The following is a 143,514-nucleotide window of genomic DNA, read 5'->3' on the forward strand; positions in this document are numbered from 1 at the left end:
CTGGAGTGTGAGGATCGGGAAGCGTTCGAGCAGTACAAGTTTTGCTTCACCTCGCTCATTTCACCGACGCAGAAGGTGTCGCCCACGCTTTCGCCTCCGATAGCGGTGGGTCGGCGCGCGAAGGACACCACCGATTTGACGGACGGACAGTCCCCGCGACGATCGATGGCTACGCGCAGACGAACGCTCTGTGGCGCACTGACAGCAGCAGCTCCAACCGCACCTTCGCCTTCCGTCGTGGTGGATCATTCCAGCGGCCGGGTGTACGATCTGCGTACTGCTTGCCGTGCCGGGCGCAAGGACAGTAGCCCACGTGCGTCACCGACAATCGATAGAAAGCTTCCGGTTGCGACTGTTACGCCGGTCCCGAAAAGTCCCAAACCAGCGGCACTGATACGAGCGCCAACGTTTGAGAAGGAAAACGCTGCCATCAAAACGCCCAACCTGCAGAAGTTCCGTACGCCGGTGAAGATTTCGGAACGGAAGCTAAGCATCGAAGACTTTCGCCAGCGGTGGAAGCAGGTGCACAACGAGCGCCGGGCCCAGTCACGCAGCCGGGATCGTAGTGCACGGCGGAGCTGCTATCAGTAGCGAGTGGCATTAAGTAAATGTAGCTTAGAACATTATAGCGATAGTCAGAGCCAGCACCGAATACGAATAAACCACCCAATGAAGCCTGTTCGTTCCTTTCAACCACTGACTACTGTCTTGCTGCGCTGTCGTGTGTCGACGCTTTGACAGATCGACGCCATGATCGATGATCAGCGTGATGCTGCATCACGTAATACATTTTAATCGCCACAACTTAATTTCTATGAATTACCCGTTTAGAGCTGATTCCCTCTGGTCGGCAATTATGTTGTCATCGTTCGAGGGTGGGCCAACTGCTCTTCCGCGGGAGGCGGGCGCTGCAACTTTCTTTTTTTGTTTGGTCGCTTCCTTTTGCTACGCTCGCTTTAACGCAGCCGCCGATCGTGGGCTGCGTCAGCGTTAGTGAAGAAAGTGGGAACGATAATGAGAGGATGGGTCACTGGTATCACTCGGCAGGGCGTTGCATTAAAACCGGCCCTGCCAGGCAGGCTGCTGGCACCGCTGCTGCTACTCTTCGGCTTCTACCGGATGCGCTTTCTATATTAGATCAACACCTCGCGCTAGGTGCGTTGTTTAATGGGAAACTAATGCATTGTAAAACGAGCGACGACATCGTGTCCGAGGGACATTAGCGTGCCGTGCCGGGTACCGATCGGTGCTAATTAAAATGTTCGACACGGGTGTACAAGGGCCGTTCTTACATTGTAGGAGATCAAAGGGATTCGATTCGAAACTGTACAATCTGCGTGATGTAGTCTACACTACAGGTGCAGCAAAGGAGTGCAAGAGACTGGACGAAGTCGTTTACATTTTTGGGCCAAGATACCAATGTATCTTGTAATACTAAACGATTTAAGAAATCTTGTTTGTCGTGATGTTCTTAAGGCGTTTGATCACTTCTTCATCTCCAGGGATCTCATTGGGACATTTATGCATCAATCTAACATGCTCTAAAAATTGTCAACAGGATTGAGCTCCGCTGATTAAGCTCACCAATGTAGATCAATTTCCTTGATGTTTAAAATTTCATTGCAGGTTTAAATCCCATTATACCGCTGGAAACTCTGGTATCCTCTAGAAAGACATGATCTGGTGTCTAATCCATTTCCAGGCTGCATCCGATCTCCCTCACGTCTGACTCCCTCTTTATCCAGCCGACGAGCTTGCTGTAATTCTCTACGCCTCGTGCGTAGATGAGTCTGGGATCCTCATCATGTGGCCTAAACCAGCATATCTTCTTCCGGTTTTGGTAATCGCCAGGATGTCTGCGTCGCCAAACACCTCAGCTAGCTCGTGGTTCATTATCAACTGATCGACAGATTTTAAATTGGTAGTGAGCATAACGTTATAGCGATTGATAATCCACACGTCCTACATAAGAGGACCCGGGTGCGGATGAGATTTGATACCGGTCGCCTTTAGTGCTAACAAACTAGCGCCACCACCACCTACCCTACTTCCAACCCACCCCGGTGTGAAATGATTTATTGTTGCAGTTAAAGCACATGTGCACATGATCACGGTGGCGTCAATTAAGATCACAGTATGGGTTAAGATTTGGTGCCGAAGTTTTCTTTCTCCTGCCGTTCGGCTTTAAGAATTGTATGAAAAATAATCGCCCGCATGGAGCGAATTACTGGAACGAATATTTTTAATTACCTTTCCCGGCAGAGTATTCAAAACACGTCAGTTCCTTGTTAAGCAAAAAATCTCAGCATACGCACAAGAAAGCGTTTGGATGGGAAAAATGTCACCTGACGTGCACACCGTTGGCTGCATCCGTTGGCTGGTTGCCCCGTTAATGCAAGATATATGTCCGCAGTGTGAATTCCTTCCCGTTTCTCGCTTTGTTGTGACATTTGCCCAAAAACTCTGCCAAAAAAAGAAGAGAAAAACACACACGCCCGTAATGACTTTCTGGAAGCTAAAACACCCCATTCGAAACGCAGCGTGAGTTGAGGCGTTTTTGTTAATTTTAATCGAAATGAATCAGTTAAAAAAAAAACAGATTACCATCAACGTAATCGTACCAAACCACTGCAGGAGCTCGGTTTGTCTTTACATGCCGAATCAATCGTACGTGAAACTCTCCACCGGGGCACAGCAGGAGGGCAATGTTGGGAGGTTGAGTAAAGGAGCACAGCGTGCGTTTAATTTAATATTTTACCTTGCCTCCTCTTAAATGATCGTTATTTAGGTAGCTGAATGATCATGAAAATGGTCGCTCCTGGTGGGTATCGCAACAGCTAGAATCCATTTAAATCATGGGTTTATGGTGGAAGGTTACATACTTAAGTGCATTGTTTAAATTTTCTAGCCCTAGTTTCTAGTAAATGGATGAAGATTCAGTGCTTTTTTGTACCTTTTAAAGCGAAGTTTCACCTCAAGAAAGGCTGTGCATTACGATCATACACTCATGATCATGAAGCATACCGAGCATTACTTAGTACCCGCATGCACTTCACGTTAACTGGCAGCGTTATGTGTTTTTCGAAACGTACTCACAATACGCCTCAAAAACTATCCAAAACCAAGGAAGGCATTCGGAGCAGATAAGTATAACAATAAAATTTAATCATCTCTTCGCACGGTTCGCTCCGTGAAATCGTCCGAAACCCATTGTGGCGTTGTTATGCGATTCGTACAAACCCATCAATCGTCATATTCCCGCCGGCTAGAGAATACCGACCGACCGATCGCCAAATGTCCCGTTCGCCATGTTTTGACACTTACAGGATGGGAAATTAAAACTGGCACCGGGTGGAATTGTATGCCCATTTCCATGCCGTTTGCTTTGCACACCCGTTAATCGGTATGATAAAAATTTATTAACAAAAATTACACCGTCAGCTGTTGGCGGGCCGGGCTGCGAACCTGCGCTTTTTCTTAACGGTGCAAGATCGTATCGAATGCTGGCGGTAGATTTAGTGCTCACTGACGGAATGTTTGATCAGTGGTGGCACTGGTGGCCCGGTCCTCGATGGAGCATACCCATCTTTGCCATCAACCTTGTGTCTCGAACCCATTGGCACAAGGGTCGGAGCATCGGAAATGAAATAAGCATCTCGGCGGTGATTCTTTCGGGGAAGCGAAATTGCTTCTGGGCGTTCGGTCTTCCTTTGACGATTAATTTATTTTAATGTACGTACGTTCGATCTGATTGTGGTTGAGAACGCATCCTGCATCGGTACCAGTTTTGTTTTTAAACATACAATATGATACCCGCTTGTTACAGTCACTACTCGTTTTAAAATAAAACAAAAATTATAATTAGTTTTAATATTTAGCTTGCTAGCTTGCTCGGATGCATCGTATGTCTGAAGGTATGCAATTAACATGCAATTTAATGAGATCTGCTATAGTTGTGTACTTTTTTCCGAACATTAATATATTTTTTTATATAAGTTAGAGGCTTAGGAAAACTTGACAGTTTGGGATGATATGATAGTTTTGGGTTTTTAGGATCAGTCCGGTATCACAGAGACTTGATTGACCGTGATTGACTCCAGAGATTGAAACTGAGCGGCTGAGCGGATAGGAATGTTACCAAACTGCGGAAGGAGTGGCTGCTCGGGGCCTCGTCGGATAGGGGGGCCTCGTCGGCGAGAGAAATCCTGATGTTTCCCTATAATAACACATTTGGTGGGGCCTCAACTGCCATTCCGTTCGGGGCCTCCAAATATCTTGACTCACCACTGGTACCAAACTGTACTATAAGCTAGTAATAAGAAACAAGAAACTTCTTCTTCTTCTTATTCCTTGGCACACTACAACCTCGAGAGGTCTCGGCCTGCTATTCTGGCTTTCTGTGACTTAATTTTACCCGTAGAAAAGTAGTCAGCCTTACGTACAGAGAGGCGGTCTGGATGGGATTTGAACCCCGGCCCTGCCGTGTGAAACCCGTCGCCATTGTCACTTCGGCCACCCGACCGTCCCAGAAACATGAAACACAATTCATAAATCCACCCCAAATCTGTTAGTGATATACCGAATTCCAACATGTATAGCATCCGCAATGTGTATCGATGCTTCGATGCGTATGAAGTACACGCTGAAGTCATCCAGTGGCAGATGCATTTAACCAGTTACTACTAACAACTCTGGGAAGAATTACGATGTGAAGTAACATTTTGCCTATTTTCAGGATCATATCAAACAATCTTGAAAATATGTCGCGTACTCATTAGACTTAAAGAACCTTAGATATTCCTTCATAAATTCATCCAGTTTTACATATTTTATCAGCAAGTCCTGGGAAGTCCGTGTCAGCTACGTGGTATCATTAAGGCTTGTAAACCAATATATGACAGGCATGACGTAATATGGGCAGAGTCCGGTGGCAGAAATGTGGGACCGGTGTTCAAATCCCATCCAGCAGTCCGCATCCCCGTACGCAGGACTAACTCTATCCAGCTACATGTACAATCAAGCCACAGAAAGCCAGAATCGGTGGCAGGCCGAGACCTTTCGAGGTTGTAGTGGCAAGAAAGAAGAAGAAGAATGGCTTAAGAGGTTGCTTAATAAAGTCAAGAGAAAGATCATCAAGACAGTCAATTTTTATTCTGTGTTCTAGACCGTTTCTTATACTAACTCTACCTTCACTTTGTTAAGAACTCCACTATTGAAAAGCTGGCTGTGCTATCCCGCACCGAGGACTAACTATTAAGTAACGTTTCTAATCAAGTACACGTAAAGACCTCTGGAGGTTATTCTGTCCTCATCGAAAAGAAACCCAGTTGGCTATAAACGCTAAAAAACTGTGACTTTTCTGAGCGGATGAGCCGCTTATAAAAGACAACAATTAATTTCTCTTTGTTACTAAAATTCCAGTACATCTCAAGCACAGAATTCAGCTTAAATTATCACAAACCAGAATATCTACCATCAAAGACTTCTACAATAACGAATCGTTTGCCTGGTTCGAATCTGGTTCCCTGTTTTCAACAATACGCCCTACCCCGTGTTCACATAATGTCGCCCGGTGTATGGCGGCAAGTGCGCTGCTAAATTTAGTCTCATTACCATGACAACCCTGCCACTGCTCAACTCTCCACATTCCCGCTTCCCAACATGAGTGAGCGGTAGTGTGTCGGGCCGCTGCATCTTCGTTGCATCTTCGCTGCATCACACCGAAACGGGAGGGAAAAAAGCCCGACCACGATCAGCATTTGAAGTTCATTGGCACGGACAAAAAAGTCAGAACTGCGGGCATGCTACCGGCACGCGGAGTTCCGTTTTTTTTCGGCCCTTTTTTTCGCTTCGAAAGCGAGACCACAAAACAAAGACGGCCCGAAACCCATTCCCGTGTATGCTTCGTTGTGTTTCCGATTCCGAGATGGTGCCAATGCGTGTGCCAGAGGGAGCAGGCGTGTGGATGCTGGCAAAAAGAGGCAAAAAAAATGGCAACATAATTTACGATTTATTTTGAGGCCTAAATGGGACGGTCGACCGTCCGGACGGATGTACGGTAATTTCTAATTAATCTGCCACGGTTCCACGGTCGCGCACGTGCTACACAGCAAGATCGCGGACGGGACGCGGGCTTCCTTTGGTTGAGCGTGGCGGAGTGCCTTCTTGGAGCGCCGAGTGCACCGGTTTGCGTATGTTAAGAGTTAATTTAGTCTTTTATTTTTAGTTGCAAAAGCATACCGGTGTGCGTGTGTGTGTGCGGGAGTGGTGTAGTGGGGAGAAGAAAGGCAAAAGTCTGGTCTGACAGTGTTTGACACATTTTTTTCTCGTAAAGTCATGGAAAAGGAGCAGCAGATTTTGTTTTACTTTACTTCTAGACAAGCAAATGGGAAGGTGAGAATGCCTTCCCAGAAAGATTTAATATTTATGCATGTAGCGCATTGATTTGATGAAGGAAGTGGGTAATGGATCTCCGGCCAGCGTCAGGCCATTAAGCGACCGTCTTCCATTCGTAAGCGTTCGTCATCGGTTCGGCGGTGAGAGCGTAAATCACTTTGTGCAAACTGCAACGCACAATCCTCCGATTGGTGCTGCGTCGTTAGTGACGATCAGCGATGGTCTATTTTTGCCGGGTCGGTAAAAGAGTGCAGAACGAAACGGAAGTTTGTAAACGCAGAGTGAAGCTGCTGAGCTAGTGCATGGACGTATTGCATCAAAAACGAAAAAAAAATCAAACACACGCCAATCGGGATAAGCTTTGGCGATAAAACGATGCTATGCGCACGATTCTGGTTCAGGTTCAGCGAGGATCACATGATTAAGTATCGGGCAGAATCGGGGTACTTTTTACCACGCCCTGAGAACACGCTGCTCGTGCCTGTGTGTCTGTTTTCGTGCCTCCCTTGGGGATGAATGCCGGAGAAGCTATTTCTAGGATGGAACAGGAATTGACATGCGATTGAGACCTTGGGATGGCTGTAGAAAGCGGTCACCAGCGGATGGATTGATAAGCTGTTACCAAAAGGGAGAAGTGTTGAAGCGTACGACTTTATCTTTGTTGTATATGTTAGATAAGTTTTGTATATGTTAGATAAGGCGCTAAAAATGCTATTTCCTGTCTTTTGCATACATTCAGGCGTTAAAAATTTCATAGTAAAAACTGTCATGAAGAATTTGGCATTTTTAACAATAGATTGCATACTTTTAGGCGTTGTTTTTCTTCAGAATACAACCACCTCAATGAACTGTAGTCCACTCGCACAATTACATTATATTTTCTTAATTTATCAATTCGGGCACACTTATTAAGACTCAATAATTATATAGAGTGAGCTTTTGTGCAAGAGAGTCAAATGAAAGGAAGACAGTTGCCAATATATGAACTGATAACCTACGATAATAATATGGATAATATATGGTCTTAGACCATAAAAAACATCATATAATTTAATTGGCGAATAATTTAATAATCTTTTCAGAATATTACTTGCATGCATTTTGCATACATCCAGGCGTATATTTTGTTGAGATACCTAATTTGTTGGACAATTACTTTCTGGTGAGGAAAATTGGAGTTAGTAGAGAATAAACAACATTCAAAACAATAGTTAGCAATCATTTTAGTACTTAAAAAAGGCACATTTAATTCAAATTTTTTAATTAAATAATTAAAAATTTTAAAGGGGGCTACACCTTAAACGATACACTCGAAATAATCTATCGTTCACCTGCATTTTTAGCTTTACACTTTAATTGATAAACACAAGATGTTGGACAAATTTGCTCCCTATAATACCTCCCTATAATTAGACACAATAGTGTGTATAGGGATTATATTTCGCTTCAAAGATGACTGTTCTCTAATGCATATACCTAAGGCTTGCTTCCAGCTCGGAAACAACTTCATTTCCTCGGACGTAACCGCTCCCGGACTTCCCCATTGACAAGATGATTTACCGCCCACCGTGTCAGACCGTTCCCGGACACAGGGAACTTCACGTGCATCTTGAAGTTTCCAATTCTCCCAGAAGATTAATGAATGCTAGGATCTTTACGGAGGTAGTGCTCCGAATGAATCATCAGCTCAGGTTTGGTCCAATCGTGCTGGGGTGTCAACAAGTGTCAAAAACGTCTAGTGATATGTGTATGCTCCCAGCCCGCAGGTAAGTCGGGTGACGGACAGGCACCTTCGCGTAGTGGCTAGTGGCCACTTACCCGTCGTACACCGTTCGGCAAGCTTCCTGGCAATTGGAGCGGCTCAGTAGAATGCGAACGGCGCGATAAAGCCTCAGACGGTACGCCAATTAATTTGACTAAATTAATTCGGTAGCATGTACCAGGCATAAATTATGTTTTGCTGCTGCACCACAACTCCCGCTCGTTCTTTCTCTCTCTATCTTGCTCGCATTCTCTCTATCTCTCTCTCTTTTTCTCTGTGTTGACCGTCGTTTCATGGCTTAAGCATCATGTGTCGTGTTGTGTGCTTTCGTGTTATGTTTTTAAAGGTTGTAGCTCGTTTGTTTCGCGATTGGTTAATTTAGTGCTAGTTTGCAAAATGGTAGGCACGAACGTTACCATGCCTTTTAATTGTTAGCGAGCAAAATGCGTATAGTTTAATTACGACGATTAAATTTCATAATTAAATGGGCTTACGCAATTGATCCCTTTTTTTTAGCGGGAGATGTAAAAAATTAAACGGCGTCTCGATTTGTATTATTTTCCATACTGATTTCATAGCTAAAATTACATAGTAAAGCAAAAAGTATTCGGAACTGAAGGAAATAACTTTCCCGCACCTTTTCACGGGCGAGCAATTGTCGAGGGTGCCGCCGGGCCGCTACGGATCGGTAAAGCAATTACAATAATTAAACCATTAAACCACGTTGACTCTCACGTTGACATATGTACGTGCTATCGATTGTCATTTTGTCACCTGAAAAGCGGTATCAATCGTGTAATTTTCTCAATCGGTTTGCCAACCGCCAAGCAGGACACGTGGGACGATTCCACCTCGTAAATTCTGTCCACTGTGACGATTCTGGCACTGTCCCGGGTCAGGTGACATTTGTTTAACAATAATTTCTTAAAAGAAAACAAAAGGGTTTTTCTTTTGGTGCTGTAAACCCATGCCTACGACATACATTGGTGAGCTTTATTTATGCGTTGAATTTATCTGCACTTTAGGCAAGGGATGCCAAGTGATCCGCGCCCAAGTTTTGGGCGAACAACATGTGCGTGTGCATACATTAACCCGAACAAAAGCATCGCGCAATCAAAAGTCACGGCTTGATTATGGGCACCAGTAATTGCACAGTTCACAATCATTGGTAAATTGGTACAAACGGACGGCAATCATTCATTTTACGTTTTGTTGTTGTTGTTTTATAGTGTTTTTATGTTCTTTGTTTTAGTTTTAAGGGGGGACCACCCAGGAGAGACAGAGCTGTTGCAGCCCATATCATTAAAGGTATCGATCAAATGTAAGGCTGGGAGAAGCACGTTTTAACATTGATTTATCATATTTGGGTGTTCTTAACCGTCAGTATAACTCTTATATTTGAACTGTTGTAAAGCAAGAACATTCAATCATTTATATTTTTGGTAAATCGATTTTTTGCCATATTCCAGTTACTTTTAGGTTTTTTATTCATTTGTTTTTACTTTTCTACTTGTTTATTTATTTTGTATGTTTTTCTTGTGTTTTATTTCATTTTTTATTGTTCATGTTGAGTCTTTCGTCTTACATCAGAATGATTTATTGCGTGTTTTTTTTTACTCCTGATGTTTTATGTCTTATTTTAATTACAAACATTAATTTTTATTTTATTTTATACATGTTTTCATATGTTTTATATTTATATTTTATATATGTTTTATATGTTCATAAATATTTCATGAGATTGTCTAAATAAGGTTTTTATACAAGTTTGAGAATTTTTTATTTTTTTTTTTAGTAAAGTGGATTGTTTTTTTTCATTTATTCTTATTTTTCGTTTATCTCATGAGCCATTTCATCCTTTTAAATTGTATTCTTAGTTTTCGTTATTTTTTAATGTGTTATTAATATTCTTCCGCTTGCAATATGCCAAGGCCGTTTCTACCAAATAAAAAAAAAATTCCCGCTTTGCCAAATAGCAGCTACATATGCATTTCAAAAATTGCATTCTTCTTCTTCTTTCTAGGCCTAACGACCTCATAGGACATGCCTGCCACACCTGGCTTTCTGTGGGGAGACAGCTCAGATGAGATTTGAACCTCTATCCTGCAGTCTGAAGACTGAAGACTGATCGGCCTGCGCGGCCCCCAAAAATTATCATCTTTACGAACTAACTGTTCGATATTCTTCTGCTTTTCTTAGTTTTTCTAGTGACGAAATGGGAACAGGATAGATATTTCACACAATAGGGGAATCCACCGAGTATCGGATCTCACCGGGACCTGGTAATCCTGCTGCGTGAAATAAATAGGTCTGGGAAGCTACTGCACACCTGGAAATACCCTAGGGGTCGTTTAATAGAAATGCAAAATTTAGGAATATTTTTATTTCAGTTTTCATGACTAATAAATAATTGAATTTGGTCTTCTTCTTATTCTTCTTCTTTAGCCTAACGACCACTTAGCTCATGCCTGCCATTTCTGGCTTACTAGACTTAATGATACCACGTAGTTGGATAGTCTGTCCTCACTACGGAGGAACGGTCCGGATGGGATTTGAACCCCGGTGATATCGGCACCGTTGTCGCCTCACAACCGATGATGATGATGATGATGAATAAAAACAATAAATAAATAAATTTTACTTTTAAAAAAATATGAACTAATAAACAGGATCAAAAAGATGTTGAGTTGAAAAAGATGTTGAAAATTTAATCGTTTAGATCATCTAAAATATGTGGTAAAGTTACAAGGCCACACCAAGTTCCACTATCTTTGGTGTGGGTTTTTCACTATTCCGTAATGGAAAAAATTAATGCGACAAATGACCAACCGGTCCATGCTCAATAAACGTTTCATAAACAAATATTTAAAGCATTTAAATCATTGCAGGCAGCAACACAACACATACCATTAAAGGGCGCACCACGCATTGGCGCCAGACCGAATTGCTCGTAAAAATGTCACCTCCCGGAGCACACCTTCCTGGTCGCATCTACACACATTGGCACTTGTGTGTTACAAATTAAAATTGCAACGCAAAAGTCACAGCCATCGTGGAGGAATCACCTGCGACCGAACTTCCCCCGAACCCGAACCGAACACGCTGCCACAACGCTGCGTTGCCCCATCAATTAGGCAATTTACAATATTTACGACGTGTTTGATTGTTTTGCTTGCTGCCGACTTTTGCCCTCAGCGCGTAATTATGCTGTGTCGGGGGATGTGTGTGTGTTTTTTTTTGTTCTTGTACTCGATTTGCTTGCTGTTTTCGTACGTCCTTTCACTGAGACTGGACTGGAAAAATCGAAACCCGCGGTCACGCATAAATGTCGAAGGTAAGGCATTTTTTTTTGGGCTGGAGACCGCCGGTTTTTGGGAGACAGAAAATGGCAGATGACGGTTCGGAGCGTACGGTGGAAGAAATATTGTAACCGGGTATTAACATATTCGTGATCTTTCGTTCGGCGGAGGAACAGAGTGTACCCATAATCGATCCATTAATCATAATAAAGCAATAAATTTTAAACAAAAAAAAAAAAAAAGAATGCTAATGTAGCGTTAGTACTGCTGGCGAGCTAGTGAAGAAGTTCTGGATTCGTTTCCGTATACATGTTTAATTGTGGTTAGTGGAATGGGATGGCTGAAATGTAAACATTAAAAAAACAGAACTCAGCTCCGGGGGGCTGAGCGGTCCGGTGGCCGAGGCGACAGCGGCGCCGGTCTTCACACGGCAGGGTCGGGGTTCAAATCCCATTCAGACCGCCTCCCCGTACGAAAGGCTGACTACTTTTCTACGGATAAAAATAAGTCACAGAAAGCCAGAAATGGTAGGCCGAGACCTCTCGAGGTTGTAGTGCCACAGAAGAAGAAGAAGAACTCAGCTCCAACCTGGCAGATGATAATGATCGGCAGCATACATAAAATCACTCACTCATCACATTCTAATAGCGAACGAAAATGCATACAAGCGCGCATTATCGCTAACCAGCATCTTACGCACCGACGACAGTATTTACGGCTTCCTGCAATGACGATGGCGACGCGATGCGCAAAGCCCACAATTACCGCCGCCTATCGAGATGGTCGCAATGGGATAAAAATTGATTTAATTTAATAACCACCAGCTGAGAGGCAGAGGTCCGTACAATGTCCAGGCGACAACAAAAAAAGCGAAACACATCCATCGGTCTTTTATCTTGTGCGTTCCGGGAAGCGCAGTAACGAAAGGAGAAATGTCCCGAAGGAACGCTGGCCAGTTTTTGGCCAGTGCACGGCGTTTGAGAGAAAAGCGTCCGCAGTGATCGCATTGCGCAGTTAATTACAACGTGGGAAAATGAGTGTTTCCCTCGCTGGAAGTAATATAAAGGAGAGAGAGAGAGAGAGAGAGAGCGAGAGAAAACCTAAGATGAAAAATCTATCACAACACCGCGTAACGCGAGATCGTAATCGTAAACGAATGAGTCCAATAAAATGCCGCCAGTCATCGACAGTGCCAGCAGCGCCATCTGGCGCGAAACGCGACAGACATACCATGGCATGGCGGCATGCGCTGAACGTATGCTAATTACTGTTGCGATTAATAATGGGGTTGGCTACTGCAGGAGGGACAGGTATGCTAAAAGCCACGGTCCCGAAGGCGTTGACGGGCGATCCTCGCTAATCCCGCCAGTCCCGGGGTACAAAGTCGCTGCGCATTCCTTTGGCTCGGCCGAAAGAAACATTGATGAAGCGTTAGAAAGTGGACGCAACGCAGTGCTCATCCGTGTCGCTTCGCGCTGGTTTTAATCTTCGCCCGAAGCGAGCAGTGTGTTCGATAGGGCAATAAAACGGGAGGCGGTTTGATAGGGTTTCGAACCGGCACGAAATCGCTTCCAGGGGTTGCATTCAGCTTGACATCCATATTGATTGGGGGGACCAGTGCAGCGGCAGCACGCACTAGTGGAACACGATTTCATGACCGAAGGCCTTTTTTCGGGAGAGTTCCCTGCGGTGAGCTTGTTCTTCAGGAAGATGTTATTTACTTATCGGAAGTCATGCTGGAGACGATTTCTCACGTTGGCTGGTGTAGACTCGGTGGATCTTTAAACATCGTCAATATGTCGTCCATTCGCATGCAATCAGCACGGAAACACTATTCCATAACATGCAGAACTGTCCGAGATCACAACTTCAAGCCATACCACATACTTGACAGATTCTTTAAGAGGAGCTTGATGTAGAGCTGCAATGGATATTCCTTGGACCACCAAGAAGAAGCTCTGAAGATCATCGCCAAGAAGAAGCTTATTTTCCACATCCGAACATTAACCAAAGGATCATACTTTCACTTTCCCCGATACTTCAACACAATGTAGCAGACGCAATTCAGCGGGACGAACATGGTACATATTTATAATCTTAATAAGCATGTCGGTGCTATGCACTAGCACCCTTCTTCTGAACCAGGTAAGAGTACAATACGAACTGCACCCGCTCACGGTGCTTCCCAAAACTCATTCACAGATAATCTCCTGCTCAGGATCGGCACAGGTTGGCAGGTTTATGTTTTTTCACAAATTGGCGCCTCCGATTGTCCGATGTCCGTTACTTCCAGGGTGTGGCATTGGTGAAATATACTCGCTCACAACAAAATAAAGCGCTCAAGCTATATGCCTCTAGTTCGCGTGCACATGAGCCCTCCATATGGTGCGCCATTTAAGCAAATGGTGAAAGAACTCCACCTTAAAATGATCCTGCACTCCCAAGGCTTTTTTTGTTTGCTTGCTTGCTTCCCATCGCTCCCCCTATGTTTGGCTTTCCATGATCAACTGGCACGGCCTGCCAACGGAAAAAAACGGTGCGATCTTCGTACTGTCAAACCCGTCGCAAAGGGTGGCAAAAGTGGGGTTAAGGAAAGAAAAGAAAAAAAGTAAAAGAGTGCAAAGATTTTCGAACACATCGAACGCGCGATTTCGGGCCAGCATAATTTACGGGCCACGTTCCGATTATCTGACATGTCAACATTAATCACCATAAATTAAGTCTTTTTAAAAGATCCGACCCGGTTCGGCCGTACCAGACCGTGGTGCACATCGTTCGACACTCGTCGCCGTTTGGTGATCGATGGGCGATCGTGGATGAATGCTTGGTGTGAAGCCTGTGGCGGTCGTGTGAGTTATTTCATTGAAAGGATTAAAGCGCAGCGAATCATCCTTTGGCGCGTTTATTCGTTGAAGCAAATGGTAACAATAATGAAGATATATTATTGTGCTTCGATCGCAATGAAGCTCTATTCCATTTATAATTAGCATCTTCATTTCCCACAAGATGGCGCTATTGTAACGCTTACTCTGCCAACGTAACTGCAGGCCGCCTTTTGATGTTTGATAATCTGGTAGCCCAGGTTGCTTATCGCATGCATCCTTACGGGAGAATCGGTTCCGTTTTGTGAATACGGCGGCATTCAGGTGACTGGGATGCATGACATGCAACAATAAAATTGCAACCCAAAACCCCAAACCCTCTTCGGGGGTCAGCAGAACACGGGGAAAAACACCATCCCGTCACGAAAACCGAATAACCAGCGTGGTACGGAATTCCGTCGCCATGTGTTAATTGTGGCAATAATTTCGGTTTTGTTTTTGTCCGTCAACTTCTGCTACTGCTACTACTACTACTGCTACTACTGGTGCCGGCACTTCCCGCAGCATCACGGGATTGGAATCGATCGAAGTAAGCGATTAAACGTTTACGCGATCGAGCTGCTGCCGGAAGGCTAACGCACAGCCTTTCGGGTATTATTTTCATTCGTGGATAATTACAGAAATTACCGAAAAATGTTTCCCGCAAACGAGAAGACGAAAACAAAAAAACCCGGAGAGACAGTGTTGATGGCGTCGGTCATTATCGGTACGGGCGGGGTATCGTTTTCCTGTCGGTTGCCGATCGATTTGCCAAACTGTTCGAATACTGGTAAACGGAACATTGGTAGCCCCTTCCTAATGAAGCAATAAAATTACTTGAAAAGAGGTTATGGATCGTTGGGTGTTGGCCAGGCGGCGGATGATATCAAAGATTTTCTTGTGGAGTTGTGCAACCAGCAAGATGATTGTGGGAATTAGAATAATTATATAATCTTGCCTGCATTTGAACTACAGGATTTAATATTACAATTTTCGAGCATGCATTTAAATTTCACGAATTAAACAGTAGACAATTAAGGATTAAGATTAGGACTACTCGACTGTTATACACTTACACGAACTACTCGAATTACATGTAAATCATTATGGACAAACGAATACACAGTTGCAAACCGACCAGCGATACGAGTGCACACAGTCTCACTTCAATCCTCAAAATATATCACAACCACCCCCTTTCGTGAACATTTTCACATCTGTTGGTCCTTCGAACCGGATCGTGATATACGGAGAGGAAGTTTCATTCTGCAACCAAGAGTGGAACTCGGTATACGGAAATTGTGCAAGTCATTACGTGACAAATTCGCCATCGCATTCGGCCCCGCGTCAAGGGCAACGGTCGGTTACACTCCACCATTTCGAATTTCGCGCCAACGAGTTGTTCGTTACCGTCGTGTGATATTTCGTGTGATATTTTCGAGAAGCAATGGATAAGAAAATCAAGGCAGTGCAGTTGAAGAAAAGGATTGCTGTGGAAAGCATTAAATCCATGGAGCGGTTCCAGACGGATTTCCAACCCAACGACGCCCAACAGATTCCGGAGGTGTTAGAGAATTTGGAATCGCATCAGGCAGGGTTCTTCGCCGCTATTTCTAAACTGGAGGAACTCGACGAAAGTGATGCAACAATCGAAGCGTGCATTATGGAGAGAATCCACTTCGAGGAACGTTGCAGGAAGCTGAAATCATTTTTACGTGCAAATCAACCCAAGGAAGAAGGAGCGGTCAGCGATACGACAGGTTTGGCTTCGTCGACACTCGCTTTTGGTCGACCGCACGCACCAAACCTACGCTTACCCAAAATCGAGCTTCCAACGTTCGATGGAGATCATACGAAATGGCTGTCGTTCCGCGATCGCTTCCTTGCTATGATCGACGCTTCGCCTGAGCTTCCGTCCATCGCAAAACTGCAGTACTTACTTTCATCGCTAAAAGGAGAGGCTGCACTACCCTTCGAGCACACACCTCTAACGGAAGACAATTACGCAATCACATGGGCTGCTCTGCTTAAACGGTACGACAACTCGCGTCTACTAATCCGTGAGTATTATCGGAAAATGCACTATCTCCCCGGAGTGCATTCGGTGTGCGTGGATAAGCTTTCCCACTTGGTGGATGAATTCACGCGCTTCGTGAACGGATTAGTGAAGTTAAAGGAACCGGTAGATTCGTGGGATACACCGCTGTCGAATATGCTGCTTATGAAGTTAGATCGGGAAACGCTGTTGGCTTGGGAAAAGCATTCGGTACACTTCACGCGGGACAAATACAAGGATGTGATCGAGTTTGTTCAAGATCGGATCCAAATCTTGAAATCGACCAACACTTTCGTGATGGATCAAAGCGCTGGTGGTACCAAGGTGGCCGGCAACAGTCGGCAGCCAGTGCAACGACGGTTCATCGCGTATGCAGCTACTTCTCGCCCGGCTCCTGTTCCTTCGTCTGCCCTCATCCAACCGCCAAAGTGTCCACTGGAGTGTTCCGAAGGTCACACTTTGCGCAACTGCCCAGTGTTCACAGGTAAAGAAGTTCAGCAACGACGAGACATTGTTGCAACGAATCGACTGTGCTGGAATTGTTTGAGCAGCAATCATCAGGTGAGGGAGTGTAAATCGGAATTTTCGTGTCGCATATGTCGGGAGCGTCATCACAGCTTATTGCATCACACTCCACGCTACACTCCTCCCACAACGGTTACAATGTCTGCTCAAACGGATGACGACAATGTGTTCCTTGCAACGGCAAACATCCAAATCAAGGATGACTACGGCAACATCCACGAAGCAAGGGCTTTATTGGATTCGGGTTCCACATCGAATTTCATCGCGGAAGACCTAGCTCGAAGGCTGTTGACCAGTCGCAAAAGGGTCAACGTCGCTGTTTCGGGCATCGGCAATTCGGTACAGCTGGTCAAGGGTTCGATCGTCGCCACCGTTCACTCCAAGACACAACCCTTCTCAACGGAAATGGCGTTCCTGGTTCTGGACACGCCATGTACAAACATTCCTACTTCACCAACGGACATCTCTTCATGGGAAATGCCGGATGTGGCATTGGCGGACAGCACCTTTAATCATCCGGGGCAAGTCGATATCGTCATCGGAGGCGATACGTTCTGGGAGCTGCACACCGGTCGCAAGCGCTCTATTGGCAGAGGCAAGCCGTGGCTGATTGAAACCCGTTTCGGTTGGGTTGTCAGCGGCATCTCTCATCATATATCAGCCGGTCCGCGGCTGTGTCATCTTTCTGCACACGATGCCACATTGGAGGAGATCCTGCATCGATTCTGGGAGAGCGAAACCATAGCCGAGGATCCTGTGCTATCGGTCGAGGAGAATGCTTGCGAAAAGCATTTCGCTGCAACAACTGTTCGCACTACAAGTGGAAGGTATGTCGTTCGTTTGCCTTTTAACCCCAATCCTAATGTCGTTTTAGGAGAGTCGAAACAAATAGCTGATCGTAGATTGCGTAGTATGGAACGGCGGTTGAACAGTAATCCTACAATGAAAAAGGAGTATGCCAAATTCATGAGAGAATACGAACAGTTGGGGCATATGAAACGACTTACCAGTCCTGCAGATGATTCGATAGATCACTATTACCTTCCACACCATGCCGTTGTTAAAGAGTCGAGCACAACCACGAAGGTTCGCGTCGTGTTCGATGCATCGTGCAAAACGTCGAGTGGTTACTCGTTGAACGACAAACTCATGGTGGGACCAGTCGTTCAAGAAGATCTCCTATCGATCATCCTTCGGTTCCGTTCTCGTGCCATCGCATTGTCTGCCGACGTAGAGAAGATGTATCGGCAAATTTTACACAGTCCCGATGATTGTAGATATCTGCGCATCCGGTACAGAGAAGATCCTGCTGAACCCATCTCAACCTTTGAACTACAGACGGTTACGTACGGCACAGCATCAGCTCCTTTTCTAGCTACAAGGACCTTGAAACAAGCTGCTATTGACAACAAGGAAGAGTACCCGCTGGCAGTGAACGCTGTCCTAAACGACTTCTACGTTGATGATTTGTTAACGGGTACCGATGATATCTATGAAGCGATTGAAATGCAGAAGCAGATATCAGGCATGTTAAATTCAGCTGGTTTCACACTGAAGAAATGGGCTTCAAACCGCACCGAAGCATTGCAAACCGTGCCGTCTGAAGATGTAGCAGTTCAACTAACGCATGAATGGAAGGATTCGAAGCAGGTTTCCACGTTAGGTATCATGTGGGAACCAGCTGCTGACACTCTACGTTTTCGGATCGATATACCACCTACACCATCCCGCATGACAAAAAGGCTAGTTTTGTCATACATAGCTAAAATATTCGATCCCCTCGGGTTGCTGGGTCCAACGATCATCATCGCCAAAATGTTCATGCAGCAACTGTGGGCTCTAAAGCAGAACGGAAGATCGTGGGATTGGGACAGCGAGCTACCATCGCACCTACAGCAAGAATGGTTGAACTTCCACTCTACCTTATCCTCACTGCGCAACCTGAGAATACCACGGTACATAGCTCAACGCACGGCCACAAGTCTGCAAATACACATCTTTGCTGACGCATCACAACTAGCATACGGCGCTTGTTGTTACATCCGCGCTGAAGGCTTGGAAGGAGTCACCGTACAGCTGCTAACAGCCAAGTCGAAAGTCGTCGCATTATCTAACTCACACTCTATAGCTAGGTTGGAATTATGTGCAGCGCGATTGGCCACACTCCTACACGAGAAGGTGATTAATTCACTGAAGGTTTCTGCTACTACAATCTGTTGGACCGACTCAATGACTGTACTTCACTGGTTGAACTCCGTACCAAATCGCTGGAAGCCGTTCGTAGCCAACAGGGTGGCTAAAATCCAGCAAACTTCCGGCATACAGTGCTGGAAGCATGTTCCAGGCACCGACAATCCAGCAGACGACATCTCGCGTGGCTTAACACCAGAGAAACTATTGGCATGTGAACGCTGGTGGCACGGGCCACATTGGTTAGCACGCAACGCTGAAGATTGGCCACAAAACACTTCACCACCAAACGAGGCTGAGAGCGCAGAGGAGGAGAGGTTAACTTCACCACGGGTTGCAACAACATCTACAATCTGCGAATTTCGGAACAGGTTGTTTTCCCGAATTTCGGCTTACCACACACTGCAAAGGGTTGTTGCATACGGCTTGCGCTTTATTCATAACGCGAAGCTTCACAAGGGAAATACGGCACATTCAAAACACATACCACCTCTCACTACGGACGAACTCAAGGCGGCAGAACTCAAACTGTGTTACCTATCACAACGAGACACTTTCTTCGAGGAGACACAAGCCCTACAGAAGGGCAAAGAGATTCCAAAGAACTCCAAACTGAAGTGGATCTCACCCTTCATCGACATCGACGGGATCCTGCGCATCGGTGGCCGGCTCACTAACGCACAACTAACAGAAGCAGAAAAACACCCGGTCATCTTATCTTCAAAGCACCCACTTGCCGCACTACTAGCTGTTTCGATTCACTTGCAAAAGTTGCATGCTGCACCACAATTGCTGCTATCTACTCTGCGCCAAAGATTTTGGATTATTGGTGGTCGCAATTTGTGCAAATCCGTGTACCACACTTGCCACGCGTGTTTTAAGGTAAAACCAACACTCATCAAACAAACTATCGCCGATCTGCCAACATCACGCGTCACACCAACAAGGCCATTCTCGGTATGCGGAGTGGATTACTGCGGGCCAATCTACCTAAAACCAACCATCCGCAACAGAAGTCCGATCAAAGCATACATCGCTATTTTTGTATGTTTTTCAACACGAGCGGTACACATCGAACTGGTTGGCGATTTAACCTCAACAGCATTCATAAATGCACTTCGTCGTTTGGTTGCACGCCGCGGTCAAATCAGGGAACTTCACTCCGACAATGCAACCACATTCAAGGGAGCCGCGCACGAGCTGAATCGCATCTACAAGATGCTTAAATGCGACGAACACGATCGAGCTGCAATATTTGATTGGTGCGCGACGAATCAGATGAAGTGGAAATTCATCCCACCGAGAGCGCCGCATTTTGGAGGTTTATGGGAGGCAGCGGTGAAAGCAGCTAAAAAACACATCATTAGAACCATCGGCACTACAAGCATCACGCAGGAGAACATGCTTACCTTGCTTGCCCAGGTAGAGCAATGTTTAAATTCACGGCCAATAACACCTTTATCCGATGAGCCGTGTGATTTAGAACCACTGACACCGGGCCACTTCCTTGTCGGTGGCAATATGCAAGCGGTACCAGACATCGATTACACCAATACGCCGAGCAATCACCTGAAGGAATACCAATTGGTACAAAAACATCTCCAATCGATTTGGGCCCGATGGTATCCGGAGTATCTGCAACAGTTACAAGCCCGGGCCAAATATTGTTCCGGTAAAGCAGCCGTCCTACAACAAAATCAATTGGTGATTATTAAGGAAGACAATGTTCATCCTACCTCTTGGCCCATGGGGCGCATCGTTGCAGTACATCCAGGAAAGGACGGGGTAGTTCGCGTTGTTACACTGCGCACGGCTTCAGGGAAGCATATCGTCCGCGCAGCTAATCGTCTAGCTGTTCTACCAAATCCAGACCCGCTAAGTCATCTTGAAACCACGGAAACCACATGCACTGATTAATGCGCACTTGTAAACCACGCTACATTGTTTACATTCACAAGTGTCAATCACGGATCAAGATAAACAAACACACGCCCACACGCACCCACATATACACACACACACATGATAACAGGCAGATAGGAGATAAGCATTGCGTCAGGAGTACACGATTAGTTTTGAATTCACATTTGCATGAAATTTAAAGAAGTTCCTTCTTTGGTGGCCGGGAATGTGGGAATTAGAATAATTATATAATCTTGCCTGCATTTGAACTACAGGATTTAATATTACAATTTTCGAGCATGCATTTAAATTTCACGAATTAAACAGTAGACAATTAAGGATTAAGATTAGGACTACTCGACTGTTATACACTTACACGAACTACTCGAATTACATGTAAATCATTATGGACAAACGAATACACAGTTGCAAACCGACCAGCGATACGAGTGCACACAGTCTCACTTCAATCCTCAAAATATATCACAACCACCCCCTTTCGTGAACATTTTCACAATGATCATTGCAATAACTGGGATGGTCAAGTTTGTTTCGCGTCAGAATAGTTTAGTGTTTCAATGTATTGAAGCTTCAACTCAAAAATGTGTTGATTGGGAGGATTTTATGATAATATTTAATATGGATAGAATCAAGTCATTAGTTGTTTCGATATTCCTCTCTCTCTTCTTGGTCTAACGATCTCTTAAGGTCATGCATGCTGTTGCTTACGCAACAAACGCCAGCCGATTATGTAGCTTTATAGTCCACTTTATTTATTCGATACGACGGGAATTAATGTCAATAGGAGAACAAGAAACTCAAAATAGTGGCCTAAGCGCCTTTTCAGTCCCGTACCTCCAACGCTACTGCTTTCTTCCCTGACACTTTCGCTTATCCGTGCTCTGACGTTCCGTGCTAGGCAATCTGTTTATAGTCGCGGGTTTGACTCTTGCGGCCTTTTGAACTATCCGTTACTATCCTAGCAGCGCCAACACATGCCATTTTTGGCATACTAAACTTAATGATACCACGTAGTAGTCACTATGGGGGAACGGTCCGGATGGGATTGGAACCACGGTCCTGCCGAATGAGGAGCGGCATCGGTGTCGCCTTAACGACCAGACCGCCCAAATACCTTGTGTGTGAAGTAAAAGGCATCTCCCGCTTAAGAGCATGATGATCTTCATCTTGCCGTAAGGAGTTCCATCCTCGACTGACTTCACTATTGCTGTTGTTGGTAGAATTGTGTTTAAAATTAGCCTTAAACGCATGCTATATAGTCTGGATATATTGAGTTACGTTGGCATAAACAATCTCTAGTAAGGAAGGCTTACACAAACCTTATTCGTCGTGCTAAAGAAAAGGTTAAGGTCATTTTGGACCCCTTGTCGAAACGAAATTGAATTCCAAAATCCTGAACCCCAAACTTCGCCGGGATATTAGGATAGGCGCGTCCTGGAATTTAGCATTGACTTTGCTTACTCTAACCCTTTACGATTTTGTGCTACATAAGGTGTGTTGAGGCGGCCTGGTGGTAGAGGAGTTCAATTCCCATCCAGACCGTTTTTCCGTAGTGAGTACTGGCTATCTAGCTACGTGGTATCGTTATGTCTAGTAAGCCAGAAATGGCAGGCATTATCTTAAGAGGTCGTTAGGCTACTAAAAGAGAGAGAGAGAGAAGATGTATAACAAATAGACAAAGTAGGTGTTGTAGACCCTTATTAACATGAAGTTGATGCATCCGAAGATCAAGTTAACATGCATGATATCTTCTTGCCAGGGTGTTAAATAAATTCGAGCGATAATTGAACCTTGTTTGCTGTCACAAAATTTATTTTCCGAATGTATCCTAAGCAGCTAAAAACACAAACAACCAACCGTAACTTCATACGAAGGAGCGTTTGAACATCAAGAGTAAAAAAAGAACACACCCAAAACCAGCATCAAACGGGCGCGCGATTGTGGCCCCGCACGTGGCAGTCTATTAGGCCACGCAAATAAAACAATTGATAGCCAGCGCGTTCTTAAGTGCGCGTGAAGCATAAACACCGTTTGACGAACGATGCCAAAATTAAGGTTAACCTCCGTGCTGACCCACAGCCCGGTCAGGATTCGTCCGATCGCTGTTCCGCTCGCATGCGCCGTTGCATGTGGTTAAGCGTACCGAACTGTCTGGCACTGAGGCAACGCTTCGCGAGTCTGCCACGGTGATGATAAGGGCGCGCGCGCGTGTGTGTCTGAGTTCTAGCCGGAGCTCGAGTCATCCTCAGCTCATGGACGCCTAATACCCGAACCTGGACGATAGGTCAGGATCCACCGTAGTACGTCGCGGTACGATGAGGCCTTCCCGTCCAATCACCATCCACGTGCCGAATGTTTTCGAATAAATTCCAGTCCATCGAACCTCGAATCCTGACCCCGGTTTGGGTTATCGCCGAAATTGTGGCGGCGCGTGCGCTAATCCAGCAAGCGCATGTGGGGTTACATGGCTCTCGTGCGCTCGAGAGCAGATTAAATAACCACCCCAAACAAATTGGCTCCGGGTATGGCGTAAAAATGCGAAATCGGCATCCATTGACCGAGCGGAGAATCCGAAACGTTAGGTCAGGATTGAACATGGCGTTCATGCCGTTTCGTTTTTTTTTTTGTTGGATCCCGTGGGAGGTAAAGGTCCATAAAACGCCCGACTTGGGCCGCTGGCTGGCTTTGATGTGATGCGTTACTGTGCAAGATAATAAAAGCAAATCGTCCAAACAAAAATGAGGAAGGCTCTTGGGGAACCACAAACAAACAAAAACGGCCAGCGCAAGGTTATCGTCCCCCGGCGAAGGAAGCGCGTGCGCGCGTGCGCTAATATTTTATTCCCCGAAATGGTCAGTTCTTCCTTCCTTCCAATCATCTCAACATACTTGTGATCGCCGATTAAGCGCACGTGTAGTCGTCCTAGCGTTTGAAGCTTCTTATTGAGCCAGGTCAGTAGAGTCTGGCAGTCACATCCACGGTCCCAAATTCTGAAACCCATCTCCCGGACGCGTGAGGATGTACGGTTTGGTTTTTGTTTTCGTTTTATTTTTTTTTGTATCTCGGGTCGGGATGTAGTCTGATTAGCTCGGAGACGCCTCTGGACATGGAATCAGACAGCCGCGAGCATGACTTGGCTTACTGAGGCAACGGCTAAACCGGTTGCATTGTTCGGTGGACAGGTGCCCTGTATCATCAAACGATCCAGCACTCGGGGGGACGGGGGTTGAGTTGATGAACGGGAACGGCGAGTGAATTTCAATTAACTGTTGAGAGTGTGTGTCATTCGAGAGGAAAACGCAACGCAACAGAACCAATTACCCGATTACAACGCCCTCTGGTGGAACTGAGGATTTTGCGTGCAGAGCGGGACGCGGCCAGCGAATGGTGCTGATTAATGTCAGCCGTTCGGGAATCACCCAGTTCCCCAGGAACATCCGGCAGCATCGGGGCCGGTGTCGTTATCGGCGCGATCGACCAGTGGAGTGGCTTTTCATCCGAGGGTGCAGAATTAATTAAGATGCGAAATATAACTTAAACTACTATCCCGGGTCCAGTTTCTATCAGTGCAATCGAACTGGACTTTTGTGACCGTAAAAAAGAGGACACAAACATAAAAAAACCGGAGAAAACGAATTAACTGGGGATTAAGATTTGTTAGCGCCGTTTACGGTGCGTGTTTAACTAAATGTACGCCCATTTCGTGAAGCTTTTTACGACCCGTGATGTGTTTATGATGTACTATTGCTAAGCCCTCTGTGCGATGCGATGCGGTGCGGCAGTGATCAAGATCCAGATATGTTCACGCTGGGGGAAGTGCGATCTGCGACCCCTCTGATCAGGTTCAAGCGAACAGGGCGATCGAGAGCTGGCGAGAATCTTGATGGGAGTGATTAAAATAGTTTAAAATTAACTACCTGTTGGGTGAGAGGTTCGGGTCGGAATGAGAGATGAGACACATCCTCCCTGGTAGCGTGGATGAGTCTGTCAGCTAGTGGTACCGTTCGAATGGGAAACGGGTGTTTGTTTGATTTGTTAGCCGTTAGGGGTTTTAATTTCATTGAACTCATCCTCGCGCCTGGGAGCCCGGATGATGATTGTAAACTAATTTATCCACACGATTGCCGCTGCCGGGATGATGCTGGGGTAGAAATAATTGATCAGCAACAACCACTGCAAACAAGTGCTCTGCCAGTGGAGTGGATCACCGCACCCCACTGTCCGTTGTATGACTGCCCCAGCCAGTCCCGAGGTACATCCCGAAATTGATGGTGGGAATGATAATGTTAATGGTACGCGCGAAGTATTCGCAGAGGTTAATCACTGTGACGGACCGCGGTACTGCAAAACCGATCGTCCCTTTCACTTTGGGGCCGAACCTTGTCAGGTCATAATTTCTTCTACCCTGCTTCGCCAAACCTCCGGCGCACAGGCGGCAACCGCCACAGCTGGTTCGCAGATTTTGACAGTCACCAGTCGGAGTTCGTGACGGCGCGACCCCCACCCTGCGAGGCCCGCGATGTAAGAAGTTAATCGAGCAGAAGTTCACCGTCCCGGGCTGGGCTGGAGGTCGGCTGGATCCTTGCCCCGTCCTTAATGTCCGCAGCCGCAGCTCCAGTAGACTCAGTATGCGCTCGCGGTAGATCAACCGGGGCCGGTGAGGTGGCTTCGGCGATCTACACAAATCAGGTCATCGCAAGTCATTAATTCTGCTCAAGGATGTGAAACAGTCCTGGCACCGTGTGCTGGAGAACAAAACAAAACACGCAAAGCCCAAAAACAGGGCCAACAAACAAAGCAAAACAAATAACAGGCAACCAACTCCCGAAAAACCCCAAGCTGCGCCTGCTTCGACCAACCTCCGGGTTGTCAGTGTATCCTGAATTATTTTAGGCATTTCTTTAAGTCCCTCAGCCCCCAGACGGGCTGCAGCGACGCTTGCTGCATTCGCATGCGGTTGCATTTTTTCGACAATTTATTTTTATCGACTTTGATGCGTTTGTTTTGTGTTTCGCCGGGGTTCGGTCTTAATGGAAAACAAATAACGTTTGCTGATCATTGCAGCACAGGCTCCAGGCCGGAATGGGCTTTTAATTGTGTGAGCATGCAAGAGGAAAAAAAAGAAGAAAAAGAAGGAAGAAAACAATGGTTTTCGGCTGATGCCGGAGATGCAATTTGTTGTGTTCGGGGTGGGAATTTCCTTTTCTACTTCTCGGGGGAAGATAACAATAAAAATTTACGATTAGGCAGCGCTCTGTGGTTGTTTTGTTCGGGGTGTACAAATTGTAGAAAATGAGGTGAAAATTTTAATGCGACCAGAAAGAAAACGTAAAAAATATAGATTTTCTTCAGATTTCTTAAACATAAACAAAATATAGACAACAGAAAGGTAAGTAAAAGAATACATACATAACTACCAGGAGAACTGAGAGATTACGGTAAGCAAACAGTAAAACATGGTAAATCCAGGCAACTGTAGGTTGTTTCTCGGATTTACCGGGCGTTTTTTTTTTTTTTTTTTTTTTTTATTCATAAAGAACGGCCTGGCCGTATTGCTTACCGGGCGTTCAAATTTATGAATTACTGTTTATTATTTCATTTTTTTATCATAGCTGAATAAATTGACTCCTTTTCGATCCACGAATTATTATTTTTTATTTGTTAATACAATGAGTTTGACAATGAGTTTAAGGGTTTTTTAGGGTTTAAATTTTAGTCGAGAGTCAGCTGAATAATAAGAGAATTGTAAATGTTGGATGGCTGCATCATCATAGGCCATTTTACAGCATATTTCATATTATGGCAATCGTTAGTAGTCAAATTCACGAATAATCGAATTCATCCGCAATCGAACGTTGGATTATCCGTGCTATTCGCATTGTCCGGACTCAAGCAGTGTTATTTATAAATATTAAGTGGAAAAGTATCGCAAGCGACCACTAATACTATCACAACGAAAGCATCTTCCTGACAAGGCTTCTACGATGTGCTCAACCCTGAGTCGGCCGAATAAAAGAAGAAAAAGAAGCAGAAGAATAGGAGGAAATATTTATACTCTTTTAAGCAGACCACTGCCTCCGCCATTAAGAAGCAGGCAACATTGTTGTTCACGTGCAAAATCTAGTTTTAATTCGCTTTTAATGAATGTGCCAGAAACTTAATGAATGGTACGAGCTTAACCTCCACATTCGTGGTTCAGATTGTCAATGCATTACCATCACGTACCGGGATGCCCCTTTCGTGAGATTTCATTAAAAAGGATCGTGTGAAACTTTCAAAAAGGCAGTCCTGCATGTGAAAGTTCTAATTCCAATCGGTCCATCCCTCATTAGGAAGCGGTGCCATTCTGCTTTACCAGGGGATGGCAAGCGCTGTAAGTGGGAAAAATGTCACGCCGTCAGCCGATTGCGTTGCGTTAATTTCTCACATAAATCATGCAAGCGCACGACCGAGAGGCGCACGGGTAAATTAAAACGTTCCACTGCGTCCGGAACACCTTAATCACACCCCTAAACTAAAACAGAGGAAGCGGAAAAAAGCAGCAACCACGGTTCAGGTCGACAGAGTGCCCGAGCTGCCCAGCTTATGTTTTATGAGTTTGTTTATCACTTCTGCGTATCTTCTGCGTCGCTTTCGAACCAACAATTATGCTAACCTGCTACGCGATCGCTTCTGCCGGAGGAAGAACGCGAAAAGGCGAATCAAAAACACAATGGTGGATCGCCCGGCTGTTGGCTGCAAAGGCGTGAGACGGTTGCAGCGGGCAAAGGATGCAGCTTCCCATCGCGAAACTGGCGCCTCAACCGTTTCTTGGCGCGAACCGTGCCAAACACCTTCGCTGATACGATGATGCTGTATCACGAATGTGCCAGGAAGCAGCGCGCTCGTAATAGCCACTACCGAGCCCAAAATGATCCGCTAACATCCTATTTGGCCCGGGTCCGGCGCGCTTGATTGAGACACAAGCTGCGAGTGCGTGCATTTCATTAAGCAATAATTTATTCCCTCCTCCCATAATGCTACTCCCATTAATGAAAACATATCAGATGGACAGAAAACCCAGCAGCACCAGCCTACAAAAAAGCATTACCAAAAATTGGTCCATCCTTCAAGACAGCATCAACGTTCGATGGGTTCGTTGGACGGTCGGTCGATTATGGCGGGCGGGCAATTGATCCACAAAAATGAGGATCATTTTTCTTCCCAGCAGCGTTGTGTCGTGTCCTGACGGTTGTAAAACGTATGCGTCTTTTGGATATTTTTTTTCTCCCTTCCGCGTCATATGTAAAGTGCAAGTGGAGGTCTTATCCTTCCTTACAGTAAAACTTCCCGATGTGGAGCCAGCATTTGATGGCATTTATTTAATAGGATGAAATGACTTCACGCTTTACTATGGAAGATAATTTTGTTGAGCGAATTGCATAAATTTGGGCGATGTGTACAAAATTGTTTTAATGTTTTGCTCCTCCAGAAAGATTGCAATTTTCATGACAAAATTAGAATATTATATTCTGTTTAACAAAAATTAAATATGCAGCCTTCTCCGTCCAATATGGACATTAATATAAATCCCAAACAATCGGTCCATTTACTGAGTGTTGCGCGCCCACCGAAAAAGAAAGCCTAAAAGCCGCACCGAGTGAGCAATTGATTGATGGAAGGTAACAAGAAGGAGCACATTATAAAACGTGCTGCATACATTTTACTGAAAGTAAAAATAAGTACTTAATATGCGCAAAACGAAAACAAAGCCTCATACTAACCTATTACGCAACGTAACCGGGTCATGTGTCATTAAAGTGGTCGCTTGGAATGAAATTTCTTGTTGCGCTTATTTTACCTCCGCTCACGGTGCTCCACCGAGCCACCGAAACTGCAGTGATAGTTTGGCATCCTTTAATGGGTTGTGCATGCCGAACTGTGTTTTGCCTTTTGGGAGGAACACGGTTGCGAGTTCGGTTAAGCTGCTTAACATCAATCAAAAATCGTGTGCATTAGCAATCGCACGTTGCTATAAAATATTATCCATCTGTTGGGAAATATTGCGAAGCATAAATTATAGCAAGTGTATTACTAATACAACATTTACTATAAAAACTAGTTGATAAGTATTTTTATTTGCTTTCTTTTTCCCTTACCCTTATTATTAACCTCCCGGCGCTCGCTAGCTACAGTGTTGCAGGAACTTCCAGGGGCGTTGTCAGGGCGCATTGCATAGGGCTACCACTCACCGTGTACCGGGTGTCAGAAAGTCGCACCCCATATCCTAACGGCAAAAACATGTGCGAGTTCGTGTTCGGCTTGTCTCCTGGCCGCCGGCATGTTTGATTGATTGAAGCACGGATTTTGCGCATCGAGTTACTGGTTACACGACTTTTTACCATCGTTCGCAGCGCTGTACAACGCACCGGGAGAAAATGTTTTGCGACGGTTTTTTGGGGAGATAAAATAAAAAAAAGTAAATTACGTAAAAACTGTAATTTTAAATTCAAACCAACATTTAAACTCCTTTTAAATACTATAAAAATTTACCATTAATGCTTGCTCGCCCAGTAAACCAGAGCACGGAGAACGCACTCCCGATCTGTGTTAACATATTCGCTTCCCACCAATCAACCATCAACAATTAGGATGCAGCTGAGTGTGAAATACGACATGACGACGACGATACGAGATACGACGCGTGTGTGAAGTAGAAGCGATGCTTCAGCCATATGATGTAAATCAAGGCACATGCGTGGGGATTCGGAATGGTGTTATAAAAGGGAGGAAAACAGAAACGTACGATAACGAAACGGATGGCAAGGACAAGGGACAGACACTTTATCGGGTGAATCTAAACGTGTACATCCGTGCTTCGATTGCATCTGCAATGTATGGATAGGATGTAAGAACGGGACGACTGCTTACCGAGACCTGTGCGGGTCGATGCATGCAAAAGATGTTGTAAATGTTTCGTAAATTCATCAATCAAGTGTGATACAGAGACGCAATCGCAGTTTTTTGCTTTGGTAATAAAATTAAAATAAAGCAGAGTAAAAAATTATTACTTAAACATCTTAAGGTTTAAAATGTTTCACACTTACAGAATTAAGCAGTTGGTCAGTAAACTAGGATACTAATCAGACTCTTAAGGTAGAGCTTAAACTCACGGAAATTAAAAACATTTGAGAGATTTAAGTTGCTTCAACACATTTTTTCTATCCTTCCCTTCTTTCTTCAAACGTGGCTCTACAACCTTTCTGGCTTGCCGTAAACTTGATTCTGCCCGTAGCTAGACAATCAGTTTTATGTTAATTTTTTCATGAGGGTTAGATTCCATGGCAGTTAAAAATCGGTGTGCCAAGAGCTCTCTAGCAGTGCCAAAGCAGAGGGATAAAATGACATGTCCAATGAAGTCTTATTTGAGTCTAACGAAATTTGTACATTATCAGCATATGGAATGGAAAAAAAACTTGGACTAGATTACGACGAAATTTAGAACTCTTAATTTAGAAAAATCTTAGTATATCAGTTACGCTGCAACACCTAACGACCAAGTTCTTGAAGTGCTTCATCTTCCTCCGTTTATTTCAACAAAATAAAAGAATAACAGAATAACAGCACTACCTGTTTCGAAGCTATAATTAACAATGATATATCTTCCAGAAAATGAGGCGATCCGGTTGTAGAGACGACAGTTAAAATCCCACTCGAACCATCTTCCCGTACGCAGGGCTGACTATCCTTCTTCTTCCCTGGCACTACAATCTCGAGAGGTCTCGGCCTGCCATTTCTGGCTTTCTGTGACTTGACTTTACTCGTAGCAAGGTAGTCAAGCCTTGCGTACGGGGAGACGGTTTGGATGAGATTTGAACCCCGGCCCTGCCGTGTGAAGACCGGTGCCGCTGTCGCCTTGACCGCCCCAAACAACGACTTAATCAATCCACAGTAAACTAGAACTAGCAAGACTTTACCTTTCGAGGTTATATAGAGCCAAACAAGAATGAGCTAGCTTCCAGAAAATGCAGACCATAAATGAAGTCCTGTAGAATGCCAAGGCCAGTAAATTCGGACTAGTATTAAGTATGAAGCAGGAGAGTTGGTGTCAGTGTCAAATTTGAAACTCAACTTACCATCAGACATCCAGGATTGTATGTTTTCTGATGGAAATCTCGGCCTAACTACACATTGGATTGCATTCTGGGATGTGCTATAATTTTAGTCATCCTTCAGTTATGGAAGCCAGATGTACTAAACGCTTGTGGAGCCATCTACAGGAAGCAGGTAGCAGCTAGTGTTGCGCATAAATTTATAAAGTTGCTATAAAAGCTAAACGAGCATCATAAATACTCAGTAAAATAACGTTTCCAACCTTTGCACTACTTTATGGTGCTGATCATACTAATTACGCATGTAAAGGATACGAATTAAATGACTATAATTAGGTTTGGGGACCCCCTTCTCGACCCCCCCCCCCCCCCCCCTAGGTATGAACCGATAACGTACATTTAGCTTTTTTATTGCTGCCCGCTACTGCCCGATAGTGTCAATATGTTGGAGGTGATCTCACCTTAATGTAACCGCAAGGACTGTCGGGTCTGCGCAGCGGACTTTTTTTGGAAAGTAACGAAAAATGGTCAAGAGGTCGTGGTGATCGTAGTCCTTAGCGGCACGCGGAAGCTGCCGGGACGGTAACCAGCGATGGGTTAATAGCAGGGTGACCACGCCAAAACCGATTTCCTTCCAGCTCATTTGATAAGCCACGACACCCGAACCGTAAGGAGCACCGAGCTGTTCCGTTCCGCCAGCCCAGTGTGCGTGTGTGTGTGTGTGTGTGTCTGTTTCGTAAAGGAGGCCAGAAGTGAAAGGAATAAAGGTCTTTATGAGTTTTCGTTGTTTTCTCCCAAAAGGGAGGACCTCCGTTTGTTTTCTTTCTTTCTTTAACTTCCATTGCTCAACTCACGCTGTTGCAACATGCGCTTGCCCCGTTGGGTCCCCGAGGGTCCGTCCGGTACAATGGTCACATTCCTGGCCACATCAGTCAGTCCCGGACGCTTTGTGCGGACCCGGTGTTAACGGCAATAATACCAATAATAATGACGAAAGATCTTAAGCGAGTGGATGGAGCCGGGCGATCGGGCTCTTTTGCAAACATGCGCACCCCGGCCCCTCGAACTCTCCGGGTGGAAAAATAGTAATTATAATACAGGATCAATGTGGTCCGGTGCGCCGTAACGCGCTTACCGAACGATCGCAATCATGCAAACGGTTTCGACCGATCGATCAATCGGGTCGACCGTGAGAGGGCGCGTTTAATTATCGTATCCCGGTGTGCAGGATATTCTTTTCGTTCGTTTTCGTTGGCGGTGAGGATGGAAAACAATACGGATGGGATTTTTAAAAGAAGAGATAATTTATTCTATTGACATATCGGTTTCGATTGTAAATTAGTTTTGATTCTTCGTCCCATTTTAACAACAGAATTCAGGCTATATAGCGTTGCGGTGTTTGCATCTCTAGGGATGAAATCTAAAGCGGCCAACAGTGGATTCTCTTTGGGTGCTGGATAATGGCATCTACTCTTAATTTTGCTCCAGACGATTCCTATGAATTATTGCTATGATTCTATATGGCCTAACTTTGTCTAAAAGTATCTTTTGAGTCACAATTTTGCACTTCGCATTGCTGTCGTAAGGTGCTATAATTTTTTTAGGCATTGTGATCAGGCTCATTTCTGTAACGAATATCCTTCAAGAATTAAAACAGCATTAAGGTGAGCTATTGGAACGGGTTCTGTTCAAGGTTCCCTGAAATAGGAGACCAACATCTCTGGAAGTCAAGAATAACAATTACTTACGATCGTCCACACGCTTTGTCAGACCTGAGAGAAGTGTTGATTACGGTTCTCTAGCGGACAAAACCAACTTCTCAATTGCGAATTCAAAATATGTGAATTTAACAGCAAATACTCGTTTAATGGCCTTCATCACAGCAGTTCTCACGTTGACTGAGAGTAAAACGATCCATTTTCTATAGGCCCAACTCATGGGGCGGCACTCGTTGGTATAGGCGACAACGTCGCCAATCTTCACACAGCAGAAGGACTGGGGTTCAAATCCCATCCCAACCATTCTCCCGTAGTGAGGGCTTGACTATCCAACTACGAGGTATCATTTAGTCTATTAAGCCAGAAATGGCAGGCATGACCTAATAAGAGGTCGTTAGGCGAAAGAAGAAGAAGAAGTAGAAGGCCCAACTCAGCCTCAAGTAAACCAGGAGGGAGATGATGCAGCAGGCTCGTTAGAGTTTTATTTTTATTTTTTTTTATGGAGGCGTTGGGTCTTTGAGACCTTATGGTTCGTTTGTGTGAGGAAATAATTGTGCACATTCCTTTAAAAATGAACAAATATATCAGTAAATAAATAAAATTGTTTAGGAGTAGTCTGTTCGTCCTTCCTGAAAGAAGTTCTCCAATGCTTAAAACGTTGCCCTACCAAAAGGCGTAGTGCTTTGGGACAAGCTACATTGCATCAAACGATGACTAACTGGAACCCTACAGCTCTAGTTGTTTGTTGCGATAGCCTATAAAACAAAGATGTCCCAGGCCTCCAACTGACACCAGAGACTCTGAAGTCTATGATAAAACGCACGTCGAGGTCGATGTTGAAGGAAGGAAAGACCAAAGTAATAGATAAATATTTTTGGTAGCGAAAAACGATCGTTTAAATATAATTTTTACTTGCTCTTTAATTAAGCTTGTTTAAAAAAAATCCCTTGCTTTTTTTAAAAATCATTTCTCATTTTACAGACTTCAATTTTATAGACTTGTTTTGGAAAGCTTCATTTTCCACCAAACCAAAGGCCAATCCAATTAGCTTAATTATGTTGTAAGTGTAAGTTTAATTAAGATTCTGCGCAGGGTAAAAGGTTTTACGGCCACGATCGCGACCCACATCCTGGTGAGGTTATGCATTTATGATCCCTTACGGTAACGGCGCACGTCAAACATCGCACAGAGATGTCACCGGGTGACACCGTTTATTTTTTTGAAGAAATTTTAACAATTATCTCGATAAGCAAGGGTGAAAACGAACTGTGCGGTGGCGTTGGTGCAATAAAACAGTTTCACTGCATTCAGCCGTTAAATTTAGTTTCCTGGCGTGGAACGCGTCACGATGTGCGGCTCGATCCCGGTGGTGGTGGTGGTGGTGATCGAAGAAAGTGTTGATCATTCGTTTGTGATGAGCTTATGTGTCGAGCTCTTTCCGTTCCCTTGCAATCCTTCCCCATCCGGATCAGGGTCATAAATGGCTAATAAGGAATAAAAATGGACACGAGCACAATGCACAAGAGAAAGGAGAACAAAAAAAGTACATCCCCCGTTAACTCCGTGTGATGTGTTCTTTCATCTTTTGCCGAGTTCATCTTGGGTTGGGAGTTTTGCCAACGAATAAAAAAATCGCACACACGGTGACAGCCATCCTGCACTCACTGAACGGAAAACGAGCCCAGGTCCTGCCGCGCTGCCTATCAAACAAATCGCTTAATTGATTGATACGCGTCTGACCTTTCGTACGGACGCGAAGTTGTTAACTTAATTTACAGAGTGTTTTCGTCCACCCTACAACATTCGGGTGAAACCGTTTGTACCGGTTATCGGATGCGAGCGACAAATTATTAAAACGATCGCTCCGTACCTGTTGGGTCGTCGAAGCTTCGCCGGGGACACTCACAGCAGAGACACGCTTGTGCCGATCGGTGGCCATAAATAAGCCATCGGTATCCTTCCATGGTGCTGTAACCGGTGCCCCTCGCAGGGTTGGAACAAATGACCCGAAACAACGACCCGTTCCCAACGACATCCCCCCCCCCCCCCCCCCAGCACTGCTTTCCTTTTGCGGTACGATCACTTGACTTCAGTATTTGCTTAACGCTTATCATTATTCGCCCATATTTATTTAATAAAAAAGCTGTTACGATCTTCCCCTCGAGCCCTCACAAGCACCCTGGGTCGCCCGGGTGGAAGATCTCGTAAATTTTACGCACTCAACAAGCCAAGAAAGCGGAGTGGCATAAGAGTGTTTGCTGCCGTAACAGTAAGACAACAACAAAAAAAGAGGAACGTAGCTTCCAATAATCTTTTCTCCTTCGTACCCCCCAAAAAAAAAAAAGCCGCACGATCGTTGGCCGTTGTTGCCTGCTCGTTTGCCGGCAGCGCGAACAAAAGCGATCACCTGAAAGGACACCGGATCGAAGCATAAATGACGAGCATAAATTAAGCGAAATTAACCTGAACCGACGGGGACCCCAAGTTTTCCTTTGGAGTGCGGAGTGGGAAACGGTTTTCGTGCCACTGTCGTCGGAGTGCAAAATTCAATCAAAATACCTTTAGGGCGGTTCGGCTGCAGGTTCGAGCTGCACGGCTCAACACAATCGGTTGCATTTGTGTTGCGTTTTTTTTTGATTCTACGTTTTATTTTTATGAAACACTTCATAAATCATTTTGCATCTTGTAGCGTCTGCATGTGTGTGTGTGTTTTCTTCTTCCTTTTATGATCACCAACGTGAGAAGGTATTGAAATTTCATGGAGGAAAAAAATATATCTGGGCGACCGTAGATAACGGTGGATATCGCTGGACGCTTCTGACACCCGTTTAGTTGTAGATCTTATCGGGACGGGAAAACATAGCGTACGTAACGAACGTAACAGCGAATACGCTGCAACGATTTGTAGTGGGGCGAAAATGGAGAAAAAAGGGAGGTTGACAATTGTTTTAAGTTGCTCGGCTGAAAGGAGCTTTGAGTTGGTATGGTTAAGAGGACGCTTACAGCCTCTAGGAACGGTTGAAGAGTCGATGTACATTATTTAAAAATCGCCACGAGGTACTACAACTTTATTTTATACACACTATGTAAAAAAAATATAACTATTTTACAGCAATATTTTTCAGAACTATATTGAAGCCAATAAACGGTATCCAAATTGGCTTCCAATTGTAAATATTTGTTAAAGTAACTTCTAGTAAACTCTAAGTATTTTTACCCTTTTTTGAGACTTGAATTGAGAGATGTATTGACCAACTATTAGCGGCTTGGCTCTCGTGTCTGGTCGCATCGTTAATAATAATTATTATTTTGGGTAAAGTTATGATAAATCTTCAAATTCTTCATCTTATTCCTTGGCACTACAGCGTCGACAGGTCTCGGCCTGTCATTTTACTTGTTTTTACCCGCAGCTGGAGAGCCAGTCTTAAGCGTACGACGAGGCGGTCTGGATGGGATTTGATCCGCCTCACTTCAAGTAACGAATGCATTAAAAATAGAGCAATTTTTAGTGGCAACCAAAATAAAACAAAAATTATCGAAAACTTCATGATTTTTTTTTTTTTCAAAACAAAGAAGCTTTTTATTTGAAACTCAGCTCTTTCTGAGTCATACAGATCTGTTTTAGATTCCACATTGAAGATAGAATGATTGGATCATAAAGGTCCTCCGATAGACACGCTACCAATTATTAAACTCATTGGGGCGGTCCGGTGGCGCCAGTCTTCCCACGGCAGGACCAGGGTTCAAATCCTATCCAGAACCGGCTCCCCGAACGCAGGGCTGACTACTTTGCTATGGGGCAAATCAAGTCACAGAAAGCCAGAAACGGCAGGCCAAGACCATTCGAGGTTGTAGTGCGAACAAAGAAAGAAGAAGAAAACCATTGCTGCTGACGATAGTTCTGAGTCTCTTTGATCGACGACATAGCTATCGTCAAAAAATAAATTTAAAAAAATGCCTTAAGCCTAAGAAAGTTATCTTATTGAATGTCGTGTGGTATGGACAGCAATCTGCCCATGTTGCTCGGGATATTCTACATTATCTGGAGTCTGCCCTCTACTAGAATTTTTTCCACTTGCTCCAGAAGTGAATAGATAATATAAAACTCGAAGCAACTGCAACTAGTGATCAGTATGTTTCTCAATATTCCTTCTTCTTCTTCTTCTTTCTTGGCATAACGGCCTCTTCATTTCATTTCATTTCATACTGATAATCTTATATTTAATCTTAGCAATAAAATAATATCTATTTCTAAACGGAATACGGAAAGACAGAAGGCAGCAAAAGGAAGAATACGAAAATGCAGAAAAGATTAGGACAACCGGGATCGAAAAACAGGCAGGGAAATATTAAAATCAAAATGATGGGACGAGGAGTTGAACGTTTTGATTGCAATAAGGAGGAGATCCTTGAGGCAATATAAATTGGGGGACGGTTACGAAGAGCACGGGAGGGAACATATAGTGGGATATTGACAGGTAAAGTTGGGGCATCGATACAATCAAGGAGAAGTGCGGCAATAAATGAGGATTGGGAGAGGGTACGGCGAACTTCAAGAGAAGCAAGTCCAAGCAGTGCGACATCTGTCCTCGTAACAGAGCAGGACAGGTGGATCCTTGCAATCGGAGACCAGATCACCGCTGAACACTGAACAGAACAAAGTCTTCAGACAGCAGGCATTGGAAAAGTCACGGGACACATGTTTCAAAACACCAAGAGTTCTCCTAGACTTAGTGACTATCGAATCAATGTGGTGAGAGAAGGTAAGACCCGTGTCAAGCCAAACGCCCAAGTCCTTGATCACCGAAACACGTTTAACAAGAACCTGGTCCAGGGAATAAGGATACATAGAAGGAATCAGATGTAGGATAGAAGGTTTTTAAGTAGTCGACAAAACAGAGGAAACAATCGGGAGGAAGGACGGTACAAACATCAGTGATCAGCAAAACGAATATCAGTGGACGCCAAGACGCTTCCTTGAGGTACACCTGCGCCGGAAGGTAAGGGAGAAGAAACGGAACCTATAAGGAAAGGAATATAGTCCGTGTCGTTGTGGCAAGGATTTTCTCTTAACTGCTATTCGCATATTTATAGACTGATAGATAGTAAAGTATCAATAATATTTTCATTTATCTTGGAATCGTTGTTCAAGCCTTGATGGTATAAAAATAGGTGTGGTATAGGCCTAGAATAGCTGTAAAATTTTCGAATATAACCGAATGCGTACAGTTTTTCTACAGAGAAATTCAACCGCCAATAGCTACTCCAGTCATTCGCAATTTTGGTGCTTATGATTTAAATAAAATTATCATCACAAGCTATATTTTCTCCTGGCAACAATTAAACAAAACATAAAAAACATGATTTCAGAACATCAAACAGCGGGCATTGCTAGGGGAAAAAATCGTCACTATCTCACTAAGACGTCGCTTGGAATAGGTCACGGTAGGAGACATTTTTTTTCAGTTGGTTCTTGTTGTTTGCTTCCCCGTTATCGCAGCTTCTTGCTTGGTCAGCAGAATTTCGAGTCCCATAACTATCACCACCGGAAGACTGTTGCAATTGACAGTGTTCTTATGTAATGTGACAATCCATAATTCCCGTGCCTGTTTTCTGACGAAGGTTAACCGACTAATGCCAATAATTCGTACACGCTTTTGCTAGCTTGTTTACCATCAGCGGCATCCTTTATCAGTAGCTGGTTTGGTGTCGTCGGCTGTGAAAAAAAAACGAGGTTTTCTCCGACATTCCGACCAACAAAAACAACATCGCCACTAGTATTGTGCTAGGTCGTGATGTACTCATGTCGTAGTTTGGGTTCTTCGGAGGTTGTTCTTACATCAATTACGTATTCCATTCCTTGCCCCTTTTCGGAAAACAACAACAGCTCGTTCTACATGCTCGTTTGAGCCGATCTGCACGAGCAAAGCCAAACCATTTCCAAATTGTCTGTGGCCGCGATTAGGAAGACGCAACTTTTTTTTATGCATTTCTCTGTCTCGATGCTGGTTTGGATGCCCCGTCGAGAGGTGATAGGTTATCGCGGTGCCGCAAAGAGACGCAATAAATATTAAAAGGAGGACTGTTGGGGTTCTGTTTTTTTTTTTGTTAGTCGAAAGGGACATCTCTTGATTAGACGACTAAAATGGAGTTCGAAGGGGTAATTAATGTCTAGCGTCTGGCATGTGTTTGAAAACAAGGCCACTCGAAGTGATCTGATGGCGGGCTTTTCTTGGAAAATGTTTCTTCAAGCTAATAAACTTCCTCCTTCAAAACGCTCTCCAAACAGCTCCTGGGTCAATGAAAGTTTAACACTTCAAATTATAACACCTTATCGCCACTGAAAACTTGTTCTCGAGCGTGCCAGAAAGCACTCGGACGACGAGTTCCCAGAACTTGATCTTCAATGATTGACTATTAAAATGTAAATAAAACCGCGCTCTAGGGTGCGAGCGACCAACGGCACGACACATTAAAATTTTAGTAAAAATAGAAAAATTCAAGCGACGCACAGAAGCGGATGAGTAAAAAAAAACACTCACATACACACACAATCCCGAGTGGCGGCATTTTCACAAGATGTCTAAAATAACAAATCGAGTGCGCATATGCAGCGACCGGTACGATGCTCTCACGCGTTTACAGTGTGCGTTTGTGTTGTGAGAGACATCACTCACTCTCTCTAATAGCGCCGACACGGTGACACGCGGTTGCTCTCAGCAGTTCACGGCCGGGGGTGACTCACTATAAGGGTGAAGAGCTGACGTCACGGGGTAAGTAAATGACAGAGAGCGTGAGGGAGGGGGATGAAAAGAGAGAGAGAGCAAGCGAGCGAGAGAGAAGGTCCGTTACTACTAATTTGTTTAGATCGATCACACGATCGCAGATTACAACTGACAGCATAAAGCCGGTGTTTTAGTTCGATTTAATTTATTTATCATTAAAAAAAATACAATTAAATTACTTTAAACACCACAAGACACGTGAGTGAGAGGAAGAAGAAAAAAAAAGGGAAAAAAACATGTCACCAAGTGTTGCTAGGTGTAAAATGGATTCGGCCTACTAGGTTGTAGTATGCAATATGTATTACTGCCTATATTTTTTGGTGTGCAAAAAAAAGTGCGCGCCCGAGAGAGAGAGAGAGAGAGAGAGAGAGAGAGAGAGAGAGCACTAATAAGGGTGTGAAACGGTTAAAAAACCAAAGTAAAAAAAAAATGCCAAACTCAGTTCAGCTTTAACTACATTTTGGCGAAAAAAAATCCGAATCCACCCCACCCCCCTGCGGAGTTTTTTTTGTTGTCTTGCTTCTCCCCGCGATTCGCTAAAACTCACCCCACCCCCCCCCCTCGCTATGTCACTGTGTTGGTGATGGCAAAATTCGCGAAAAAGCGCGTCTCGCGCTCGCGCACAATATGTTCTCGATTTCGCACACATGAAATAAATATGTAGGCAAGGCGAGCAATAAAAAAACGACCACAGCTAACCGGCGAACGTGTTGGTTTGCCGGTGCGCTTTACCCATCCTCCATCTGCTGGTCGGCCAAGCAAGCGACAGACGGGCTCGCGAATTACAAATACCGCCAACGCGCGTATGGCCCGAAATAAGAAAAAAAGAAACAAACCAACACCCTCACGTCGGCCAGCCAGCCAGCCAGCGTACGTACGTACGAACGAGTATCGGTTAGTTGTCACATCGGTAGCCTGGTGCCTGATGGAACACAGCGTCCGTCACGTTAAAACTCTTCAAACACTGTTAACCTGTCACTTCAGTGAGTTTGTACCTTTCCCATGGGGGGGGGGGGGGGGGGGGGAGAGGATTCGCTTTGCAGAAGCGCACGAAAAATTACAACATTACATCCGAAAAGTGTATGTAAAGTGCGCGCTTTACTTACGGTACGGATCTTCGGCCAACAACAACTGAAGCGTCTGGTGTGCGTGCGTGTATTACCATCGTCGTCGATCGGTGACCAATACCAACAGCTAACGCTAACACACCATCGCGCACAAGAAACGTCAAACAAGGGGGTGAATATCGCGAATTTGATGCACACACGAGGAAAAAAAAACACAGCTACCAGTGCCTACCCGCTAGATTGGCATCAGCAGCAGCAGCAGCAGCAGCAGGTTTGCCGTTTTTTTGACGGAAGTGTTCAGTGTGTGTGCGTGTGTTGGTGTTCTGGACGCGCTGTGTGTTTGCGAAGCGCTTGCCGCAGACTATTGGCGTTGAATTTTATTCGATTAGTTCGCGACCTTCTAAAGCGAGTGTTTTGGTTTAGCGTTCCTAACAAAAATTGCCATTCTTCTGGACACCTAGAAAATAGGGTGTGTGTGTGTGTACACTCACGTGTATGTGTTACCTTTTTTTGTTGTTATTCATAATGCAATCCCAACGCAACCCATCAACCTCACCTCCCCAAAACGAAACCTGCCCGTGAGTGAGTCAAAAAAATAAGACGCAAAAAAAGGGGGCCTGCTCCCAAAACGTGGATCAAAGTTCTGGTTTTTCAGCCGTCTTCTTCTGCTTCATCATATTGCCCCAAAAGCAAACGTACTTTGCTGCAAGTGTGTAAGTAATGTATCGGTGCATTTGGAGACAGTTTTGCTTTCGGGAGCACCACATGTGCGAGTGGTGTTGCACATTGAGGCAAAACGCTTCTTAGTGCAAGAGGTTTGTTTGTCGGATACGGGTGTTTCATGTGTTGGCAATAGGTTTGTGTTTCACATTAGCGATTTACGTTGGTTTTGTGTGTCATTCTTTTGATTATTTGAATTATTTGTATTACTTTCATTCCAATCATTTGTTTCTTTAATTTAAAGAAAAATTTAATGTGTTTATTTATTAAAGTTTTAAATTTTATTAACAGAATAACGATCGGCATTCATTGTGGTCGTTTGTCGAACATAGCTCCCCCAAAGCTTATTTGTTTTCCATAAGCATTCAAAATTTAAATATTTATTTAAATGCATCAGTTGATTTAAAATCAATATTTTCTAAACGGTCATCACCTTTTTTAAGTTTAAATTGGCCCTGAACTTTGATAATTTTGTTAAAATATAAGTAAAGTAAAAACATTAAGTAATCGTACAATAAATAAATTAAATTTAAAATTGATTACAATTAAAAATTCATTACTAAAATTTTTGCAATTTAAACTAGATTGTGTTATTTAAAAAAAAAATTGTTCAAAATTGCTATAATGACATAAAGACAGTGAAGGACAATAGAATAGGGTGAGCTTTTTTGTAGAAGAGTAAACGTGAAATTTCGATGTTCATTTTCAACGAATAAACGTAATTTTATTTTTATGAAACTTAGTTGGAGAGGTTGGGTCAACGTTCTTACCATTGAGCAATTCAATAAATATATTCTGAGAGTCGCTTTTATTTTTAATTAACAAAAAATACGGCCTTATCGTGGACAAAAGATAATCAAATAAGTCCATTTGTTTATTTTAAAACTCATTAGAATGTAAACAAAATGGCTACTAAAACTGAGGAAGATAAGGTGCTTAACCAAATTTTGGAAAGGCTTTGCGTGTGTCGCAAGCAGTTACAAAATCGGATATAAAGAGTTTATTATATTGTCCTTCACTGTCAATGGAGTTGTTAAAGAGATCCTCGCTTGTAAGTTAGTTAGCAGTTATACGACTTGTTAAGATAAGTTTAAAAATTAAAGACTACCTTATCAATGAGTAAATCTATATTAATATTTTACCAAGAGGCTTTGGACTCCGAGTAATTTGTTGACAAAATTTACTCATAGCTTAAAATCATAGTTGATACATTTCAAACAAATTTGATATTATTTGTTTGTTTCTAGAAGACTTTGTTTTAATATAACGAAATCTATTGTTATTTGCTTAAGCGTTTTTAATTAGGCCCCAAATTAGAAATAATTCCAAATTTAACGTTTATTCAAGTTATTTTTTCCTGTACAATTTGTTTTATAATTTGTTATACCCGAATAACTCCATTATTTTTTTTTAAATTCGTTATTTAGCATTCTAATTATACTTCAATGTTTTTTTTTAAGTAAAACAAACAATTCACCCCGTTTATCGCTATTTTCGCTGTACCCGATGGAGCCACCTGGTGGTTCATGTGGTGCGCGGCAATTTTCCCTGCACACAGTGTTTTTCCAACTTTCACTGTTCCATTGTTTCACTTTCATTACGACTTGGCTGGTAATGTTCTGCTGCGACCGCTACCATATACCGTGCATCATTGTATTGGGCAAGCAACAGCACACTGCACATTTGCATGCAGCCAACGCGCCCATAGTGCAACTCAGCAATGGTCTCTCATACTCTCTCTCTCTCGCTGTGAACAAATTTTCCCCACGTACCACTACACGCGAAACATAAAGCCGGTTGCAAAAACCCGGTTACTTCTCTGTCTGTGTATTTTTTGGGAATATGTACATCGGTGCTTTCCCTTTCGCTTGCACATTGGCCCTGTCTCGCTCGGGCATCACCAACGTTGGGAAGTTGAAGGTTGCATTTTGACAATTTGCACACCCCCTTTGTGCAACACCGTCCCCCACCCCCTCCACCCCATGCACCCGTGCAAAAGCTATGTACAAACTGTGTGTGTGTGTGCGCTTTTTTATTTCTTGCTGCTTGTCGCGTTTACTCTCCACCCATCGTTGATGCACCAACCAACCACTCCCCGGCGTTGTGTTTTCACTGCGAGAGTCGCGTCGCAGGTTCCCCATATTGGCTATCCGGCGAAAAAGGACTCTCTCTCTCTCTCACCCCTCTTACAACAGAAGAGCGAATTTAGGTGAAATGCCGAGACTGGGAGCCCTCAACCCCAACGGGCTTCTGCGTTCTCTTTCACACTCCACATCAAAGCGAGCAGTGTTGCCTTCCTATCTGTCGTTCTCTCTCGCTCGCTCTCTCGCTCTCTATCACATACCCCCATGCCTTCTGGAGCAAAGGTTTCATCTCGCGAGAGAACACACACACACACACACCCCATGACGGGTCGGTTGCTCCGGACCAGCTAAAATAGAAAACAGAGAAAACGCACTCAGTCTGTAATATGCTCTTTATCCGTTCGGCGGCACCAGCAGCAGCAGCCGCACTTGTGATCCCGGTGGAATTATTATTATTTTGTTGAAAAGTCTGGCCCAAGGTTGGTTGTCCCGTGTGTGACGTGCGTGAGTGTGCGGAAGGTTCAAAATTTCGCGCGCGACCAGTGGAAGCCGTTCCGTTTGTTTGGCACGAGTCACAGCATTATTGTTACATCCTCACCAAAAACAAAAAGAAAAGCGTTTGTACGGTTTTTTACCCCCTCGGTATGTGCAGACCCGGATGAACAGGGATGCTTGCTTCATCTGTGCATCGTTACCAGCGAGTGTAAACGGTATGTGTTATAGAGGGGAAAAAAAAGGATTTAAGCACTTGGTTGACTTAGGAGGCGAGCATCGAGTGAATGACAGATTAGATGACAGATTCGAGACATCTCTGAGTCCTCCATCGCGACCATTCGTGTGTTAGTGATAGGATAGTCCATCTAATAATCCATCTTGGACCAGGATAATCCATCTTGGACTTCGTCACGTTCGATTGGTACTTCTTCGAGCTCCGTTGTTTTTACGTGTTTTCAACGTGTTCTGCGTGCCTTGCCGTGTGAAATTTGCTGTCTATAGTTGCACTGGTGTCTTGTCCTCAATTCGTGTCAGATTCCGGCCTGATTTGTTGCATCACCGCGCTGTTATCGACTATTATTCGAGCTAGCGTCCTCGACGTTTCACGCACTCGTTCTTGTTTTGTGTTAGTGCGTTTCGTTCCTGTGTCAGTGCAGCTCAGTGTTTACGATGGCTACGTCCTGTCCTTCGTGCTCCCTGCCTGTAAACAACGAAGAACTGTACAAGTGTGCGGGCTCCTGCGATACATCTTACCATCTTCGTTGTATTGGAGTCCCCGAAGCTGCTCTTCCGGAATTCACACGGCCCGATGCTCAAGCCCTCTGGATTTGCGCAAGTTGCAACGCATCGCGGCTTAGCGGTAGAGCTATATTCAATGAGCTCAATACCGCTCTCGATGTTCTGAAGGACGAGTTGCTTCGTGAATTTGACGGTCGTCTTACTGCCGTCTTGGATGCTGTGCGTGCTGATGTACTGTCGGCTGTTGACAGGAGCAATTCCAACACGCACACGTTGATGCCACTCGCACCACTAACATCATCAACCGCCGCAGCAACGCCATTAAGCTCCCGCCCCGGTGAACTGGACCGAGCGTCCCAAAACGCTCCTAACCGCAATGCGCCTAAACGTAGGCTTGTCGATTTCACGCCTCCTGATGCCGTTTCTGCGCCACCTCTCAACGTTGGCACTGCACCGATTTCACCATCGTCTCGTACCGTGCTGACCGTCCCGTTGAATGTGTCCAACGGGCCGAAATTCTGGTTATACCTTACCAGAATTGCTCCATCGGTGTCGGACTCCGATTTCAAGCTGATGGTGGCTTCTCAGCTAGGTACTGATGACGTCATCACTATTAGACTGGTGCCACGTGACAAGGATCCAGGCACTCTCAGCTTTATCTCCTTTAAAGTTGGGATGTCGCCTGACTTAAAAGAAAAGGCGCTTTCACCATCCACTTGGCACAACGGTATAGTGTTCCGTGAATTCACCGACCACCGCACTTCACAAACAGCACAGAATTTTTGGCACACAGGACCCCGGGAACCACTTCCGACCACCAGTACACGAGTCAACTTGCCGCCCAACCACCTGAATCCGCCGCTCTCCGATCCGCACCACGCCACTATGCCCGAGCCACCACTGCCTTAACTACACGTGTTCTCCGTGATACTCCGCCGACACATGCACAGGCTCCTAACTTAGAGCTTCTCCTATACTACCAGAACGTCAGAGGACTGCGCACCAAGCTGAACAACACCCGACTCGCATTATCTGAGGCTGATCTCGATGTATTGGTACTTACCGAAACCTGGCTCGACGAATCGATACCCAGCGCACTACTAGCTGACACGCAATTCATCGTATACCGTTGCGACCGAAGTACTGATAACAGCATACACTCTCGTGGTGGAGGTGTGCTCATCGCTTGTGCCGCTTCGTTAAACAGCTTCATGTTACGTCACGCTTTCTCATCGCTTGAGCTCCTGTGGGTGTGCGTAAAACTTCATCGCTGCAGCCTGTTCATCGGTGTTATCTACATCGCTCCTGAACGCAGTTCCTCTGTGGATGTGTTCGACAATCTGCATGAGAGTGTATGTGACATTTCCGAACGTATGTCGCAAAACGACCTACTGTTGCTGTTTGGTGACTTCAACATGCCAGCTATTACCTGGCATGCCGCTACCGACCCACCACGCCACTTCATGCCCAACTATTCATCATCCGGTTGCTCTCTCATCGATGGCATGACCTACAATGGATTGCTGCAATTGTCAGGGGTGAAAAATCATCGCGATCGCCAGCTGGATTTACTTTTCGCTAACCCTGCCGCCGCTGAAAGCTGTTCGTTTGTTCATTCCGCACCATGCCCCCTTGTGCCTATCGACCTGCATCACCCCGCACTGGAGACCACTATTTCGGTTCCGTCACCCCCAGCCGCTCATCTACCTCGCAGTGACCGTGGTCTCCGTGGATTCAACTTCCGGAAAATGAACCATTCGAGACTTATTGCCGTCCTGTCGGCTGTCGACTGGTCTTTCATCGAGGAATCCTGCAACATCGATGCTGCTGTCTCCAAGTTCAATGAGAAGATCACCGCTGTTTGGTGTCGTAAGAATGGCCTACTCCTGTCCCCCGATAAGTGTTGTGTGATCTCGTTTTCTCGTTCTCGTTCTCGTTTCCCGTTTAGCTACACCCTCTGTGATACAGTAATACGTCGTGTATCCTCTGTAAAAGATCTAGGTGTGTGGCTCGACGAAACGCTGTCCTTCAGTTCCCACGTTGATTATGTAATTAGCAAGGCTAATAAATCACTGGGTCTGATCATTAGGCTATCGTCCGAAATCCGCGATCCCCTCTGCTTGAAGTCCCTGTACTGCTGTTGGGTGCGATCCTCCTTGGAATACGCGGCTGTAGTCTGGTCTCCCCCAGGCTCCACTGCGATGGCAAGACTGGAGAGTGTTCAGCGCAAATTCACTCGTGTGGCTGTTCGTCGCTTCCTTAACGGCTATCATCTTGCTCTCCCTCCCTATCCAGTCCGTTGCCGTCTTCTTGGGCTAGAAACCATTGAGGATAGGCATTTCCATATCCGTGCTAGCTTCATTGCAGGTCTCCTGTTAAATGAACTTGATGTCCCTTCTCTTCTGTTTGCCATCCCCCTTTATGCTCCTTCCCGTCGCCTCCGCGATAGACCTCCCCTTTATATCCCATCCCGCCACACCCGTTACGGTTCGAACGATCCTCTGCTACGAGCTTTGTCGGCTTTCAACAAGTGCTATCACCTGTTCGACTATAATGTCTCCTTGTCTCGTTTTCGTGTCCGTCTTCGAGAAGTCTCTTTCCTTGCCACCTAATCCTGACTGTCATCCTCGCTTTCCCTTTAAGTGTTAATGAACATTGTTGAACCATCATTGGCGGACAATATGAACTAAATAAATAAATAAATAAATAAATAAATAAATAGTAGTCAGCTATCCTAAGTAGATGCTGTTCCAGTGTTAGGAAGCGAAACTAAAATTTTCTTTCTCTCAAAATATGTGTGTGTGCGAGTGGACTCAACTAGGAAAAAAATAGCCTGAACCACAACATCCGTTTCCAAAAATCTGATGTCATGCAGCACATCACTGTCGCCCATGACATTACGTCGGTGATCGACAATTTTTTTCCACTTGGTCTTGGTCTTGGCTACCGAGGAAAAAAAGAATATCACACACACACACATATCCCCGCCGAAAAAAAGAAGTAAAATAAAAAATGGGGAAACCAACACCACGGGAAAAGACGTCGACGGGATGATGATGATGATGTTCCGCTTTTCCGTTTGATGGGGAGCGCGCTCGGTTACACACCGTCACAAACGCGCGCGCGACCCTCTGTATGTGTGTAAGTGCCGGTTTTTTCGGGGGTCTCCGGGTTTTTTGTTGTTGTTGTTGCTGGTCCCTTCCCCCAAATGGGATAAAGAAGGAGAAAAATAGTGTGGCACTTTTTTTTTCCTCTCTCGGGGGGGATGTTTGTCCTCTAACGTGAACCACCTTTTCGGGGCTAGCGTGTGAACGAGCGAGATCGCATGAACGGTACGTGGCACGATGGCGCATGTGGGTGGACTACAGCGAGGAACCGGACGCGAGCGAAAAAAAAAAAAACGTCGGACATTTTTCCCGCTTTGTCTTGGTCGACGAAATTTCGAGCCAAAGAAGATCTTCCTAACTACGGCGATGGCCTAGAGCACTTGTGGTGGTCGCGTTTGATGAGATGTCGTCTGTTAGTTATGTGTCTTTTTGGGGAAGATTCTACCCATGGTTGGGGTTTTATTTTTCGCGTGAGGCAGTTTTTTGTTGGCGAGCTCGGAATCGAATTATAACTCGATTAGTGTCGATATCATGGACCACTCTCAAGGAAGGCAAACTTGCTATAAAGATGCTATAAAAACACTAATATTTTGTACGTAGTACTCTATATGCAGTTTATAGCGTTCTTTTCTTTTATTTCAATGCCCTAGTTGACGCACAATTCTCTAACATTTGTCTACGTTTTGCTTCCCGTTGCAGGCTCCTTCACGATCATCGAAACTTATCCAAAAACAAAGTGCAACAAATTTTCGACCACCTAACTAACACACACAACACAAGAAGGATCGTATGAAAACTCCAGCTTCCCAGCGCCGTACAACACAAAGTTCAACATCAGCAACAGACAGACACGGATGAAGATGTAGCCATCACCGAGCACTACCAGGAACCGACCGTCGCGACGTTGCGCGTTTGAGTTGTCCGTTTGTTTTTCTTCGGTTTCTGTTTTTTTTTATTTTGCTGCTGAAAATTAAAACCCAAAATTCTCGCTGCAACCACAGTGTTAGTGATATTGTGTTCCGGAGTGGAAAAAAAAAAAAATCGTCAAACCTTCGTGTGGTTCTAAAGTGCGTTCAAAAGCTTCCCTACGAGTGACTTTTTTTTGTTGTTGTTGACGTTTACTGGCTTTTAAGTGATCTAGCGGATGTCCTTTTCGGGAGAACATTACTAAGTTTGCTTCGTATTGCGTTCGATCATTAACTCCCCTGTTTGCACCGCACGTCACCGAGAGTCCAGTGCAGATATGAGTTGCCGTCAGCAGTGCACCGCATCTCGAAACCAGCTGTGCTTGTGAAGTGAAAAATGATACGAACAGCCGAAAAAGCCATGCAATAATATTAACTAAAAAATTTTACGGTGTGATTAGTTTGTTTCACCCATCCACCCACCCAAAATCCCAAAATCTCAAGGACGAACCCCTGCAGCGCCCGGAGCAGCATTTGGTTGTGCGAAATTGTGAAACTATTTAAAACTGCATTAACCATTCAGGGGTGGATGGCAAGTAGCGTTTGGACTGGATAGAGCTAAATCCCAAAAAAAAAACGAAAGGGTCATTAATTTGTTGGTGCACCTCACCGCCCCGCCCCGCGCCCCCACGGTATCATCTAAATGTTGCGAAAATAATTATTAGTATGGAGAGTGAAAATTCTACGGTTGGAACTTCTGCTGCCCGGTGCTATCGATGAAACGTTCGGCACACTTTCGGTCCAGTTTCCAGTTTGTGTTGTCGTTGTGCGGTGCGTTTGTGGGTCCCTTCCCATGCGTGCTTTAGTTTTGAAACCCATCTCAAGCAAACGATACGCCGCGATAACCGTGTTGATAGTTGATTTGGTTGCGTGCGTTGTGTGTGTGTGTGTGTGCGCCCGTGATTGATTGAAACGTGTGTGCGTGTGTAACTAAGACTATGATTTGAGCCTTGGAAGCCGGGGATTAGAAGGTGGAAGGAATCCGAGAGAATCAGCGCGCTGTCGAACTGTGGTGTCTTCCTGGTTGTTCCTTCCGTAATCTGTTACATTGTGGTGAGTTGGATTTTTGGATTAAGATTTAGATAGTTAAGTACATAACCAGGACGTTTCTTGGAGAGGTATTTAAACCATTTTGCTCTTTTGTCGGATATATTCTGAAGTTGTAGAATTACAGCATCATTAGAAATACTTCTAGCACACCTCTCTACTCTGAAGCTTTGTATGACGTGTCACATGACATTTGGTAGTTTATCCGGGGGTTATTTGATGATTATTCAGTGAAATCTTCGGATAACTATTCTGCTACAAGTAAAATTTAATTACTGTCTTATTTAGAACTACAATTTTGCTATAAAAACTATGAGTGAATTTATAGCATACGTTTTAGTAATCATGACCTCTTAGTATTCGATAGACCCTAAACGGTCTCTAAACGATTATCAAAGCCAAATTCAAATGAGCAGAGCAAAGGCTTTTCGCAACATCTTAATATTCCAGTGAACAGTTCCAGTTTGCTGAATACATATTATTTCATATACTAACAACTTAGAGTCCTTTTTTTAAAAGCACGTTCGAAAATGTGTTTACTATCAACTCAAAGCGCTTTTAAGGTGCTAATTTTCTACTGGTATCGAAGTTATTAGAAACAGAAAATCAAACAGCCCTCGAAGAATCTTTCCTCCAACAAGTGTTGATCGGTTTTTTTTTTTTGGGGTTGTGTGTGTTGAGCGAGGAGATTGAACTTATGCCACAGGCGAATGCGCTTCCACCATCCGTCCTCAAACACCCTCCCCCCCCCCCTCCCCTTGCATGCACGTGTGTGCACTTTTCGGGTGGACGAAGGCTTTGAAAACGGGTTTTTTTTCTCCTTAATCAGGGTTGCCCAAATTCGGCCACGAGTTGCAAAACCAGAAATTCGACTCTTTTCAAATGTGTGTGTTTGTGTGTGTGTGCGTTTGTGACTGTATTTCGTTGTCCTCTTTTTAATAAGTTACGATCAAATGCAATAGTGAGGGAAGCAAAAAGAAACCCACACTCCAATGTCCAATCATTAGAAAGGAGACGGGAAACGGTATGAGGAGCAAAAATTGTTTAATAAAGTTGAAGTATAAATTAGGAGAAATTGTAAAACTAATGTATCAATCCATTTCTCTGTCGCTTGATCGCTTGAAGCATGATTGCATTTTGGTTTGTTTGCAGCTGAGATTCAAACGTAAATGACCTTTTTGCGAAAACCTGTCTTTTTTTTTTGGTTCTCCTCCAAGAACTGCAGATCATATCAGGAACCGGTAGCGAGTGGATTGAATAATAAAGGAGAAGAAATTGATATGAACAAGAGGGAAAAGGAAAACGGAAAAAGGAATAAAAAACGCTTTATGCACACGAAATTCGACCACTATCGAGGCAGGGAAGTAGTAAGGTTTGCGTGTACCGAAAAAAAACACCACCACCGAAACCAACCGGTCGTCGTCGGAATGATGGTGGTGGCCAGCTCGGTTTCGATCGTCACCGCCACGGATCGGCGCTGTCGTCTTTCGGACATGATTCTAGCGCGCGACGCGAATACGCGAACGAACAGCAACAACAAAACACACACACAACCCGAGACGATAATTGCCAGCGAAGAAGAATAAATGGACGAAGAAGAACTGGGCAACAACAAAAAATAACAACCTAATCGAAACAAATCTGCAAACACACACGCCAGCCCAAAAGCTGCGGTTGGAAGCGAACGTTACCCCAGCCGGCGGGTGAAACAGTTAGCATGTGAATGTGGACTGTGCGGGTGGAAAATGCGGTGAGAGGGTGGAAGCGAATAACAGCGCGAAAAAGAAGAAGAAATCGGAGAGAGGAGTTGTTTGCAAAAATAAAAGCAAAAGACGAAACAAGAACTGGATGGCTGTGGCTGTGGCCAGAAACACGGAATGCGCGCGCGTTCTTTCTTGGCCGCGAATTTGCAGGTCGTACCCACACAAAATACATGTGCAAAACAGAAGAGAGGGATGCGGGGAGGGTGGGTGGAATGGGAGGAATGGCAGAGGGTTGCCAAAAATCGCACTACACACGCAACGCCGGCTTAACCTGTCCCGTGGATACATCGCTCCGTTGCTGCGGACACAGATCGATTCCTGGGGCCAGTGTTTTATGGCGCGCTCCCTTGCTTTTCGTGCCTTACCGAGATTTTTGTGGCGTAAATGTTGCAATTGTTTTCTAGATTTATTCGTTTCATTTAATTTACATAGCTTATCTTCTGTGCTTTCTGTGTTTGCTTTCAGGAAGTTTGATTTTTATTTTACTTTTTTTACTCTTTTTACTCATTCTCCTTGCCTTTTTTTCTAAATTACAACTATTGTTTATAAGTTTCCTTTTTTTTCATTTGCTGAATTGAGTTATATTTCTCTTGATTTTTTATTTGATTTCTTATAGTATATTTCCATGTTTTATTTGTAGGAATTGCTGCTTTATCTACTTTCTTTTCTATCTTTTGTTTTTTTTCTTAATATCTGTTTTCCGTATATCTTGTTTTCCACTTTATCTGTATTGTTGTGTTTTCGATCTCGCTTTTCATAAAATTTGTTTTTTTCATAATTATTGCATTTTAATTTTGACGCAATTTAGTTTCATATTTTTCATATTTTTCTTTTAATTTTTTGATTTTTTTGTTAATCTTTTATTTTTAGTTTCAATTTTTATATTTTTCCAAGTTTAATTTGAAGGAATAAATTGTTTTTCTATTTTTTTTTTGTACTTTAATTTTTATTTATTTATAATTACGATCTAACGCCATATTGTCAGTTTTTGTTCTTGTGTTTTTTCATAAATTTAATTTTTATATTTAACTTAATTTAATATTTAATTTAATAATTTATTTTGTTTATGTTTTCACATCTCTTTCTTTTGAATACTTTACTTGTTTTAATTATGAATCCAATTTTTTTAATAAATTAAAATCTTACTTTACTAATGCCACAAACTTATCACTCGCTTCAAGCTATAATATCCAAATTTTGGCAAAAACAAGACACACTCGCACCAAAAAAAAAATAAAATGCACACACAGATCTCGTAACTCTCGGTTCGTCTCTCCGTTAGTCGCCAGCCATCAGCCAGCCGCCCTTGCACGTTCGCGGTTCGTCGTTTCGTTTTTGCAATTTTTGGCTCCGTGTCTGGTTTGTTTGGACCTGGAAGGGAACCACAATTCCTGGAAAGAGAACTCCGGCACAAGACATGTTGGCAATGTTTTGCGTTGATACGGGGAGAAGGTGGTTGAGGGAAGCAGAGCGTGGCGTGAGTTTGGATGGGAAGGGGGTCGAGTTACTCGTACCCGTTGGTAAACATTTCGGTGCGACGTCGCGAAAGACGCGCACAGTTCATTGTGGGCCGGCAGGTTTCGTGGCGTTTATTTTGCTCTTCAGATTCGGTGATTTTGTTTTTTGTTTTTAGGGGGCTCTGCGTCTGTTTGCGGGAGGAAGCTTCTTCTCATTTACTGTCCACACGGCTTGATGGAGCTTTTACACATGCGACGAATAAAATGATCCGTTTGTGGAGCTTCTTCCTTGATATGGGAGTTTACGCAACAAAAAAGAAAACTAGAATGGTACTCGATCATCTTTAACGATTCTACACGATTCTACCGATCGCCGGAGATCGACGGAACGAATGTAGGTCTTCGGTTCTGCTGTCTGCCAAAACCAACCCCAAACCTGTTCTAGCGTTTGTAAGCATTCTTATTTGCACCAACCAGCCAACAAAAAAATGGTAAATTTGCACATTAGCTCTTACGCTCCCACTACCCACACACACACACACACGCAGACAATCAAGCCGATGGTGGATGGGGCATGTCGTGCGCTATGTGCCACGAGTACGATCGAACGCTCGCCCTCGTCCAGATGATTGCCATTTTGTGAAGGTCATGAACTTGAACGTTGCGCCGCAGGGTTGACGGTTGAGTGATTCGGCTTGTTATTGTGTGTTTTGTAGTTTTTTTTTTTTTTGGTTTTTCGGAAGCAATTTGCAGTTGTGCAGAGAGTGCAATTATGGTGGCATTCGGGTGCATCGATGGTAACGACGCGGTCTGCAGTTTAAATTGAATCGAAATAATGGCTCCATTTTGGAATCTTGATTTGCGTGTGGGATTATGGACAACTTTCAGAATAAATAATTTCATATTTAAACTTTTGCTAATTACAGTCTGGCTGAAGATGCTATAAAGCTGATATAAGAGATTATTTTATATGTTTAAAATTTCCCTCTAGATGTCACGATTAGAATGTACAGATCTTTTAGTAGACTATCAGACGAATATCAAGGTCCAGGATTATTCTAATAAACTTAAAGCTCTCAGTTTAGTTCTACCAACGTCATCCCAAGAACTTGGAATAGCTTGAGCGTGGGTAAGCGATTAAGGGATAGAACAACAACAACAGGTTCGATTGGTCCGAAGTTGGCACGAAGTTGATCCCATTTCGATGAGCGAACTTTACGATCACTTGCAAAACTCCAATCCACTGAAACCCCCCCCACCACGGACCAGTGAAAGGTGACATCCCGGGAGACGCAGAAATCCCCGGCGCAGGAAATACTTAACGGTAACGGTGGGTCTGTATCGCGATGGTGACGATGGTGATAACGGGCTGTAATTTATAATTCCATTGCCTGCCACCCTGCAGCCGACCGAGTGCACACGTCCCATTTAACTGGCGGGCTCCTCCGGGACCTCAAGCTGCGTGTGTGTGTGTGCAACGACGACGGAAGTGCAACGGATTCGCGTAGGCTGTGACCGTACGACGAATGCGTGTGCAGCGTGACTCATGGTAGGGTAAATGGCGTTAACCTGGAGGATGGTTTCAGGTGTGCCCAGGGCTGCTCTAGTTCGGGTCTGGTCACAAACCACGAAGGTGCACTAGCGCTTTCTTTCCATTACAATTTCGTTGCGCCGGTGATAGATGGAAGGGGATGAAGCATAAAGCGATCTTTACCGCCACCAGCACCGGATAATGAACAGCATAAATAGTGCCCGGTCAGGTGAATTAGTGGTGCATCTAATCTGGATTGCAGACTAACCCTAAGAATGTTGTGCGAATTATTTATAACCTTTCGTGTTGCACATGATGTTTCACACACACCAGCACCTTCAGCGCAACACTTTCCGCGAGTGACATTTCAACCTTCACCAAAAAAAAAAAAAACGGACCCAGCAATATCGTTCATATCTGACCTTTTTTTTCGGCAGTACATGATAAGATAAGGATGGCCGCCGCTGGCTCGTGCAACAGTAATCGCGGCAAGGTTTGCACAATTGCTCGCACCGGTCTTCTGTCCTATCACTGCAAGGTGTGCAGTTTTGCTGTTGCTGTTGTGTGTCCGATATACGTTACCGTACGTCTGTGTGTGGTACAGTCTAAAATGCGCCAGGCAAGCTCGCAACAGGGATAAGATTAATGGAGAATGGTTTTTGTTTATATTTTATGGTGCACTTGTACGTATTGAGTTAAGTGTCAAAGTCAAGATTGAAGAGATCGAAGAGGTTGTGAGAAACCTTGCTTTGATATTTGGATGCTTGTTGTCATACTCAAAGTCTCGGTCTTGATTATTCTCTTACTCTTCTTTTTCCTTGGCCTAACGACCTCTTAGGTCATGGTCATGTCATGCCTGCCATTTTTTGCTTACTAGTTACTTTTTGATACCATATTGTTGGATAGTCAATCCTCACTATGGGGGGAACGACCTAGATGAGACTTGAACCCAGGTCCTGCCGTGTGAAGACCGGCGCCGCTGTCACATCTACCACTGGGCCGCCCCAAAATTTGACAGGTATAATAGATCTTCAATAGCTGATAAGGACCTCTGGGCCCAGTTCGTCGATATATTGGAAACCTTTCAAGGATCCAGTAACAGCATGGCCCCTTTACCAATGAGGTTCTTGGGCGACAAGGTTCTTTCATAAATAAGGCTGGTTGATAAGCCTTATGATTTCCTTGGACTAGGTCTTTAAGCGACGATCTTCTCCGAAGCCCTCTGGACAAGATGACTTGTATGAAAGTCCTGATGGTCACTAATTTCGCCCAGGGTTATAACCAGGACTGCGTGGCCAATGAAATTTGTTTTATTAATTTGTAAGTTAAAAATGTGTAGGTTTAAAAGGGAATTTGGAATGTGAACCACGACAGTGGATTACGGGTGAGGCATTCTGGTAGATTGGGATGTTCAAGGACCACAGTTCAGTAATTTAAATACTCTTGTCACAATGCAGGTTGTTGCACAATTGATGAATAGACTATCACTTCCTTGATAGCATTGTCTTCTCAAATAAGTGCTCTCTCTCTCTCTCTCTCTTTGTCTTCTTGACCTAACGACCTCATAGGTCACGCCTGCCATTTCTGGCATTGTAGACTTAATAATACCACGTCGTTGGATAGTTAATCTTTAGTACGCGGGGACGGTCCAGATGGGATTTGAATCCCAGTCCTGTCGTACGATGATTGGCGCTCTTGTTGCCTCTATCATCGAGCCCCTACAATACAATAAAAGCAACTGTTTACCTCTAGATGATAGAAGATGAAACAGAGTATTTATTACTTACAATACTCGTGACCGCGTTCCGAAACAAGGACTCAGGAAAGTTCAAAACTACCTGGTTTCTTATCTTGCGAAGCTAACTCCGACGGGATGATCCAATCTTACGAATGTTACCGAATCATCCATCCATATCGTCAGAATATCATTGTTCCTGATGTATTTATTCTGAGAACATAAACGGTCCTTCACACGGGAGGACCGGGTTTCAAATCCCATCCAGATCGCCTCCCTGTACGCAGGACTGACTATCCAACAACAAGTAAAATCAAGGCATAGAAGGCCTGGAAAGGGCAGTCCAAGCCCGTTCAAGGTTGTTGTAGTGGAAGTAGTGAAGTCTTCAAAATTCTCTCATCAGCGAGTCTGAGAGTGTCCCAAAAAAGATGCCACATGATTGTCGGTGTCATGTAAAAAAACAATTCCAAATAGTACATCATTGTAACTAAAACTGCAACTTCCCCTGCTCTATTTAATCCGCTGCAGCCATTTTCGCACGACAGGACCGGCCGATACCGATACAGCATTTCGCCAAAAGAACCTTGCAAACTGCAAAAACCTAGAGAGAGACAGAGGGAGAGAGAGGGAAGGAAAAACGAACTCACACACACAAAAAACGAATCGGAATTCGTACATTAATTTCCCATTATGATAAAAACTTCATCAAAAATCATCCAGCGTGCGCTCAAAATGCGTCGTCGTTAATGCGTTACTCCATCCGTGACTATCCGCGCCACGAGTTTCGCGGCTGCGAATTTTTTTTTTGGTGGTTGCTTCTTTTGTTAACAAAAAAATCTAAAGATTCCTTCCCCCCCTCTCCCTCTCGCTCCATCCACCCACACCAGGTGCAACACCTGAATATGTGCAACGTTTCCTTCTCTCGCCCTCTCTCTCTCTCTCTCTCTCTCTCTCTCTCTCTCTCGCATTGTTCGACGCAGACACGGCGTGTACGGCTTCGTATCTGCAGATTTTTATTGATGTTCGTTACTTTTTCGAGCGAGCATTTTTATTGCACTACTATACCGCCCATATTTGGTGCTGGCTGGGACGGCTTGTCTGTGTGCAAGCTTTGTGCAATTTTGTTGCAATTATTGAGGCAACTTCATTATGGGCTTATGGGCGGTGGAATTGTACGGAATATTTGGAGTGGAATAATAAAGATGCAGTTTTTGCGGGACGCACAGACCGTTTCGGTTTATATCTCGATTAAAAATAATCAAAATTATTGTTTGTTTGCATCAATTGAAAAAAAAAATATTTCAAGAAATTGAACCATATAAAACATCTCAATCAAACCTTAACTTTGAATTGGTGAGTCACCCAACTCACCGAGCAAAGGGCGCACTCTTAACACTTCAACGCGCGGCTCACAATAAGTACCCCGACTGCGTGATTAAGCGGGCGAAACTTATTTCCCTGCCATTGGCAGCATCTCAATCACAAATCCCAAATGACTGTGCGAATGCAACCGATGGTGTGCATCCATAATATCCTGATGCTCACACACACACACACCAGCTCTCCTTAACGAAAGCTGACTGACCGTTGGTCAGATCGCCCGGTGCGCATAACACCACATAAAAAAAAACTGCACGTCAATCAACGCGGCCACGGTGCGCTGGGCGTTTGGGCTTCGTTTTATTTCCGAATCTATCCATCGAAAAATTTAACAAACCTTCACTCGTCACTTCCCGGGCGAATGGAGTTGCACCTTGCAAAAATTGCTTGCATTCTCTCGCTCCACCCGAAACGCACCGGGGGCGCACTTGTGTCGCTGAGTGGGCTGAGTGTATCGTTTGAAATTTCATCGGTTTCGATGATTGAATTGTCCAGCGCGGTAGAATTATGTTGCCGTTGTGTGTGTGTGTGTGTTTTTTTTTTCTCTCTCACTCTCTTTTGATGTCGAGCACCGTAGTTATGTTTTTTTTCTTTTTGGTTAAATTTTCTGTCTCCAACAGCAAACATTCCATTAAGCCTGAGCTCGGCGGCTCAATTGTGTCCCGTTCGCAAAAGCTGTCCCCACCGCACACCGCACAAGCTTATCAATGCACTTTCCCGTTTCGGGTGCTTGATCAAATTTGTCGATACGGGAAATTTGCAATTTTCAAACCGACGAAAGTTGTGTACCCGATCGTAGGCTGCTGGACGGTGGTGAATTATTTTTGGGGCCTTTTATGCGTATGCAATCGAGAAACACACACACACACGGCGGGGGAAAAAGGGATGGAGTATAAATAAGCTGCCAGCTCCCGGGGTCGCTAGGGTGTCGCAACATCATTTGTAAATTCATAATTAATTAAATTTCGGTAGAATAACTCAATCAGGGTTCACGGTGGCGCTTCCATGTGCCCGGTGCATCTCGCGGTGCATAATGTATTCGGTTGCAAAGGTTTTTTTTGTTGTTGTTGCATTTTTAATCCTCTGTGGTACACCAATTTAATGCAATTTTTGGTTCGATTGCATTGAAGAAATGCTGAAGAATTCGCGGAGTTTCGGATCGATGTGTGTTGCAATATTTACCAAGCGTCGTGTTCAGATTCCAAATGCGAAGAGAGTTATAATTGTGTTTTCTGCCCTATTTATAAACTTTCTGAGTGCCCCCCACGCGAGCGACACTCATCCTTACTCACTGTATACTTGAAATATTTCGTTTATCAAAAAACTTGACGAAACTAGCTTTCGTCAAGTATGGTGTGACGTCTAAGCGTAAACAAAACATCTAAACGTAAACATACTCCCCCCCATGACAGAATGTCATAACAAAATAACTAACACGCGGTACTAACAGGACGGTTTCGCAACAGGTAAAACGCAAATTTTCGTAACAGGACGCGTGACTAATCCCTTTGCCGTTTTCAGCTTCACTACACGAGTAAGCTGATCCTCTCCAGGGTGTACATCAATGATGCGCGCCAGTGGCCAGCGGGTGATGGGGAGGGAATCGTCCACAAGGATGACCAGCCTGCCGGGAACGATTTCGCACCGAACCGCAACCTTATTGTCCTTCTGCATTTCCTGCAGATACTCAGTGGTCCAATGCTTCCAGAAACGTTGCACGAGTAATTGCCAGGTAATCCCCATGTCAGAGCAGTTGGTTGCGATGATATTTTGCTGTTGCTCACTCCGAAATAACTCAAAAAATTCTTTTAGCGCGTGTGACGAACCTTCAAGTTGTTTACGTTGTCGGAGTGTATATCCGACGGTAGCCCGCGCCGGGCTGTGAAGCGGTGTAAAGCGGCCAAGAACCCTGCAGTGGTGAGATCGCTGACCAGCGCCAGGTGAACCGCCTTGGTTGCAAAACAAAAGAACAAAAACAAATAACACTTGGCAGCGGCAGCTCTCTTGTACGTCGGCTTAAGACAAAATGGGCCGGCGTAATCCACTCCAGTAACAGAAAACGGCCGGCTCGGAGTGATGCGTTGATACGGAAGTTGGCCGGTTTGTTGTTGCACTAGGGCGGGATCCTGTCGTATGCAACGAAAACAATTACGGACTACTCCTTTCACTAATCTCCGTCCGTCGAGCGGCCAATATTCTTCTCGAATCTGGGAAAGTAATAGTCTTCCCCCGCCATGCATCAGCTTTTCATGAAAGTGGTATGCGATGAGACGAGCAAACAGATGGTTCTTGGGAAGTAGGATAGGGTGTTTGAACTGGTAGGGAAGCTGTGCAAGCTTCAATCGGCCACCCACTCGCACTATTCCTTCCTCATCGAGGAATGGATTCAAGCGCCGTAGAGGTGAGCGCCGCCCTATAGTTTCTCCCCTTTTCAGCAACCGGATCTCCGATAAAAACTCGTCTTGTTGCGCCAGGATGCATAATGTGAGTTTAGCTGCTTCCAGGAATTTAGGTGTGATCGCGGATGAAGTAACTTGTGACGATTGTTGTGTGCGTGTCCGACGAATTTCAATATCAGCTTGGGCCGCCAGCAATGAATTCGATATTGGCCAATCAAAAGCAGGTAGCCCCAACCACTCGGGACCACAAGTCCATATCGACCTTTTCAGCATGTCCACTGCTGACATCCCACGAGATACCAGGCCGGCGAGATTTGTTGAGCCGGGAATGTGTTTCCACTGACGAGGACGTGAATAGTTCTGGATCTCAGCAACACGATTAGCCACAACGGTTTTCCAGGTGTTGGGTGGTGACAAAATCCAATTTAGCGTGGTAACGTGTACGTTACTCGTCTTCAAACTTAGCCGTTTAGCGAGTCGATCGCTAGTAAGATTCGACTGCGATGCGCTGTCCAACAGCGCGCGCGCAGGATGAGCAATTCCGAAATCATCAATAATTTTCACGAAAGCAGTTTGGAGCAATACCTGCTCGGGTGCTTGCTGTAGTGCTGCTGCAAATGGGGGTTGTGTGTTATCGGTGGCTGTGTGATCGTTAGCGGTGTTGTGTGTGTGATGTGGCGGAGCTGTGTAACTAGGGCTATTCGGTGTGAAGTGCAGTTTTGTGTGGTGTGCCAAATTACAATACCGGCATTTGTAGTGCGCCGGACAATCACGAGCCGCATGATTCTCGCGTAAGCAATTTGTGCATAAACGCGCGGTCATCGCGAAACGATAGCGATCCTTAGGCTCCATTCCTTCAAATCGTGGGCATTTTAGCAATGAATGCGAGGAATTGCATAAAATACAATTTGGCGTTTCATGTGACGTGGTACCAAAACTAGTTTGACGCGGAAAGGTTATTCGCCGCGAGTGACTCAGTTCGTGACCCTGTGACGTATGATGCGCGATGGTGGGAAGCTTGATGCCCTTGAGTGAGTTCGATCCAGTGCTCGGGTGCGCGGTAGGAGCTAGCTTTGCCTGCAGTTGAGATTGGACACGAATCAATCTATTCTCGAAATTCTCTCGAAATGCAGCATTCTGCGTTGTTTCTTCCAGCGTGGAAGCGGAATCCTCTAATTCTTGTTGAACACTCTCTAGGTCCTTGCATAATGTTTCGAATTTTCTTAAGCGAACCTCCACTTGTACTTGATCCCGTGCGTGAACGAAACTATCCAAAAATTTCTCGTACCGAGTAAGGGACGCCAACAAAATTGTCCGACGGGACGCCAAAACAACGGGTGGTACGGGCATTGTGCAATCGTGTGTGTGTATGTGCGTGTGAGTGAGTGACCTGCAGTGTAATGCGTGATGCGGCAAAAACAGCTGTACGGTGCACGAAAATCCAAACGAAATGTGGTACGACACAGAAAACGGTGAACGATGGGTCGATCAAAACTCGCGAAAAAACACCAGAAATTCGAGCTATGTATCCTGGTCACGGCACCATGAAGAATTCGCGGAGTTTCGGATCGATGTGTGTTGCAATATTTACCAAGCGTCGTGTTCAGATTCCAAATGCGAAGAGAGTTATAATTGTGTTTTCTGCCCTATTTATAAACTTTCTGAGTGCCCCCCACGCGAGCGACACTCATCCTTACTCACTGTATACTTGAAATATTTCGTTTATCAAAAAACTTGACGAAACTAGCTTTCGTCAAGTATGGTGTGACGTCTAAGCGTAAACAAAACATCTAAACGTAAACAAATGCATTAATGAAAGAGTGTATTCGGGTACTGCTTAATACAGTGATGGGCAAAATAATAGAACCACCTTGATGCTCGATTTTTTAAAACTACAGCTCACGATAATTATTATTAGTATTTTGCCACTTATAAAACATGCATACAAATAACCTAAAAGATGAAAGAGGAAATACCCAACAAAAAAGAAAAACAATTGTAAAAATATTAAATTGAACATCTTCAGCAAAGTCTCTACTGCATTATTTTACAAAAATAGGTTATCTGTCCAGCACTGTTAGTGTCATATTATGTTCAATCATATGCGTGATTTGTTATATTATTTTTTATTATTTTGCCTAGTTCATACTCATTTATTCTCTTTTTTTGATTAATTATTTATTTTTTACTTTTATTTACATATTTTATTTTCTTCTTTTTCATTCACTTTTGACTCTTATGAACTTTTTTGTTGATCATATACATTTTTCCACTATTGGAAAAATCTATTGAATAGATTCTTTCATTTTAAATGGTTTGTTTATATTGTTTTATGATGTTTCTTTTATTTTAATTTGTTTTTAATTTGATTTTTGGGCTCGATGCAACATTTTTAATGTTTTATTTATATTCTTCTCCCAAGTTTCACTATTTTATTAACTCAGTTTAATATTTTGTTGCCCATCCATAATTGTTTTGTACTTTAAACATTAAAGTTTTGTTTAGTGCAAAGTTTTGTTAAATGTTATTTAATGAACAAAACTTATTCAACTAATGAATGCATTTTTTCTGTAATAGCGCTGTGATGTATTTATTGTTATTAACACAAAGTTTCATCAAACTTGGAAATTACGATTGAATTGTTTTTTTTTTTAAGTTATGGAATGATTTCTATTAATTTAGAAGCTTTTTCTTTCATTCTGTTCAGAAATTCTATCATTTCTTTTAGGTTTAAATTAAATTTACGTTGTTCATTCCAACATATAAAATAAATATGAAAATCGCTAATGGAAACAAAACTTTTTTTTATCACTCACACTCTTGCTCTTGCATTTCATTCCACACCGATGGCGAGTGCATCGGCGATCATCTCGATGATGAAATGTTCGCTACATCAGTGGAGGAACGATATTGATTTTTCTGTCTGATGCACTTTATGTTTGTTCCGAGGTGCGGAACCTGCAAAAGGGCAGAAGGTGAGGGATGCGGGATTGAATTTAAAAAAAAAAATCCTCCCTTTTGAATCCCGCTCCATGCATCGGGAGCAGGAGCGAGACCAGACTGGTCAAAATATTTGGTACGCATTTTTACTCCCCCTTCCCGTGTTGATTTTTATTGGTTGATTTACCTCCCCACTTATGCGTTCGAGTTCATTTTTGGTGTACTTGGAACTGTCACTGGCATCCGACATCACCAATAACGCATTTAAAAGGGTTCTGGAAGGTGTGTGCGTAGGTTATGGGTGCGTTATCGGGAATTTCGCGCAGCAAGTGCATCCACCCACCACCACACTGTACGGAAGCGCTAGATAAGCAAAATAAAACACACACACACACGCACAAAAGAGGGCTTTAATCAGTGTCCATCACGCATCCCAAATGGAAGTGGACTGTGCAAACCTCCCACCGCTGCCACTACCCTTATTATTTCATTTTACTGCACAGATGCATCCTGGATTCGTTTATGTACTGAGGAAATTCGAAAAAAAAATCGTCCAACCGTAACAAGGATGGATGATGCTGCTTTTCCCGACTCTGGACGTTGCCGAGACACAATGCACCGGCTTGCAACGTCACAAACCGGGGGTTCGATGGATGCGTGTGATAATGATGTGCATTGTGCATTTTTAATGTTTAATTGAAAAACTCTTTCGGTCGTATGTATGTTAAAAAAAACCCCCTCGGAAAAGGAAATTGGCTGCATGAGTGTGTGGGCGCGCGTGTGTGTGTTGGGGGTTATAAGCGAAAAATTAAACCTCACACACACATACACACACACACACACACACACACACACAGGAAAGCATCCTTTTTTTCCTATATATGTTCTGGTCAGCAAGTAGCGGGAAATGGAAAAATTTAGTCCTTGCTATAGTTCGACGCTTCGACCGACCGAAGCCCATACACTCATTCCGTATGTAAATGAGTGTCCAAAAATGGAGTGAGGGGGGGGGGGTGGTAGGAGGGGGCAAAAAAGTACACCCAAACACATCGGAAGGAAATAACAACAGCAAACCAGAAGCATACATATAAACAGTTTAATAAAAACCCTGCACAAAAAGTCCTTATATGCATGGATGGGGTGGGTTTTTTATTCAGTTTTATTTTTCCATTCAAGGGATTTTATAATGAACCCAACTCAATTATTATTTGGTAGCTGTTTTTTGCTGTTAGGCTCATTTTCCGTTTTATTGCTATTGCAAACCCCCACCCAAAATGACCAATTTTCCATTTATGTTAAGCAAGTATGCACCTTCAGTTTGATCAGTCTGGATGCTGTGTGTGTGTGTGTGTTACGTAGCGAAAGTAATAATCGATTTTGTTTGTGAAGGGTTTTTACATTTAATGAAAATTATAATAAATTACCAGATTAATGATAATACTTAAAGCAAAATAATATTTTAAAATTTCTCCCCATTTCTGCGAGTAAATAAAAATAGTAAACCTTTGTTGTGCACGGTTTGCTACATTCTTTGTCCCTGGGTTTCCCGCAAAAGGATATAAACCTCTTGCGCTGACAGTCGCATAAAGGCGACCGATTTGCGTTTCCCCCTCGTTTGCACCCAAAACGAAAGAAAGAACGCTTGCGCTTGAATGAGTCGGAAAAATCTCGGAACTGTGCAGCTTGCAAACGGCCGCTGCTGCATTTCTCAAATGTGCGTTGCATCGTCACCAACAACCCCGTGGATGACGGATCACGGACCAGCCTGCCTGCGTCCCGCCTGGCGGTAGATCATTCACGGGTCCTATTTTTCTTTGTTACATTGCGTTTTTGCAATTTTCCTTCTTTTTTTTTAGTCTTCGTGACACGATACACATTCGAAACAAAGAAACTGAAACAGATCGGGCGTTAAGGCGAAGGCGAAAAAAGGCGTCGTGCTGGTTTTTGTTTATTTTATTGAAGCAGGGACCCATTTGAGACGTGCGTTCATAAATAAAACTCGTCGACAGCAACGTTTCTAGGGAAAGAAAAATACAAAGGAAGAAAGCAATAGAAGGGATAAGTTTAAAATTGTTTGCACGGCTTAATCGATACGATCGTCACGATCGATGTGAAGGGGAATTTTTTAAAATTATTTTTATCCTCTGCAATTTATTTTTTAAAATCTTTTTTAATGTATAATTTAATTAAATATCAGTTGTGTTTTCATATCTCTTACTTACATTCTAATATCATGTCCCGAATGAATTTTGTGCGTTATAGCAGTTGCTACGGTTTGCTTGTAATGAAATTGCATACTTTCAGGCGTTGAGCTTTTAATTAGAACTATTTTCATTGTAATCTAAACTTATGCTAATTGATTCCGACATCGTTTTCCGACTCACTTGCTCACTTAGAATCCATGATACCACTCCACGGTCTAAAGCTATCTCCTGCCAATCCAATCCATCAACGCCATAACTCCATCTCAGTTTGGGCCTATCACGCCTCCTCATTCCATAGTCTTCTTCTTCTTTGGTTTAACGATCTCCTGCTCACACCTGCGCCATTTCTGGTTTGCTTATTGTTTACAATAGTCTCTACGTAGTTGGATAGTCATTCCTCACTACGGGGGAACGATCCGAATGAGATTTGAACCCCGGTCCTGTCGTGTGAAGACCAGAACCGCTGTTGCATCTACCACCCGGCTGCGTCGTCCAGTGCCATTCTCATGACATAACTAGTCCTCCGGAGCCTGGAGAGTAAAATTCGCTGCGTTATGGTGGGATCAGTGGAAGCCTCGTAAAACGCATCCATTGTGCTTTCAAAATTCACTCTAAGCATCTTCATCGGGAATGCGGCCAAGAAGGTTCCGTCTGTACTAATCAAAGTCCTTGTCTCATAGGCTTATGTGAGCACTAGCCTCAATTTCATCTGCTGATATGATCACTTGGTATTTTACACCCTTGCGAGTGTCTCTAAACCTATTTTGTTGTCATTGTTTTGATAGGTAATGTTTTGGAAGTCTTCTTCACTCACCGATCCTACGTAAATCAGTGTTTATTAGCAGGGCTGTTAGTGGTGTCCCCACCATCTCCAACTCGAACCTTGGGCTTGTGCAACGTTGGAAAGCATTTAACTCGTTGTGTCTATGCCATCAGCGACTGACAGGCATCAACAGAGACCAGAGGCATGCAGGACATGATCTCTCCCATGACAAGTTCCCATCTCCCAGTCTCCGAGCGCCAGATTGAAGAAAACAAGAGGCAAGCTCATCCTCCTTGATGGCAAGACTTTTGGTCTTGATCGCCAGTGGCGGATCAACCTAGGAGCGGAAGGAACTTCTCGGTTAGGAAGGCCTCGTCAGCGAGGGGTATCCCGTTGTTTCATTTCACTCCGGGCTAATAATGTTAATTCGTTGAATATCTCTCTTCTTCTTCTTCTTTGGCATTACAACTTTGAAAGGTCTCGGCCTGTCATTTCTGGCTTTCTGTGACTTGATTTTACCCGTAGTAAAGTAGCCAGGGCTACGTAAGGGGAGGCGTTCTGTATGGGATTTGAACCCCGTTCCTGCCGTGTGTAGACCGGCGCCGTTACGGCCTCGGCCACCAAACCGCCCCATATCCTCGGACCGTTGAATATCTCCACTAATACCTAATTTTTAAATAAATCAAAATTATGTGGCTAATGCATAAAATTATGTGCCTGTAATTATAAATTTAAACTCATGGTGCCTATTAACAAGCTCTTTTTTAATAATCTTTACATTACATACATACTTTATTTTACAGCTATAAAGCAGCACTCAAGGTTCTGTGGGTCATTATTAATTAAAAAAGCCTTCTTATAGCAGTTCATAGTGTAGAAATTGTTACATTATTTGAAGGGATTTCCAAGTAGTAAGATTTTGTTTATAATTTGAAGCACATTAGTATTATATAAAATATTTTTTTTTCTAATTTTACAGCTAAAGAGAACCTTTAACCATCGCCAATATAAATTTTGCTATTTGAAATTGCCTGCATAAATTTCCCAGTTTTTTGTTATGTTTTGTTAAAATCAACCTCCATTTACTCTCGCCGTTCGCACACTCAATAATATTGAGAACAGTTTGCTCTCGCACTCGATCCTGTTTCGCAAACGCGAAATAGTAAATGCAATCATGCAAACGCATCAACCAGCAAAACCGATCGAACTGAAGCGCTCCTCGCGCTGAAATACTTCGTTTCAAGCAGGAACGAGCAAAAAACAAAAACCTGACATGCCCAGTCACAGACCGAAACCGGGTACTCCAATCGATATTTTTTACTCACACCTCGCTCGGGGGGTTTTTTGTTTTTGTTTGTATAATCAGCCATGGGGAGAAGCGTTTGGGGTTTGGGGTTTAAAAATTTAACACCCTTCTGCCCTTCTTACTGCACTACACACCATTGCGCTGTGTTGCTACTAGTGTGCGCTAGTTAGCGGTCGAATCTGTCCAGTCGTGTTGTAGCAATTGCCCGATGGCCGAGGAAGGTAAAAAAAAGGTACTCCCCTCTGCAGCATCTCGCAGGATTGGGGAGATGGGGAGAGCCCTTTTTTCATTTACGATCCGATTTTCGCGCAACACAACGATGGCCGATTTGTGGAAGGAAGTGTGTGCGAATCAAAGGGAGCCATACATACTACATACGCGAACGCACACGTTGCGAATTTATCCCCTTTTTGTGTTTGTTGCGCGGCCCAACATAGGGCCGCGAGTTTCGAACGGATTCGCTTACGGCTGGCCGTTTCATAATGGGGAAAAATCCATTTCCCATTGTCGCTCGCTCTCTTGTTCGCGAGATATTGATAGGCACTACTGGCGGAAAGGACATAAGGATGGTGGAGAAAGAGAGGGAGAAAGGGAGGGAGCAGAGAGGAGTGGACAGTGGCGATTGTGGTGGGTCCGTTTGATGATGGACATCATTATAATTTAAAACGAAATTTTAAATAAAGTGCCCTCCACCGAACCGGTGTCCGGTCCCGTCCGTTTACTGAATTTTCCTATTTCTCCTCCTCGCCTCCCACTTGCAACCTCACATTTTCCCCCTATCCAATTAAGCATACTAATGAGACCGATACAGTCTGATGAGGGAGAAGAGAAAGTGTGTGTGTGTGTGTGTTTGCATCCCATATGCATACACTCCTGGACAGGACAGGACAAAAACAAAAGGGAAAAAGGGATTTTTGTTGTTGTTGTGCGTCAGGGAAAAATCATCCTCCTCATCAGGCGCTTAAATCTGTTAGCGTGATGGGAACGGTGGAAAGAAGGCGCTCTCCCCCCCATTCCACTTCCTAGAAGCCGCCCGCTAGGGCACCCTTGTGTTCCATTCGATCGAAAGGATTAACTGACCGGACATCAGCAACCAGCGCGCGCGCGAGAGAGAGAGAGCGTAAAAAACAAACAGACAAAGAGAAAAAGTGCGTAGAAACAGAATGAAATGAAATAATGTCGCATCGAAGCAGGCTATTCGATGGACCACCACCATCTGCCCGGGGAAATAAGCTCGGAAAAGCGCGTAAATATGTACCGCCACCGTGTGTCTGTGTATGTGCATTCGAGACGGGGAGGAGGAGGTGGAGGAAAATTTGCTGTTTGATGCGTCTCCTTCCAACGCACGCACGAGTTGCAGCCGGGGATTATAATGCTGAATAATAGTATGCATCAAAAAACCACACCAGAAGGGAAATATAACACACTCCTCCTTCCCCACACGCACATTATGCTTACTAGAATCATGGGTGTATGTGTGTGTACGAGTGTGTGTTTATGCAGTTGACGAAAATCTCATCTCTAGTGTTTGAATTATTCAGGTCCCAGCAACGGTAGACATTTTTAATTTTAAAATTATTTTTTAGTGTTTTTTGTTCTTCTGTAGCGATTTGTTTATTGTTTTATTAGTAGTTTTTCTCTATCTACTCTTTGTTAATTTTTATGATTTTCTTTTTTTTAACATGTGTAATTTATAAAGTTTATTATCTCAACTTAACTTTATTATCTTTTCATTATTTTTGTCATAAATTCCTATTTTTATTCATGTTTGTTTGATTTTTACCTTATTATTTGTACTTGTTTTTCTGGTTTGTTTTAAAACATCGAGCATGGTTTGCTTTTCATTATTTCATAATTTTATATATTTGAAATATTTCTCATCCGTTTTGGAAGCATTGGATGCAGATATCAAAGAAATTTAGTAAACTGTAAGCGATTAAATTTCTTTTGATATTATTTATTTGTTTATAGTGGTTATAGAATAGCTTTGGTTGTCACTGTTGATGCATGCTTTGCTAATTTCAATAGAATAGCCTTTTTGTGGCTTGAGTTCCATCAATTAATTTCAATCTGTACCTACGAAGCTCACAAAGATTTGGATCTTCTTTTTCCTTGGCACTACAACCTCGAAAGGACTCTGCCCTGCCGTTTCTGGCTTCCTGTGACTCGATTTTACCCGTAGTAAAGTAGTCAGCCCTAAGTACGGGGAGGTGGTCTGCATGGGATTTGAACCCTGGTCCTGCCATGTCCGGCAGACCGGCGCCGTTATCGCTTCGGCCATCGGACCGCCCCATTTGGATTCAAAATTTGGTTCATATTTGATTAAAGATCGGATTCACAGTGTGTCTTGTGACATTTTCTGTAACTGGGCCGAATTTAACTAAAAAAAAGATCTCTAGAGCCGTATGGAAATAGATGAATAGATGAATGAATGTTCAAACTATTCATGATTCTGGCGCATAAGACGAGTGAAATCTCGTTAATTGACGTGCTGACTTCATGGGTCAGATGCACAGCTAAATAGTGAGTTTCGGCGGAGTGACCTACCGGCTTAGGGGTCTACTGGGGATTACCTCATCTGGGCCGTTCCCCCATAGTGAGGACTGACTATCCAACTATGCGGTATCATTAAGTGTAGTAAGCCAGTAAGTAAGAGGTCGTCTGGCCAAGAAAGAAGGAGAAGTCTTGATACCCAACTGAACAATGTCAGGAGTTCCGTTTTTTTAGTTGGATCATGGAACGATTCGCTTTGATTAAAGATCGGATTCACAGTGTGTCTTGTGACATTTTCTGTAACTGGGCCGAATTTAACTAAAAAAAAGATCTCTAGAGCCGTATGGAAATAGATGAATAGATGAATGAATGTTCAAACTATTCATGATTCTGGCGCATAAGACGAGTGAAATCTCGTTAATTGACGTGCTGACTTCATGGGTCAGATGCACAGCTAAATAGTGAGTTTCGGCGGAGTGACCTACCGGCTTAGGGGTCTACTGGGGATTACCTCATCTGGGCCGTTCCCCCATAGTGAGGACTGACTATCCAACTATGCGGTATCATTAAGTGTAGTAAGCCAGTAAGTAAGAGGTCGTCTGGCCAAGAAAGAAGGAGAAGTCTTGATACCCAACTGAACAATGTCAGGAGTTCCGTTTTTTTAGTTGGATCATGGAACGATTCGCTTTGGTGAGGAAAGATCGTTTTTGTCTTTTGTTGCTCACCCTAGTGACTGCATTAAAATTACTCGAGAGGCGCATCTATCCCACGGGACATCTTTACTTGGCATAAGTGTTTTTGACGAGGAGCTACCAATTTTGTCAAAGTTTTTACTCAATTCTTTCGAACCATGCAAAACAAAAAAATTATATGATTTCTTGCTACACATGCTCAATTTTTATTTTCGATTTGAATACATAAGCTCGCCAAGGTTCGCAGTAGGTAAGCAAAATTATCTTGCCACCGTTATCTCAAGGACACTTCCCTATACGACCAGCCAGTTGGATAGCTTCTGACGGCTAAAGAAAAACAGAAAACGCCCCAACCGCACGCTCCCATGTAATGCTCGCAGCTGGCTACCGCATGCAAACCAAATTTCGCTACCGAACCAAACGAAACTTCACAAGCGGTCCACCTCACAAGTTAGCTGATTTTATGGACACGAATTTAGTTCGGCAATTTTATGAACCCTGAACCGTGTGGGTGGATGAGAAGAAGTACAAAAAAACACACACACACATTGCCCTCTCAATGACCGAAGGTCCAGATTGCTTCCACGGATTGCAAATGAGTCTGATCCAGGCGCTTAAATGCAATGGTAAAGTGAGAAACCTCTTCCTTTCCTATTTAAATTGGTCATTTTCTCGAGTTCGGAATAGTTTGCTAGTTCCTTGTGGTCTATATCTGCCACCAAAAAAAAGGGGACACTGGAATAGAAAAGGACAAATTTGAACCGGTGTGAGACACGTTTGTCCTTGAGATAAATTTTTTTCCCATACCTGCCGACTTCCTTTTGACATCAAGTAAAGAGAGAGAGAGAGAGCGACAGAAGGAGCCTTCTTTTGTGATGCAAGTTTTTCGTGTGCGTTCGAGAAAAAAAAGTCAAATTTTTAAACAGCAAAATGTATTTAGAAAATTGCAAAAAGGATTTTAGTATTTTCGAATATCAGCATCAGCGGTTTTTTTTTGCAAAAAGTAACTCAGGGGGGAGAGAAGAAAATTCAGCCTAGTTGCCCCCAAAAAAAAAAAAGAGCCAACCCTACCACACCCAACAATTCGCTGGGGCTAATAAAATAAAGCGAGGGAACGAAAAACTCCTGGTTGGGTCGAAAACAGACCGGGGGAAGGGAGGGAGAGAGAAAAAATTCACGGACGCTTACCGCGTGCGTGTGTTGTTGAGGGTGGGGAGCTGATGATGGTGGTGGTGCCAGATGCCGGGACACGAACGAAAAAACAGGGCCCTTTTTCGAGTTTTCCGTGCGTAGGTTTGCAAGCATTTGGTCCTCTTTCCCGGCGAAGGATTGAATGGGGCAAGGGAAGGAAGAGGGGGAGTTAGAGGGAGGAAGATGGAGCAATAAAATGCACCTAGCTGGGTCTCGATGGTGGTGGTGGTGGTAGCCGTATGCGACCGGCCCTCCATGTCTGGTTTGTGGTTGTGAGCGACGACGGATGGATTTAACCGAAAATATAAAAAAATGCGCGTGAGCGAAAGAGAGAGAGAGAGAGAGAGAGAGAGAGAGAGAGAGAGGGCGGCGAGAAAAGCCGAGTCAGAAAGAGTGGCGATCTGTTTGATGAGCAGGATGGAAAATGATCAAATCCAATGTTGAAACATATGAAAAGTTTTATATATGTACAGCCGTGAGCAAAAAAAAAAGGGGGCCCCATTTTTGGACGGTCAAATACGGACCGGGCTGCTTTTCCGTCTATTAGTCTGGACAGACGATTAAATGAAAACTGTCAGTCCAGCACACACACATACACACGTGCATGTCTGATTTGCAGTTGCTTTTTTTTGGAAAATTCAGGGTAAAACCATGTTTGAATGTGCGAAGAAATTAATGCGAAAAAATTGCTTCTCTTTTTTCCACTCACACACACACGCACAAGTACATGCCGTCTCCTTTCGGGTGGAAAACTTTATCAAGCAGGTTGGCCGTCCAACCGATTCCATCCATCCATCCATCGATTGATGTGCGTTTCGCTGGAATTTTCCACGAGCCGAATAAAATACGGCAAAACGCTAGGCCAAATGTGAAATATAATATTGTGGATGCAGTTTTCCCTTTCCAATTTTCCGAGGTGGTGGGGGATGAAATGAGGGGTGAGATTTTTTTGCACTCTCACACACACACAAACCTTGTCTGTCGCGAGCCCAGGCTTTTTTCCCGGCCTAGAATGGTGGGAGCTGGAGGGACTCAGGAAGTTTTTTTTTGCTGTTTTTCCGCTGCACTACTACACGCACAGGCCAGGTTTTTTTCGCCAGCATTTTTTTTTCTCCCAACGCTATATTTTTGGTTGAATCCCGGTTTTTTAATATCTAACAGTTAAAAAAGAGTGGGAGCGAGGGGAGTCAGGAGTTTTCCATTACCGGTACGTGGAGTAGCGCGCCTTGTTTGGGTGTCTGTGTGGTGCTGCTGCTGTCCATTCGATTTCATCGCAGTTTTTCCTCTTTTTTTTTGTTCTACTCCACTGGGGTAGACCCTCTCTATGTAGATGTGTTTTTTAAGGGAGAGAAGTCTTTTTTTCCTCGTGCTCACATTTTTACTCTCTTTTTTCCCTCGACACACACACACACACGCGAGACGCACATTCGGTGACATTGAATTTGGGCAGGTCGGTGGAAATTTTTTACTGAACCATGGTTCAGGTTTCAACAGTAAAATGGTTAAATGGCACTTCTTGCTGATTACGTGGGAATGTTTTATTTAGGAAAAATAGTTTGAGAGAAAGAAGGAAATGGAAATGGCCAAAAAATAATCCTCCTTTAGCTAACATTATCTGCCACCGAGAGCGGCTAACGTTACTCGGGAAAAATGCTCCCCCATGCATTTTTTTTATTCCCTTCTGTGGCCACAAAGAAAAGAAGGTCAATGCTTCGGTACCGTGCTGGTCATGCTGTGCTGGGCCGATTTTTCCACCACCCCCAGGATCGATTCGGTCCGACTGATGGAAGTTTTTTTCACTTACGTTTCAAACCATTTAAAAAAAAACTCTCGGAGAGTCTCCGAAAAAAAATAACTATCCTGAGAGAATAAAATGAAAAAAGGGAAGCCGAAAGAGAGTTTTCCGTGCTCCTTCAACCACAAATACAAGCGCAAGGCCTGCTGTTTTTTTTCTTCTACCGCTGGCATATCTCCACAGCAACGGGGCGCGCGAACACGCCAAAAACAACATTGCATTTTTATTTCCCCATTTTTTATTCCTCTCATCCTACTTCCTCCCACCCTTCTTGTTATCCGCCAACGTTTTTTTTTCTTCTGTGCGCCGGTAAGCGTGTGTTGGTGTCTCTGGATGGGGAAAAATCGTCAACCATTACCACCACCACGAGCACCAGTAAGCAGCAAGTGCGTTCGTAGAATAAAAAAGAATGCGCGCGCGTTTTTCCAGCTTTTTTTGTAAAGGATGGGGTGGAACGGGGGATTACGGGGGTGGAGGGGTGAAGGTAACAAGTTGAAAAAATTGGTTGGAAAATTCTCTCTCTCTCTCTCTCGCTCTCGCTCTTTTCTTACTTGTTTTTTCCCTTTTACTGATGGATGTCATCCTCAATACGTTCGTTCGTGTCCCAGACCTTCACAAACGGACAAGCAGCGGTGCGTTGCGCATGGCAAGGAATAAAAAATGCAACCCACCCACCCACTCCCCTTACTCTCCTCCTTCTTTCCTTCGCTTTCCATCCACAATTTTTTGGTGAGGTTTTTTTTTCAAAAAATAAAAATCCAGTTTTACTAACCGATCGCACTGAGTTACCTGTGAGAGTCACTGTGTGAGAGTCACTCGCGCTTCACTATACATAAACGCTAGACCGAATGATTTTGGGGTGGAAGCAAAAAAGAAAAGTAAATGAGCTTTCCAACACCACCCCCCCCCCCCCCTATCCTTTATATGTTAACGCTTAAGTAAATTTGATCAAAGTAATTTTAACCTTTACCTCCGTTACCTATGTAACGCGCATCACTGTGGCAAATGTATCTCTATGCTCATGTATTTCGTTCTGTTTTCTTTCCTCTTTGCTGATTGCAGATGACGATAAATAAATGCAACCGATAATAACGTGAACGGTAAGTGATTTTTACGCCGAACCGCACCGAGATTAATGCTGAAATAATAATGGACACACATGGGTCTTTTTTGATTTTTTTTTGTTTATAAGTTCCGTTCGCTTGTTTTACATTTGTAAATCAAAAATATTAATTAACCTTCTCTCATCATCATGGTTGAATGATTCAAGAATATGTAACACACAGCATGGGTTCGTTTAAGGGACGATGTACAGAACACAAGCAAAAATGTTTGAAAAAGGTGTTAGAAACATGTTTGAAGAGTTAAAACTCCTAAAAAACAACAGTTTTTCGTGTTTTTACAGTGTGTCACACAACAATATCTGAGCTATTTATGGCTATTTATTATTTTTTAAGATGGGCATGTGATTTAGGTTACATAAAAAATTTTGAGGAAAAAATACAAATACAAATTTTCAAATTTCTTCAAATACAAATTTTATGCATTTCGCTTGAAATTAAAAAAAAAATGCTACTGCAAACATAGTGCAAATAAATATTAAATTTTTTATAAAAATCCTAAATTAAGAGCTTTAAATCTCTGTGATTTGCTAAATTTTTTCATGTCCAAAACTCAACATTTTTATCGAAATTTGCATTTCATCAAAAACAGATTAATACACCAGGATAAATAAGAATTTTGCAGTCACATGCAATGTAAATTGCCAACCAAATCGATTCCAATTGAAATGTGTAAGAAGAACAAATTGTCATTAATTTTTCCATTTTTTTGGGTGCTTTCGAATTGAGTATTGGAGTTATTTTAATAAAAAATGCACTCGTGCCGACGTGAAAAATTAGCCTGATTGACGTGAAAAATTCTTCTTACAAATTTTTATTATAAATCTAAACAAACAAATTTTAAGCACAAAAAATACGTGATAATCCACTCCAAAGAAGTGTGTCTTATGGTCTCCCACCCCACTCTGTAGTCTAGTCGTCCGATACGCAACTGCAAACACCACGCCAAAGCACGTGTGTCTGACCGATATCAAAACAACAAACTACTAGCACACATTAATCGTTCCATTCGTTCCCGTCTTAGTCGGCTACGCTTTTCCGTTGTTGTTGTTTCTTCTCTTATGCAAGCCTTCCAGGGAAAAGGCGCGTTGTTTTTCGCTCACTCGCTCCCTCTCTAAATACTCTCCTAAGCTCCCGTTTTCTCTCATGCGGATCGATGCATGTTTGTGTGCGCACGTCAACAAATCTCATCTCCGGTCTGTTTATCTAGCTGTCTCAATAATATTCTTACAAAAACATCGCCACCATGTGGCGCACACTCATTTTCTAACCAGCGGCCTAGTGATTCTCTCGCGAGAAACTCGATTCTCCGTCGGATCGCTTTCTTCAAAGGGAAATTATTGTTTTTGTTCCTTCCCCACCTCCCACTGTCTGCCTTCAACGGTTTCATTTTCTTCAGGCGGCATTATTTCTCCTTTTCTTTCGTGCAGGGAAAACTCTCGCTCACACACACACACACCCAACGACAAGGACGATGAAAACACTGATCTTGGACAACGTGTGTTGTTCTAACCTTTTTTTAGGGAGGGGAGGGGAGGGGAGGGGGGGAGGTGAAACTATAGCACCAGCCGCTCGCCCGCTCGTGTGTGTGTGAGTGTGTGTTTTGCTGTGCGAATGTGTCTGTGTCGTATGAAAACGTTCAAACTTCCCAAACGACTCCTTTTTCAAAGGGCGCGTCTTGTCTCGCTTCGGTCGCTTTGTTTGGACTTGGAACTTGGCATGCTCTTTTCTCTGCCTTGTCCTGTTCCGGATCCGGTCTCTTGCAGCCGCCTGAGATTTATGACGAATTTTACTCCCCTCCCCTCTATTACGCCAGTGGGTGGTTTCTTCCCACATTGTTCCAGGTTCATGACGCGTGCCGTTGCTGGTTGGATAAAGTGAATACTAATTCCCATCTCCTCTCCGGCGTGCTTCATCCCACAAAATTGAACACCACGTGTTCGTCTTTACCAAACAGCTGATGCGACGCCGTCTTTCACATCGCTTGCGTCGTCGTCGTCGATTGGGGGTGAGTTGTTTCGATTTGAGTGGTCCGAAGGGAGCACGAGGACACGCGAGTGGTTGTTTGTTGGTACCGTACACTGACGGCCATGCTTCGTCGAAGGTGAGAAATGAGACACTGGGTTGGAGGGTTCGTGGGGGGGGGGGGTTTGGGAGGAACCCACACTATCGCTCGGACCGCATTGTGCCCGAGCGTGTGCTGTTTATCTTGGCCCGATGCACTCTCAGTTTTCCGACAAACAAACGATGCACTTTCTTCGGTGCCTGTGTTTTCAGCTCGCCGTGGCGGGAAAGTGAAGCTTGTTTATAGTTGTTTTTCTTCTATGCCTTTTTGTTTCTATGAGTTTCGTGTGTACACACGGGACTGCAACTGAAAGGTGGGGATGGATTGTGTTTTTTTTGCGATTTCCGGTACGTGTGTCTTGCGTACTGATAGGTTATCGTTTTTATTCGCGTTTTTGTTTATACGTTCGTGGAATTGTTTTCATTCAGACGCTTGTACGTGAGCATCGAGTGTATTTACTTGACAGCTTCTTTTGCGATTCTTTTTACACAGAAAGATTCTTGTTTTAGTTTTGTTTTCTACTTTTGTGACACTCTGACATGGTAAATTAAATTATGAGTTTTTACCTATTTGAATACACTATTTCAAACACATTGATACTTACTTAGCATCTACTATGGAAAATTGAAACATACCAGGCGCCTCCATCGAAGGCGTGTGTTTCAACCCTTATTTTTAAAAAATGCTCGATTTTTTTTCTTTCGTCGATGTAATTTAAACCGTGGGAATCGATACAAGAAATGCATATCATTGCTTGTTTTATTCTTCGAACCAGTTGATTGTTTAAACATATTCATGCACTCCTTTTGTAATTCCACGAAGTGAAACCTCGAAAATGTTCCCACGGGGGACCAAACATTTTTCTCTCCGACACCTTTCCAGGCGCGTTGGATTGAAGCGGGCGCGTGAGTATGAGAAGGTGACCAGAAGTCTCATGATCGATCGCTCGGATAAAGCAATTAATCACGCCCCACCATCGGACAGCAAGCGGTTGGGCTCGATGAGATTCATTAATATCCGCACAACGCATGAACGCGCACAGGACACACCGCGGTACAACAATGCGTCACTTATGCTCGTTACGATTATGCATGCCCGGTTCGGTTTGTGCTGGCCGCGAAGCGCAAAATAAATAAATCGAACATCGTTTCATTAATGTTAACAACAAATCTGCGCATCGAAGACCAAACGAGAGGAACGCAGATTGATCAGTTCGGTTCGCAATGGAAGCCGGTTCTGTCCTGGTGCAACCTTTCACTTGTGCCCACTCGTCAAGGTTTTGGTAAAGTTTTTGGCATGAAATATTTTTATTTGCTTGCGCTCTTGTTGGAACGGAGATGTGAAACGATTTTTGAGGTCCGTTCGTTTTTGTTTTCCGTTTGCCCCGGGAAAGGTTATTATATTGCCCGGGAATGGGATGCAATTGCATTTCCCTTTTGCCGCGAACGCACCACATCCACTGCTAGTTGTACCGTGTGCAAGGGCGCTCGACACTCGAATTTCGTAGTTATTGAATTTTAATTACGCTCGACGCTATTTTCTCCCGCCCGACCGTAGTATAGACCCCGGTTGGGTTGGGTATGCATTTTTTTGTTGTTTCGGTTGGGGTTTTTTGAGCCCAAACATTTTTAACCGTTCACCGCTACCACCGTCCCCTGATTTCATTTAGCGAAGGAAAATGGCAATGTGCAGTTGCATCCTTGAAAATTTTATAATAAAAAAAGAAGACGCCCGAGTTGCGTTCGGATATGGAATTGGCACCCAGCTTCCTCTCGGTGGGTTCAATTCCACACTCACAGGAGCCTTTTCAGAGGGGGGAGGGGGGGGGGACATTCCGCCACGAGGGAAGCAGGAGATGGGTGGTGTACAAATTGGATTTTCACGTCATTTCCCATTTTTTTCTGTCGCTTCTGCTTAACCTTATTGCCCTTTGGGGAGGGGCTGTTATTTTTTGTTTTCGGCTCGCAGCAGCTTTCCCCACGCTAGGGCATTTCGGGTTTTGGGGCGTCAAATTTTTATTTTCCACATTTCCACATGACGCGCATCGGCTGGGCTTCGGTTCGGCCGCCCGGTTTGGTGTGAGCTTTTATTTTATTTCATGCAGTCCGCTTTCCCGTCCATCAACGAATGCACCACGGTGGAAGCTGGCCTGCCTGTTGGCTGTGCACAGGTCAAACAGAAAGAGAGAGAGAGAGAGAGAGAGAGAGAGAGAGAGAGGGAGAGATAGAGAGAGAGCCAAAACATCGAAATGTATTTATATTCCGTCTGACTGCAGCAGCGCTTCTTCGATTGTTAACATTTTTAATTATTGCACCAAATGAATAATTACAGCCTGGCGCACAATTATTTCGTCTTGTTATTTTTATTGTTGTTTCGGCCCCTGGCACTAATGTATGCGTTCGAGTGTTGTCGCTTTTCATCGGTACCGAGCAGAAACGCCTACAGCTGTCTACTAGTTTTTATTGCTGAAGGCTGAAAGAATTATTCTGTTGTCACCTTTTGGATGCAACTTTCCTTTACTTTCTTTATCTCCCTGCTGACCAATCGTATGGCCCTGTGGGTGAGTGTGTGCATTTCGTTAACGATGTTGGTCCTGGCACAAAGCCCCCCCCCCCACCCCCCACCATCCACCATTCCAATCGGTTCGCATTTTACAATGGCACCAGTTGATTGAACAAAAGCAACAAAAACAGGATAGTTTTAATTGCACCCAAATGAAATTGCAATTCTGTACCGTGTGTGTTGTTAGGGCGCTGACGATTCATTAGCGAACACCCCCCTCCAGACAAAGGGCTTTTGCTTTGAATTTGCATTTTGCAACACTAATTAAATGGTTCACCCTTGTAGGTGTATTATGTACCGAGCGATAGTTGTGTTGTTGGAAAAAGGGGAAGGAAAAATGATGTGATAATTGATTTTTGTAAGAATATCTAATTGATTTGTTTTACATGAAAAGTTCATTTATTTACGCGCCAGGATTATTCAAGTGTGATTATTTTAACAGTTGACGAAAGGCACGAAAATGGTTTAAAAACATTTACTTATTTACTTAAAATTCTTATAATTGTACGAAGATTGTTTTTACCTTTACAATTCATTTAGACGTTTTTTTGACGCCTAAATGTATGCAACAGTCGCTACATAGCTACATCGCTATCAATCCATCTCAGTTTGAACTTGCTACACCTCCTCGATCCAAGTAGGTGGCCTTTAGACTTTACGGGCTTGGTGTCCGGTCGTCCGGTATCATTCTCATGACACGACCCGTCCACAGAAGGCTGGCGAGTCCCTGAGTACCAGAGACTATAAATCCCATCTATTATCGGTGCAAATGTTTTTACTGCGCATAGTTTCAACTACTTCAAAAGGTGCGATCATCTATCTGTACCTCACCCCAGCCAAGATCGGTATTTTTTAACATTGCTGTAAGGGCCGCTGATGGTGGTTCGATCCTTTAGGAAGGCCTTTATTACATATGAGAGACTCTAACTAATAATGTCTATGTCACTATCGTACACCAGGATGTGGACTGACTTATTGAAGATTAGCAAGGCCCTTTATGGTAGCAAAGGTCTCTGGGAATTATCTAGCCACATCCACCTGACATTCTGGCCAAATGAAGCTCATTCGCAATCATCTTCAACGTTAAGATTAAAGAAAATTCAGTAAGAGTGAAGCTGTTTTCCTGTGAACCCAAAAAATTGAGTATACATAGGTTGTGGCGGTCAGGTGGCCAAGGTGACAACGGCACCGGTCTTCATACGACAGGACAGGGGTTCTAATCTCCTCCGGACCGCCTCCCTGTACGTAGGGCTTGACTACCTTTCTACGGGTAAAATTAAGTCACAGAAATGACAGGCCAAGTCCTCTCGAGGTTAAAGTGCCACCGAAGAAGAAGAAGAGAGAGGTTACTTACATACGAAATAATCCAAAGATAGAGGTAGAGGAATGTAGCCTCGAGCATCGCTTAAACCCGTTGCAGGGTGTCCGTTTGCGAACTCTTCTCGAGTTCTCTTAGAGCTCCGGTGTTCAGAGAGATGTTTTTATAATTATTTGGATTTAAATAAGCTTATTGCCTAAATGTAAGCAATCAGCATAACTGTAAGTAATTTTCCCTATCGAGTAAAAGCAGATTGCTTTAATTTGTTTTACTTGTTTAAATATTTTCGCAAAATGTTTCCCAACCATTGCAATCACCAGGCAAGCAAAGTGCAAAACGTTATCACACTCAATCGCACTCACTCTCTCCCCAGAACTCCTCGAATGTCACTCATCATTTGTGAGCTGTCGTTCGTACCCGCTAGCTCCGAAACGCACTCCCAACTGTAAGTTCAATCTCAACACGTCAAACTCGGCACGGCTTTGGGGAATTTTTTCGAGACCATCTTTGTGATTTTTTTCTCGCTTTGGCATTGCCACAACTCTCATCGCCTCCTGTTGACAGGCCGGTACATTTAATATTTATTTCAATGGATTCGCAGCTTTTTTTTAGTGACCGAACCTCCAAAATGGAGATCCCGGACCCGTCCCGTCCTACCAGACTATTGTTGTTTTCCATCATTTGCTGCCCCGTTTGCCCCCGCCGGACCGGGACCGTCTCGATCCGTCCGTCCCTTGACAACAATGGCAAAGCATTCGATAATTAACAGCACACAGAGAGAAAGGACTCGTTCGCTATTGTCGCAAATGCACAAACAAAAACCCCTTGGCCGTACACACGGCAGATGAGCAAGCAGAAGAATGCAAAAATCCTACCAGCGCTTGTTTTATTATGCATTTGGCTGTTTTTATTATCACTCTCTGATTATCCTTTCCCCCGTCTCGCTCGCCTTCGCCCGGTCACCAAGCATCGGAAAAGTCTATTGTTTTATAGGAACCGTTTTTCACTACTTCCCCAATCATTTCCCCCCGACCTCCAACACCATTCGTACGTGCATCTCTATGTGTCCCGCTGGATTGGCCGGTGAATGTAAACAATAAATATTTGAGTTGCACATGCGTGGTGCATCTGTGGAATTGTGATTTCGCGCGCCTTCGGTTCGGATTCCCTTCCCGGTTCGGTGCTGCATTTCGATGCAGTTGAATTTGCTAGCAGGAGGTTTTATTTTCCGAACCCCGCTTTCTGTGGTCCCGATCCGTGAATGTGCGCACATTTATTTTATCGAAAAATTGCACATCAGAGTTCAATCCCCGTTTTTTCACTGGGGTGCGTGTGCTTCTGCCCCTCAGATCCCAGCATCCGTTCAGCAACCACGAGTAAGGACCGCCAGTGGCGCCATTCGTTCTTTTCCTTCACACCGAACACGATGCAGTAGCTTCGAAGAGAGGGTTCGATTACGATAGAAAAGAAAAACTTTGTTCGGGGAAAAGTTTTAAAAAATCAACTCACACAACCTATCGCCGGATAACGGTGTGGAGGTGAAATTTTAAATCCATTCCCGAAACGGCCACCAGAGCACACTCTCACACACTTGCTGGTGTGCATGTTTTCGGGCGATTGCGCACGTGCAATGTTCTGTGAGTCGGAATGATGCGTTCGTAGGGTGGGGTAGCGTTTTAAAAATGCTTATCATCAAATAGTTGGCGTCCTTTTGGGGTTTGTTGTTGTTGTTGCACACGAGCGTGCTAATAAGAAATGCATTTGCTGTAATGATTGTAGCTGAAATTTGTAGAGTGATGGCGTATTTTATATAAAGAATTTATGCTCATTCCTGAATGAACTATAAGAGTAATTAAAATGAATTTTATACTGTGATTTTATTTTTTTTTAAATCAGTAAAAAGTCTAAATTGTATGATGAACTTTTCAGTATGTTTCATATAGATAACCTTTTAATGATGTCTACAAAAATAACATAAATGATGCGTCAGACAAGGAGGATAAAATTAATTATCCTTTTAATAAACATACTTTAATTTCTTTAAATAATGATGAGAAAAAAGAAACGTAATGTCACAGGTCCAAAAGGCTCTTAGGATATTGATAAACTAAGAAAATTTAAAAACGCCTAAATCTATGCAATTTGTAGGAATAAAATTAGCTCCTAATCTAACTTGACGCATTGAAGATGGAGTGAGCACTTCTTCTTCGTTAGTCAGTCCTGATTCTGCGTGTTAGGTAGTGCTGTGTAAGGGGAGGCAGTCTAGATGGGATTTGATCTCCGATCTTGCTCTGTATATTAAAGACTATCGCCTTAGCAACCGGACCGCCTCAATGGTCACTTCAAATATTTAAAATGACAAATGCCAAATGATTAAGGTTTTTTTTAACAATTTAATCAATGGCGACTGTAATGACATGACTCAAATATTTCTCTTCAGTGGAACAGTTCTGTCTGGAGAATCGTCCTCTTCACCAGTGTCCAGAAATGGCTCAAACATTACTAGTTCATCTCAAAAATCCTGTGCCGGACTGCTAAAGAGCATATAAACTTAGCTGAGTTGAGTTGAGTGCAGCTTGAGTTTCATGTCACGCTATGCAGAGCAAATTGAGCTCACAATTTGCATGATCTTTGAAAGGGTTTACAGTTTCGCTCAAGGTCTCTTATTTATCGATCATTATGGTCAATATAGCCCGAGTTATGAACTGTATAGTTCCTACAGAATATTTTTTTAGTGTCCTCCTTCTGTACTGATCCCCGTATATAAAGATGTAGTCTACCGAGCTTAAATTATGTATGAAATGGTCAAGAGATGATATAACTGAATGTTATATTCCAACTTGAAAACATCTGTGACTAGGATTCTGATGTAAGATCTATCTTCTTCTTCTTCCTTGGCACTACAACCACGAAAGGTTCCAGCCTGACTGGTTCCTGGCTTTCTACGACTTGATTTTACCCGTAAGCAAGGTAGTCAGCCCTGCGTACAAGGAGGCGGTCTGGAAGGGATTTGAACTCCGGTCCTGCCGTGCGAATGTCAGAATGTCTCTGATGTTCTCACATTACGTCACGTCCTTTACGACCTCCATAAATAAAATCTAGTTTTTTTTAGCTTCGTTCACCTTGACTCACTTCTGCTAATTATCTTACTGGCCTATGCACTCTTGTTATCAAATTCAATTGCTCTAGTTGTAACCTGTTCGTGGGCTTTCGACAATAAAAGTACCTCAACAAGAGCTGCGTTGAACTTCTTGGACATGAATGGATTCCACGACCGTTGTAAAACGAAACGCATGACCAACACAACCTTCAAACCCTGTCCTCTAGGCCTCGAAAACGTCAACTGTCACCGTCATCGGTGAGCGCCGCTAAAGAAAGCAATTTCAAAAAACCTTTGCGCACTGAATGAAGCGTTCCCACCGCGCTCCCAAGAAGCGGCTCATGCACGGCACACCGATTTTGCTCCTTTTTTAAACTTAGAGTGTTGTACAAAAATGCGGCGCCCGCAGCTCAAGAGGAGGATGGATGGCCTCAGCGGCTTACAGAGAAACATAAAGAAAACCCCATTTCTTCATATCCTCCAGCTTGTGCTGGATCGGACCTGTGCCGGGTGAGTGCCTTGAGAAACGCTCCAACAAACGTCCTCCCTGCGTTCGGTTGGGCCTGGTGTTATTGTTATTGCAGCTGCAGGTTGGTGCATTATATTTTTGTTTGCCACTCCAAAGGAAGAAGACAACGCGAATGGAAAAGTAAGCACATCTCCCTCTCTCGCTTCACCACCGGAAACGTGTAGAAACAGCAAATATACAGCGGGAAAAAGAAAAACTGTTGTTCACTTTGCGAAACAGCGGCCTAGGTTTTGGTGCTGGGCTGAAAACAGAAAAGCGTATGCAGTTTGTGCAATAGGCACGGACAAAAAAAAATCTTCTCGCTTGCACTTTTCCAATTTTATAGCGCGAAACAAACAAAATCCCTTTTTTGTGACTCTCTCTCGCTCTCGTTCTTCCAGAAACCCCGACTCAATGGGGTGTTGTTGGAAAATTGTTTTGCGCAACAACAAAAAAAGGGAAGAAAAACCCTTGATTCATAAAACTAAAAACCACATTAAAACCCGTCTCTAATTGTTCCCTTTTTTAAGAAGGCAATCGTCTGTTGGCGGTGTGGGAAAAAAAGATTCCCACCCAAATTTTCAAATTAACGGTAACGGTCAGTCTGTCGCAACAGACGGAAAAAACAGCAATTAATGAAATAGGTACAACAGCAATAACACCAAAATTTGGCTGCTTACAAAACCCGGCACGTCCCTTCCTCTTGCACCAGCACCCCTGGCCCTGGTAGCTTATCTAGGTTTTGATCGGGGGGTTTTTTTTTGGTGCGCCTCTATCGGCCACCTTAAATAAACATCGGTTTTATAAGCTCACCCCGCGCGACACAGGGTCAGCGGTTTGTTAGGCGTCTCGCTGTTGGTGCAGTTAATGCAGGCGCACGCAAAAATAATAATGTTTCCAGCGGCTTGCGCAACAGCAGACGATACCGGTGGTGCATCAAGGTGCATAAAAACCCGACCGGCCGGCGTTCGAAGAAAACCCGTGCCACAAGAATCGAGCTTGCCGAAGCTTTTTTTCTGGCCAGCGGCAAGGGTAGATGGGGGGTATGCGGTGGAAGGTGCGACGGGGCACGGGAGTGTAATAAAGCCACCTCTTTTCCATTCATGGGTCCACATCGAGTCCACACACACACACACACTTTTTTCTTCCTTTATAGGAAATGTGTAAACAGGCCCGGTAGTTTAGCGCGGAAAAGCTCACGCCAAACGCCATGATTGAGAAACCGTTTGAACCAGTTGCGGCATTTGCGTTGCACTGTTCGGTTCTGGGAAACTGGGTACCCGCTCCGGTTTGTTTTCCTGCGCTGTACCGCGCTGAGCTGTGTTTTACATATTCTTGAAATTCACTTACCATAGTTGTGCTTTTATTTCCAAAACAAGAAAAAAAATCTCTTTTAACCTTTCCCATTTTTATTTCACTTTCTTTTCATTGTTTCAAGATGCGACGAGAAAAGCGTAGCAGAACACACAATCATTTTGGTTTTTTTCTTTCGTTGCCTCCTTTACAGACACACTCCGCTCGATCGAAACACGATCGAATCGGGAAACAGAAACAGAGTTAAGAAAAAACAGTAACTAGAAAGAAATAGAAATCCCACACCAAGGGCTGGAACCGTTATTCAACAGGATGGCTCACTGAACCTAGAGACCTAGCGGCTTGCTTCCCCGGTTAACTGGAAGCCTTTACTTTTTTTCGCTCAACCTTCGTACTGCATCCCGGACGCCTGCAAAAGGACACGGCGAATCAAGTGCTATTCCAGACGTATTCCCAAGGAATTCAAGAACAGGAAGAATCATTCAAAGTTCAGCACCTGGGAGTGTGTCGCTGAAGGAATTAAAAAAATTCCCTTCCTTCCCGAAGCACCACCACCACGCAAGATGGCGATCAATTTTTCGGCCTCGTTTGCTGCCTGTCTCGCGGCCGGCCTGAAGGTGCCGCGCCAGATCATGTACTGCATCTCGCAGGACACGGCCCCGTACGTGCTGTACAAGGACTCGCAGGAGGCGGCCGAGCGTGGGGCAGCGGCGGCAGCCGCCGTCCAGTGGGGCAATGCCGAGGGCCCAGCCATCTACCAGCAGAACGCGCAGAACCACCTGCAGGCACACATGAACGGGGCGGCAACGCAGCAACAGCTCGTGGCTGCAGCGGCCGCTGCCGCCGCTCAGCACCATCAGCAGCAGCAGCAGCAACACCATCAGCAAACTACCGCCAATCATAGTCCGCCGAATCAGGACAATAGGCCACAGCAACCGGGTGAACAAGCGAATGGTCATCTACACAGCCCGGCCACTAGTCCGTATCCTGCGAATAACGGTCCAGACATAGAAGAAGATTTGATCAAGGTACATTTTTTTTTGTCCGCCGAGCGAAAGGTTTTGGCTCCAGCTGCGCTAGGTACCCCGGGTGACTAATTCTCGGCCGTCTTCTGCTTCTTCCATCCTCACAGGTACAAAGCATGCAACAAGCCGTTCAGCATCAGCAGCAGCAGCAGCAGCAGCCGAACGGCCAGCAACAGTTAGTCCAGCAGCAGCAGCAGCAGCAGCAGCAAGGTGGCAACAACTCGTCCGGTGCACACCCGAACGATCCAAACCAGCAGGGCAACCAATCGGCACCGGGCGGCGGAGGTAACGGTGGTGGAGGAAACGGTGGCGGTGGTGGTGGAGGACCACCCGGACCGCCCGGCTGTTTCGGGAACGAAGCGTCCCAGGCCGAGCTGAACTATTACGCCCAGCGCCATCACGCCGGACCACAGGGCGCCATGTTGCCGCCGCCGGGCTTTGCCCCACTCCACCACTATCTCAACAAGACGGGCGTCCTGCCGGTCGGTATGCCAACCGGGCTCGACCAATCCGGTGCACTGGAGCAGTACGGCATGCCAGACCTGCTCCACGGTGGTGGTGGTGGTGGCGGCGGAACGGGAGCAACCGCACCCGGTGGAGCACCTGGTGGTCCCGGCGCCAACCAGCAGCTGCACCACTCACCCACGAACGGTGTCGCAACGGGCCCGAACGGTGCCGGCGCAAACACGGGCAACACCGGCACCGGTACCGGTGCCAGTCACTCGAAGTCGAAAAACTCGGACCTCCGGCTGTTCAAGTGCTTAACGTGCGGGAAAGACTTTAAGCAGAAGAGTACGCTGCTGCAGCACGAACGCATCCACACCGATTCGCGCCCGTACGGGTGCCCGGAGTGCGGGAAGCGGTTCCGGCAGCAGTCGCACCTGACGCAACACCTGCGGATACACGCGAACGAGAAACCGTTCAGCTGTGCGTACTGCCCGCGCAGCTTCCGGCAGCGGGCCATCCTGAACCAGCACATCCGCATTCACTCAGGTGATAAGCCGTTCGGCTGCCCGTATCCGGAATGCGGCAAAAAATTTCGACAAAAGGCCATATTGAACCAACATGTGCGCACCCATCAAGGCGAGCGATCGATTATTGTGACGATTTATATATACTTAGTTAATTTTAGTACCGCATTACTGCTTCTTTCCATCTTTTTTCCATTCACATACACGCATACACACATTCATACAGATCACAATCGCACACCATCCTGTCCCGTTTTGTATGCACACCATCCTCGATCCCATTAAAGCTCACCTTCCCACACTACTAATCTTCATCTTCCACCTGCTGCTGCTACCCGGTTTATGGCACCCTTTATTGGACGTCTTGAAAATCCTCGCCTCGGTGGGCGGCCATTTCTGCCATCCTTTTCTGCCAAAAAGGCCTCAGCGACTTCTGGTGCGAAACACATCGAGCGACACACCGTTCCGATGAAGGGGATGCGCTTCGCGCTAGAACTCGTTGACTGTGGCCTAGAGTACCCCGCTCCCGGCTTTATAGCAAATATCTATCCTATTGTGGCTTCCTTTTTTGTTTGGTGTGTGGTAGTACTATACTTTCATCATCCTTCCTCAGTGCATGTTGTGGATCATAGATAGAAGGGAAGATTTATAGCTTAGAAAGCAGTTATCACTTAAAAAATTGTGCTATAAAGCTTCCCCGGTAACCTCATCCTCTACCTAAAACACTCATCTAAGAACCCGAAACGAGTTGCCTCAGTTAGATACTGTTATTGAAAAACTTCAAAATTCACCTAAACCCCAAAGTCACAATTCCACAATTGGTTGGTTCATTATTTGTGTATTTACCTATGGCACACGTTACAATCCCCCTCGTACTATTATGTCCTTCCCTGTTAGAATTAAGAGTAGCTCTACACGATCCAGTTGATCTTTCACGGTGCCCTTCTCTCTCTCTCTCTCTCTCTCCCGTATACTCCACAGATGTTTCTCCGCATTTGATCTTCAAGAACGGCCCGCACGCAACGCTCTGGCCCCAGGATGTGCCGTACCCACCGGAGCTCGAAAACGCACAGCCCAAGGACGAACAAACGTTCGGTGACGAGGCGTCCCAGGGCGGTGGGGAATCGCGCGGTTGCTTCTCGCCGGACAACTATCCGGCCTACTTCAAGGACGGCAAGGGTGTGAACCATTCGATCTTCGGCAACAATCTGCAGTATCTGAACAAGGCTACCGGTGGCAAAGCGATACTGCCCGACGTGATCCAGCATGGGCGCTCGGCCGGTATGCCGCTGTACGTGCGCTGCCCGATCTGTCAGAAGGAGTTCAAGCAGAAGAGTACGCTGCTGCAGCACGGCTGCATACACATCGAGTCCCGGCCGTACCCGTGCCCCGAGTGCGGCAAACGGTTCCGGCAGCAGTCGCACCTGACGCAGCATCTGCGCATCCACACGAACGAGAAACCGTTCGGGTGTATGTACTGTCCACGGTTCTTCCGGCAGCGAACGATACTGAATCAGGTAGGAGCTGTGATTGAACTACAAGTCCAGCTAAAGCAAGGCATCGTACAATAATATTTTTGTTTAAATTCTTTTCCCCCCTCGAAAACAGCACATTCGTATACATACGGGCGAGAAACCGTACCGATGTGGACAGTGTGGCAAAGACTTCCGGCAGAAGGCCATCCTGGATCAGCACACCCGAACGCACCAGGTAGTTGTAAAATTTAGATTTCAGATCTACCTTCTTGAGTTTTTTAAATTTCTAACTGAGAGGCAGATTGTCTCAATGGAAGTTGTTTTCTTGAGAGTTAGGATCCAAAAATGCCTATCTTCGCTTGCCATCTGTATTTTTATTTATACTCGCAGCATAGGAAAGATCAATCCAACTTCTGGATAGTCAATGAAACACGACAGTTAGTCTTTGCTTTGATCTAAAATCAGGTCTAAAATAGCTTTAGAATCACGACCTCCCAACCAACTAAAATATAAAGACTCAAGTCTTCTTCACTTATTAATGATGCCAGATGATGATGATTAATGATTAGCATTCAGATAGAGTCATCACAAGATCAGTCATAGTTTTATGCAGTTTCTGATGAATGTTTCCAAGTTATCCAATGGAACACAGACATACCTCAGATGAACGAATCTAGCGCATGGATTAGAAGAAATAATATTTTCCGGCACAGATCGTATAATTCGTATGAATTTTTCATATGTTTAAACTATTATTGTACTGTCAATTGTTTTCCAAAATATGTGTTTCAATTTTCTTCACAACTTACTAGAATATAAATTTTATTCTGAAAAAAAGATTTTCCCATAGTTCTGTTAAGGACTCCAGGATGGCAGCACGGCTTGATTTGGATTTTAGATTTAAATTATTTCTACTTTTTTTAGATTTAGGTGTTTCTTGCAACCTGTTTAATATAACATTAAACTCGATTTTTCTCGATGCGACTCTTGTTTACTAGAGCCGTTAAGTAGTCTATTCAATGCTGCTTACGAATGTTTGTAGTGCTGAATGCATACCTTTAGGGGTTTTCCTTCGGTAGATGATACACCCGTTTTACTCTTTAATCATCGGCTTAATCCATCGTTTCTTTCCCCCTTTCTCTCCATTGTTCCTTTCACAGGGCGACCGACCGTTCTGCTGTCCGATGCCAAACTGTAGGCGACGCTTCGGCACCGAGCAGGAGGTGAAGAAACATATCGACAACCACATGAACCCGCACTCGTCCAAATCGCGCAAGCTGGCTGCTCTAAACAACAACAACAACAATAATAATAACAATAACAACAACAACAACAGCAGCAGTAACAACAACAACAATAATAATAACAATAACAACAATAACGACAACAGCGACGCTGCACGAAACAATGGCACGGCGAACGGCAACAACGCCACGGCCGCCGCTGCCAACAACAACAACAACAATAATAATAACAACAACAACAATAACAACAACAACGGCATTATCGAGCAGAAGGTATCGCCATCGTTTTTGATGGACAAGCAAAACCAGCTAATCCAGCGTATGGCCACACCGGTCAAGCACGAGCTGTACTTCCCGCAGTGTTACGGGCCACCCTTTAACCAGTCGTTCGTAGCCGGTGCGGCGGCCGTGGCGGCGGCCAACGCTAATGGACAGGCGGCAGCGGCCGCCGCAGCAGCAGCAGCCGCCGCAGCCGCTGCCTCAGTCACGCCGAACGTCGGCGGTCCACCGCAGGCCGGTGGGGCGGGAAATGCACCCCCACCGCCACCCCACGGAGCGGGCCCGAACGGTGGTCCGCCGGTGTCGGTGCCACCGCCGGTATCGGCAGCGGCCGCCGCAGCCGTAGCCGCCGCAATCGTAGCCGCCCCGATACCGCAAGCCGTCGTGGCACAGTGATATCCGAGCGATCCACAGCATTTGGTTCACCTGCATCAACCGCAGCAGCAACAGCAGCCACCACAACCACCACACCAACCGCCATTGCATCACCCGCTAGAAACGATGACGAATGGCCACTAATCCAGCCAAGTCTCGATATGGTTTCTGCACCGAGCACAACAGACCATTGGAGGCAGCGAGAGCAGCCAACAGCACCACACGAGGAAGCGCAACCAGAAGCGACCGGGACCGGAGGGCGAATGAACGTGTGCAAGATCGTAATCGAAACCAAAGACTGAACGGAAGACTAGGGGGCGAATGGGGCGACAGTATGAGGCGAGGGCGCAAGGAAGCACACAAACCTGTGGATCGGATCGTGACGCACTCGGGCGCACAAATCGGGCGGACGCGTTCCGCAATGGAGGGAAACGGCAATAGATAAGGGGGAGCAGGAGGGATCGGGAAAGTCGCTCACAGCAACTATTGGTTACCAGACGGGGCAGCACCGCAATGTACGGATGGAAAGGACAGACACATTGGACTCTACTTCACTGCAGCAGTCGAACTGACAGGTTGGAGGCGGGAGATGGCCTAAGAAGCGAGGAGGAGCCGCCGGTAGGGATGGCGCAGAGCACAAGAGCAGGTGTTAAGATTAGTTATTTTATTTTCTTTAAAAATAGTTTTGTTTTTTTCGTTTAACTGCGTATCATTTCACTCACCGGGATTTGCTTCACTTGCCACGCAAAATCCGGGAACTGCACGATCGGTTCCACATCTTAAACTGTTCCAACACTGGAGCAATGCAATATACCTCTGTCGGTTGGCGCAACAGCGAACCTTAGATATTAACTAACCCAGCAATACAGACGCAAAGCACACACACACAAGTGAAAATCACACGCATACATACAAACAACAGCAAACCGTACCACGCACAAAGCCACGCCACGCGCACCACCATTTTTTATAGTACGCAATAATATAGTAGGGTATATAGAGAGGTGTTCAGACATAGTCAAGGCGTGTTTTGGTTGTTTTGTTTTACTTACTAACAGGATTTGTCTTCTTCATACAGGATACAGTGGTGCAATAGATAACAGATATTACCGGAAGAAAAAAACCTAGAACATCCCCCGAACTCCCCGACTTTATATAACAGATGGTGCTATTTTTCTTATTCTCAGAGAGACGTTTTTTATAACACAACCGAACCACAACAACTGCAATAACTGCAATAGAAAACTGGCTAAGCGTTTACCACTCCTGGTCACGGCACCAAGGACACTGTGTGAGAGAGAGAGAGAAAGATGTTGCTAAAGAGCAGCTATTAAGCATTATTCTGTGACTAGCGAGAGAGAGAGAGAGAGAGAAAGAGAGTGATCGTAAGATAGAGTGAGAGCTTGTGAGAAGCTCTTATAGTTAATAACAAAAGAGAAACAAACAACACAACACAAACCAATAGAATAAATCCGAAGATGATCAACTGTAGTGCAATTAAGTTATTATACAAACAGGATAGCAACAGAGTTCAGCCTCCCCCCCCCCCCCCCCCCCCCCAGTCACACTCACACACCCACACACACACACACAAGCACAAGGCGGAGCAGGGATGTACTTTTTTTATACACCCCGTTTCACCTCCATCCACAACCTCCAAACCCCCTTTTTCTACTTGAAGAGGGGTGTGTTAGTGCTCTTCACCCACAGCGAACCCCGTTCGCCCGGGGTTTGGGCCGGAAATAGTTAAACCGGAAGGGTTCACCTTTCCTAGCAACACACGATAGAACAATATACAGTTGTTATTTAGTACCTACAATATATACAATAATAGAGAGAGAGAGAGAGAGAGAGAGAGAGCGTGAGAGCGCGAAGAGAAATAATTGAGCGAGTTACACGTGTGAGGAAGAAGACGAGTAATAGACAAAGCCAACCAATAGCAACAAGGATCAGGATACAACTACAAGTATAAGACAACAGTACCATAGTAACCGGGCAATAGTTAAGCAACAACAACAACAACAACAAAACCACAACAAACACATAAAAGCTCTAGCGCGAGAGAGCGAGAGAGAGAGCTTTTCCGTTAGTCTGTTGTTTCATTTTTCACACTAGGTTTGAAGCACACACACACACAAACACACACTTTGTACTTCCGTTGGGACCTGACCATTCAGCCGCCGGTCAAGTGCCTTCAAGTGAGCCCATTTTGCAACACACGGTTTTGGTTTTTCCTTTACAATAGACCGAACAATCAAAGGCCAATAGCTAGTTGTATAGGGTTAAGCGCAGGAAACTAAGCAGAACTGTTGTAAGTGTGCGTGCAGTGCTGTTGCGTGCGTGCGTGCGTGGTGGGTTTGTTAAATGCAGCGAGTAAACGAAGTAACGCAAGCTGAGGCATATCCTCTCGGTGTCTTTTATCAACCGCTTCCACTTTTCCGTTGTACTGTTTCTGTTTTTGTTCACCCTTTTTTTTATACTAATATATTCTAATGCAATTAGAGAACGTGCACGGTATTATGGAGGGGGGGGTTTGCTTTTCTTTATCATGTTTTTTTCTTCTCCTTTTTACGTTCACACAAAAGCTTCCTGTAAGGGGGCGCCTCCAGGTGAAAGAAGAAGTTAAGTCACACACACACACAATCGCAGAAGAAGAAGGAAAAAACACACACGCAATCAAGAATTTAGAAAAAGAAGTAGAAACAACGATGGAACATTTCTTACATGTGTTTTGTGCCATCGGGCTGAAAAGAGAGAGAGAGAGGGAAAAAGAGAAGAAAATGAAGAAGATAATGGGTGAAAGAAAGAGAAAAGAAGAGAAAACTGGAACGTGTGCCATGCTGTTCAATTGTTTACCAAAGAAAACACCGTGCACCGTGAAGGTTGAAAGAAGAAACAGAAAATCAAGAAGAGAAAACAAAATAACAAGAAGTAAACTTGGAAGAAAGAAAAATGCGAAACACAAAAGATAAGAAAGCGTAAATGATTAAGAAAAAAAAACAAACAAAAAGCATAAAAAGGAATATAATGTGTGTGTGTGTTTTTAAGAATCATAAAAATACGAAACGAAGAAGAAACAAGCAAAAAACAATGGGGAAAAGTAAAATGCAAGGAAACAAAATCTCGAATTTAAGGTGAAATGAGAGAAAGTGAAGTAGAATATATTATAAAGCAAACAAGCAAACAAAAGAGGTAAAACACAGTAGCGAAACAACTTACCAATGCAGGGGAACGTGTGCAAGCCAACTCGAGCAAGGAATCGAGAAAAGAACGAAACATTATCCGATCAACGGTGTGCGCATTTAAGTGTCGGAAAAGATGAGTGCCCGCGTAACAGTGGGCGACAGTTGCTAGGTTTACCTCGTAGATCGTAGTAGCCGAGGAGTTTAAGGGGAAGTAGTAGTAGTAGTAGCTTTTGTTTGACCGTTATTTTTTTGTTCTCTCTCCTTTATATACATTTTCTTTTTCTTGTTTTATGTACTCATACGTTTATTCGGTCGGCGGTATCGCCCAATCCCAATCTAGGTTACCTTCGTTAGGTTCGTAAGGTACGGTAGCGCAGAGGTGTAAGAAGAGGAAAAGCGAATAGCGAAGCGAAAAAGAAAGCGGGGGGAAATGATCTGTGGTCTTCTCTCGTGTGAATTAAATTTACCGAATTTTAGGCAAAACATAACAAAAAAGAAGTAGAAAACGTTTGGTTTAGTTTAGGGCAAACATGGAAACCGAAAATTTGGATTAACGTACGTGCAATGTTTGGCTATGCAAAATTATTTAAGCAGCGAAGGGCGAAAATACAGTCAGGATCTGATTTAGGTGAAGTTGGCAGTTAACACTTGCTAACTGAAGATGTATATTTAGTTGATTAGAAAGGATGAAAATATTATCTTTAGCGTCTTCTGTTGATTCTGCTTCATTCTTTTTTTTTGACGAGGAGTCACTTTCTTCATTCGCATTTCGCTTGTGTATCATAATGTTTGGGAGTTTTAGAAAAATGTTTTTTTTTTATTTTAGTTCTTTTTCTATAAAAAAAAATCTTCCAAAGGCAAACTGTTTAGGCTTTACTAGCAAAATTTGTGATGTGTGATTTTGACTTTAATATACGAGGAAACGTATGTTTTTTTTCATTTCTTTCGTTTTTATTTATGTTTTGTTGATAATTTTTTGTTTCCACTCGTTTCCATTAACTATCTGCAGCTTGCCAGATTGGATGGGTCTGGGCTATATTACATCCGCTCGTAGCAAACAGGGAGCGCGGGAAGGTAGAAATGGCAAAACGAAACGGGGGGAAAAGCGCAAATGGTGAAAAAGGATGCAAAAGAACTGTGATAACCAAAAAAAAAGGGAAACATACAACAACACACACGCACACGTGAGCACACAAACACACAACAAAACAAGAAACTGAGCAAAAGAAGCAGAAAAACACACACATACACAATCCTCTTATCCTAACGTATTATAAAAAGGTGAACGTGTAAACGAAGGTAGAAAAGTATTTCTAAATTCTAATCATTTTATTTTGCACACACACACACGTTTCGGAAGAAAAAAAAACAAGTGATTGAAAAGAAAAGAAAAGGGAGAAAAACAAAGAAAGGAAAGTGATAGAACGCAAAAAAAGGTGGGTCAGTCTTTAGGCAAAAACAAGAAAACAAGAAAAAAACTAAACTAGAAAACAAAAACTAAGTACTTTTAGGCATGATGAGGAATGTGATGGAGGGAGTGAGTGAGGAAAGCAAAACTCGTGAAACAGAGGAAAGCAAAACATAGGAACAAAGGAAGCACAAACCAAAATGAAAAATTTAAAACGAAAAAAAAACACTGTTTAGGTCAAATGTTTAACAAAATTTTGTTTAAAAAATGAATTATATATATACACACGCAGAAAGGTGAAAGAGAGAATGGCAACAAACAAAAAAAAAGTTCGGAAACAAAAGTGAAGGTGACCAAATTAAGACGGAAAAAACGGAGTATGATGAAAACAAAAAAACGTTTCGAAAACGAAAACTGTGTTCACAAAATTACTGTTTCGGTTTTGTACAAAAAAAAAAAAAAAAACTCGTGGAAAATGAAACCAAAATTGTTCTTAGTAGGTTAAAAATTCTGACTGTGGTTCGAGAAATGGTTTACGCTCTTTCTCTGTGTTTTAGGCATCTCTTTAGGTATATTAAAATTGTATGTAAAAAAAGAAATGAAGAACAAACACACACACAAAAAAACACTGTTTAGGCAATCAAAATTATTCTAGTGAAGCGAATAGCGATCGAATAGCAGTATCGGCACCACCATGCTGTTAAGTTGTGATGCAACGCAACCCAAAAATGGTGAAAATACTCCCGTTTTCCCGTTAAGATGATTCTCCTGCACGCGACGCGAAGTTTGTTCGTTGTTTTTTTGTTCTATGTTTTTGCTTCCCTCAGTCAAAAGCAAAGGCTCAAAAAAAAAAAGAATGTTTTCATAAGTGTTATCTAAATTTAATTGTTTAGGCAAAAGAAAGGGCGGTGGTGGCAAAATTTTGATCGTCGTCCGGCCCTGTGCACCGGCGCGATTTTGTTTCGATGTAATGGATAATAGATGAAGGGTTCGGAAAGCTAGGTGGGGAAAAAATGGTCACAAAAAAGGCGATGCGTTAAATTATTTGCGAGGTTTTAAAAGCAAAAACAATAAGACACACACACACCCAAACACACAGACACACATGTGCAGTGAATGTTTTTTCTTTCTGTTCCATCCAATGCAATCCGGTTCTGAGAAGGCGTTCGACAGTGCGCACCGATTCCTAGTGTGCCATAAAGAATGTACAATGGGAGGATCTCTTATGCTAAGTCCCTTTCAGACGAAGAAAAGATAAGAAGAGGAAGACGAAAATCAAGAAGCAACAACTCCCCCCCCCCCATTCCTTCCTTAATGATAAGCAGCAGCAGCAGCAGCAGTCGTCTAATTCTTATTTTGTTTCGTTTCTCACAGTTACTTCTTTCTCTAATTAGCCGATACAAAAGGTTGCATTTTTCTGTTTGTTCGTTTCCTTTACGCGTGACAGTAATTTTCCGATGCGATTTAGTATACGACACCGAAGGACACTTTTTGTTTTGATGTGAGGGGCGAGCCAGCAGGATTTAAGGGGCAGAACGATGAAAGCAGCTTTGATTTCAAGCAACCCCGTAGCCGAACCGTGTTAATTTTGTTTTTTACTATTTCAATTTATCGTTTATCCATTAGAACCGTTACGGAGTAGGTTATAGTTTTAGTCAAGTGTACTACTTGTAGCTGTATCGTTTCGTTTCTAAGGCTATATAAGCGCTGAAGAGCAACAGATGTTGGTGTAATAAAGCAGAGAGAGAGCGAGAGAGGGCGAGTGTAATATTATCTTTTTACTCGTTTTTGTTTTGTGTTTCTTCTTTTCTTTTGTTTATTTTTCCTTTTTTTCAGGTTTTACTAGTTTTCTTTCCCATTTTATTACTATTTTTAATAACTTTTATAAAACATTTTCTATCGCTCTGTTTTAGGGAGTGATAGTTATATGATTTTACGAAAGACTACATTAGTCTTGTTGTTTTTCTTTTCTATATTATAACTTACCACAAACTACAAAAATAGTACAAACAAGAACGGTGAAAGAAGAAGAAGATGAACATAGAAATAATAAGAAAAAAAAGAGCAACGTAAAACTTTTGGAACCGGAACAGATGTGAAAAATTGCAAGATAGAATGCTGCAGCGAGCAAGCAGCATTACCAAACTGCCACCTCGACCGTTGCAGGACACACCGAGCAACCGAACAAAACAAACAAACAAACAGAAGAACACAAATGTTTCCATTTTTTTGTTTTTGTTCGTTTCTGTTTCGAAGAACAATTTTTAAATAATTTCAGAAAAAAATGAATGCCGAACCGAAAAAACAAAAAACTAGTTTAAAATCATTCTCCCTTGCAAAATGGGAAAGGGGGTAAGAAAAAGGTGTAAAACGATTTTTAAAAAATCACAAAAATACGCGAACCGAATGAAGAAAATTACTTTTAACCCTACGCATGCACGTGCATAAATTTATGAAGAAAAAACAAAACAAAACAATTCCAAAATGAAACAAAAAACAAATTGTATCGTGAAAAAAAAAACAAATTGTGTGTCTCTTCTAATCCCATTAAACTGTAGGTACTAAGTGAAGCGAAACGCGTACGGAAGGTAATGCAATGGTCTATTCCTTAATATATGTGTCTATTATGCCGATGAACCTTCCATAGTGGTTCCATAGTGAGAGAGCAGGAGAGAGAGAGAGATAAGACGGCGCTCGGATACGATACTTTTCCAAGAAAAGTGCAGTGATGACTAGATGGAGAAATGTTTTGTTTGTTTTTTTTTTCATTTTTAAACTGACAGTTGCGACAGACATGCACACTAATGGCAGCCATATTGGTAAGCAAATGGCGGAAGCGAGAGAGAGAGAGAGATAGAGAGAGAGAGTGTACACCTGTAAATAAGAAGTATTTGCTCTCGTAAGGATAACAATCATCATCCACAAATAATGAAGAATGCAATGAAAGGTAAACAAACACTCCACACACACACACACACATTCTACACATACAACCACATTACAGGATCCAGCAGTTTATTGTTGACAGTTAATGCACAGTTTATAATGCAATGGTGGACGAATGCAGCAGATGGTACTTTTTTGTAACGAACAGAGACAAACTAACAGAACAATCGGTGGCAAGAGGGATGCCCAAGCTAGCGTATGAAACAGAAAAATAAAACCAATACCAATGCAGACAGCACACACACAACCAACCACACACAGAAAGAAAACCCCTAAAGGGCATATAATAAACACGTACACGGGAAGCGCAAATATGGCGGCTTCTAAACCTTTACACACTACTGACTACTTAGTGGGATAGGAGTTGTTAACAAGAGAGATCAATTTTTAAATATTTTATTATTAACTGACCGAGAGAAAGCGAAAGTCTGTGCAGTAAGTGTGAAATAGAGAAATGGCGGGTGAAAGCGAGAGAGAGAGAGAGAGAGACATTACTAAATGCAAATACACACGCCCAAAGTATGTGAATAATGCGTGTGCTGTGAACAATACAGGAACTGAAAATGGGAAAAGAAACTACTAACTAAAGGAAGAAAACCCTTAAAAAGGGAAAAATGAAAACAGAAAAAAAGAAACAAAAGTAAGAGAAAATGTTTCTAGAAAACAAGGGAAAAAGAAGCGAGAGTAAACTAGAACACATAATCAATAACAGAAAGCACAAAACAAACCTAAACATAGCAAACAGCAAACCACAGTCAGCCAGAGTAAGGGTGCTTACCGGAAGCCCGCTCATATAAAATAAAAGCTAAACTGATACCCACTGTTCATAGAGAAGAAGCAGTTGAACGGGGAAAAAAAAACCAACAATAACACGCACAAAACAGAAGAAGAACAAAACCAAACAATAGCAAAAGGGTAAAACTATTTTTGTTTTTATTTTGTCTAAACATAGGTTTATTGTAAAGCGAAATGCCGTATTATTGAGAATCAGATTGTGAAAAAAAACAAACAAAACGACAGCAGATGCAGCCAGCAGTTTGAAGCCGAACAGGGCTGAAAGGGTCGGTACAGCAGTCGAGTGACGGACGGCGGGAATGTTCCTGTGCTGCCAACATACACATCACACAGTGCCAGAGTTTATATTTAAACGCCACAAAGCTAGCTCAAAAGCATTCGCCGAGTCCGCTCCGTTCCAGCTCCCCCTTTCCCCCGGGGGAGAGGGCGATGGGGGACGAAGGCGAGTGTCCATATTTACAACATTAAACCAAAACCGAAGAAGAAAAACCAAAACCCCCTCCCCTGCAACTTTTCCCTCTCCCAACCCCAACCACCAACCAGACGAAACCAAAACAGACCGAAGAGAAAGAAAAGGGAAAAGCATACACAAAAAAAAAAACATAGCAGAAATAGTAAATGAGTAAGTAAAGTTTATTACAATAGAAACAAAGCCAAAACAAACAACAATAAACAAACAAACAACAAAAGAACAAAACCGAATGCCAATGACCAATACGCAAAACACGGATCGAACGAATAGAAACGAAAACAGAAAACAGAAAACAACGGACGTAACAATAAAGGAAACGACTAACGACACCGAACAACAAAGAGCGAAACAAACATACAAACAATCAGAAACATAAGATGATAAATCGTTATACAATAGTGAAAATGAGTAAAAGAAAAAACAGTAACAGTAAAACTGAAGAAGAAACAAACAAACAAACCAGCAAATGCAATAAAAATAAACAAACAGAACACACACACACAAACTACAAAAAAACACATCACACACTTACAATTACAGAACAGAACAAAAACTTTCGCAGAAGAAAACCGAATATGAGAAGCTAACAAAAAAAAACATAACCATTTCCGGCAATAGGTAAATTTTGGGATGTGAATAATTCAACAGATTCAGCAAACAGATTCTGGAACAGTGTCGAGTAAAGGTGATGGAAAAAGCCAGCGAGTAGAAGAAGCACAGCAACAACAAAAACAAAACGTTTCCAATAATTCTCAACACTGGAAGGTACGGACTTTTCGGACATCCTTTGGTTCTTATTCGCATTCCCAATGGGAAGCAAAATGAATGATTTCGTGTGGTTTGATTTTTGCTTTCGGTTGCACAAATACAAAAAAACAAACAAAAATGAGGTTTTCAGTTATCACACCGCAAACAAGCCAGGTACAACCAGCACAACCATTAACCAGATTCAGGCAGTCAAATTAAATGGAAAAACAAACTAAAACAAAAAAGGGAAAAAAAGAAAATGAAAGAAGAAGAACATAGGGAAAACACATTTGGCAAACAAAATACTGTAACAGGTTCAAAAGAACGAAAACCTGGCTAGCAGTATAAAAAGGGATAAATTAAATGAAACAACGCAAAGGTGGAAACAGATAGGGAAAAAACAACCGAATCAAAGCAAGCGCCACCATCAAATAACATCATCGAACCATCTTTGATGCATGGCTTGCTTGGTTACGGTTTGCATGAAGATCAGTAAAATGTCTCTCAAGCACACACGAACAGCAGCAGCAAGAAGGGCAAGTACTTTTTTTGGCAGAGCAAGGCACGGCACAATTGTTTTACTTTCATGTATTCGGGCGTGTCAAGCAAACAAGCATAGGAACTCTCTCGGAACACACTCGGAAAACCAACTGGTCAGCGAAAAACGAACACCGCACGTCGACAGGTGGAAAAGTTAATCTTTTAAAGAAAAACAAGGAAGTGGAAAAAAAATTATAATTATATGCAACAACAAAAAAACACACACACATCCATTTAATCGCTACTTAATAAACGCTCTAGAGGGTGACGGTTTACCCACCGTAAACCATTAACAAAACAAAGAAGGATGGATGGGCATTTGTATAAAACAAAAAACAAACTTACAAGCAAAACAAACAAAAAACGATATTTTAGTGTGAAAACAATGGTTAAAAGAAAGCAAAAACATAATACAAAAAAAATGCAAAACCGAATTCGAAATTATGTAAAATTTACAAAATTCCAAATCGATTGTACAAGCAGCATAAAACAGTGTGCAAATAAGAAAGCGAACACGGGACAACATTCGCAAGTGAGTGAAAAGGGTGATGAGAGCAACACAACACAAACGGAAGAGTGAAAAAAAAAAACACACGAACCCATTTTTCGGAACGCGCCAAAACATGAAGCAAAGAAAAAGTGGATAAAAGTGAAAAGCAAATGAGAAGCAAAAATTGCTGGTAAAAGTGGATAAAATCTGTGAATGTTAGCTCACCCATTTAAACGTAAATATACTAATTTAAAGAGGAAAACAAGAAGAAGAAAAAAATGATTCAGAAAAAGGCAAGTAAAAGCATTAACCAAATTACAAAAAAAAAGAAGACGAGAGCGAAACCAGAGATAAAAATTACATTTACAAAAACAAAAAGCGGAAACAAAAGATGGAAAAGGAGAGGTAAAGAGCAAACATAAAGTCTACATCTACGTTGTAATTGTTCCCTTCTAAGTAACACTTTTATGCATCATTGTATGATGAGAAAGTAACGAACGATCAGAAGAAGAAAAAACACACACACATGCAAAAAGGATGTGAAAAATGGATTACAAAAAGGAAAAAACCTACAAGGTGAAAAGTACATTTGAAAGCGTATAAAAACTTAACAAAAACAATGGATTAAAATTAGATTACGAACGCATCGCCAAACGGTGTGCGTGTGTCTACGGTATTGGTAAGAACGCAAAGCACAGAGCAAAGCATAACATTATAGGCTTAGCAACGGTTTTGAATGAATAAACAAGCATGGCGTGTAATGAGGTATTCTTTTAACGATGAAAACATACAAAAAGAAGCAAAAAAAGCGCGTATCGTAAACACACAACTCATCAACAAATTCATGAATAATTATTATGTAAAACAAACACATTTGTGCGTGTGAGTGAAAAGAAGTGACAACAAAACATAAACCACCACACACACACACATACACACACTCGTAATATAAATTCCTATAATATTATATTTGAATGATGAAAGGAACAGTAATCCTTTCCTTTCTCCATTTCCCTGGCAACAAGCAAAAAAAGAAAAAAACAGAGCAAAAAATTGAAGTGGACAAAAACAAAACAAAACCAAAATGGTGAAAAATTACTATGGAAACGAACCAACGTAAATGCTAAGCAAGGAACACACACATACACACATGCTAGGCATGGCTGGGGAAGGCAAAATCGATTTGTGAAAATTCCAAAACAAAGCAAAATTGTAACAAAATTGTGCAGCAAAAATAGTCAACGCAACGCAAAATTGCAAAATAAACACACTCAAATGAACACACAGACAAAACACATAAAAACACACAAACATTTACACAGCCAACAAACTTTTAGGTCAGATAAACGGATGAACATATGAGGAAAAGGGAGAAAAAAAATGAGAGGGAAGAGAGAGAGAGGGAGGGAGAAAAATTAACAAACAAACAAACTAACAAACTACAAATGGAACAAGATGTAATAAATCAACAACCAAAAAAAAAGGCAGCAAATGTGTTTTTATTTTAATTTTAACTGATTCTTTTTAGAAAATTTTTCTTCTAGAACAGTAGGCCGAGGATCTACGATCTACGACAGGTTTGACTTGATCCTGGTTTGATCTAACCAACGAACTGCATGATCCTCTACGTTTCGGGCTGAACGACAATCACCTTCCTGGTCCCAACCGTTCAACTTTAAATACTGTCAGAATATCTCGCCGCACTATCTATCCGAACACTATCGGACGTCTCTGTATCGCAAGAGTATGGGGAGCTCACAGTTGGCACTCTTTCGCTATTAACCAAAGGTACGATCGTAGTAAGGTAGTAGAACTTCTGTACCACCTCAAGATCGTCACCATCAACTGATACTCTGTTTCCGAGGCTGGCCCTTTGCATTGTCAGATCCTCCTGCCTATGGTACGTCGTCTTCGTCGCAATGATCCTCAAGCCATTCTTATAAATCTCGCACGGGTCAGTCCGTGTAGCACATCATCGTGATCAGCGAGACCATGGAATTGCAAAGATCGGGTACAAAATTGTACCTCTCAATGTCAGCAGACAGCAGAGATTGTGACATTGCACTTGGTGCTCGGTAAGATTCGAAGGATTCCGATCGTCCTAGCATCGTTATGAATCTGTAGATGTATCAGTAACATAACCATTGCCAGGAAATGGTCTGAAGCGACGGTTGCTCAGCTCGGGTTCTAAGGATCTGAGATCTTGAGATCTTCTGATCTGCAATCTTATGATCCGGGATCTTAGGTTCCGAAATATAGGGATCCAGGATCTTTGGATTCGAGATCTTGGGAGCCGAGATCTTAGGATCCGTTCCTTGTAATCTTGCTATACTTCTGAACAGGGATCTTGTGGTCTGGGAGACGGGATCTTGCGATCTTTGGGATCCGGGATGTCAGGATCCGAGATCTCGGGAGCTAGGGATCTCCGGATGTGGGATCTTGTGGTCTAGGATTCGGGATTCTGAAACTCGGGATCGAATAATCCGGGATCTAAGGTTCCGGGATCTAGGGATCCAGGATCTTTGGACTCGAGATCTTGGGATCCGCGAGCTTGGGAGATCTTGGAATTCGGTATAAACTGATATGGGTTCTGATATGGGTCTTGTAGTTCAGCATCAGTGATCCCAGAACTTAGAATTTTGGTATCCTGGATATTTGGATTCGAGATCTTGGGATCCGCGATCTTAGGATCCAAGATATTTGGAATCGAGATGAGAGCCGAGAGCTTAGGTTCCGTGACCTCAGGATCTAGGTAACCGGGATCTTGGTATACTTCTGATCAGGGATCTTGTAGTCCGGGATACGGGATCCTGCGATCTTAAGATCCGATATCTAGGCATGTGCTGATCTGGGATCTTTTGGTCAAGGATCTAGGATCCGGGAAATTGGGATTTTGATCTTGGGATCCGGGATCCAGGATTTTAGGACTCGAGATCTTGGGATCCGTGATCTTGGGAGATCTCTGGATCTTTGTCTGGATCTTTTGATCTATACTGATATGGGGTCCAGCATCCGGGAACCGAGAGCTTAGAATCTTGATATCCGGGATATTTGGATTCTAGATCTTGGGATCCACGATATTTCGAATCGAGATCTAAGGCGCCGAGATCTTAGGATCTTCTGATTTTGTGGTCTGGGATACAAGATCTTGGGATCTTTGGGATTCGGGATCTCAGGATCCGAGATCTCGGGATCTACTGATTTGGGTTCTTATGGTCAAGGATCAGGGATCCGGGAAATAGAGATCTTGGGATCCAGGATCTAGCGATCTTTGAATTCGAGATCTTGGCATATACTGATCTGGGATCATGTGGGATCCAGCACCCGGGATCCGGGTTTACAAGCAAATAAATAATTAAACACTTACCAAAAAAGCAAAACAGGAATTAGTTCTTTCGCTCACAACAATAACAAGTCTGATCACAACAAAATGCTTTCGCTTTCCTTGATGTTTCTATTTCCAGTTCTCTTAGCAAAATCCTTCCGCTCCCTTGTTTTTCGTTCGTAGTTTCTGCTGTTTCACGTTTAGATGGTTCACTCTTCCAGCTTTACATTACTTCTCATGTTTGGTGTATGAGTGTTATCTGTGTGTGATTTCCGTTTTTGTTTTCTCCATCGGATTTCTTGTTTTCATCAAACTTAAAACTGCTTTTGATGGTTGTTTTCTTTTTTTCTTTTCTTTACTATCTTTGATTTGTTGGGTACACTTAACGAACAAAAATACACACCGGTTTCGTTTGATGGCGATGAGTTCTGAGCGGGAGGAAACCTTCATTCGGGACAAAAACCACCCGCCGCCACATAGTATGAGTCGCCTGTTTTTCGTTAGACAAAATCAAACATATGGAAAATCAAATACATGGTAAAATGGGGGGTAAGTTAATAAAACGGCTATTGTTTGCAAAAGATATAATTGTGCAAAACGAGGAAAAAGAAATACACTGAAATGGAACAAACTAACCTAAACTATTCAGGTTTGCAAGTGTTTTACTTCCGTTTAAATGTTGTTACACTCATTTTGTTGCATTCTATTTACTTCAAGGTTGCTGTTTTTTTGTTTGTTTGTTTTGTGTTTTTCTTCCACTTTCCTTCTTTTTTGCTTCCACTTTCATGTTTTACATTTCTCTCTTCTCTGCTCATTCTTTCGCACGCTCTTACTCATCTCATCATCCTGTTCTGTGTTTTTATTATATATTTTTTCAGTTTTTCATCAATTTTATTTATGAATTTTGCAATCTAATTTTCAATTTATCTGCTTCAATATATATATGTTGAGTGTATACTCGACCAAGCAGCGGAGGCCCGGACCGAAACGCCGTTACTCGGTCCTGTCAACGGATGACAGCGATCGACGTGCCATGCGGTTCATCCTTCGTGTTCGGGCTTCGGGACCGATCGGCCTCTTTCTTGATCCAGCCGCTGCCGAGACAGGACGCGTTAGACGAGCGAAGTTTTAGCGTGTGTGTGTGTGCGTGTGTAATAAGTGTAATAAGTGTAATGTAATAAATAAGTTTTAATTTGTTGTAAACCGCAATCGTCCGCGTACCGGCATCATTGTCTCCCCCGATATCACCAACATAAAAGTGGCGACGAGGAAATTTGGTAAAAAAAAAAAGTGATACACACGCAGAGCAACAATTCCTTCCTCACGCAAACGCCGTCGTACGGACTCATCGATGGAGGAAGAGCAGCGCCGTCTCTCGCAGCAGTTCGAAACCCCGGGTACTGCGTTACTACAACCCGGATACGGCCAACCGCTCCCGCCAAACGCTCCAGCGGTCGAGCAGCAGGGATCTCAAGCGTCCTCGGTACATTTTTCGCCATCGCTATCATCAGCGCCCACAAGCCTTCATCCGCCATCGCTCGCTCCAGCCGCTTCGATGCAGCACCCGCCATCGCTACCAGGCGTGTCACAAAACGGTGAGCCAACAATGTATCAAATAATGCAGCTTCTACGCCAATTAATGACAAAAATTGAGCAACAGCCGCCAGCATCACTGCCCACAAACGCATCGCAGCAGCAGCTACCAGTAGTGCATCCGCCAAGTGCATCACAGCAGCAACCACTAGTATCGGAAATCGCGTCGCAACCGCAGCAGCAGCATCGGTCAGCTCCAGCCAATCCGGAGCAAATCCTGGACTCGCTGGCGAGAAACATCACCGAATTCCGCTTCGAGGCTGAAGCCGGTCTAACGTTCGAGGCGTGGTACTCGCGCTACGAGGATCTGTTCGTCAGTGATGCAGCCAGGATTGACGATGCGGCCAAGGTACGAATGCTTATGCGGAAGCTAGGATCAATGGAGCATGAGAGTAACCCGATTCCACAAGATGCTTTATGGCAGGCATTTCCGCCTCCAAACCGACCACAAGCCATTGCTGCGCATCTTTGGATCAAAAAAGGGAATTCCTGTGTATACTGCCAACCGGCTGCAGCGGTTCGCTCTAGCGCTGCAGCTATACGACTTCGAAATCGAGTACATACCCACGGATAAATTCGGCAATGCAGACCTGCTGTCGCGGCTCATCAGCAAGCACGCGAAACCGGAGCAGGAGTACATGATCGCGAAGAAGTTGCAGCAGCTACGAAAAAGGACCCTCTACTGCGCGAAGTGTACCGCTACGTCCAATCGGGTTGGCCAGGTAAGGTCAGTTATGGTGCGGAATTGGCCCAATTCCACAACAGAAGGGAAGCACTGACGACCGTTGGCGACTGTATCCTCTTCGGAGAGAGGATTGTGATTCCCGCAGCTTTGCAGCAGAGATGCCTTAGACAGCTTCATCAAGGGCATCCGGGCATCCAGCGAATGAAGGCGATTGCACGCAGTTTCGTGTATTGGCCATCATTGGACAGCGACATCGCCGATCGAGTTGCTTCATGCGAAGCATGCCAGGCTGCGGCGAAATCACCACCATCCCAGATACCATCATGTTGGCCGAAGCCACCTGGGCCTTGGCACCGCGTACACATCGATTACGCTGGACCTGTGGAGGGAGCCTATTTCCTGATTGCGGTAGATGCCTACTCCAAGTGGCCGGAAATCATTAAAACTGCAAGTATTACCTCATTCGCTACAATATCTATTTTGCGAGGAATATTTGCCAGATTTGGACCGCCAGTTACATTGGTCAGCGACAACGGTACCCAGTTCTCCAGCGAGGCCTTCAAGGAGTTCTGTGAGTGTAACGGCATCGACCATGTTCGCACACCGCCTTTTCATCCACAGTCCAACGGCCAGGCAGAGCGATTTGTGGATACCTTCAAGCGATCACTGAAGAAAATACGGGCGAGGAACGTGTCCCTTGAAGAGGCCCTGGACTTGTTTCTTCTCACGTATCGCTCAACACCAAATCCTGCTTTGGACCAGCGCACACCAGCCGAAGTGATGTTTGGAAGAACGACCAGGACAATTCATCATCTATTGCGCCCTCCTGCAGCATCGGAGTCTACAGCGAAGGATGACTTTCGTGAATACCAGCCTGGTGATTTAGTGTATGCCAAGGTGTATCGGGCAAACTCTTGGAATTGGATAGCAGGGAGGATTGCTCGCAGAATTGGCAACGTCATGTACGAGGTTGTGTCGCACGACCAGAGAAGACTTCGGCGTCACGTGAATCAGCTCCGCCGCCGTGTCGCTAGCTCATCAGAACGGAACGAGATGGATCAGCACCAATTTCCCCTTAGTTTACTTTTAGATGAGATGAGTTTGACGTCTCGTCAGCAGTCGCCGTCCGCTTCGCTGCCAACGGAGCCAGCCTCATCTTCAGCAGCACCGGCGCTGACAGGGGTTCAGCGAGCACCGGCATCATCGCCAGCATCATCCGTGCAACCGGAGGTACAACGAGCGGCTTCGTCTAGTGGCAGCAGCAACACCCAGCAGACACAGCTGCCACGACGATCTTCTAGGACTAGAAGACTGCCTCGTAGGTTCAGCGCGTATCGGCTGAATTAAAAGGGGGAGGTGTTGAGTGTATACTCGACCAAGCAGCGGAGGCCCGGACCGAAACGCCGTTACTCGGTCCTGTCAACGGATGACAGCGATCGACGTGCCATGCGGTTCATCCTTCGTGTTCGGGCTTCGGGACCGATCGGCCTCTTTCTTGATCCAGCCGCTGCCGAGACAGGACGCGTTAGACGAGCGAAGTTTTAGCGTGTGTGTGTGTGCGTGTGTAATAAGTGTAATAAGTGTAATGTAATAAATAAGTTTTAATTTGTTGTAAACCGCAATCGTCCGCGTACCGGCATCATTGTCTCCCCCGATATCACCAACATAAAAATATATATATAGTTTTATTCCTGTTTAAAAAGTACATACATATATAAATATTTCCATATATATATATATATTTTTTGTTCTTACTGTCTTACACGTTTCAGTTAAATATATTTTACCGGCTCCGGTTCCCTTTTGTTATTTCATTTTTGTTGTTCCTTTTTTTTGCTTCATTTTTTTGTTTTTGTTCTTTCTCTAACGTTTTTCAACCGGTGTTCAGTGTAGCGATCGTAGCGATTGCCGGTACTGCACTGAACTGGATGTGAATGTTTGAAATTTAAATCAAATTGTTGATTAACGTTTTACTAACGTAACAAAAGTTTTCTGTTTACTTCCTCTTCTGTTTCTGTTTAGAAAATTAATGTGTGTGTGTGTGTTACTTTTTCTTGTTTTTGCTCTTTTTCCTCTATCTTTACATATACATCAATCATTAGCTTAATGGTTTATATTGGTATGTGTGTGTGTATATATAAATATCTCTAATTCGGAGAGGGTGGGGGGAGGGGGTGTGTTGGTGATTTTTTTTTCATGCACACATTTATTTTTGTGGTGATGATGTTTAGTCATCGTTTTCTTCATTTTTTTCGTTTCTATTCCCATATTCCAATTGGTTAGTCTGCTTTACTTCACAAGGTTTTTCAGTTGATAAGGCAATAGCATCAATTCACGGAAACGGTTTCGTATGACAGGGAAATCAAATACCTTTTATTGTGATGTCCACAGATGATATTGTTATAGTAGCCGTTGATATTGCACGCACTTACTCGAGCGCTGACAGAACGTATATAATATCAACGGCTACTATGACAATACCATCTGAGGACATCACAATTAAAGGTATTTGATTTCTCTGTCACCTGAAGCCGTTTCCATATCAACTAGCTTTGTTTGCCATTCCATCTAAGAAGCTTGCCATAAAAATGGATGCTATTGCCTTACCAACTGAAAACCCCTGTATGGCCCGTTTTCTTCTCCACTCTTCATTTCTTCTGTTGTATGAATATTAAATTGATGCTGTTGTGCATTGTGTGTTCTGCTTCGGTAATCTCGTTTACTCTTCTATTTTCTTCTTATTCGTAACACAAATGTTTTTTTTTTCTTTTGCTTTTGTTTTCATATTATTTCTAGACTTTTACTATGAGAGCGATTTTATCGTATTTCTGTCTTCGTTTTTTGTTTCGGTTTTTTTTCAATCAAATGAGTACTTCTAGTTTTTTCCAATTTAAATTGTTCTTACTTATCTATTCTCTTCTTTTGTTGCCTGTTCTCCACCACCTTCGGGTTATTTAATTTTTAAAAAAATGTAAATTGTTCTTAAATGTGTCACAATATGTTTCACAGTTGTTGCTGCATATTCTATTTTTCTTTCACTTGGGTTTTGGGTTTATCGATGCGGAGCTGCAATTATTTCAGCACCGGATCAATGCAACGCTGAATTACTTAGCTGAACTGTGATGGACAGTTTTAATTCACGTGTAATTATCATAAATCGTTTTTCAGTGGTATTTTCAACATTGAAAAAAAAGATAAGAAAAGCAGAAAAAATAAAATAAAGTAAAAATAAAAATAAAAAAAACCCATTTAAACTAAAGAAAGAAAAGAAACCATAAAAAACACATCTTACTGGAGCATAATTTATTTCCGTTGTTTCTTGTGTTTGCAAAGTTGCATGTTTTTTGTTGTTGTTTGTGTTTTTGTTTGTTTTGATATTTTATTCGTAGATAGTATACGCATATATCTATTTATATGTATATGTATATACGCTAGGCAAAAAAAAAGAAGATGTATATTAATGTTAATAGTAGCAAGTTAGAGCCGTACGTTAAATTAGAAAGCGAGTAAAAGTAAGCGCCAGAAACGAAAATGAGTATAAGTTTAATAAAAGAAAAAACGAAGAATTGTAAATGAAAAGAATAATAAACCAATTCAAGTATGTTCAAGTAGTTTAGCGGGAAGGTAAAGTAAACAATATTAATAATAATAGAGTACAATAATGATATCAGTAGCATGACGATTCCTTAACGTTTACGCACTAATAAAGTCGATGTAGTATGGGTGTGTGTGTGTGTGTGTTATTTTTGCTTCACTGTTTTCACCACTTTCTATGCACTTTTCGTGTGTGCTGTGTGTATTATTTTTAAGGTTATGTTTTCTCTTATTTGTGTGTGTGTTTTGTTTTCTTCTTCATGAAAGTATTATGTTTTACACACGAATCTTATCATCTCTAATCACCTTTTGTTGGAATGGGGAGAAGGGTCTCACCTAAACCATTTCTACCGCTCCACCCCCCCCAAAACCAACGACCTACGATTCTCCTCTCCATGCCAGTGCCCTTCACTAGTTACGGTGCGCATATGCCTAAACAAAAAGGGGGGTTTTTTGTTTGCCTGTGTGTAGTCTGTTAATCTTTTTTTTTTCTGCTTCCCATTCATTAACTGCCCTTGTTTCGTGCCCTTTACACATCTTGCGTTACTTTTGCCGTCGGTTGGTTGCTGTTGTTTTGTAACATTTATATGTATATATGTAAACCATAAGTAGACATAACTTTTTAGTATTTTTTGTAGAAGTTTTTCCGTTTTTTTTTAAATTGTTTTTTTGTTTTCGTTTTTTCTTCTTCTCCCCTTCTCCTCCTCCTCCTCCTCTTCTGCTTACTGTTCTGTAGCGTGTAGTTATTACTAGTATGTTTATCATTTATTCGTTTTTGTTTACTAATGTGTTTTTTTTTCAATTTTTTTTTTCTGTTTGTTTGTTTATTCGCTTTCAATTTTATCTTTTGCAAGCAATTGTTTGTTTGTTTGTTTTTTTTCTCTGTTTTCTCTTTTCTATCTCCCTCTCTTTCTCTTTACCTTCGCCATATATGAATGCTTCCCGTTGAAGGGGGTTGCTTGTTTGTTTGTTTTTTTCTATAAGAAATAATAATTCACACAATGCCGTCCAATGCGGTCTTCAGCCCAACTAAACCACACTCCTTGCAATCTCCCCCTCTCCCCGCAGCACAATCCCTCATAGTTAAAACGTTTTAAAGAAAATAATTATACAGCCCGTTGCTCTTGCCACCGAGATTGCGCAGCGGTGCGAAAGGGTCGTTGGTGACTGGGTTGTTGTTGCTGTTGCCATTGTTGTTCGCGGCACCATCCACCAGCCCACCGCCGACACCATCGGAAAGGTCGATCTTTCCGAGTTGCTTCAGGCCATCCATTGCGGCAGCGTGCTGTTGCTGAGCGGCATAATGATGGTGCTGCTGTACCGGGTGCTGATTAGCATTACTGCCGTGATGGTGCTGATGGTGATGATGCTGCTGCTGTTGCTGCTGCTGCTGCTGCTGTTGGCCCTGGCTCAGTACGCTTGCGTACGTTGCATGAGCAGCCGAGGACGATGGTGGCATCCCGGCCGGACCGACGGCTGATCCGGCAACACCTCCGCCAGCACGCTGCGATAGCAGATGTTCGTCGTGCAGATGCGGCTGAGACTGTACCATCCCGGCCTGCACCACTTGCGGCCCAGCATGCGACGTTAGGTGTGGCATAAAGTCGCGCCCACCCAGTCCTTGCTGCTGATGTTGCATCTGCTGCTGCTGCTGCTGCAGCAAACCGGCGGCAATGTTTTGTATCGAGCTGTACCCACCATTCCCGGGGAATCCTCCATTCTGTTGTTGCTGCTGGTGGTGATCCAGCAACGAGCTGCCGACAAACTGGTTGCCCCCGTTTGCTGCTCCGAAAAGATAATTCGGTTGTGAATTCATTTTCGGTTCCAGCAGATCGAGCAGCGTTTGCTGCATGCCGAAATGTTGCTGCTGATGTTGCTGATGCAGTTGCACGGTATCGAGCAGATCCGGCGTGGACGATTCGATCGATTGCGCGTTCGATGAAGTGGAAGCGGTACCGACACCTCCGCCACCACTGCTGGTACTGCCCGCGCCTCCTCCTCCTCCTCCTCCTCCTCCTCCTCCAGCGCTACTACCTCCGCTTTGATAATTTTGTCCCGCCTGGCGCCGATAAAGCGGTACCGACTGTTGCGCTGGCTGGTTCTGCTGCGTCTGCCCGGCAAGGGACGGAATTTCGGGCGCCAGCGAAGAGGACAAGCTAGCGAACAGGTCAACCGATTCGAGGATACCTCCACCTTTACCGCTCGTGCCCGGATGGTTGTTGTTGTTGTTGTTGTTGCTGCTGCTGCTGCTGCTACTGCCAGCGTTGTTGGACGAGCCCGCCCCACCGGCTACCCCATTTACCAGCACACTTCCCTGCACGAGATTGCCGACGTGCAGCGGATCACGCATCGGGTTCAGTATGTTATCGAGAAACAGATCGGCCTGCGAGGCAAGTGGCCCACTGACGGGTAGCTGCTTCGTGCCCGGCTGCGGTGGCTGATGATTGTTCGACGGCGGCATACCGCCGGTGGCCGGTTTCATCGAGTTGGCGACTGCCGTCGGCACCTGGCGCAGTATGTCCGTAAACTTGTGGGCCGCTTCCGGACCCTTCGTTTCCATCAGCTTCGTGAACCAGTAGTACTGGAACTCTTTCGTCTGCAGTGCCATCTCGATGAAGCTCATGCCGGCCGGAAGCAGATGGTTGAAATCGGCCGGGACGTGATGTTGCTGCTGCTGCTGCTGCTGCTGCTGCTGTTGCTGCTGCTGCTGATGTTGTTGCTGCAGTAAATGCGCCGCTGTAGAAACTGCCGGCAGATGTGGCCCAACGGTTAGCTGCTGTTGCTGCTGTTGATGATTTGCGGACGAATTCCGCAGCTCGGGAAAATGAACGTTTTGGAGAAAATGAAAATCGGACGCCTTGTCCATTGCGTACTGCTCGGTACCGCCGGCAGTGCGATGTCCCATCGCCGATGCTACCCCGCCACCCCCTCCCCCGGGAGCTCCGGTGCCGAGCTTTTGGCCGGCAGCAACTGCTGCAGCTGCTGCTGCGGCGGCCGCCGCTACCGACATGTGCGGCATCCGGTTCGACATGGCCATCAGATCGCTCTGGATGCTCGACATGTACAGGTCTGCGCCGGTCTGCGCAAAGTGTCCCTGCGATTGGGAATTCGATACCACCTGAGCCTGCTGCTGCTGCTGCTGCTGCTGGAAACTGCCCGGGCTTATCGGACCACCCGCCAGCATTGGGCGGATGTGATGGTTCGGTTGTGCAACGAGCGGCCCTTGCTGTAATGGACCGGCGCCAAGATGTGGCGCTTGATGGTACAGCCCGAACGCGCCACCAGCCTGCTGCTGAGCTTGTTGCTGTGCTTGCGTTTGCATGAGACTTGCGGCGTTTGCGGCGCCACCGGCAGAACCTTTGTTAGCTTGCTGTTGCTGAAAGTAGGACAGCGGCCCGAGTGGTGGAATAGGCGGTGCCGTCGGGCTGCGCATCGGTGGTGCGATGAGGGGCGGTGGACCGGGACGGCTCGGCCCTCCGGGCAGTCCCATCCCGAGCGGATGCGTTACGGGTTGACCGGCAGCTGCTGCGGCTGCTGCTGCTGCTGCTACAGCGGCCGCCAGCTGGGGCCTTATCGAGGGTGGAACGTTCTTTTGGGCCAGCCGCCAACCGGGCGGCGTATTACGGCCACCGGGGGACGAAACCATCGGGAAGGTGCTACCCGCTCCCGTGCCCCACAGATTAGGAGCGTTCTGGTTCGGCGGTGGAGCCATGTTCGGTGGTATCGGTGGTCCTCCAAGGGCCGCAGGATGTGGTGGAACTAGGGATGGACCTCCGGCGCGCAGTGTTTGCTGTTGGGATGATTGTTGCTGCTGCTGCTGCTGCTGCTGCTGCTGCTGATAGAAGTAGAGCTGATTCTGGTAGGGGAACTGTTGCTGTTGGGGTTGCTGCTGGGGCGGCTGTTGTGAGGGTTGTTGCGATTGGATGTGTTGCTGCAGCATCGATGATTGCGCTACCGGGCCTTGAACGGCAGACGTCGGGCCTATAAAAGGTGTAATCGCAAGCTGATTGCGCATCAGCGCGGCTGCTGCAGCCGCACTCGGTAGACCGGCAATCCCTGCACCAGCTGTCCCACCGGCAACTGCGCCGAGAGGAAAGTTGCCGGCCGCTCCCGCTACATTACCATGATGAAACGCCGATCCTGCACCCGGCTGGGGCGGTGCTGCGGCGTGATGATGCGCCTGCAGATGATGCAAATGGTGAGCCGCATGCACCGACGGACCTTGTGGCTGGTGCGGTTGCTGTGGGTGCTGCTGCTGCTGCTGTTGTTGTTGCTGCTGCTGCTGCTGCTGCTGCGACAGGGGTTGCTGCTGCTGATGCGTTGGCGCGTGATGACCTGGGTGCGAAACTCCCATCGCTCCACCATGGTGACCGGCCGCTGCTCCGTGCGGGTGAAACTGGCCCGCCGCAGACAACGCCAGCCCACCGATGCTCGCGGCCTGATCGCGCAGATACGCTTCCCCCTGCAACGCTCTCGGAATAAACTCCGGTGCGAGTGGATTCAGCACGTACGTCTTCTTCAGCTCAACCCCGTCGAGCTGCGAACGCAACAGCGACCAGGTAATGCCGAACAGACTTTTATTTTGATAGCAAATCTCAATGAACCGCTCCCAAACCTTACGGCACCGGCCGATCGAGCAGAGCGCAACCGGATCGCCGACCACCGCCACCAAACTCTGCGCCCGCGTGATGGCCGTGTTGAGCAGCTTGGAGTTGCTGAGGAACCCATAATCTACCTCCTCCGACGTGCTCGAACCCTCGTTCGCGTTCGTATTACACGTGCGCCGGGTGCGCACCGTCGAGAGAAAGATCGCCCGGAACTGTTTGCCCTGCACGTTCGCCACACGCTCCACACTGATACCGCCCATGCGCCGCTTGCGCAGCTCGGACCGGATGCGGAACACCTGATCCGCGTACGGCGTCATAATGCCGATGCTCTGATCGTTAATCTTGCCCCACGCGCTGGGCCACTTCTTGCGCAGCTCGCACACGCGCTCCACCACCTCGTACACCTCCGAGTTGTTGTAGAATGCGGTCGAATTTTTGTCCTGCACGTCCTCGCCGCGCGTCGTAAAGAACGTTAGCGGGTAGAACTTTTCGTGCCGCGGCTGCTTGCCGGACGCAATCAGCTTCTGCTCGTAGAACAGTTCCGACGTGAAGCGGATGATGGCATCGTGCGCACGGTAGTTTTCGCACAGCAGGATCTTGCACGGGAAATCGTTCGGGTAGTGGTCGTACAGACGTTCCAGCAGCGATACGTGCAGCTTACGCTCCTTGGCAAAGTTCGAGAAAAGCTCGGGTGACATTTGCATGTGATCACCGGCCAGTACGATGCGGGTACGTTCGCCCGCCAGCGCCAGGGGCATGATCGCTTCGCATTCCATCGCTTGGGCGGCTTCGTCGAGAAAGATGTGTGTGAAGTGGCCTTTCGGCAGGTCTAGCGAGGCGAGCTCCATCGAGATGTTCAGCGTCACCACGACGATACGGTGCTTCAGGATGTCCTTTACCGTCGGGCGGCGAAAGTTGCGCATGTTGATGTTCAAATCCACCAGACAGTACTGCGGAGTACGGAAGGATGCATTAATCAAAGGTGTATCTCTATTTACTCTATTCAAACGTCTGTTTTTTAGAACTATCAGAGCTTAAGGTTATAAAATGCTAATTTCAATAACTCCAACCTCCGGAAACGTCTTCACATTACATACCTTCTGTACGATACTGTTAACCGTCGCGACCCAACGCTTGTGGTAGTAGACGCGCAGCGGCCGTGCCTCCGTCATGCCCTCCTCCACCCACAGATGCAGATAGTCCTTGATGTACAGATCCGCGGCCGAATTCGAGTGCGTACAGATCAGTATTTTCGTCCCTTCCTGCAACAGCAGCTGCTTGATCGCCTGTGCCAGCGTGTACGTCTTACCCGTACCGAACGGCCCAATCAACAGTATCGGTGGCAGCGGCACGTTGACCGGTGTCGTGATCGCCACCACCGCTTCCTTCTGCTTCGAGTTTAGCTTCGGATCGAGCGACGCGTCCCACTGACGTTGCGGCGTCCAGGGGATGCTCGGTTCGAGAAAAATCTCCGGAAAGATGATACGAAAGTCGGCAATCTTGTCGATCGCCTGATGCCACTCGCAGTACGTCAACCGGTTCGGCTGGAACTGTATGTCGGACAGAAACTCGGTGTCCGGCTTCAGTCCCAGCCCGGTGACCGCTTTCGCCGACAGCTTCAGGTAGATCATGTTCTTGCCCTTATCCTCGATGACCGCTTCGTACACCTTGCGCTTTTCCCCGGCCGGTATCGTTTCGCGTGCCGCCGCAATGTACACCGCCTGGCAGTTGTTTAGAATGAGCCGCCCGGCGGACGTATCCTCCGACACGTCCTTGCCCAGCTTCATCAACGCGAACAGCTCGCCCGAGTGCGAGTACTTGGCGGTGCTGGTCGCCATACCGCTCGGCGTTAGCAGATAGTTCGTGACGATCGACAGACGCGTGGTGAGGTTGTAGCGCGCGATCTGCTCGTACCGGGCGATCTCCTCCACGTACAGCAGCTCGTGGATCCGGTTCCGGTAGTTGTTACGCGTCAGCTTCTTCTCCGTAATGGTCGACTGCGTCAGCACAAACGTGGACGCTTTGGGGAGCGGATAGCGCACCAGTAGCTCCTTTTCCCGCTCCGCGTCAGCCGCATAGGCTGGGGTGTGCATGTGCGGAATCGGCGCGGTCGTAAACTCGAATATCTCCGAATTTGTCTCATCCCACCGTTCCGCCGTCGACATTACGATGTCCTTCTTAATCTCCTGTATCTTGTCGACCTCCGTTACCGGTACCACGTCGACGCAGATGTGCTTTACCAGCACCGGCTCCCGGCCAAAGTCGAACACCACCGTCTGCCGGAAGGTTCCGTAAATTTCCGTACTGAAGCCCACCTTCACACGGTGCTCCAGCACGGTGGCGGCTGTTTCACCCTTGTCCGAGCTAGCCGCCGGCGCAATCCATTCCTGCTCCGAATTTAGCTCCACCTCAGTCGAAGGGCCACTCTTTCCGACGTTCATTAGCCCCTTTTTACCGGCGCCGACCCCACTATTGCTGCTGCCGGCAGTTCGCGGTTCACCCGGGCACACCTGCTTCAGCACAAAGTGGTTCCGGTGTGCGTCCTGAAGCAGGGCAACCGCCTTCAGGTAGCGTTTCGACTTCAGCACGAACGACCACTCGCGTTTGCTCACCTTCGACGAGATGGTCGTGACGAGATCGTGTGAACAGCTGTCCTCCACCCCTTCGACCCGCTCCCGCATCACCTTCTCCGGGCTGGGTGCCTGCACCCACCGTTCCAGCAGCTGCTCGGTGTAGCTTTTGCCGTACAGTTCCTTGTCGCGCGCTCGCTGCAGCTTCTTCTTCCGATACTCGAACCGTTCCTTCCACTCGTTCAGCTCGTCGACACCGTGCGCCTCCACGCACTGGTTGCCATAGTGACAGTTTTGATTATCCTGAAACTTTTCGCACACCGTGTACGATTCGGCAACGAAGCCGCGCGGCGGTGGACGCCACTTCCAGTCGCGCCCCTCGTCCGACATGATGATGTTCTGGTGGCTCTCGGTTTGACAGTGTGCACGCAGTTCCGCCCGGTCGGCAAACGAGAGCGTGCAGTAGACACAGGTAATACTGTTCAGCTTGTCCATCGGCATGCCCTTGTTGCCGCCGCCGGCCGCTTTGCCGTGTTTCTCCATCGGATGGTGGTTGCTGTTGCCCAGTTTGCTGCCACCGGAAGCAGCCGTAACAGGCACGGCAGCACGAGATCCGCCCGATCCGCCACCCGTTACTGCTGCTGCTGCTGCTCGATCCGTTGTAGTGGTTGATCCTTTTTTCTCACCTTTATCACTGTTTGCTTCATTGAATAAATTACAGTTACTATCACTAGCTTTGCTATCACTGTTGCTGCTACTACTACTGCTGCTGCTGCTGCTGCTGCTGCTGCTGCTGTTGCTACTACTGCTGCTACTGCTGTTGTTGTGTGTTGCTGGCGCAGGTTTAACGCCCGCCGACTTAACACACACCACCGGATCCACCTCCTCCTTGCGCTTCTCAGTCTCTCCCTGCTGTTCGAGATCGGACGCCACGCCACCTTCCGTCCCCGCATCTCCGTTTCCCACCTTCAGCTGACTCTCTATCCTTCCCAGCTGTTTCGTGTAGCGATCGGGCGGCAAATTATTCAGTATGAGCTTGTCCAGCTTCGTCTCGATCTGCTCGTACTCGTCGTTTAGCGACGACAGCGAAGAAACGGTTGATGAGCTTGAGCTGGTGGTGGTGGTCGGTTCCGCGACCGTTTCTCCACCACCGTCACCGCCAGGACCACTCGGTGACGAACTACCCGAAGACGACGTTGCCATCTGCAGCAGTAACACCTTCAAACGGTCCAGATAGCGCCCAATGTCCTGATTGCTCGCGCCCGGACCAGCGGCCCATTCCTGCAGGATCACTTCCGCTTCGGCAAACTTTTGCTGCTTGCACAGCGAGTGTATGAGCCGTTTGCGGACCTTCGATTCGGTACTACCGGTACCGGCGACAATGGCGGACGTTCCATTGGTGGTGGTAGATTTCGTGCCACCCTTGTCGGTGGAAGCGGACGATGCTGAACCGGCCGACGATGCGGACGGCGTTGGGCTAGGAGATTCGGTGGATGATGCCGGTACGGACCCGTTCCCGTTGGCGGTGGCGGCGTTCTCGGCAAGGGCAAGCAGCTTCAGCAAGCGGTGACAGTCCTGCGTAACCTGCTCATACTGCTGCAACTCTAGGCAGCATTCGGTGCGTCCGTACAGGCACGCGATTACTTGCTCCTTCGAGGGCCGACGGCCGGACGATGGTTGATCAGTGCCGGACGCTTCAACAATGCTGTCGTAGATGTCTGAAAGTAATAAGTGATGTGTTGGCGTGATTTTAACTACATATGTTCCTACAAGTTAGCTACCATCCTACTAGCTGGTCGATGTTACCTTTTGCCTTCTGCCACAGTCGATTGCGGAGGTACTCATTAGCTTGCGCTTCGGTCATTGCTTTGGATCGCTCCTCTACTACTGCCGACGGTGCAGCAGCAGCAACCGTCCCAGCTGGTGGCACTGCCGTCGTTTCGCTTACCGTTGTTGTTGTCGCAAACTGTACTCCCTTTTAATTCCTCCCACAGCGGATGCGTATCTTTCCTTGTAATGCCTACGTCGAGCCCGACTTCTCATTCGTTCCTTTCCCGATCCGGAACCGATCTGGAAGATGATTTCGGTTAGGTTTACTGTTCCTTGTATGTTTATTCCTTCTTTTTTTTCACTTACAAACTTTCCTGCAAACGTCCTTTTTCCCGTTGCTCTCCTACCATCACCATCCGTACGAACGTTTTGTTTTTTCGACTCCGGGTTATTGTTTTCTTTTTATATTAAGCTTTTAGCCACAAAAAACTCACTTTCACACACGCATACACACACACATATATATATTTACACACATTTATGCATACGGTTACACTAAGCAACACGAAACACGCCTACTAAGGATTCCGCACTACTTAGAGCACTTTTGCCAAAATTGTTTCGTTTCTTCCTTTCTTCCTTCTGAATTGCCCCCCACCCTACTGTACTGCGATTAGTCGTAGTTATATTATACACACTCTTTCGAACGAAACGAAAAAAAAACGAAACTTGTTGCAAAAACTTTGACTCTCTATGAGCTAGGGACACGATCACTGAAATTAGAGGATAGGAGGAAGGAATTAGTACACGATTTACTTCCGCGGAGAATCCTTCCCACTAAAACCGGTGAGAAAAATGTATTACGACCGGATGCAATTACCACAACCGTACGGTACACATTCGGTCTCCAACCATTTCCGTTCCAGCCACTTCTCCACCATACAACGATTTGTACAGTAGACAAAAAAAAATACTTTTCAGTAAAGAAAAATCAACAAAGATGGCAAAAGAAGTACGTAAATTTCGATTTCCTCAGACAAGCCAAGCACGCAACAAGCACCGATACACACACCCTCTACACCAGCAGCAGCACTCTGTCCATCCTTCACCCCCTCAGGGGGTGCGCTTCACACACAAACTTGCAGCTTGCTTGCACGGCTCGTCCGTGTCTTGTCGCACGGTTAACCGATTTTTTCCACAACATTCACCGGCATTAATCAGCAAATCGGCAATGAACGAGGATAATCAACGCAAAATTCGCCTGTTTCGGCAACTTTAGAGCTACGACGGAGATGGTTCCCCGCAGCAAGAACTCCGACGTCTTGTATGTATGTACGCCTCCGATTCTACCCGTGCCGTAGGAGTGTTTTGTGTGGTTCACAAACGCTACCGAACGATGCTTTCTTCAATCTCCGGCAAGGTGTACGGATCTGTTACGCTCTTTTCTTACCGATGCTGTGTGCTGCAGATTCCGGAAAAGCCTTATTTCTATTCGGTAAATAATTACATTTTGTCAGGAATAGTTTTTGCACTTTTTCTTTTTTTCCTTCAGACAGCAGATGTCAGACGGGCTGCTGCTTTCCTTTCGCTTGACGGATGCCAGCCGTTCCCGTTTAGGGTGGGCGAGTTCACTACTTCAAGCTGTGTTCGGATCGAGCCGTTTGAAACGAGACGTTAACCATTTCGCATTGTTGAGATGCAAATCAATTTAAGACCAATAAATGCATTTTTTGTTGCTGAGGTTCAGGAAAATTCAGAAGAGGAATACATATATGAGACATTAAGCATCTAATATTCTTTGAATTAGTTAACCCTTGAGTGGGTAACAGTGAAACAAAAAAATGGCTTGTGCAAATATTGATTTTAAATATAGAAAAGCATGACTGAAAGAGCTGGCTGAAGGTTTTTCAAAACTTAGTTTGATGCATGACTGATGCATCTTAATTAAAAAAAAAACGACGGTTCAATTTAACGTTATTAACATATCTTAAGTCGCCACTACTAAGCTGCTTTTTAAAGGCTAACAGCAAATGTCTAACGCAATACTAACGTACGTAAAGACGTAACGTAAAGGATTACTAAAATGGCCGAAAAATGCTCCCAATCGAAATAGGTTTCGGACAAATAAATGATCATACCGGAAAGCCGACGCGCCATAGTGGTAACGGTAATATTCTTATTCCTTTATTTTCTGCACTCGTTTATGTCGATATTTCTTATTTTGCTACCAGTTTTTTTTTACTTACTTGTTGATTTTACGGGTTTCTTTTGTCTAGTTCTTCTCTAGTTCTTGCTTCTTCAACGTTTTTTGTTTTGCTTTGTTTGTGTTTCTCTTTTACTTTATTTCTCTATGCGCGTCTATCGGTTTCTTGTATCGTACACGATATATGTATATGTATATATATATATATATTATGTAAATATGGTATTCTTTACATAATGCATGCTTATCTACATGCGAAATGGAGGACTTTATTTTCTTCTCCCCAACCGTAGGTCGGCACGCGTACGTTCGCACTGTGTCGAGTATCGTCTTTTTTGTTTTCTTCGCACGCATGATAGAAGAGCATCGTTGATATCGTTAATCGTCTGTTTAATTTTCATTATTTAACTATTTAACTCTCTCCCGATTTCAGCTTGCCACCCCGTGAAAGTCATCGTGATGCTTTGCTTCGAAGCCATGAGCTTCACAGCGGAAGCCGACACCGGGCGGGGGGCGCACGAGCAAGAAGCATTAACAGTAATGTTGCTTCCAGGATATGTAACTTAGGCTCTAGCTGTTATCGGGAAGGAGCGGGACATTTATTCGACGCTTTGCTGTTGGACCGAAACAACAACCGCGTTGCTCCAGTCCATTCCACTGACCCTTCAAACTCTTAGGCCACCTAAGCCTGCAGCACGTTACGTTCCTCTGCAAAGCGCAGGATAAGAAAAAAAGAAAACAGGCAGCTCAATCTCTGTGCGAGGATATCTCGCGCAAGGATATGCTCGTAAACGCTTACCGATAAACGTGAGTGTAGCGATATTTCTAAACGTGCTTATTCTGCACAAAACCCAAATAGGCATACGTGGGTTGGAATGTGTTGTACCACTCTGTCCGTTTGTCTGTCTGTTTGAGGTCTCGAAACGATTCTTGCAATTGACCGATCCGATTCCTTTGTGATTGTTTCCATTGCTTGCATTCGAATAGGGGGGCGGGATAGGGACTAAAATTATCACATTTTTAACCAAGATGAAAGAGCATTTCGATAAGTTAGGTCTCATAAATATTATACCTCTGGTCCTTTGGTGAATACTAAAAGCAAGCGTACGGACGAGAGAGTGCGTTTGCTCGAGCAACACAAACTATTGCTTTGGATGTACAGAAGAATGAAACAAAATCAAAAGGTTTTTGCAGCAAAAAAGAGTAATGTCCACTCCCAATGTCTTGTGCAAAACGTATTAGTTCCACCAAATTGCAAAGCAAAAATAAATTTGTTTCCTTGTTAGATGTAGTGCATCATCTCCATTCCGCTCTTGCGTGTTTTCGTTCCATAGGTTTAAAATCGTTTAAAAATAAAGCAGTTCAAATCAAGATTGTTACGATAAGCAGTGGTTGATATTTTAGTGTTTTTCTCCTCTCTCTCTCTCTCTCTCTCTCTCTCTCTCTCACTTTCTCGCTCTATACAATTGTACAGATTGTACATCACTTGTTCGCACCGAAATCTCCGGAACTGAAGGAACTGAAGATAATTTGATAGAAAAAAAGCTGGAGTAGCGCGTATTCTTAAGCTAAACCAAGTAACTCTCCACAAATTTCGTAGCAAAATTGGCTATACTTTCCGGGCGCACAGTATCCATAGGGAAACAATAATGCCGTCTATCTGGGCGCCCGCTCCTCAGTCAATCGCGCGTCGCCTTGGCTATCTGCTCGAGAGATAATTTGAACGCTTGCGAATGCGTTCCGCAACTAAGCTACACTATCGTACGGGGGCGGTGAGCTGTAAGAGATCGGTTGGACATTATACACTAGCGTGGAGTTCTGCTTGGTCGTCGTACTACCACCACCGCCACCGACGACCTCGACCGACGACATACCGTTGCCCTGCTCAGCGGACGAGCTGGCTCCCGCCGACGTTGTTGCCGCTGCTGCTCGCATGTCCTCTAACGACGCTCTAGAACGGGTGGCAAGTGGATGAGTGGATGGAAACAGAAACAGAAAAAAATAAAAAATAAAAAAAACGGTGCCAAAATGAAGAAAATAAATTAAATATACGAAAAAAAAACTCAAGCGATAGCTTAAAAACAAATCTACTACAACCTATAGCACACAACAGAACAACTTGTTGGGAATCAATAAAGGGAGAGGTCGATCGATACTGGCTTATGAGACGAGCTAACAGTAACCCTTAAAGGAATAGGAGGTTAGTAGTACACCACGACGTTTTTGACTTGATAATGTGAGAGTTCACTGAGCTGCGGTTAGAAGGAATAACTTATTCCTTTTTTTTATCCAATATTTATAGAAAAAAAATCTCTAACCTAACTAAAAATATGAATATGAATGATAATAAAAATGGAACGAAACCTATAGAAGCCCCTTTACTAACACATAGCTAATTATTGCTTAATTCCTTCCCACAAGCACACGTGTGTGTGTGTGAATAGTGCGTGCGCAAACGTACTACGACCGACCTTAGGGTGAGAAGGGAGCTTGAGATCATCAGCCAGCTTCTTGAGCAGCTAGCTACGCTCTCTCGCTGTCTTTTGCCATCATACTAATTGAACCGTCCGTCCATCCATCTGCACAAAGTCGATTGTATCCTACCTCCATACTACAAAGCGCGAGTTCCTTCCTTTCTATGAGTGTGTGTGTGTGTGTTATGCGTGTGCGTGCTGCGTACGTACGCACATTTATTATCGATCTTGGTTCACTAACTTCAACACGCGAACAGAAATGTATGCATTATCCTTCGTTTTCCCTTCACGCTTGCTTTGGTGGGTTTTTTATGCTTTATGGACAAACATAGCTTAGGCTTTGGTGTAGGACGGATAAGCTTTGTCCGCCACGCTTTTCTGTGGGTGGCGCAATCTTAAGTAAGACTCGGTAGTCATTTGTTGCAGTGGCGCCGCTCTTCACACGGCAGCACCGGAGATCAAATCCCATCCAGGACCCCGTGAATCCCCGTGCGCAGAAGTGGTCTACCCAGCTAATAAGGGGTAAAATCAAATCAAGGAAAAAGGGGCTATAGATCCACATAAAAAGAAGAAGTTGTCCCAACGAAGGGAAAGCGCGATGGAAAAGCTTACCCGTCTATACAAAGCGCCGGTTATTGAATCATTTCAACAATGTGTGTGTGTGTGTGTGTGTGTCACTTGGAGCAGTTTGTTTCCTCTTGCTATCGCTGTCCGTATTTTACTATCCCTACTGACTCTTTACTATTAAATATGATGAACGATATTCCTATATGCTTCCCGATTATCAACAGCTGGCGGGATTTAGAGCAATGGCCGCCGCCGCCGCCGCCGCCAGTGAGTGTTTTTAGTTTTCGATAGTGTGAAGAATGTGTGTGTGTGTGTGTGTTATCGCTGTGCCGTGGTCAGGGCTTATTTTAATGAACCTGGGACACATTGGATTGAGATCTCGATTGCTGGGCCCGATCGGAATGTCTCTTTACAGTCGCTATTATCGCCTAATGGGAAATAATTCCAGTTCCAGAGGGAGGTATTTCATAAGACTTACTACTTTAAGCAATAAACATCTAACGTACCGTTGTCGAAACGAGCGTGAAAAAAGGAAAAAAAACACACACACACGAATAACCGTTTTCGGACCGAACGCAAAATCATTATCTAGTGCGGTCGCTAAACGCTAAACAACAGCGAACAAAAAACCCATATAATTAGCTAAGTTCTCCCGTTTGTGAGAGTAGATAATAATTGCCGCGCTTGTTTGATTGACCTTAGGCGAAACTTATACGCACACACATTCACTTATAGCATAATATAACTTTTAAATTATCTACCAAAAACACCGTCCCTTTCAAGAGTGTGTGTGTGTGTGTATCTTTTTGTATTCTGTTCTCCGTACTTGATTGAGCTCTACCTGTTAACGCGCAAGTGGGATTTGTTTTCCTTTGTGTCAAGCCTTCGGTTTCTTTGGTTCTTACATATAGCGGGGAAAAACAGGGATTTGCTCTCTTCAGTTACGTACAACGAACGGCGAACGAACCGTGAACCGATGGGGAGCACGTGTGTTTTGTGTGTTGTTGGAGGGAGGTAATCATTATTCGAGCGATTAAAAGTTGAGATGCAGAGTCGTGTTTGGTTGTACTAGACATCTAGGAATGAATTTTGCCTTTTTGCCGGTCGATGAAGGAGGAGCGGGAAGTTTAGAAGCATGCTTTATGATAGTTTGTGGGCTGTCGCAATTGCTACTGTAGCGAACTATTTATGTTGGACGCCATACATCGGGATCCTCCATCAGGGTGGAGTGTTGGTCCGTTGACGGTACGCCCTGCACCGGGGACATAGCGTTCGGGGAGGCCATCGCCGCCATATCCTCACGAGATCCTCTGCGACGGCGATACGTTTTAAAAGGATGACAGTGGATGATGAAGATGGTGATGATCGTGTTGTTGATGATGTTAATTTGTTTTTGCATTCGCAGCGTTGTAAGTAGAAGCAGTAGTTATGTTTTGGTAGTAGTGGAGTAGTAATAGTAGTAGTAGTAGTAGTAGTGGTAGTAGTAGCGCACGCGTCCGAGATAAGGAGAAGATAAAAAACGAGACGTTATAGTTAAGTATTTCATCCTGCATTTGCTATACGAAACAGCTTGTTAATACGCTTCAAATTATTCGATTAACAATGTGAAACAATTTTGATAAAATTATAATCAGGATCTTTGTACAAACCCATGCAACCGATGTAGGTATATAAAACACATATTTACAAACACGTCTGGAGAGCGTGTGCGTGATCCATTAACCACATTTTTTAAATACGGTCTACTTACTTTTTGCCAAGCGCCATCATACCGTACAGCATGCCGGTAACAAATATGAGCCCACAGCCGAACAGGCTTCCCAAACTTATACAGAGCACTACGGGCAGGATAGCAATGCTAAAATAAAAAACAGAAAATTAATCAGTTTAATCGAAAACCAAACCTGCGGAATGTGCTGTTTTATATAATTAGTAAAAATAAAAAAAAGTACATACGAACAGTAGAGTACTGCCCGGTTCCAGTACGGCCGCTGGTCTGCCTTCTCTGCCGCCTGCTGCACAAAGTCTATGAAGATGAAACAACATGGTGCCTCTATTGCTAGCACGATGAATCCGGCCAGAATCTGCAGGATGCCACTGATCAAACAGGAAACATCCCCAAGCAGTATACCGATGCAGTTGTACAGCCCGAACAGGACGGCGACTGAAACAGAAGAGAATTGGATTAGAAACAGAAGGATAAGTTAGGTTTACCTTAGTTTTTAGTATGAGAAAATGATGATTTCTTTTTAATTCTCACAATATTCAATACAATATCTGTAAACCGGGATGCAGGAAGATGCCTAGTAGCATTATGGAAGCTTAGGAGTAGAATAGGCTCACAAGTTGTCCGGGGCGCAACTGTATGCAAGTTGTGTGAAAGTTCACGGTGAAATATGTGCATTCAGTATATAGGACATAAAAGTAATATTTAAGTTAACCGTTAATTAAGTAAAAAAAAAATAGAAGTTATTATAAGTTGTCATAAAAGTTTGTTAAAGTATTCCCTAGACATGTTATCAGTTTTTATTCACTTTTTCTATGGTTGTAATGAGTTCCATTATTATTGTAATCATTACTGATCCATATTAGTATAATTTTTGATAGCAAAAAAAAAATGAAACAATTGTGGTAAAAGACTCGAGAAGCACCCCCCCCCCCCCCCCCCCTTGGAATCTTTTGTTTACAGCACTGTGGCCTGTCATTTTTATTGCACAGTGGGATTGTTGTGTGGTCATAACTCGTTTGATATAAACATTGTGCATTGTTCCCTAATAATGTTACAGGACAGCGAGTAGAGCATGATAATATACATTGTAAGAAGTGATTTGAAATGTTATTATTCTTATTTTTTCGCCTCCTTTTCTGAACATCTATGCCCGTTAACAAGTATCCATCGAACCAATGTTCCGTTACAGTCCGGAAACACCGTGTATGTTGTAAGCCTGATGGTCACTGATGGTGATGGTCAAAATAGTATTTTTTAGCATTTATAACAATAATTTATATGACATGATTTAATAAAAAAAAAAAAATTGTTTTTTATAAATAGTTAATCATTGTGTCCCATCTCGTCATGTTCTCATTCCACTGTGCACTTCCACGAAAGCTTGCGTGCGAGTGTGTTCCATGCCACTTGTCGGCCTATTCTACTCCTTAGCCGAATAATGTTATGGTAACTTCCAAGTTATTTATTACCCAGCATCAGAAGCTACCCGGTGGAGACGCCTAGTATATTATGATCCCTTTTCTATTGCTCAGAATAGATTATTAGCAATCTTAAAAATTTGGGAAAAACAATGCAATATTTCGCTACGAAGTATTGAAACAAACTTGATGATACACTATTGACTATCGCGATGAGACGTTATGTTGTATCTGTAGCTGTTGAGTTCATTAATATAACCCTCTTTCCTCCCAGCATATGCCCTGTTATTCCTGATATCGTTCGCTTATCAGTTGCAGTATGCTGAAGGCTTTCCACCAGTTGTTTTGGTTTTACGCTCAGCCCACTTTACTTACACCCGTAGCGAATGGGCAGATACAGTGAGTGACAAAATTGAACTATGCTAAGCTGACTCTAGCCCGATACTTTCAAAACGCATTGCTAAAATCTGTCAATTTCATCACACACACTCTTAATATGGGTTCTTTGTTATTTGTGAATGCTTTCACCACAGAGACTTTAGAATAATGTTGAACTATAATTCCCCCCTGTTGCATTCAAGTCTGTTTCGACGTGAATATCCCCCACCTCTGGTCTGTCAGTTGTAAAAATGCATTCGCACGCGCTCTCTTTCCATTCCATCACAGCATCCTGTTTCCCTTAGCACCGATTATCCTGCTACCGTCGTCCTTCTTCCCATTTGTGGCGGTTATCGTTGTGTGTGTGTATCAATTGCATAATAAACTTTTGCTAGTGTGAGATGATGATTAGCTTCTCCAGAGAAGCGTACAATTGCAAGCCTGCTTGGATCGGTTGTGGGTACTTTCTACAATTTAGCGTGAAAAAAAGGATAACACACCCTTAACACGCACACACATACATACACACTCATACACTCGCATTATTAGCCAGCGCACTTGCTTTTCGCCTCCCCCAAAAATAGACAATATACTCGCACACAGCTGCACAACCGAACGCACACACACACATATGGCTCTCGTTACCAACACAACGGTTTGCACGTGTGTTTTACACAACCCGTGGTGGTTGAGCGTGTTGTAAAGCGGATTCTCTTCGCCTCGGTAGACACGCGCGTTCACTTTCTTCTCGCGGGTTTAGGCTAGAGTTTCCCAGCGAGTGAAAACTCCCCTGACCAGTTAGTGCAGCTCACGCCAGACGCTAATGGAAAGGGGGGGTAGGAGGGCATTTTCGATGGTGTTACACGTCCGACGGTGGTTATCCACGGGATTTCGCACGGTCACAAATTCGATTCTTGATTTTCACACTTCTTGCATTATCACTTTGAAGGCTTCCTCGAGTTTCAAGGGCTGCTTCTCACGCGCGCACACATTGCGTTCCCGGCGAAAATAAACCGTGGCGTTGATTTTAATCGAATACTTTAATTTAAAAAAACCATAATTCTATGCCTCCTGCTGACGGACTAACTCTTTTTTGCTCCACTGCCTGTGTTATCTCTTATCGCTCGAAATGATTCACCCATAAAAAGCCGTCTTCTCTCGTCATGCTAATCAAATTGTCTTTTTCTTCCTGTGCCTCATAATGAATCGGGTAGGGGGGAAGGGAGGGTGTAATCACACACACACGCCACATAACACTCCAAAAGTGGAAACAGTGCACGGTTTGCCCAGGGGGCACCGACCCGCTTCCGCTTTTCGGCTAACCGATCGATAAATCTACTCACAGAATCCACCGACGATTCCCGCCGCTCGTCCACCGTACTTCAGATGCCACGGCACATCATCCCGCGGCACATTGTCCTGGCCGGGACGGGCCATTAGGGTGGTTAATCTTTCCGCGAACGACTGAAACGATACAAAGCGAGGAGTCAGCGACCATGTTGTAAAATTTCTCCATTCCATCTCGCATCGCGCAGCTCCATTCCGCTGCTTTATTGATTTCGTCCTTGCTCGCGATGGAGAAAACAAAAGTCGATAACACACTTCTTACCATTTTTGCTATTGCTTTCTTCGGGGCGCTGCTACTGTTTCTCCCGTACTTTGGAGAAAGTAAATCGAGTTGCTGGACGCTTTTAGGGGGTAGTTGTACAGCACGGACACAGCAAACACCGTGCACAGGTGGAGCTTACGCTAGCGGGTCCGTTAGTTAGACAAATTCACAAACTTTTAATCCTTTTCACGCTCTACGTAAATTTTGCTAGCGTTTTGCTGCTCTGGCGTACCAAGTAACAATATCGGTACGGGCAGATTCGACAGATTTGACAGTCATCTTCCCAAGTGACAATTTCGATGCGTGAGTTTACGGTAGCATACCGAACGTCGCCAGTGCAATAACTCACTTCAGAGTAATAATAAATATAAAATTTTGAGTTTTTGCTGAGCTCATCAGGCTTCACGATGCCTTAAACTATCCTGGTAAAAAATCGTAATGCTTTCTCGCTCTATCTAAGTAACAAGTAAACCTACGAAAGCGAGAAAGCATTACGATTTTGTTACCAGGGTAGAGATTGAATATAACAAACGATTCCTCACGCCAGTTCCAGAGCGGCTGTGAGGAGAGATTTTCGGCTGGTTTTGGCTTTCTCGCAGCAGGACCGTTCAACAAGTCTCACTCCTGCTTTTCAGGTAGGGGTTGAAACAAGAAAGAAAAGTATGTTTCGCACTATAAGCACATCTTTTAATATCGACTAGCATGGTGAGTGAGAAAAATATCTCACTGCATCTCACCGTCAACTTCTCACTCCTAGATATGTTACTTGAATCGTGAAAGAAATCGAACCTTCTTCGTTTATCACCCTACTGCCCTGCTGGAAAACTTGACAGCAAAGTCGACATTGCGCTTGCCGACAGCTCACACCGTCAACAAAATCCTCACCGATGTAAACAAAGTAACAATCTGGTGGCGAATGAAAAATGTCCGCGCTGGGCACAAATTTAGCATCAAACACGCTGCTTTTCGATTCGAAAGTGTGCCGCTTGTGCGGCGAACAGAACGAAAATGGACGTCCATTGTTTCGGGAACGTGACGCAAACGGTGAATGTGAAGTCAGCCGGCTGATTAATCGGTACCTGCCGGTGAAGGTAAGCGAGTGTGTGTGCCCTCCGTACGGGCGGGGGGGGTCGTGTGCTGTGGGTATGCAGGCATTGAATCGTCGTCGTTTTCCATCCTCCAGGTGCACAACGATGGTGTGCTACCGCGCTGGATTTGTCCCGGGTGTCACATTCAGCTCGAATCGACGGCTCAATTCTTCGAGATGATCCTGAAGGGCCAGCAGCAGATAGAGCAGCTGAGGGAGAAGCAACAGCCGGCGCTCGTGAAGAGTGACAGTGCGCGGGTGGAAGACGTTGGCCAGCTGTACGATATTATGGACCCGGAGTGGAACGAGCTGTTTGCCAAACCGGGTATGATTAGTGCCGATAAGGAGGGTCTGCTCGTACCGCTGGAACTGTTCGAACTGGATGAGCTGTTCAAACCGATCGAAACCCCACCGAAACCCGCACTGCCCGCACCGCAGCAACCAGCACCAGCAGCGGCCGAAACCTCACCGGAACCGGTGGAAAGCGAAATTGTACCTGGAACGCAACCAGCCGAGCCGATCGAGCAGGAGAAAGCGGAAGCAAAGGATTGGATCGTAAAGTCGGAAGTAACGACCACCAACCAGGGCCGTGTGATTGGATTCGTCCACCACAACCACAGCAAAACCGACATCGGCAATCTGGTGCTGGTGGAAGATGGTAAAGGTAAGAAAAAAATAAGCGCCCAGTTCGTGTGCGACATTTGCAGCGAAAGCTTCGCCCGGGAACCACGCTACCTGAAGCACCGCAAAACCCACAGCATCCTGTTCGAGTGTTCCGCGTGTCTGCTGAAGTTCGGCTCGAACGGAAAGCTGCTGGTCCACCAGCAGCAAACCCTGCACATCGGGAAGGGTATGGTGGAAGGCTTGCAGCTACCGACGGACAGCGGTTCGAAGCGAAAGGGAGAGGGCTCGCGGGAGCACAGCGGCCCACCGAAGGATGGAAGCGAAATCCAAAGCGCACCACCGAAGGCAGACAATGTGTACGCGTGCGATAGCTGCGATAACACGTTTGCCGGGTTGAACACCGTGCTGGAGCACGAGGAAGCGGTCCACGCGCACGAGAACCATTCGTTCGTGTGCATCGAGTGTGGGAAAGCGTTCCGGGAGAAGAATCTGCTTCACCGGCACCGCCAAACGCACGTCCAGGACCGGATGCACCGGTGCACGGTGTGTGAGGCGGCCTTCAAAACACGCTCCACCCTGACGAAGCATGCCCGGTCGCACGAAGGCACCAAACGCTACCGGTGCACGATGTGCGACCAACAGTTCGCGTACAAATCCGGCTTCGACAAGCACCTCGACTGGCACAATGGGGTGAAGCGGTTCGAGTGTGAACACTGCTCGAAGCGCTTTTCGCAGCGTGGAAACTTGAAAGAGCACCAGCGGGTCCATTCGGGCGACAAACCGTTCCAGTGCGGCGTGTGTGAGGCACGGTTCGGGACAAGCTCCCAGCACAAGGCACACGTAAAGCGGCACGAAAATGTGCGCCCGTACGAGTGCGATATGTGCGACAAGTCGTTCATCTTGCGCGAACACTACAACACCCATCTACGCCGGCACCGGAACGAGAAACCGTTCGCGTGTGGCGATTGTCCACGTTCGTTCGTGGAACGCTGGGCGCTGACGAAGCACGTGCGGACACACACGCAGGAAAAACCGTACAGCTGTAAGCACTGTGGGAAATCTTTTTCCGACCCGTCGAATCTGTCACGGCACGTCGGTTCGGTGCACGAGAAGAAGGCGAAGGATAGTGTGGTGGAGCCGGCGCCGGTGGAGAGTGCTGGCGGTACGAGTGAGGTAAGCGATGGGACGCTTTTCGAAATGACCGCCGGAGCAGGTACGAACGCGACCGGCGAGGAAGGAATGTTGGCCCTAGGGGAAGCGATCTACATGGAGCAGCACTAGAGGGAAGCTTAATAGAACTACTGCAGGTTAGTGGACTCTATCGGGTGAGGAAGGGGAAGGGTTGATTAACAGGGGTGAATGGAGGCTATAGTGATCTTTTGGCAGGCGGAATGGGCTCGCCGAAATAAGTTAGTTGAAGTGGTAGTACAACCATTTTGTGGTACACTAGAATTCCAAAAAGCATATAGTAAATTACAAAGCAAAGTATTGAAATTGTATTTGAGAAGGCCTATTTTGAACGATATCTTCTGAAGGAAAGTATTGAGAAATGCTGCTTTTGTTGGCTCATTGCAGGTAGAATTCCACTTGAATTTTTTGTTATAATGATTGTACGTGGTTTAACAGGTATCAAAAATTAAATTTGAGTATTCGGCACTATGGGATCGTTTAATGAGTTTTGCGGACCAGAGTTACATGCATTACTCCACAAAAACGCAAATTAAGACGGTCATAAATAAGGGAAAATATTTTTTTACTGTAATTTACTACATCGTGAAAGGTTCCTTCGTTTGCTAAGTTTTATTTGATTTTGCCTCTTAATTGTGACTATGATTTCACTTACTTTTTATCTGCTTATTTTATTTATTTTACTTCTTTTATTATCTAAACTATTCCTACCTTGATAAAACGCATGTTTTTTATGCTTTTTTTAATTCCATCAATATTATCTGTAAATCTCTGTATTTTGGAACGCCATTTTACATTTTTTACGATGGCGAAAACCTACTACAAGTGTCCCAAAAGGCTATCTGTAAATCTCTGTATTTTGTAACGCCATTTTACATTTTTTACGATGGTGAAAACCTACTACAAGTGTCCCAAAAGGCTACAAATCGTCATAGGAAAGATTTTGCTACAGGTTCTTTCTGGTTTAACAGTTCTGGATCCTTTGTGTCAGGAAGGTCCATCCTTGTTTGTCGCCTGGAAATTCTCTTTAAATTCTCAAAAAACGCTTCTTACTCATACTCATTGTTGAACCCAGTGGCGGATCAACCTAGGAGCGGAAGAAGCGGCCGCTCGGGGCCTCTTCAGTTAGGGAGGCCTCTTCGGTGCGGGAAATCTTGTTGGTATTACTCATAACCGAGTCACAATTAGAGGGGCCTCAACTGCCATTCCGCTCCGAGCCTCTAAAGACCTTGATCCGCCGGTTGAACCTAGAAGAGTTCTGTTGTTGGCTCATTCTCGCAGAGCGAATATTTTTCTGCTTTCTCCATGGCCAACAATTAATATATATTGTATGCAATTATATTATTATATGGGAACGGTCCGATGGCAGAGGAAACAACGGCGCCCGGTCACCTCATAGCAGGGCCGGGGCTCATAACTCACCGAGACCTCCGCCCGTACGCAGGACTTACTATCCAGCGACGTGTAAATTCAAGTCACTAGAAATGGCAGGTCGAGACCTATCGAGGTTGTAGAGCCAAGAAAGAAGAAGTTTATAATTATCCCCGTTTGGCGTTCACAAAAAACTGTTTTGGCGGACAAAACATAAAACCGACCGCTTATTTTGTCCGTTCGATTGCCCAGTGTCCATTTTTGGCGGTTTATTTTAAAACGATGAGCTTTTCATATTTATTTCTTTAAAAAGAACGTCTCGGGCATATTGTTTGCGCTTTACAGATATAATAATAATTATGTTGTACAGAAATTATATTTTGCAGTTGCCTGTTGGTTTACCCAAATCGTCTCATTTCCACGAAAAGCATATTCCTTTGTACGGCAATACTGATTACTATGTTCCTTTTTTCCCCTTTCCATATACGCTTTCCAACGTTGATCCTAATTGAATCAGATTTCCCTTTCCCGAAGGTCTTTTTTGCAATTGGATACAAACATAAATCATGTTACACTTTACACCCGAAAGCCAGCCCACCTACAATGGTAGAGCGCCATTACAATGTAACGTGACGATCCTTTCACATACTCTCGCTCTCTCTCTCTCTCTCTCTCTCTCTCTCTCTCTCTCTCTCTCTCTATAGCTCTAGCTACGGTGATTAGAAAGCAGTTCTCATTATGTAAATGCTTCTCCGTACGGGATAATTTTGGACGACTCGTCCCTGACAACCGGATTCCGGTAAGGAGATTAGAGAGACGGGTGTGTGTGTCTGTGTGTTTGTAATCTGATCCTGGCAAAACCATTTATCTCTCCTTGAGCCCTGTTCCGATCGTGCATTCCTCGACACAAAGATGGGAGGATCTGCTCTCTTTTTGTGGCGCATGTAGCTCATTATCCGTTTTTCGCTCATCGCCAACATCAATGTCAGCGAAGGGATAACGTACGGAACGAAGCGAGCAGATGAGCACAAACGTTAACTGTACAGTTCCCACTGAGAACCGGGGTTGTGGTAATGGTGGTATGGTGCTGTTTTCTGCCATCATTACTTAACCCGATCGTCAACGTGGCGTAGCGCGACCCTTTGCCAGCCCTTGTGACAAAAGCAAATGAATGAAAAAGCGGCCAATTTTCGATGGCGTTTTTGTGAGAGAAAAACTGTGAAGTGGTACTGTATTTTAGGTCACTAGAACCATTAATGTTGGGGGTTGGTGGATCAATGTTTGTATGCTATCAATTCCCGGCCATGTAAAGTCAAAGACAGATATGGACGGGAGTAGTATCGGTGTAATATCTTACTATCGCACAACATAATACTGCACAACAAAGGGGTGGTGGTAGTTTATTTTATTGATGGAAAAGGAAAAGCGAGAAAATGCAATAAATGCAGCAAAAGCGGTGCGGAATATGCGGTGGATGCAATGTCTCTTAAGTTCATTGACGCTTCTGAGCTTTACACTGCGTCTCCTTTCCATAGAGCCACTTGATTGAGAATGAACATTAAATGTAGGAAAGTGCACATATTCCCTCAAATACGCGGGAGACTCCTTTATTGAGCTTTTTTCTAGAATTTTAATTTTTAGTCTTACTTACTTACTTATCAGGCGCTACAATCGCTTTGCGGTCTTGGCCTGCTGCAACAATCCTCGATACCGTTCACGGTTTAGCGCCGTCGTCTGCCAATCCATTATCGCGGCCGTTCTGGCGGACGCATTAACGCCATCACTCTCCATCTCAATTTGGGCCTACCACGCCTCCTCTGTCCGTGCGGACGGCCTAAAAGGACAATACGGGCTGGATCGTCCGGTGTCATTCTCATGACGTTACCACCAGCCCAGCAGAGCCTGGCGAGTCTAATTCGTTGGACGATGGTGAGATCATCGTAGAGCTCGTCATGCTAGCGGCTCCTCCATTGTCCTTCTCCACATACGGGGCCAAAAATCCTTCTGAGCATCATCCTCTCAAATGCAGCTAAGAGGGCTTCGTCAGTTTTGGACAGAGTCCATGTCTCATTGGATTTTGGAATTTGTAGTCTAGGAATGGATAATCGAAAATACACCATAAAATACCTTTTCTTTAATAGAACTGCCCTGAACCATTTTTTTAAATAAGTTACATAAAAATTTGCAGCATTCAATATTGTTTGCTAAAATCAGGCGGACGACAAACCCGACACTACATTCGATTATATTTTCCTCATGTGTAGATGTCACTGGAGCGCCTAGTTTGTAGCTGGACCAACAGACTTGGAAGATAAAAACAAAAAATTACAAAAAATCGGCAATATTTGGATAAAAGGACCGGTGATCGGCCTGATCGAAGATCGAATCCTATCTGGACGACTCTGCAAGGACTGTTTATCCAACTACCTGGTATCAGTTAACTGTGGCAGGCTTAACCTAAAAGGTCATCATACCAAAATGAATAAGAAGATTCGTTTATTTATAGAGGATTTGGGTGTCAGAGACCTCCTTCACCTGTATGGAGAAGAAGAATAATGATGTGCTGAAATTATATATATTTTTTTAAGGAAGTTAAAATTCTGCCACCTTAACAAACTGATATTCGATCTTCTTGAAAGCTAGCGATTCTACATGCATCATATAAAAATCATTAAAAAAATACTACACTAAAGATCACCATTGGGGTGTTCCAGTGGACGAGACGATAATGACACCAGCCTTCACTCGGCAGGACTGGTGGACTGGTGGCAAAAATCCAATCCTCAGCAGGGCTGAGAGACCTCTCGAGGTTGTAGTGCCAGGGAAAAAAAGAAAGAGTTCACCATTTCCACCGGGTAGTATGAGGATTGAGGCAGGCCAATCGGCGATAGCCACATGATACTAGATTTTACTAGGTTTTGTGATCGGATCCTTCACGTCTTCATTGGAAACCTGCACCTTGAATCGATTAGTCCTGTGGAAAATTGGAGCAAATATTATTATACCACATAAAAGCTAAGAACATTCGATTAATTTAATTTATTAAATCATAGTCACGAAATTATCTATCAAACGAAGCCTGTCGCTATAGAAATCAGCCGCACTGTAGTGGTACGATTTATTTAAGCATGTTCACTCGGTAATGCGGAGGATAATCACATCGAACATCCTCCGGTGTGTACAGCTCGGAACGCCTCACCCGTACATATGCAAACGCAAGCGCATGCAAACAAAAAGTGAGACGAGCAAAAAAGGACCCTCCAAACCCCCGCTGGTGCCGGACAGGATCGTCATAAATTACCGATGGTCCTTCTCATCGTGCGAAAAGCCCATACTTCCCCCCCCGGTGGAGGAAGTTTTGGGTCCGTTCTCGCCGATGCCACTCATCGGCGTGTGTCTCGATGACCCAGTGCACTTCCGGGCGGTACCACTCGTACGCATCAATACGAAGCTGCCATCGGTGGTAGGCCTGCATCCTGCGACGGCGCTTGGCTTTTGCGAGTTAATGTAGCGTACCGGCACCAGTAAGGATGTCGTGTAGTGGAAGTTTAAATCACTCCTCCACACTCGATTAGAGAGAAGGGGTTTGCGCCCTGTAATACCGGCCCCGAACGATGACGATGTTCCGGTGGGTTCTTGCACTCGGAATCCCAAAAGGACACCAGCTCAGATCGAGACTTGCAGTGTGTGTGTGTGTGTGTGTCCCGTCACACAACCATTTGATTCTCGGTTTGCGCAAGGCAAGCATTTAAGCATTCGTTTCCCGTGCGTTGCCGCCACTGTTTGTCGGCCGGCCAACTTCTTCCCACCCCGGGTCGAGTCAGACAGTCGGTGCTTCACTTAGTCGTCCACGTTAGCACGTTTATTTGCATACTGATTTACTGCTGAGTGTACTAAATGCTTCATCAGTGATTTCATTCTCAGTGAGCCTCTCGGAAAGCGGCAAGTGGCGAGCAGGACTTTACAACGGCGTACCAGAGCACACACGCCAACGGTGCACGCGCTTCCTTCCGGGTCCGGGTGGCAGCTGTCAAGTGGGGAAACCCCTGCCGCTACTAGCTGTGTGCCCTCCTTCGGACCGGTTGGGACGGGACATTTTTGAATGATTGCTAAGATTAAACTCTTTGGAAGGTTTGGCAAAAAGGCGTACTCTTCCACATTATCATCTCACTCTCGATTTCCCATGCGATGAGTTGAACTTGGAACTTTCCTTCCCTCTTTCCGGAAAAAGGTCTTGCTCGGAACACACACACACACACACGGGAGGTCGTCAGCGAGGACAGGTGAATTTTGAGTGAGATTTATGATGACACGATAATGACACGGCATTTCATGCTTCATTTAGAGATTCTAGCACGAGAGGACGTTCGTCCGGCAGACGTTCACAGTAGACTTGATTATAGTGTGTGCGCGTTTATGAGGATTCGCTTGACGTATGAGAGGTTACGTTTCGCAGGGCGTTATTTCCCGGAACTGTTTGCAATCGCACACTGGTCGGTCGGTTTAACACATTTCCCTTGTGCTGGGTTGCCGCCCTTCCGTCGGGTGGAGCGTGTACAATGTTTGCGCCCGTCTGCCTGGCCAGTTTTACACGAACTGTTAAGCGCTTGTAAAAGCTGCATGGGACTTCCATCCGTGGCGTGGTTTCGGTTCTAAAAGCAATTAGTGAAGCCCTTTTTTTAATTGATTAGCTGGAAACGGCTCAGTCGAAAGCTCTCGAATAACCATACCCAGTAATTAGCGTTTATAGCTTTTATTGATTACAGTGGTGTGTTGCATTTGCCGTTAAACGATCGTTTAATTGTTAGGGAGTCGAATTATTACAGGTTTAGTTCGAACTAATTCAAATACAATTATTCAAATACCTATCGTTGTCTCTAATATTCATCGACCATATTTTGAGGTAAGTTATGGTAGATGTAATACGATATTAAATATACACACGGACACCATTAGTCACAATTTTCATTTTTTTACATGGATTCTACTAGAGCAGAGAGGTGTTAACGAGTAGCGTCGCTGGTTTTCAGACGGCAGGACTGTTTTTTTTCAAAATCTCTATGGGCTATACTTCTGAAGAGGAAGTTTAAGGGCCCTTTTTTTACTTTTAGTTGTAAAACATATTGTTTTGGATCAAAGCTGTACACCTTTTAGGTGTATTTTAGAGTTCTTAGTCCCTTTAGAGTCTTTTTTTTTTCAGGTAAGCCCATGGGATGAACTTAGTTAGAGGAGGCTCCTTGGGTGAGTCCCTGTGAACGAAAGCCCCTTGGACGATACTCGTTGGACAAGGCCCCTTGGGCGATAATCGTTGGACGAGGCCTCATGGACAAGGACCGTTGGAGACTCTTTCGGCGAGGTGCCTTGGACGGGGCCCCTTAGTCGAGGCCCCCTTAATAAGACTCTTTGCACGAAGTCCCTTGGACGAAGCCCTCCCACGAGGCCCATTGGACGAGACTCCTTAGACAAGGCCCCGTAGTCGAGATTCCTTAGACGAGGTCCCTTGGTCGAGGCTCTTCGGACGAGAATCCTTGCACTAGAATCCTTGGACGAAGTACCGTGGGTGAGACTTATTGGACGAGGCTTCATGGACGAGGCTTCATGGACGAGGCTCCTTCGTCGAGACTCCTTAGACAAAGTACCTTGGGCGAGACTTATTGGACGAAGCTTCATGGCCGAGGCCCTTTGGACGAGACTCCTTGGACAAGGCTTCTTGGACGAGGCCTCCTGATCGAGACTCTTTGGTCGAGGTCCCTTGGACGAGGCCCCTGAGATGAAGCCTTTTGGACAATACTCATTGGATCAGGCGCTTTGGGCAAGATTCCTTGGACGAGGCACCTTGGGTGAGACTTCTTGGACGAGGCTTCATTGACAAGGCTCCTTCGGCGAGACACCTTGGACGAGAAACCTTTGACGGAGCCCCTTTAATGAGACTTCTTGAACGAGGTCTCTTGGGCGAGACTCATTGGACTAAGCCCCTTGTACGAGGTCTTTTGAGGGAGGCCGCTTGGACGAACCCCCTGGACGAGGAACCATGACTGAGACTCCTTGGACGGTGCCCCATGAATAAGACGAAACTCCTTAGACGAGATCCCTTGGGCAAGACCCTTGGACGTGCCCCTTTGAATGAGGCGAGACTAGATTAGATGAGGCCCCTTGATGATTTCTTAGATGAGATTTCTTGGACGAAACTCCTTGGACGAGGCCCCATGGACGAGGCCCCTTGCGCGAGGCCTCCTGGTCGAGACTCCTTAGATGAGTCCCCTTTGACGAGTCCCCTTGGGCAAGACTTCTTGGACGACACTCCTTGGGCGAGGCCCCTTGAACGAAGTCCCATTGGTGTAGCTCCTTAGACGAAGCCACTTGGACGAGGTCTCTTAGTCGCCCCGACTTATAAGAGGTTCTGAAATGAGGCTCTTTGGAAAAGGCTTTTTTAGACAAGCAGCCTTGAACGATAGAGACGATGAACGAGGCTCCTTTGACGAATATTTGTTAAACATGCCTTAGAAACCGCTATGCTAACGAAGACGCTAAAAATTTGAAGTAAAATCTTATCTAAAGATGGTCAGTTTTTTTCATCCTTCCATTTGATTATTGGTTGAAAGATCTTCAAAAGTAATACCATGTAACAGCTGCTTTTTCAAATTGACATGAATTTAAGTGCTTTTTCAATATAAAGACTGTAATTAGTTAGAAATTCGTGTTTAATAGTGCTTACAGTAAATACAATTAAAGAGAGCCACAATCAAAGAATGCTTTTTTATGAGCAGGCGTTGTGAAGAGAGGCCTGGTGGTAGAGGCACAACGTCGCTGGTCTTTATACGACAGGACCGGGGTTCAAATCTCATCCGTTCATTCATTAAGTCTCATTCATGGAGTCTAGCAGAGCAGAAATGGCAGGCAAAACCTTAAGGGGTCGTTAGGCCAAGAAAAGAGAGAGAGAGAGATAAGGGCGTTATCTACACGATTACTGCCACATAGACTTACCACCGATAAAAAAGATTGTTAAGCCTTCTTAGTACAAAAGAATACTCTTAAACCTCAGTTCAAGGCAATGCCTCGGTGAACAACCCGTGAGTGCCAACATTTATTACCCTCAGCCTGAAATGTCTGCCTGGCGCATCAAATGAACAGCCCTGTAAATCCAATGATCCGCACACGCACACAAAAAGAAAAGCTTCATTACGAAACCATCATTATACAGCTATACAGCCATGGTGCATGCTAATCTCATACCTGGAGTGAGATGCCATGCTGCTCTCATGTCCCTTTGATGTTTGTTGCCAACCTCCGTAAACCACCGTTCTGACCTTTCTTCCGATCGCACAATGCGTGTGCGTATTAATGAACGAAAAACGTCGGCTCGATTGTACGTCACACAAAAAAGTTTGGTGTATGTCCATAGCAAAAAACCCGGTGGGAAGTCCTTCAAAGTTCGGACCGTTTCAGGTATACCGATCGGATGTGGTGCAATTTGACCACCGGTGGCCTCCTTCGGGAAGGTGAGGTTAGATGGGTGGTCCTAATGCACTTCAAACGGATTCGGATGCGCTTTTGATGTTGCGCTTTCCGTGCCATCACGCAGTCTGTTGGGCCAACTGGTTACACCAAGACAAGATAAAGCGTACAATGGCTTCTGCGTTTGTTTCTGTGCTTCCTCTCGGTTTGCTGTTGGCTCCTGTGGTGAGATGAGATATTGAGGCCGATTTATCGATACCGAAATGCATTACATCGGTGAGCATGTACAGGAGTATTAAGGGTTCGCTGCCGACACATCCAGCGAAGGTCCAGGAGGTCGTAGGTTTGTTGGGCTATAGCTAGGCCCTGCGGTTGTTGTGTTTCGATTGGCAAACCCTCGACCGTTTGTCTTTCAGCGTGGGCCGAGCTGGATCCAAGTTTGGTTTCTAATCGATGCGAAGTGATGGCCGTTAAATTGTAGTGGAACTGCAGCAAACGCTCCAGCTCTCCGTTCCGTGTGTGTCTGTGGTAATTAGGAACCTACACCTAAACGACACGTCGTCCTTTGGAGTTTTTCAGGAAGGTCTCTTCAAGCTACCTGCCTTTCCTACAACTGTTGCCCATCACCAGCAAATGCTCTATCGTCATGCACAAGTGTCGATTTGAAAGGAGAGCCTTCGTTGAAAATTCGTTGCAATTATCCCTGAAAGGTATGGCGCACTTTTTTGTTCCTGTTTCGATGGCCACAATGCAGCCCGCAGGGTACCTCTCCCGACAAAAGAGCAGCGATGCTCTTTAGCGAACGATATCGAACGGTGCCAGCTGGTGTTGATGATGGTTTTTGGGCAGAAGGACCGCCGCCGTTCAGGTACCAAGCTAGGGCTCCCGTTTGTCGGGGTGCGATGGCATATTGTAGGGCAAATTAAATCAAATTAAAGGCACACGCACAAGAGAGAGAGCAATCCTTAGGGCAACAATTGCAACAACCGGATGAATTGATGCCGGATCAGGCGTAAGGCGTTTTAAACTTCCCTAACCCGGGGGACCCTACTTTGGTTCTGCTCTCGCCCATTGATCCGTTTGCGGAACGGTTCTGCACCGTACTGTGTCGGGATTGTGCGGGTGACTGCGCTTTTGGGACCGTGACTTTCGAGCTTTGTGTTTCCAGTGCATCGATGCATCCGAACCCGATTCGATTGCAATAAATTATTCAATTAGCTAATGTGCGACTGCGTGCGTCCGCCGAATGTACCAAACCATATGCTCCCTTGCGTCCAGTTTAATCCGATCAAAATCTGTTTTTATTCTATACTGAATCATTTTTCCCACCGGGACGAATTTCGGGTCATTTTAAGGGGGGTTGAAAGTTCAACTGTCCGATATCTGATAAGAGAGCAGCAGCAGCAACAGTGACTTGATAAAAGGTGGTTGGTAATGTGAGACCAGAAGTTGAAGCGCAAATTGAAAAACAACAAACGCAGCTCGGATGTCGTGTACATCGTCGTCATGGTCGTCACCACCGGGCCGGTACTGGTTAGTTACGGCCAAGGAGATGTAATGCGCCACGTGCCTGGTTTGAGGTTAGCGTCCATCATCGATTATGGCTCACGATATGTGTTGTAACTGCAAGGGCGTATGCGTTTTGCGACACGCGATAAGGCACGCGAAACCCCAGGTCGGGGAACTTATGTTGGATTATCGAGTTTATGGTCAATTTTCAGTTCCATCTCCATCCATTGTTCCAGTGAGGATCGGGGTGAAGTTATTTAGGAGTGCTGCTGGAATGGACATGTACATGTGATCTATTGTTATTCTCGAACGGGATGATAGCGGTATTACTTCAAATTCT

The 143,514-nt window shown here is 44.7% G+C and overlaps 7 protein-coding genes across 27 annotated transcripts; 4 read left to right on the forward strand and 3 right to left on the reverse strand.

The window, feature by feature from the left end:
- Positions 1-29,135: 29,135 nt before the first annotated feature.
- Positions 29,136-29,780, reverse strand: LOC118503489. Its single transcript, XM_036036805.1, has 2 exons — positions 29,545-29,780; positions 29,136-29,407 (listed from the first exon to the last, which is right to left on the reverse strand). Exons 1-2 carry the CDS (start codon positions 29,630-29,632, stop codon positions 29,181-29,183), a joined length of 315 nt encoding a protein of 104 aa, XP_035892698.1. The 5' UTR covers positions 29,633-29,780; the 3' UTR covers positions 29,136-29,180.
- A 10,392-nt stretch (positions 29,781-40,172) lies between these two features.
- LOC118503488 (zinc finger protein rotund) lies at positions 40,173-101,928 on the forward strand. 12 transcript variants are annotated; one of them, XM_036036792.1, is made up of 9 exons: positions 40,173-40,589; positions 43,892-44,187; positions 48,517-49,835; positions 74,541-74,578; positions 85,660-86,494; positions 86,599-87,574; positions 88,444-88,979; positions 89,071-89,175; positions 90,098-101,928. In XM_036036792.1, the coding sequence occupies exons 5-9, from the start codon at positions 86,030-86,032 to the stop codon at positions 90,854-90,856; spliced, it is 2,841 nt and encodes a 946-aa protein (XP_035892685.1). In that variant the 5' UTR covers positions 40,173-40,589; positions 43,892-44,187; positions 48,517-49,835; positions 74,541-74,578; positions 85,660-86,029; the 3' UTR covers positions 90,857-101,928. The 12 variants fall into 12 exon arrangements, with proteins under 12 accessions (XP_035892685.1, XP_035892686.1, XP_035892689.1 ...); XM_036036793.1 differs by having other exon boundaries at positions 43,895-44,187; XM_036036796.1 differs by lacking the exon at positions 43,892-44,187.
- LOC118506351 lies at positions 44,642-45,619 on the forward strand. Its single transcript, XM_036043341.1, has one exon. It carries the CDS (start codon positions 44,642-44,644, stop codon positions 45,617-45,619), a length of 978 nt encoding a protein of 325 aa, XP_035899234.1.
- A 3,755-nt stretch (positions 101,929-105,683) lies between the features above and the next one.
- Positions 105,684-108,643, forward strand: LOC118503491 (uncharacterized protein K02A2.6-like). Of its 5 annotated transcripts, none has more exons than XM_036036813.1 (3): positions 105,684-106,728; positions 106,986-107,556; positions 107,643-107,773. In XM_036036813.1, the coding sequence occupies exons 1-3, from the start codon at positions 106,723-106,725 to the stop codon at positions 107,720-107,722; spliced, it is 657 nt and encodes a 218-aa protein (XP_035892706.1). In that variant the 5' UTR covers positions 105,684-106,722; the 3' UTR covers positions 107,723-107,773. The 5 variants fall into 5 exon arrangements, with proteins under 5 accessions (XP_035892706.1, XP_035892703.1, XP_035892702.1 ...); XM_036036809.1 differs by having other exon boundaries at positions 105,688-106,338; positions 106,404-106,728; positions 106,986-108,643; XM_036036811.1 differs by having other exon boundaries at positions 105,690-106,728; positions 106,986-107,468; positions 107,643-108,643.
- Positions 108,644-110,307: 1,664 nt separating this feature from the next.
- On the reverse strand, positions 110,308-121,169 carry LOC118503490. Of its 3 annotated transcripts, none has more exons than XM_036036806.1 (5): positions 121,013-121,169; positions 119,929-120,335; positions 119,599-119,862; positions 116,320-119,510; positions 110,308-116,172 (listed from the first exon to the last, which is right to left on the reverse strand). In XM_036036806.1, exons 3-5 carry the CDS (start codon positions 119,654-119,656, stop codon positions 111,709-111,711), a joined length of 7,713 nt encoding a protein of 2,570 aa, XP_035892699.1. In that variant the 5' UTR covers positions 119,657-119,862; positions 119,929-120,335; positions 121,013-121,169; the 3' UTR covers positions 110,308-111,708. The 3 variants fall into 3 exon arrangements, with proteins under 3 accessions (XP_035892699.1, XP_035892700.1, XP_035892701.1); XM_036036807.1 differs by having other exon boundaries at positions 121,070-121,150; XM_036036808.1 differs by lacking the exon at positions 121,013-121,169 and adding an exon at positions 120,771-120,919.
- Positions 121,170-121,718: 549 nt separating this feature from the next.
- Positions 121,719-130,205, reverse strand: LOC118503493 (calcium channel flower). Of its 4 annotated transcripts, XM_036036816.1 has the most exons (7): positions 129,941-130,197; positions 129,675-129,795; positions 126,763-126,970; positions 126,557-126,664; positions 126,011-126,116; positions 123,640-123,716; positions 121,719-123,542 (listed from the first exon to the last, which is right to left on the reverse strand). In XM_036036816.1, exons 1-6 carry the CDS (start codon positions 129,941-129,943, stop codon positions 123,651-123,653), a joined length of 612 nt encoding a protein of 203 aa, XP_035892709.1. In that variant the 5' UTR covers positions 129,944-130,197; the 3' UTR covers positions 121,719-123,542; positions 123,640-123,650. The 4 variants fall into 4 exon arrangements, with proteins under 4 accessions (XP_035892709.1, XP_035892711.1, XP_035892708.1 ...); XM_036036818.1 differs by lacking the exon at positions 126,011-126,116 and having other exon boundaries at positions 129,941-130,205; XM_036036815.1 differs by having other exon boundaries at positions 121,719-123,716; positions 129,941-130,183.
- A 566-nt stretch (positions 130,206-130,771) lies between these two features.
- LOC118503494 (zinc finger protein 260-like) lies at positions 130,772-133,150 on the forward strand. The gene is made up of 2 exons (XM_036036819.1): positions 130,772-131,031; positions 131,124-133,150. The coding sequence occupies exons 1-2, from the start codon at positions 130,864-130,866 to the stop codon at positions 132,930-132,932; spliced, it is 1,977 nt and encodes a 658-aa protein (XP_035892712.1). The 5' UTR covers positions 130,772-130,863; the 3' UTR covers positions 132,933-133,150.
- The last annotated feature ends 10,364 nt before the right edge of the window (positions 133,151-143,514 follow it).

Source organism: Anopheles stephensi, chromosome 2, assembly GCF_013141755.1.
Source record: "Anopheles stephensi strain Indian chromosome 2, UCI_ANSTEP_V1.0, whole genome shotgun sequence".
Lineage (NCBI taxonomy): Eukaryota > Metazoa > Arthropoda > Insecta > Diptera > Culicidae > Anopheles > Anopheles stephensi.

Bases quoted from the DNA above. Each gene is read 5' to 3' on its own strand.
- LOC118503488 (XM_036036792.1), top strand. From the start codon at position 86,030: ATGGCGATCAATTTTTCGGCCTCGTTTGCTGCCTGTCTCGCGGCCGGC. The intron at 87,575-88,443 runs GCGAGCGATCGA...TATACTCCACAG, and splicing joins ACATGTGCGCACCCATCAAG to ATGTTTCTCCGCATTTGATC. The intron at 89,176-90,097 runs GTTGTAAAATTT...TTCCTTTCACAG, and splicing joins ACACCCGAACGCACCAGGTA to GGCGACCGACCGTTCTGCTG.
- LOC118503489 (XM_036036805.1), bottom strand. From the start codon at position 29,632: ATGGTTGATTGGTGGGAAGCGAATATGTTAACACAGATCGGGAGTGCG. The intron at 29,408-29,544 runs GTAAATTTTTAT...TGCGTTGTACAG, and splicing joins TGGGCGAGCAAGCATTAATG to CGCTGCGAACGATGGTAAAA.
- LOC118503493 (XM_036036814.1), bottom strand. The intron at 126,971-129,674 runs GTGAGTAGATTT...CTTCTGTTTCAG, and splicing joins GGGAATCGTCGGTGGATTCT to TCGCCGTCCTGTTCGGGCTG. The intron at 126,665-126,762 runs GTATGTACTTTT...TTTTTATTTTAG, and splicing joins CGGGCAGTACTCTACTGTTC to CATTGCTATCCTGCCCGTAG.
- LOC118503490 (XM_036036806.1), bottom strand. From the start codon at position 119,656: ATGACCGAAGCGCAAGCTAATGAGTACCTCCGCAATCGACTGTGGCAG. The intron at 119,511-119,598 runs GTAACATCGACC...TATTACTTTCAG, and splicing joins ACTGTGGCAGAAGGCAAAAG to ACATCTACGACAGCATTGTT. The intron at 116,173-116,319 runs GTATGTAATGTG...CGTACTCCGCAG, and splicing joins TTAACAGTATCGTACAGAAG to TACTGTCTGGTGGATTTGAA.
- LOC118506351 (XM_036043341.1), top strand. From the start codon at position 44,642: ATGGCTACGTCCTGTCCTTCGTGCTCCCTGCCTGTAAACAACGAAGAA.
- LOC118503494 (XM_036036819.1), top strand. From the start codon at position 130,864: ATGTCCGCGCTGGGCACAAATTTAGCATCAAACACGCTGCTTTTCGAT. The intron at 131,032-131,123 runs GTAAGCGAGTGT...TCCATCCTCCAG, and splicing joins ATCGGTACCTGCCGGTGAAG to GTGCACAACGATGGTGTGCT.